Source organism: Arachis stenosperma, chromosome 9, assembly GCF_014773155.1.
Source record: "Arachis stenosperma cultivar V10309 chromosome 9, arast.V10309.gnm1.PFL2, whole genome shotgun sequence".
NCBI lineage: Eukaryota > Viridiplantae > Streptophyta > Magnoliopsida > Fabales > Fabaceae > Arachis > Arachis stenosperma.
In genome coordinates this window covers 158,879,520-159,001,904 of record NC_080385.1, presented here as the reverse complement: position 1 = coordinate 159,001,904, position 122,385 = coordinate 158,879,520, and the positions used below count along the sequence as shown (strand labels likewise).

General features: G+C 36.3%; 13 protein-coding genes across 18 annotated transcripts; 3 read left to right on the top strand and 10 right to left on the bottom strand.

Moving 5' to 3' along the window:
- Positions 1 to 23,671: 23,671 nt before the first annotated feature.
- Positions 23,672 to 24,735, top strand: LOC130951244 (GEM-like protein 4). Its single transcript, XM_057879888.1, has 2 exons — positions 23,672 to 23,997; positions 24,104 to 24,735. Exons 1-2 carry the CDS (start codon positions 23,751 to 23,753, stop codon positions 24,556 to 24,558), a joined length of 702 nt encoding a protein of 233 aa, XP_057735871.1. The 5' UTR covers positions 23,672 to 23,750; the 3' UTR covers positions 24,559 to 24,735.
- A 2,744-nt stretch (positions 24,736 to 27,479) lies between these two features.
- LOC130951187 (GEM-like protein 4) lies at positions 27,480 to 28,636 on the top strand. The gene is made up of 4 exons (XM_057879820.1): positions 27,480 to 27,654; positions 27,747 to 27,812; positions 27,914 to 28,188; positions 28,280 to 28,636. Exons 1-4 carry the CDS (start codon positions 27,537 to 27,539, stop codon positions 28,472 to 28,474), a joined length of 654 nt encoding a protein of 217 aa, XP_057735803.1. The 5' UTR covers positions 27,480 to 27,536; the 3' UTR covers positions 28,475 to 28,636.
- A 9,847-nt stretch (positions 28,637 to 38,483) lies between these two features.
- Positions 38,484 to 40,055, bottom strand: LOC130950786 (E3 ubiquitin-protein ligase CIP8). Its single transcript, XM_057879375.1, has one exon. It carries the CDS (start codon positions 39,814 to 39,816, stop codon positions 38,743 to 38,745), a length of 1,074 nt encoding a protein of 357 aa, XP_057735358.1. The 5' UTR covers positions 39,817 to 40,055; the 3' UTR covers positions 38,484 to 38,742.
- A 110-nt stretch (positions 40,056 to 40,165) lies between these two features.
- On the bottom strand, positions 40,166 to 42,488 carry LOC130950785 (F-box/LRR-repeat protein 4). Its single transcript, XM_057879374.1, has 2 exons — positions 41,912 to 42,488; positions 40,166 to 41,285 (listed from the first exon to the last, which is right to left on the bottom strand). Exons 1-2 carry the CDS (start codon positions 42,258 to 42,260, stop codon positions 40,393 to 40,395), a joined length of 1,242 nt encoding a protein of 413 aa, XP_057735357.1. The 5' UTR covers positions 42,261 to 42,488; the 3' UTR covers positions 40,166 to 40,392.
- Positions 42,489 to 59,261: 16,773 nt separating this feature from the next.
- LOC130947370 (uncharacterized) lies at positions 59,262 to 61,919 on the bottom strand. 2 transcript variants are annotated; one of them, XM_057876056.1, is made up of 5 exons: positions 61,683 to 61,919; positions 60,605 to 61,473; positions 60,390 to 60,495; positions 59,876 to 60,081; positions 59,262 to 59,693 (listed from the first exon to the last, which is right to left on the bottom strand). In XM_057876056.1, the coding sequence occupies exons 2-5, from the start codon at positions 61,369 to 61,371 to the stop codon at positions 59,423 to 59,425; spliced, it is 1,350 nt and encodes a 449-aa protein (XP_057732039.1). In that variant the 5' UTR covers positions 61,372 to 61,473; positions 61,683 to 61,919; the 3' UTR covers positions 59,262 to 59,422. The 2 variants fall into 2 exon arrangements, with proteins under 2 accessions (XP_057732039.1, XP_057732038.1); XM_057876055.1 differs by lacking the exon at positions 61,683 to 61,919 and having other exon boundaries at positions 60,605 to 61,651.
- Positions 61,920 to 62,900: 981 nt separating this feature from the next.
- On the bottom strand, positions 62,901 to 64,765 carry LOC130948700 (cyclic pyranopterin monophosphate synthase, mitochondrial). 2 transcript variants are annotated; one of them, XR_009073170.1, is made up of 3 exons: positions 64,333 to 64,765; positions 63,203 to 63,857; positions 62,901 to 63,103 (listed from the first exon to the last, which is right to left on the bottom strand). XR_009073170.1 is itself a non-coding variant. In XM_057877544.1 (2 exons), exons 1-2 carry the CDS (start codon positions 64,453 to 64,455, stop codon positions 63,264 to 63,266), a joined length of 717 nt encoding a protein of 238 aa, XP_057733527.1. In that variant the 5' UTR covers positions 64,456 to 64,760; the 3' UTR covers positions 63,181 to 63,263. The 2 variants fall into 2 exon arrangements, 1 of the variants encoding a protein (XP_057733527.1); XM_057877544.1 differs by lacking the exon at positions 62,901 to 63,103 and having other exon boundaries at positions 63,181 to 63,857; positions 64,333 to 64,760.
- A 604-nt stretch (positions 64,766 to 65,369) lies between these two features.
- On the bottom strand, positions 65,370 to 67,986 carry LOC130948699 (FAD synthetase 2, chloroplastic-like). Of its 2 annotated transcripts, none has more exons than XM_057877542.1 (5): positions 67,616 to 67,986; positions 67,267 to 67,319; positions 66,724 to 66,859; positions 66,108 to 66,283; positions 65,370 to 65,935 (listed from the first exon to the last, which is right to left on the bottom strand). In XM_057877542.1, the coding sequence occupies exons 1-5, from the start codon at positions 67,876 to 67,878 to the stop codon at positions 65,424 to 65,426; spliced, it is 1,140 nt and encodes a 379-aa protein (XP_057733525.1). In that variant the 5' UTR covers positions 67,879 to 67,986; the 3' UTR covers positions 65,370 to 65,423. The 2 variants fall into 2 exon arrangements, with proteins under 2 accessions (XP_057733525.1, XP_057733526.1); XM_057877543.1 differs by having other exon boundaries at positions 66,724 to 66,869; positions 67,616 to 67,855.
- Positions 67,987 to 69,607: 1,621 nt separating this feature from the next.
- Positions 69,608 to 79,044, bottom strand: LOC130947580 (myosin-1). Of its 2 annotated transcripts, none has more exons than XM_057876282.1 (24): positions 78,676 to 79,044; positions 77,499 to 77,882; positions 77,192 to 77,293; positions 76,916 to 77,059; positions 76,672 to 76,822; positions 76,531 to 76,558; positions 76,038 to 76,203; positions 75,868 to 75,931; positions 75,715 to 75,728; positions 75,540 to 75,624; positions 74,918 to 75,021; positions 74,647 to 74,785; positions 74,024 to 74,142; positions 73,665 to 73,817; positions 73,476 to 73,565; positions 72,977 to 73,054; positions 72,520 to 72,678; positions 71,973 to 72,179; positions 71,610 to 71,815; positions 71,343 to 71,478; positions 71,114 to 71,243; positions 70,879 to 71,025; positions 70,608 to 70,675; positions 69,608 to 70,493 (listed from the first exon to the last, which is right to left on the bottom strand). In XM_057876282.1, exons 2-24 carry the CDS (start codon positions 77,880 to 77,882, stop codon positions 69,834 to 69,836), a joined length of 3,534 nt encoding a protein of 1,177 aa, XP_057732265.1. In that variant the 5' UTR covers positions 78,676 to 79,044; the 3' UTR covers positions 69,608 to 69,833. The 2 variants fall into 2 exon arrangements, with proteins under 2 accessions (XP_057732265.1, XP_057732264.1); XM_057876281.1 differs by having other exon boundaries at positions 77,499 to 77,887; positions 78,676 to 79,043.
- A 3,795-nt stretch (positions 79,045 to 82,839) lies between these two features.
- Positions 82,840 to 87,427, bottom strand: LOC130947640 (dihydroorotate dehydrogenase (quinone), mitochondrial). The gene is made up of 11 exons (XM_057876348.1): positions 86,897 to 87,427; positions 86,429 to 86,511; positions 85,834 to 86,157; positions 85,364 to 85,619; positions 84,436 to 84,516; positions 84,238 to 84,345; positions 84,136 to 84,165; positions 83,906 to 84,043; positions 83,574 to 83,611; positions 83,332 to 83,431; positions 82,840 to 83,245 (listed from the first exon to the last, which is right to left on the bottom strand). The coding sequence occupies exons 1-11, from the start codon at positions 87,035 to 87,037 to the stop codon at positions 83,171 to 83,173; spliced, it is 1,374 nt and encodes a 457-aa protein (XP_057732331.1). The 5' UTR covers positions 87,038 to 87,427; the 3' UTR covers positions 82,840 to 83,170.
- A 213-nt stretch (positions 87,428 to 87,640) lies between these two features.
- LOC130947639 (anthranilate synthase alpha subunit 1, chloroplastic-like) lies at positions 87,641 to 91,267 on the top strand. Its single transcript, XM_057876347.1, has 11 exons — positions 87,641 to 87,921; positions 88,038 to 88,225; positions 88,314 to 88,521; positions 88,710 to 88,861; positions 89,173 to 89,288; positions 89,409 to 89,655; positions 89,738 to 89,794; positions 89,981 to 90,133; positions 90,294 to 90,374; positions 90,536 to 90,622; positions 90,729 to 91,267. Exons 1-11 carry the CDS (start codon positions 87,780 to 87,782, stop codon positions 91,128 to 91,130), a joined length of 1,833 nt encoding a protein of 610 aa, XP_057732330.1. The 5' UTR covers positions 87,641 to 87,779; the 3' UTR covers positions 91,131 to 91,267.
- Positions 91,268 to 92,393: 1,126 nt separating this feature from the next.
- On the bottom strand, positions 92,394 to 94,442 carry LOC130947641 (prefoldin subunit 5-like). 2 transcript variants are annotated; one of them, XM_057876350.1, is made up of 4 exons: positions 94,017 to 94,442; positions 92,925 to 93,002; positions 92,609 to 92,703; positions 92,394 to 92,486 (listed from the first exon to the last, which is right to left on the bottom strand). In XM_057876350.1, exons 1-3 carry the CDS (start codon positions 94,320 to 94,322, stop codon positions 92,617 to 92,619), a joined length of 471 nt encoding a protein of 156 aa, XP_057732333.1. In that variant the 5' UTR covers positions 94,323 to 94,442; the 3' UTR covers positions 92,394 to 92,486; positions 92,609 to 92,616. The 2 variants fall into 2 exon arrangements, with proteins under 2 accessions (XP_057732333.1, XP_057732332.1); XM_057876349.1 differs by having other exon boundaries at positions 92,394 to 92,703; positions 94,017 to 94,441.
- Positions 94,443 to 103,706: 9,264 nt separating this feature from the next.
- On the bottom strand, positions 103,707 to 106,141 carry LOC130950298 (protein FAR1-RELATED SEQUENCE 9-like). The gene is made up of 5 exons (XM_057878808.1): positions 105,726 to 106,141; positions 105,263 to 105,567; positions 104,994 to 105,163; positions 103,882 to 104,898; positions 103,707 to 103,766 (listed from the first exon to the last, which is right to left on the bottom strand). Exons 1-5 carry the CDS (start codon positions 106,139 to 106,141, stop codon positions 103,707 to 103,709), a joined length of 1,968 nt encoding a protein of 655 aa, XP_057734791.1.
- An 11,877-nt stretch (positions 106,142 to 118,018) lies between these two features.
- LOC130951383 (probable serine protease EDA2) lies at positions 118,019 to 122,120 on the bottom strand. Its single transcript, XM_057880032.1, has 12 exons — positions 121,791 to 122,120; positions 121,321 to 121,446; positions 120,948 to 121,103; positions 120,604 to 120,786; positions 120,360 to 120,476; positions 120,169 to 120,222; positions 120,005 to 120,076; positions 119,429 to 119,634; positions 119,193 to 119,287; positions 118,773 to 118,853; positions 118,476 to 118,559; positions 118,019 to 118,296 (listed from the first exon to the last, which is right to left on the bottom strand). The coding sequence occupies exons 1-12, from the start codon at positions 121,977 to 121,979 to the stop codon at positions 118,181 to 118,183; spliced, it is 1,479 nt and encodes a 492-aa protein (XP_057736015.1). The 5' UTR covers positions 121,980 to 122,120; the 3' UTR covers positions 118,019 to 118,180.
- Between the last annotated feature and the right edge of the window lie 265 nt (positions 122,121 to 122,385).

Here is a 122,385-nt window from a genome sequence, read left to right as displayed (position 1 = left end):
TGAAAAGTTTGCATACTCCCTAGTAGTGGCCTCACGCCGATTACGGCCGTATTTCCAAGCACACACGATAAAAGTCCGAACGAACCAGCCCATAAAGCAGGTCCTTCAGAAGACGGACATTGCGGGAAGAATGGTCCAATGGGCAATAGAACTCTCCGAGTTCAACTTGAAATACGAAGCCCGAATGGCAATAAAAGCTCAATGCCTCACCGACTTCCTAGCGGAATACGCGGGAGATCAAGAGGAGAAATCTACTGCATGGGAGTTATATGTAGATGGGTCTTCCAATAAAGTTGGAAGCGGGGCAGGCATAATATTGGTCAACAAAAGGGGAACGCAAATTGAAGTTTCCCTCAAGTTCGAGTTCCCAGCTTCCAACAACCAGGTAGAATATGAAGCCTTGATTGCAGGGTTAAAGCTGGCAGAAGAACCCGGTGCGACCAAAGTAATAATATTCAGCGACTCTCAGGTGGTGACTGGTGCACGAAACTGTGATCATCAATGGCGCCATCAACATGGTACGCTCAAATGCAATCTCAACTCTTTATCACAACTTCGCACAATTAACCAGCAAGTGCACTGGGTCGTCCAAGTAATAAACCTTACGCGAGTAAGGGTCGATCCCACGGAGATTGTTGGTATGAAGCAAGCTATGGTCACCTTGTAAATCTCAGTCAGGCAGATTCAAATGGTCATGAATGATATATGAATAAAGCATAAAGATAGAGATACTTATGTAATTCATTGGTGAGAATTTCAGATAAGCGTATGGAGATGCTTTGTCCCTTCCGTCTCTCTGCTTTCCTACTGTCTTCTTCCAATCCTTCTTACTCCTTTCCATGGCAAGCTGTATGTTGGGCATCACCGTTGTCAGTGGCTACAGTCCCATCCTCTCAGTGAAAATGTTCAACACACCCTGTCACGGCACAGCTAATCATCTGTCGGTTCTCAATCAGGTTGGAATAGAATCCAGTGATTCTTTTGCGTCTGTCACTAACGCCCAGCCTTCAGGAGTTTGAAACTCGTCACAGTCATTCAATCATTGAATCCTACTCAGAATACCACAGACAAGGTTTAGACCTTCCGGATTCTCTTGAATGCCGCCATCAATTCTAGCTTATACCACGAAGATTACGATTAAGGGATCCAAGAGATAAACATTCAAGCCTTGTTTGCTTGTAGAACGGAAGTGGTTGTCAGGCACGCATTCATAAGTGAGAATGATGATGAGCGTCACATAATCATCACATTCATCATGTTCTTGGGTGCGAATGAATATCTTAGAACAAGAACAAGCCGAATTGAATAGAAGAACAATAGTAATTGCATTAATACTCGAGGTACAGCAGAGCTCCACACCTTAATCTATGATGTGTAGAAACTCTACCATTAAAAATACATAAGAACAAGGTCTAGGCATGGCCGTGAGGCCAGCCCCCAAAACGTGATCAAAAGATTCAAAGATCTCAAGATGATCAAAGATCCAAAGATGAAAATACAATAGCAAAAGGTCCTATTTGTAGAGAACTAGTAGCCTAAGGTTTACAAAGATGAGTAAATGACATAAAAATCCACTTCCGAGCGCACTTGGTGTGTGCTTGGGCTGAGCATTGAAGCTTTCATGTGTAGAGACTTTTCTTGGAGTTAAACGCCAGCTTTTGTGCCAGTTTGGGCGTTTAACTCCCATTCTTGTGCCAGTTCCGGCGTTTAACGCCGGACAGTTTTGAGCTGATTTAGAACGCCGGTTTGGGCCATCAAATCTCGAGTAAAGTATGGACTATTATACATTGCTGGAAAGCCCAGGATGTCTACTTTCCAACGCAGTTGAGAGCGCGCCAATTGGGCTTCTGTAGCTCCAGAAAATCCACTTTGAGTGCAGGGAGGTCAGAATCCAACAGAATCTGCAGTCCTTTTCGGCCTCTGAATCAGATTTTTGCTCAGGTCCCTCAATTTCAGCCAGAAAATACCTGAAATCACAGAAAAACACACAAACTCATAGTAAAGTCCAGAAAAGTGAATTTTAACTAAAAACTAATAAAAATATAATAAAAACTAACTAAAACATACTAAAAACATACTAAAAACAATGCCAAAAAGCGTATAAATTATCCGCTCATCACAACACCAAACTTAAATTGTTGCTTGTCCCCAAGCAACTAAAAATCAAATAAGATAAAGAGAAGAGAATATGCAATGAATTCCAAAAATATCTATGAAGATCAGTATTAATTAGATGAGCGGGGCTTTTAACTTTTTGTCTCTGAACAGTTTTGGCATCTCACTCTATCCTTTGAAATTCAGAATGATTGGCTTCTATAAGAACTCAGAATCCAGATAGTGTTATTGATTCTCCTAGTTAAGTATGATGATTCTTGAACACAGCTACTTTATGAGTCTTGGCCGTGGCCCAAAGCACTCTGTCTTCCAGTATTACCCCCGGATACATACATGCCACAGACACATAATTGGGTGAACCTTTTCAGATTGTGACTCAGCTTTGCTAGAGTCCCCAATTAGAGGTGTCCAGGGTTCTTAAGCACACTCTTTTTGCCTTAGATCACAACTTTATTTTTTTCTTTTTCTTTTTCTCTCTTTTTTTTCGTTTTTCTCTTTTTTTTGAATTCACTGCTTTTTCTTGCTTCAAGAATCATTTTTATGATTTTTCAGATCCTCAGTAACATGTCTCCTTTTTCATCATTCTTTCAAGAGCCAACATTCATGAACAACAAATTCAAAAGACATATGCACTGTTCAAGCATACATTCAGAAACCAAAATATTGCCACCACATCAAAATAATTAATCTGTTATAAAATTCAAAATTCATGCAATTCTTCTCTTTTTCAATTAAGAACATTTTTTATTTAAGAAAGGTGATGGATTCATAGGACATTCATAACTTTAAGGCATAGACACTAAGACACTAATGACCATAAGACACAAACATAGGTAAACATAAGCATAATTTTCGAAAAACAGAAAAATAAGGAACAAGGAGATTAAAGAACGGGTCCACCTTAGTGATGGCGGCTTGTTCTTCCTCTTGAAGATCTTATGGAGTGCTTGAGCTCCTCAATGTCTCTTCCTTGCCTATGTTGCTCCTCTCTCATGATTCTTTGATCTTCTCTGATTTCATGGAGGAGGATGGAATGTTCTTGGTGCTCCACCCTTAGTTGTCCCATGTTGGAACTCAATTCTCCTAAGGAGGTGTTGATTTGCTCCCAATAGTTTTGTGGAAGAAAGTGCATCCCTTGAGGCATCTCAGGGATTTCATGATGAGTGGGATCTCTTGTTTGCTCCATCCTTTTCTTAGTGATGGGCTTGTCCTCATCAATGGGGATGTCTCCCTCTATGTCAATTCCAACTGAATAACAGAGGTGACAAATGAGATGAGGAAAGGCTAACCTTGCCAAGGTAGAGGACTTGTCCGCCACCTTATAAAGTTCTTGGGCTATAACCTCATGAACTTCTGCTTCCTCTCCAATCATGATGCTATGAATCATGATGGCCCGGTCTATAGTGACTTCGGACCGGTTGCTAGTGGGAATGATTGAGCGTTGGATAAACTCCAACCATCCCCTAGCCACGGGCTTGAGGTCATGCCTTCTTAGTTGAACCGGCTTCCCTCTTGAATCTCTCTTCCATTGAGCGCCCTCTTCACAAATGTCTGTGAGGACTTGGTCCAACCTTTGATCAAAGTTGACCCTTCTAGTGTAAGGGTGTTCATCTCCTTGCATGGGCAAGTTGAATGCCAACCTTATATTTTCCAGACTGAAATCTAAGCATTTCCCCCGAACCATTGTAAGCCAATTCTTTGGGTTCGGGTTCACACTTTGATCATGGTTCTTGGTGATCCATGCATTGGCATAGAACTCTTGAACCATTAAGATTCCGACTTGTTGAATGGGGTTGGTAAGAACTTCCCAACCTCTTCTTCGGATCTCATGTCGGATCTCCGGATATTCACTCTTTTTGAGTTTGAAAGGGACCTCGGGGATCACCTTCTTCAAGGCCACAACTTCATAGAAGTGGTCTTGATGCACCCTTGAGATGAATCTCTCCAACTCCCATGACTCGGAGGTGGAAGCTTTTGCCTTCCCTTTCCTCTTTCTAGAGGTTTCTCCGGCCTTAGGTGCCATAAATGGTTATGGAAAAACAAAAAGCAATGCTTTTACCTCACCAAACTTAAAAAGTTTGCTCATCCTCGAGCAAAAGAAGAAAGAAGATAGTAGAAGAAGAAATAGAGGAGATGAAGATGGCTTTGTGGTTCGGCCAAAGGGGGAGAAGTAGTGTTTAGGTTGTGTGAAAATGAAGGAGTGAAGATGGGTTTATATAGGGGTGGAGATAGGGGTATGGTTCGGTCATGTAAGGGTGGGCTTGGGAGGGAAAGTGGTTTGAATTTGAATGGTGAGGTAGGTGGGGTTTTATGAAGGATGGATGTGAGTGGTGAAGAGAAAGATGGGATTTGATAGGTGAGGGATTTTTGGGGAAGAGGTGTTGAGGTGATTGGTAAATGGGTGAAGAAGAGAGAGAGTGGGTGGTGGGGTAGGTGGGGATCCTGTGGGGTCCACAGTTCCTGAGGTGTCAAGGGAAATTCATCCCTGCACCAAGTGGCGAGCAAAAATGCTCTTCATGCCAATTCTGGCGTTAAACCCCGGGCTGGTGCCCATTTCTGGCATTTAACGCCAACTTCTTGCCCTTTCCTGGTGTTTAATGCCAGTCTGGTGCCCATTTCTGGCGTTAAACGCCCAGAATGGTGCCAGACTGGGCGTTAAACGCCCATTTGCTGCCCTTACTGGCGTTTAAACGCCAGCAAGATCTTCTTCCAGGGTGTGCTATTTTTCTTTCTATTTTTCATTCTGTTTTTGCTTTTTCAATTGATTTTGTGACTTCCCATGATCATCAACCTACAGAAAACATAAAATAACAAAGGAAAATAGATAAATATAACATTTGGTTGCCTCCCAACAAGCGCTTCTTTAATGTCAGTAGCTTGACAGTGGGCTCTCATGGAGCCTCACAGATACTCAGAGCAATGTTGGAACCTCCCAACACCAAACTTAGAGTTTGAATGTGGGGGTTCAACACCAAACTTAGAAGTTGGTTGTGGCCTCCCAACACCAAACTTAGAGTTTGACTGTGGGGGCTCTGTTTGACTCTGTTTTGAGAGAAGCTCTTCATGCTTCCTCTCCATGGTTACAGAGGGATATCCTTGAGCCTTAAACACAAAGGATTCTTCATTCATTTGAATGATCAATTTTTCTCTGTCAACATCAATCACAGCCTTTGCTGTGGCTAGGAAGGGTCTGCCAAGGATGATGGATTCATCCATGCACTTCTCAGTCTCTAGGATTATGAAATCAGCAGGGATGTAATGGTCTTCAACTTTTACCAAAACATCCTCTACAAGTCCATAAGCTTATTTTCTTGAATTGTCTGCCATCTCTAGTAAGACTCTTGCAGCTTGCACCTCAAAGATCCCTAGCTTCTCCATTACAGAGAGAGGCATGAGGTTTATACTTGACCCTAGGTCACACAGAGCCTTCTTAAAGGTCATGGTACCTATGGTACAAGGTATTGAGAACTTCCCAGGATCTTGTCTCTTTTGAGGTAATTTCTGCCTAGACAAGTCATCCAATTCTTTGATGAGCAAAAGAGGTTCGTTCTCCCAAGTCTCATTACCAAATAACCTGTCATTTAGCTTCATGATTGCTCCAAGGTACTTGGCAACTTGCTCTTCAGTGACATACTCATCCTCTTTAGAGAAAGAATACTCATCAGAGCTCATGAATGGTAGAAGTAAATCCAATGGAATCTCTCTGGTCTCAGTGTGAGCCTCAGATTCCCATGGTTCCTCATTAGAGAACTCATTGGAGGCCAGTGGACGTCCATTGAGGTCTTTCTCAGTGGCGTTCACTGCCTCTTCCTCCTCTCCTAGTTCGGCCATGTTGATGACCTTGTACTCTCCTTTTGGATTCTCTTCTGTATTGCTTGGAAGAGTACTAGGAGGGAGTTCAGTAACTTTCTTACTCAGCTGACCCACTTGTGCCTCCAAGTTCCTAATGGAGGACCTTGTTTCAGTCATAAAACTTTGAGTGGTTTTGATTAGATCAGAGACCATGGTTGCTAAGTCAGAGTGGTTCTGCTTAGAATTCTCTATCTGTTGCTGAAAAGATGATGGAAAAGGCTTGCCATTGCTAAACCTGTTTCTTCCACCATTATTGTTGTTGAAACCTTGTTGAGGTCTCTGTTGATCCTTCCATGAGAGATTTGGATGATTTCTCCATGAAGAATTATAGGTGTTTCCATAGGGTTCTCCCATGTAATTCACCTCTTCCATTGAAGGGTTCTCAGGATCATAAGCTTCTTCTTCAGATGAAGCGTCCTTAGTACTTCCTAGTGCAGGTTGCATTCCAGACAGACTTTGAGAAATCAAATTGACTTGCTGAGTCAATATTTTGTTCTGAGCCAATATGGCATTCAGAGTATCAATCTCAAGAACTCCTTTCTTCTGATTCATCCCATTGTTCATAGGATTCCTTTCAGAAGTGTACATGAATTGGTTATTTGCAACCATTTCAATGAGTTCTTGAGCTTCTGTAGGCGTCTTCTTCAGATGAAGAGATCCTCCAGCAGAGTTGTCCAATGACATCTTGGACAGTTCAGATAGACCATCATAGAAGATACCTATGATGCTCCATTCAGAAAGCATGTCAGAAGGACACTTTCTGATCAATTGTTTGTATCTTTCCCAAACTTCATAGAGGGATTCTCCTTCCTTCTGTCTGAAGGTTTGGACTTCCACTCTAAGCTTACTCAATTTTTGAGGTGGAAAAAACTTTGCCAAGAAGGCATTGACTAGCTTTTCCCAAGAGTTCAGGCTTTCTTTAGGTTGTGAATCCAACCATATCCTAGCTCTGTCTCTTACAGCAAAAGGGAATAGCATAAGTCTATAGACCTCAGGGTCAACCCCATTGGTCTTGACAGTGTCACAGATTTGTAAGAATTCAGCTAAAAACTGATGAGGATCTTCCAATGGAAGTCCATGAAACTTGCAGTTCTGTTGCATTAGAGAAACTAATTGAGGCTTAAGCTCAAAGTTGTTTGCTCCAATGGCAGCGATAGAGATGCTTCTCCCACAGAAGTCGGGAGTAGGTGCAGTAAAGTCACCCAGCACCTTCCTTGCATTGTTGGCATTGTTGTTGTTTTCGGCTGCCATGTCTTCTTCTTTGAAGATTTCTGTTAGATCCTCTATAGAGAGTTGTGCATTAGCTTCTCTTAGCTTTCGCTTCAAGGTTCTTTCAGGTTCAGGGTCAGCCTCAACAAGAATGCTTTTGTCTTTGCTCCTGCTCATATGAAAGAGAAGAGAACAAGAAAATATGGAATCCTCTATGTCACAGTATAGAGATTCCTTGAGGTGTCAGAGAAAAAGAAAAATAGAAGGAAGAGGTAGAAGAATTCGAACTTATCAAGTATGATGGAGTTCGAATTGTGCATTGAGGAGGTGTGTTAGTCCATAAATAGAAGGATGTGAGAAGAGGGGAAGAAGTTTTCGAAAATTCAAGTGAATTAAAAAAAATTATGAAAAATAGTATTTGATTTTCGAAAAATAAGATTGGGAAAGAAATAAAGTGATTTTTGAAAAAGATTTTGAAATTAGAAATCAAAAAGATATGATTGAAAAGATATAGTTTTAAAAAGATATGATTGAGAAGATATGATTTGAAAAACAATTTAAAAAGATTTGAATTTAAAAATCAACGACTTGACTAACAAGAAAAGATATGATTCAGACATTAAACCTTTCTCAACAGAAAAGGCAACATATCTGAAATGTTGAATCAAATCATTAATTGTTAGCATGTATTTTTGAAAAAGAAAGAAATTGATTTTGAATACATATGATTGAAAAGATATGATTTGAAAAAGATTTGATTTTGAAAAATTTTGAAAACTTGAAAAAAAATTTGAATTAAAAACAAAATCTTCCCTCTTGTGCCATCCTGGCGTTAAACGCCCAGAATGGTGCACATTCTGGTGTTTAACACCTAAAGCTCTACCCTTTTGGGCGTTAAACGCCCAGCCAGGCACCCTGGCTGGCGTTTAAACGCCAGTTTGCCTTCCTCACTGGGCGTTTTGAACGCGCAGCTTTTTCTGTGTAATTCCTCTGCTGTATGTTCTGAATCTTCAATTCTCTGTATTATTGACTTGAAAAGACACAAATAATTTTTTTTTTTGGATTTTTAATAATGAGGAATAATCAAAATGCAACTGAAATCAAATAAACAATCCATGCAAGACACCAAATTTAGAAGTTTGTATACTACTGACACTAACAAAATGAGAATGCATATGAGAAACAACAAAACACTCAAGTCAAGAGAATTTAAAGATCAGAGCAAGGAAATCATCAAGAACAACTTGAAGATCAATGAAGACACATGCATGAATTCGAAAAAAATGCAGGAAGAAAAGAAACATGCAATTGACAACAAACTTAAAATGAGACACTAGACTCAACAAGAAACATAAAATATTTTTTGGTTTTTATGATTTTGAAATTTTTTTGTGCTTTTTCGAAAATTAAGTGGAAAAGAAAATAAAGGTATCAAAATTCTTAATGAGAATTCCAGGAATTATGCAATGTTAGTCTAAAGCTTCAGTCTAAAGAAATTAGACATGGCTAGCCAAGCTTCAGCAGGACATTGCATTCAAGAGCTAAATTGATGAGAATCAATCAGCTTTGGTGATGATAAGAACATCACCTTGAAACACTAGAATTCATTCTTAAGAACTCTGAAGAAAAATACCTAATCTAAGCAACAAGATGAACCGTCAGTTGTCCAAACTCAAACAATCCCCGGCAACGGCGCCAAAAACTTGGTGCACAAAATTGTGATCATCAATGGCGCCATCAACATGGTACGCTCAATTGCAATCTCAACTCTTTATCACAACTTCGCACAACTAACCAGCAAGTGCACTGGGTCATCCAAGTAATAAACCTTACGCGAGTAAGGGTCGATCCCACGGAGATTGTTGGTATGAAGCAAGCTATGGTCACCTTGTAAATCTCAGTCAGGCAGATTCAAATGGTCATGAATGATATATGAATAAAGCATAAAGATAGAGATACTTATGTAATTCATTGGTGAGAATTTCAGATAAGCGTATGGAGATGCTTTGTCCCTTCCATCTCTCTGCTTTCCTACTGTCTTCTTCCAATCCTTCTTACTCCTTTCCATGGCAAGTTGTATGTTGGGCATCACCGTTGTCAGTGGCTACAGTCCCGTCCTCTCAGTGAAAATGTTCAACGCACCCTGTCACGGCACGGCTAATCATCTGTCGGTTCTCAATCAGGTTGGAATAGAATCCAGTGATTCTTTTGCGTCTGTCACTAACGCCCAGCCTTCAGGAGTTTGAAGCTCGTCACAGTCATTCAATTATTGAATCCTACTCAGAATACCACAGACAAGGTTTAGACCTTCCGGATTCTCTTGAATGCCGCCATCAATTCTAGCTTATACCACGAAGATTCCGATTAAGGGATCCAAGAGATAAACATTCAAGCCTTGTTTGCTTGTAGAACGGAAGTAGTTGTCAGGCACGCGTTCATAAGTGAGAATGATGATGAGCGTCACATAATCATCACATTCATCATGTTCTTGGGTGCGAATGAATATCTTAGAACAAGAACAAGCCGAATTGAATAGAAGAAAAATAGTAATTGCATTAATACTCGAGGTACAGCAGAGCTCTACACCTTAATCTATGGTGTGTAGAAACTCCACCGTTGAAAATACATAAGAACAAGGTCTAGGCATGGCCGTGAGGCCAGCCCCCAAAACGTGATCAAAAGATTCAAAGATCTCAAGATGATCAAAGATCCAAAGATGAAAATACAATAGCAAAAGGTCCTATTTGTAGAGAACTAGTAGCCTAAGGTTTACAAAGATGAGTAAATGACATAAAAATCCACTTCCGGGCCCACTTGGTGTGTGCTTGGGCTGAGCATTGAAGCTTTCATGTGTAGAGACTTTTCTTGGAGTTAAACGCTAGCTTTTGTGCCAGTTTGGGCGTTTAACTCCCATTCTTGTGCCAGTTCCGGCGTTTAACGTCGGGCAGTTTTGAGCTAATTTGGAACACCGGTTTGGACTATCAAATATCGAGCAAAGTATGGACTATTATACATTGCTGGAAAGCCCAGAATGTCTACTTTCCAACGCAGTTGAGAGCGCGCAAATTGGGCTTCTGTAGCTCCAGAAAATCCACTTCGAGTGCAGGGAGGTCAGAATCCAACAGCATCTGCAGTCCTTTTCGGCCTCTGAATCAGATTTTTGCTCAGGTCCCTCAATTTCAGCCAGAAAATACCTGAAATCACAGAAAAACACACAAACTCATAGTAAAGTCCAGAAAATTGAATTTTAACTAAAAAATAATAAAAATATAATAAAAACTAACTAAAACATACTAAAAACATACTAAAAACAATGCCAAAAAGCGTATAAATTATCCGCTCATCAGTGACCTCCCAAATAAACGGAGAGTATCAGGTCAAAGATCCCAACATGAAAAAATACTTGGACAAAACCTTGGAGCACCTTAGGCACTTTGAAGAGACCGAGGTAAAGCATATAACTCGGGACCTCAACAGCAGGGCAGATGCCCTCTCCAAGCTAGCAAGTACCAAACCAGGAGGGAACAACAGAATTCTGATCCAAGAAACTCTCCCTGAACCCCTCGTGGACAAAATGGAGGTTGCTCAAGATGTCTTTGAAATCACCAGGTTAGACCTCGGATGGATGAAGTCCTTTGTCGAATACGTGAAATTTGACATCCTCCCCAAAGAGAAAAAATAGGCCAAGAAAATTTGGAGGGAAGCACAAAGCTACACGATGGTGAAAAATATCCTCTATAAAAGGGGGATATCAACACCACTACTAAAGTGCGTCCCGACCTCAAAAACAACTGAGGTGCTAGAAGAGGTGCACAATGGAATCTGTGGGAACCATCTTGGAGCAAGGTCGTTAGCTAGAAAAGTAATCCGAGCTGGATTCTACTGGCCGACTTTACAAAAAGACTCCACGGAATTTGTGAAAAGGTTCCAGCCATGCCAAATGCATGCAAACTTCCATGTAGCCCCTCCTGAGGAACTCATTAGTATAACTTCCCCATGGCCTTTCGCAAAATGGGGATTGGACTTGCTAGGACCATTCCCACAAGCGCCGGGGCAAGTAAAATATCTAATAGTGGGAGTGGATTACTTCACAAAGTGGATAGAAGCAGAACCATTCGCCACCATCACCGCTCAGAGAAGTCGGAAGTTCCTCTACAAGAACATTATCACCAGGTATGGGGTACTCCACTCCATCACCACTGATAATGGCACTCAATTCACCGACTCGACCTTCAAAAACCTGGTAGCCAGTATGAAAATCAAACATCAATTCACATTAGTGGAACATCCACAAGCAAATGGATAAGCCAAGGCTGCAAACAAGTCATATTGGCAGGGTTGAAGAAAAGATTGTAGGACGCAAAAGGAGCATGGGCCGAGGAACTCCCACAAGTGCTTTGGGCATATCAGACCACACCTCAGTCTGCCACAGGAGAAACACCCTTCCGACTTGCTTACGGCATAGAAGCCATGATACCGGTTGAAATCAACGAGAAAAGCCCAAGGGTGAACTTCTACGACGAGGTTGGAAACATAAAGGGGCACAAAAAAGAAATTGAACTTCTCCCTGAAGTCTGCAAACGAGCCCATATTAGAGAAGCAGCATTAAAGCAAAGGATGACGAACAGATACAACCAGAAAGTCATTCGAAGGAGCTTCGCCTCAGACGACTTGGTCTTAATTAGAAATGACATAGGAGTCAACAAGTCCGGGGAAGGAAAGCTCGCCGCTAATTGGAAGGGACCATACAAGATTAGTGAGGTCCTAGGAAAAGGTTATTATAAGGTGACCGACTTAAACGACACCGAGTTACCCAGGTCGTGGCATGCTTGTAATATGAAAAGGTACTACAGTTAAAAGCGAGCTCTACTCCCTGATGTACTCTTTTCCCAACTTCATGATTTTTTCCCAAAGTAAAAGGGTTTTTTTCTGAAGAAGGGTTTTTAACGAGGCATCACAGTAGAGACTAAGAGGTCATAGATACCTCGAAACCCTTAGTAGCGATAAAGTACCTTTACAAATAAATAAAGATCTTTTTCAAATATCTCTTATAAATTCCTTCTCGCTTTCTACGAAACGCATCGACTTAAGCTCGACAAAACGTGAAAATCCCATGAACCGACCTAAATGGTCGTCAGGATAAAACGACGAGGTACAAGTCGGTGTAAAGAGGTTATAAAAGACGATCGTGAATAAACTCGGAAATTAACCGATTAACAAATCGGAAATTTCGAGAAACAAAGAAATGCATCGCAAAAATAACCTAAGTTATGAAAACTCAATATATCAAAAATTAAGCACAAGGAATACCGAAAAGAGGTCAGAAAACTCATGAAAAGCAATAAAAGACTGTCTCAAACCTTCAAAAATCCAAAAGCTTAAAAGAGACAGCCAGCCAAGAAAAGGTTTTCAAAATAAAAGATCAAAAAAGGGATTTTTTTCTTCAAAACCTAAAGAAGAAAAAGCATGCACACAACTAACGAAAAATAACCTAAACCCTTGTCAAAAAAAAAAGGGTATTTTTAATTTTTTTACGGCCATAAAAGGCCAAGAAAATGTCAACCGCCTACCACGATAATATAAAGATAAATAATCTAAAAAAGTGGGAACCCACAGGCCGGGCCCCATATAGCCAAAGATAATTTTTCAAAAAGCATCACCATCACCACCTGGAAGAGTAATCAGAGCACCACCAAAGTCAGAGAGAGACATCCATAGGAGTTGGAGGGAAAGTTTCAAGAACCATGGAGGAACTCGAAGCATCATCTGGTCGGGGAGGAGACTCTATAATTCTCTGGCCCCGAGTCTTCAGTTCGGATTCAGAAACAGGTCGGGGAGGAGACACGATCGCCCCATCAATTACAACCTTGTCCGGGTCCAAGGGTGAGAGGTCCAAGTCGGGAGCAATAACCCCGACCTGTTCCCTAAAAACCTTCCAAGCTTCCTCGGACCCCTCGGCAATAGAATCCTCCAGCTCCGCATAAGCATACCGAGCCTTCATTAGATCTTTTTTGACCCCTACAAGGTCCTGGAACAAACTCGAGTAGCTCTGCTTCGCCTTCTCCCGTAGCCCTCTGCCATAGAGCATTGGCCCATCAACTTCTCCCCCTCCTTCCGGAGATTATCCCTCTCTTCCCTCAGCTTGGTGACTTTCTCCCTTAGGCTCCTCTCAGACTCTTGATACAAAAGAATCCTCCCCTCTAGCTCCTCAACCCTCTAGGATGAGCCCAAAGAACTAAGGGGAGTCTTCTCAAAGATGTCAAGAAACTTAGTGCACACCCTTGCCGCCCTGATACTCTCTTAAGCCAGAATAGTAAGGTGGTTTCGAAGAGAAGCATCATCCATACTTATACGAGTATAAGGATAGATATGCTCCCGGATGAATTGACGCGCATCCACCTTTGCCTCACCTTCAAAAGGAGAGCCAGACTCTAGAGCCTTGCATTTTTTCTTTTCTGGCTCAGGAGAAGGTCGGGAAGAAGGGGGCGGCAGAGAAGAAGCCGAGAAAAAAATAACGATAGGTCGGGCAGGGGGTCCCCAAGCTGTGAGAAGAAGGGGGAGGAGAAAGACCTAGGCATGGCAACGGGTACCCATGGGGGCGGGGACATGTCCCCCGCCCCCTGCCCCCCGCCTCCATTTTTAGTCCCCGTCCCCGCCCCGTCCCCGCGACGGGTAACGGGGACCCCGTATCTGCCGGGGACCGGGGACTCCACGGATATTCGCGGATGTTTAAAAAATTGGAAAAAAAATTGAAAAAAACATAAAAAATTAAATATTCTTATGTTGTCATTACAAATATTATGTCCATAGTCTCCAAAAACATTAAAACAACAAACATTTAATATCAAACATATCCATAAAAGTATCAAACATATTTATAAACTACAAAACATAATTCATCACACTATAGAATCATCAACCCTTTTTTCAAGATGTAATGGTGGTGATGGTAGATTTCGATTTGTTTGAATCCTACATCGGAGGAAGACATTAAATAGAAAGGAGACACAGATCTAGCAAGGCACCTTAGGACAGCATCAGGATCTGGAACAACACTCCAATCAACTGTTATCTGTAGATGACATATATTGATTAATATGAATATGGGTAATTCAGATGATTCATTCCATCCAGTCAAGTATTTTAGATTTTTTTATGGTCAAACCTGCTTGTTTTTTATAAGCTGCAACCAACTGCTAAACAGATCAGTACATGTTTGGGATCAAGCAACACATTCATTTTAAAACAACCATTGAAAACAACACATTCTTTGTAATAACAAAGAAAGCTCAGGAAAATTAAAATGCACACCAATGGCCCTCCAGTACCTTAACAATCGAATAAATAAACTGTGCCAAACAAACCATGGAAGACTATTCCACTACAGATGCACAAAGGCCTATATAATTCTTAAACCAGAGCCGAGTTCGATGTCCTTATATAATTGGCCAGGTCTAATTTGTATCACAACTATAACACCTATCAGCTCAATGCACTCCAATTTCTTCAGTTTTAGATAACAATGCTACTATAACACTGCTACTGTGTAACTAAAAAAGAATGAAAATCACATAAATCCACAATAATGGGCTATAACACTACTGCTGTAACTAAAAAAGAATCAGAATAAAAAGTATAATTAGCATAGAACTCATAGAAATCAGAATCAGATCAGAAAGAATCAAAATAAAAAACTACTATTAGCATAGAACTCATAAAAATCAGAATCGGAAATTAAATTAGCATAAAAATCATAGAAATTAGAATCAGCATCAGAAATATAAAATATAATTACCCTAACTCCAGAAATTATAACAAATGCTTCAAAAAATCAAAAATCAAAGTAAATAACAACAATTTCACAAAAATCTCAGTATTATGATCTAATTTTACAGTAAAAAGTTAAGAATCCAAACCCTAATTCCAATTTTACAGCAACAGAATCTATTTCTAATTCAAATTTATCAATCAACAAAATCCAAACCCTAAACGTAAACCGAATTTCACATTAACATAATCAAAACCCTAAATCTAAAACCAGTTCACATAAACAAAATTTAAACCCTAACTCCAGTGTCCCAATTTCATAGCAATTTCATCAATAAAAAATCAAAACATACGTTAAAACTAATTTAATCAATTAACAGAAACATCCAACTTATTGTAAGGGGGCCAGCCACAGAGACAGAGCATAGTCGTCATCATCGTCGTTGAGCAGAGGCGACCTAGAGTTGTGGTGGGAGAGGCGTCATCGGCATCGTGTGGAGCAGAGGCGTTGCTGGAGGAAGCTTGTCATCGACGTCGCAGATCTGAGGCTTCGTTGCGAAGCAGAGGTGGAGGCAGCGGTGAAGCTAGCAGTAAGCAATGAGCAAAGTAGTGAGAGGAAGAGTGAGCGGCGGCAGTGATGGAAGAAGGTTAGCAATGGCAGCGACGGAGGATGGTGAGCGTTGGCAGAGACAGAAGAAGGTGAGGGACTTTGATTTAGGACGCCGGCGACGCAGTTCGAAGGAAGAAGGAGGAGGTGGGAGGTGTTAGAGAGAGATTGAGTGAGACGACTGTGAGAGAGTGGCTCGTGTGTGAGAGTGAAGTGGGTGAGAGAGAGGCACAGTGTGTGTGGTTTGAGGGATAGGGTTTCAAGAAAGTTATATATATATATATATGAAGGCATTTTTGTAATTTTACAATCACGGGTAATAAACGGATACCCACGGGGCGGGGACCTCTTCCCCTGCCTCCGCCCCGTTTATTATACGGGTACCCGTCCCCGCCCCCCACGGGGAAAAAATTCCCCCCAAACCTGCTCCCCGGCGGGTAAATCCCCGCGGATACCCGCCCCGCCGGGGATTTTTGCCATCCCTAGAAGGACCGGCCGCCTTGGCACCACCAACTCTGGCGCGGGATCTAGCCTTGACCTCCTGAACCCTCTGGTAAGACTCTCTCGAATTCCTCTTCGCCATCTCTGCAAAAACCATTAGGTAAAAAGTCAAGAAAGCATATCGAAAAATCAAGAAAAACAACTCAGAAAGTCGAAAAACCCAACAAACCAATACGACACTACCTAATTGGGCCTGCACAAAGGTCGGGGAGTCCTGAAGAAACTTCTTGGTATCCAAATAAGGGGCTCTCCCCCAAACTTCTCAGAGGAACCCAACGATGGCGGCCTCCACCTCGTCCAAATCATCTAAACTATATTTCTTGCAAGGAGAAGCCTCTAACCAGTACAGAGGAAAGCGAGGGGAGGAATTTTCATCCAGGAAAAAAGGGTGGTGACCCTCTACAGCTTGCACTTTGAAAAAGAAGTTCTTAAAGTCATGAAAGGATTCATAAAAAAGGGTAAAGACTCTCCGGCCTTGTATAGCCCAGAAAGAAACCCATTGTTGTTTGTTATTTTGTCCACTGAAGGGCTTAGTCATGTGAAAAAGAAAAAAGAAAATCCTCAAAGAAGTTGGAAAATCTAGGGCATGGCTAATGAATTGATAAATTTTCAAAAAACCCCAAGAGTTGGGGTGGAGCTGTGTAGGAGCAACACGGCAGTGGCCTAAAATATCCATCTCAAAGTCGGAAAAAGGGAGAAAAATGCCCAGGCGGGTAATCACACTCTCATACATATAGAAAAAATAAGGGGCTGCCTCAGAGGCCCTCCCAAAGCAAACCCAGTCTTCGGGACCCGGGACAACCAGTTCATATTTCGGCTCGTCCTCATCAGAGGTACAAAGCCTATGATGAGTGCGGAGGTTGGTGATGAAGTCCGTGTCAACAAGGGGTTCTTCCCCCAAAACCGTGACATCCACCCACTGAGCGAGAATTTCAACAGAAGATATTTTTTGTTTTTCTAGAAAAAATCTACAAAGAAAAAGAAAAAGGGATCAAAAATAGGGTCTCTAAGGGGGCATGAAGTCAGATCCCTGACAAAACAAAGTCTACGACCGACTCTCCTCTCAAATAAAAAAAAAACATGCAACTCTACAAAGAAAGGATAAGAAGCTGACCTTTTTTCTTCTTGCAAGAAAATGGAAGCAACAACACTCGAAAAGGAAGGAGCTTTCTTCTTTCAATCAAAGGGTGCAGATGGAAAAGTTTTCAGAAACGAAACAAGCAAGAAGAAGGGAAAGTATTTATACACACGTTAGGGGCATAAAAGTAAAACGATGCAGGCCATTCAAAAGTTGCACTGTTACCAATGTAACCGCCCCCGCGTATAAATGCTCAAACCCCTAAGTGACGCAACGTTTGATTTGACGAGACTGTTGAAAACTTTTGAAACACGTCGGTTCCGTAAAATCACATCGGATCCTCATCAAGTCGGCTACGGTCCCGAGTTATAATACTCGACCCCAATCCTTAAAAGGAATTGGGCTCGAGTAGAGGCACTGTTCATACCCTGGCCCAACTCTAAAGCCCAGGTCCAAACTACAAGATCCAACCACAAGGTTGGGCTCCTCAGAACACCGACCTTCTCTTTAGAAGTCGGTTCTCCCCACGAATTTCTCTAAAGAACTCGGGAGCAAAGATTAGCTGGCAGATAATAATTGCCCCTAAAATCTCTCAACCCACTTCCAGGAGTCATATCGTAACCTCCCTAAGATAAAGGGACGGTTATCCACCCTAAAAGGTGGAACCACTCTAACAGTGGTTATTGGTTTACCACTATAAATACACTAACACCCCTCAGGTATCTCTAAATCCCAATACTCTCTAGACCTGCTCACACTCTCGCTAACTTAGGCATCGGAGTGTCTTTGCAGGTACCACCCCCCATTCACTCACGCTCACAAGTCGGAAAGAGTCTCCAAAGGCGCAAACCTGCTCAAAGGCTTCCTCCCTCATACGATTGGGCTAACCTAACGAATCCAGCCCATTAACCTCCGGTTATCCAACGTAACAAAAATATACAAAGCTATAATCGATAAATATAATTTAAATAATTTTTTAAAAAAGTTGTTTAGATTATTGAATTATAAAAAATTAAAAAATAAATATTATTTATATTATTTTTTTATTAATTTAATATTAATAATAATTAATTATAATAAAAGTACATAAAAAATACGTAAAATTACCCACAAAATATTAAACTAATAAAAAAATGCCGATCATCTATATATAATTGTTTTAGTTGTCCTAAGAACAAGGGCTCTTCCATTTGGAGGAGTCTTTGCAAGGCTTGGGAAGTGTTGAAGGATGAATTTGTTGAGTGTATTGGGGATTTGAACCAAAATTTTTGGTTTTCTAGCTGGAAGAGAGAAGGACGGTTATCTAACGAGATGGATTATGTTCACATTTCTGATTCGAATCTCCAGATACAGAATATTTGGTCGGTTGGTAGGTGGCATTTGGATACTCTTTATTCTCCTTTATCTCAAAATCTGAAAGGTCATATTCTCTCTTACAATCCAGATGTGCAAGCAGGTCCGGAAGTGGGTTGGTATTGGTTTGGGTCTGCGGCCAAAGTCTATGACTCACGCAATGGTTACTTGTGGTTGTGTAAGAAGCTTTTTGGTTGGGAGGAGCGGGAGAATTGGCTTTGGCTTTGGCATCAACTTGTTCCAGAAAAGCATAAGTTTTTGGCTTGGTTGTGTCTTAAGGAGGCTCTTCCTACTGCAAGTTTTCGCTTTAGAAGAGGGATATCGTCATCGGATAGTGCCCAAGATGTCTTTCTAACCAAGAATCGGTTTTACATTGTATTTGGAATTGCCCGAAAGCTCAGCTTGTATGGCATAGGTTGGATATTTCTTGTCATCCTTTGGATTTGAAGAGCTGGTTCTTGTATCATAGCAGAGAGCATCCGTTCAAGTTCTTTTTGGGACTTTGGTGGATATGGCGAGTAAGGAATAATGACATCTTTAATCCTCATGAAACTTGGCCTCCGGAAAAAGTGATTTGTCTGGCATTAACTTCAGAAAAAGAACTTAGGAATATTTTTGAATTATAACGTATGTCCCTTCCCTCTACTCTAAATGGTTTTTAGAATCCCCCATCCATTGGTACTTTTAAGATTAATTGTGATGCTAGTTATCTTGGTTCGGGTGAGAGTGTTGGTTTTGCTTGTGTTATTAGATATTGTAATGGGAGTTGGCAAAGATGGTGTTTGGGAATGATTGAGAGTAATAGTATTTTTCAAGGGAAATTGTTTGCTATTTGGAGAGGATATCTCTTAGTTTGGGATGTGGGTCAACGAGATGTTATTTGTGAGACAGATTGTGTGGAAGCATTTAATCTTGTTACTAATTACCAAGATGGTTTTGAGTTTATTGATCCATTGGTGCTCAAAATAAGAGATATCATGCATTGGAATTGGCGTGTTGACTTTCGTTTGATAATGAGAGATGCAAACACGGTGGCATATACTATGGCAAAGATGACGATGAAGTTACAACTTTCTCATGTAAAGCTTCCTTTACTTGGGAGGAATTTAAGAGTAGTCTTAAAAAGGACTGTCCCTCTATTTAACCAAGAACTAAGAAAATAGTCCATCCCTGCTTAAATGGTTGATTCTTTTTGATTGGATGAAGAAGATGAAGATAGAAATTAATGGTTCTTTTGGCCCCAATCTTTACATATATAATGCCATGTTAGGTGTTGTTAAACAGTCTGAACAATTTGATGAAATGGAGAACATTTTGAATGAAATGTTGTGACATGTAACACCTTGATGGCTATTTACATTGAGAAAGAGGAAGCTGGCAAAGCTCTCGATATTCTTGAGCTGGCATATCGAAGAATAGGATAGTCAAATATTTTGCAACCTTTGTTGCTTGAGCTTTTTCTATTCTTAGACCGTAAGAGTGAAAGAATTGTTGTAATTTCTTTTCCATATATCAGCAAAATCCAGAAGGCAGCATATCCTCTGAAATTATGGCTCAAATCATAATCATAGTTATCAGAACCGAACCGGTGATCGAACCGGTGAGGTCACTGGGTCACTGGATTACTGGTTCAATCGGTGGGTCACTGGTTGAATCGGTTAACCCGGTATAATTAAGTAATTATGTAAAATTTAATTATTTTTTCTTTATTATAAGTACTTTTATTTTGTTTTTATAAAAATAATAATTATTTTCAAATTTTAATACTTTATTAATTAATTTATATTTATTGTATTATTGTATTATTATAAATAAAAACTTACATACAGTTAATTTTCATGTAAAGTTGATATTTAAAAACAGTTAGATGATTTGACAAGTTTAACTAAATATCATCTAACGATTTTCAATTATTAACTTCATATGAAGATAACTGCATGTGAGTCTTTACCTATTATTATATGCTACAATTATTTATTGAAAAAATAATATTAATAGATATCATATAATCATAAAAAGAAAAAATAAATTATGGTTAATAATTTTTTTATCTTTTTAATATATATATATATATTAATAAAATTTATAGTTAAATAAAATATAATTGATTTAAAAATGAGTGACTTTAAAATTAAAATTAATTGAATATAAGTAAAATAAAAAATTGCTATATGTATTCATTAAAAATAATATTAATATATTATATAATTATGAAAAGAAAAAATAAGTGAGTTTATAATTATTGTTAAATAAAAAGATAATTAATTTAAAAATGAGTGAGTTTATAACTAAAATTAAAATAAAATAAATAAAAGTAAACTATTTGATGAAAGATATCTATATATATTATAATTTGCATATATATTAATGAAAATCAACACAGCTCAGCGGCAAGGAGAGATTTTGATCTTCCAGCAGGTAGGGGTTCGAACCCCATATCACACATTTTGGATAATTTGCCTTTCAAACGGTTCGGTCAGACCGGTCTTACCGAGTTTGACCGGTTCTCACCGATTTACTCCGGATTTGACCGGTTCGTTCTGGTTTTATACCTTGTACAGTCCAAATATCAAACCGGACCGGTACTAAGTCCGGTTCACCGGTTTTTCGGTCGAACCGGCCGGTCCGGTCCGATTCTGCTAACTATGATCATAATCAAATGTTTAGTTGCAAAAAAAATGTTTTTTAGTTAATCTTTGTACTCCTTATGTATTCTTATTATAATTAATTATCATCAATATTAAATTAATAAAAAAATAATCTAGATAATAATATAATTTTATTTTTTTATAAGAATGATTATGATTCTTTTATTTGTAAAAAAAATAGTAAAAAACTAAGAAATTATATAAAAAATATTTAAAACTATTTTACCACTTAAAATATAAATAATCAAATTTGCTAAAAGGGAACACCAATGTAAAAATATTAGATTATTGTGTTTTATCCTTTTAGTTATAAGACCAACTTTGTTATAGAACCACCAATAGATTTTTTCCTTTTATTTTCTTCCTGCAGAACTCAAAACACATAGTGGTCAACATGGAACTTTTATGATGTGGAAATGATTTGGCAAATTCCATTTCCACAAAGTTCTTGAAACATGTGGAACACTCTTCAATAACAGCCTCCTCTAGTCTGCTTGAGATCACTTTCTATTTTTGACCTAAGCAAAACTATATCCAATGTCATCAATTCATAGCCCTGTCAGCAAATCCACTTTATGATATATACATATAGTTTGACTAACAAACATACATAACTGATTATTATTTTATTTCCTTAGTATAATAATTTTTAATTTAATAACACAATATTATAATTGCAAATCCACTTACATAAAAAATATCAATTTCACAAAAAATATTGGTTCTGCAGTTTAAATATTAGACATACTGATACTGATATATATAGTCATATATATATAGATACATATTTATATGAATTTTTTCTAGCTAATTAATTAGTAGTTCATTCTAGAGAAATTATTAAGGAATTAAAAATAATATTTAAGCATTAAATGATACTAAGCATTGAATACATTAAATTAGTGGGAAATCAAATTGAGTTGGTCTAATAGTTAGTTCACTAGTCCGCTTAAGTAAGTGTCGAGGATTCGAATCCCGTCTTGTGCATGCAGCAATTTATTGGTCAATGACTAAACTCTGATTCGTGACGGATTAATTCTTAACCTGTCCGGTTGAAAGATACCGTGCAGAATAAAAATTAAAGTAGTGTGGCGTCAGAAAGGTGATGAAATAGAAAATCATCCACATGAATGTGTCTGAATGTCTGATGTTCTCATCATATAATAACATGGGATATTCTTAGTGGTCCATGCATGCATGCATGCTAATGCAACGTACCAGTTAATTAAGTGGTAGAGAAAAAAGAATATATACATATATATATATATATATATATATATATATATATATATATATATATATATATATATATAGTCTATGTGGAAATGATTCAGGAGTTCCCTCATATGCACATGGCAATAAAGTTGTTGATGACATTGCAATGGATTTCTTGATTTCCTGCCACAGACAAAACCATGTGCCACCCTTCACAAGTTTGTGATGATGAGTTTCTTCAAATAAAAAAAATAATAATAATGATGTTTTCTTCTTCAAAGGCTGAGTCAATTCATTTCCAAAACAAATAAAGAAAGCAAAAAGGAGGGTTATCTATATACAAGGAATTCAGCACCATTTCCTATTCACAGGAAAGCAAATAGATTGTGTTGTCTCCCAAGTCATGTATGTGTGATTTAATATACTTGCCTACATTACAAACATGATATACATTTTGATCAATCAATTAGTTAAGATACACTATTGATTTTGTTTAACTTATTAATAGGCAAGAAATATTTTCATTAGCAGCTTTGAAGTCAACATTCACAAATTTAATATTTTCATTCACCATTTTCCTTGTCTATATCATTGATTTCAAATATTATATGGTATATAAGAGTCACAAGCTAAGGGAATATACATATGGCATATGCTTCACCATTGCTTCTTCTTTATCTTATCTTCTTATTAATCAGAGTTTAAAGAAGGCTTGCATCATAAAGTTTAAATGCCAACTCAAAAAGCTTTGATGATGCAACTTCAGATATGCAGAAAGGTAGCAGTGTCTAACAACTTACACTTATAAAGCAACACTAACTGGAAAAGAATTTCAACTAACTAGTAACTAGCATAGTGATTCATCTTTTAGCCTTTTACATTTTCATTTATGCATGGTTTACTTTCATCACAATTTGAAAGAAGATAAAAAGTGCATTTCTCCAATAAGGTGATGATGAGGGAAGACATGACAATAAACTAATCAGACACAAGCTTTATCCTTAATTAATTTCTAGTATTATCAACAAATATGGAAACTTGCTCCTTAAGATTTCAAGTCTTGTATCTAAACCTCTAAGAACTACACCTTCAAAATATATTATAAGTTTTTAAAAAGGATGGCTTTGAATTCTATGTAGCATCTTTTTCAAAAAGCAACCAAACATTCCATGACATCAATGGATCCACCTTTGAATACATTCGTCATGCTATTGCCTTTATTATATCCATCAAGATCATGGTTGATGATCAGAGGCTGAGTCATCCAACACAAGGATCAAGATTGAAATTCCAAGATTTCATCCCTTTAAATACCTCTTTGGAAGACAAGGAAATCATCAAACCAGCACAAGTGAACATATCTTCATTCCTCAGTCATCTAGTATCTTAATCACCAACTGCTAAAATGTCAAAGAAGATGCAGACATCATCATCACTTCTTCAAGACTTGTTCATTGGAAATCCAATCATCTCGGCAGCATGTGATCAGCTTCAGAAATCAGTTAACAGATACTATTTGAATGACTCTGCCTCTACTCAATCTCAATGTTCAACTAAAGCATCAAAGCAAAGTAAAACTTTGAATGTTTCAATTCTAAACAAGCTTAGAAGGAAAGCAGAAGATAATCTTTCACAAGGAATCCAAGAACATGGTTAGTATTCTTGTATTTCTTTCTTTATTTGTTATACAGAATGATTTGTTTGGTGTTTATGTAAAGTCCAAAATCTAACTCAATTCACATGACTATGAAATTGCAGTGAGATTGGCACCAAAGATATCTGAGACTATTAAGGGTAAGTTAAGCTTAGGGACTAAAATTCTTCAAGTGGGAGGAGTGGACAAAGTCTTTGAGCAATTCTTCAATGTCAGAGAAGGCGAGAGGCTTTTGAAAGCTTCGCCGTGCTATCTATCTTCAACATCAGGCCCCCTTGCAGGTCTTCTGTTCATCTCAACAGACAAGGTTGCATTCTGCAGTGAGAGATCAATCAAAGCCTTTAATGGGAAAGGCCAAATGATTAGGATCCATTACAAGGTTTCTATTCCACTCAAGAAGATCAAGTGTGTGAACCAAAGGGAAAATTTTGAGAAGCCAAAACAGAAGTATATACAGATTGTTACAGTGGACAAATTTGATTTCTGGTTGATGGGAGTCATAAAGTATCAAAAGACTTTGAGATATCTTGAGCAGGCTATTTCTCTTTCTCAAGCTTAGATGATTTTGAGACAGTGACTTGAGAATGTTTTGTGAGCATTTAAACTCCCAATTGTATATATAAAAGAGAGAAAGAGAGAGAGATTTCAAGTTCAAGTGCCTGTTGATTAATTATGTACATATGTTTAGAGGAATCATAGTGTTGTGCCTGAATTATGTATCAAGTTTATATATTAATTAAGCATGAACATCTATCTTTGATGTATTATCAGATTGTGTTGATAAATTTACTTTTAACTTTGACAAAACTAAGACTCACATGATGTGTAGAGAGCTAAATAAATTAGACTACATAGTATAGATTTATATAACAGTGAAGGTCTAATATTTTAAAGAGTGCTACCTAGTTTGAAGATTGATCAAATAATATGTTAAATTGATATTTGACTAAGTATGTAATTTTTTTTAATAAAATCCATTATTTGGTTATAGTAATTATGTAAGAAAGGTACAATACAGACACCAATAGAAACAAACTTGTATATTAGAACAAAGAAGACATGGGCATGGGAATATATTTTCTTCTTTTGAGTTGATTATTAGCATCTATAAATTGCTGACATGATACAATTAGAAAGAGCAATATCACATAAGTTCATTCTATAATAACTTGGTATCAAGTTTTATGTAATATAAATAATATATTAGTGAATTAATTTAAAAACCAGCATTAGTGAGGTGTTAACTGTTATTGTCAAGAAGGTATTCAATTTTTCATCAAAAGGACTTGTTCTTATTTCTGGTAGTTCAAACTACTTTTCTTCTTTTCTTTAATCTCTGTTGAGTCATATAACAATATAGTCCAATTAATGATGATACAATTTTTTTTGTGGTCCAAACCTAAATTGAACAGAGATTTTCAGATGGAATTACAAAGGTTCCCAGCACATGGGAACTAGATAGGGTTTGTTGATGTTAGTTACAAAAGCTATATTTATGGTGCATGATAAGGGACATGGAGTATCATTCTTAACTTCTTATACCACTTGATAAATTTTGGCACCAAATTTGTGTTCTATCACAACAACTGATCCACCAATAACACTTAATATTTTCCAGGAATTGTTGATTAATGAAAAAATGAAAATATTTTTTATAATACAACTAATCACCTTAAAAATTTTTTTATAAAACATTAATTTTCTCTAATATAAACTCAATCAAGCTGCACAAATAATAAAATGAGAGTGATTTCCTTTTAGAAAACAGCAGAAATTGAAGAAGGAATTCCTAATAATCTATTTAGTTTTGAATGTGGGGAATGAAAGTATTATGAGGGAGTGAATGATTTTGGCTAATTCCTTTTCCACAAAGAATTGAATTGTGTCTCCCACTTTAATTCCTTCCAGCACATGATGTCCACAGCCAAACTAAAATTTCATTGTTTCCTTTCCATTTATAAACTAAACAATATAATGTTCCAAAGCACTCACTTGCCTTCTTTTCTTATAAAAAAAATGCTACGTGCACACCAAAATTCAGCCACTAAATTAGCCGCTATATATTTGTATATAAACATATATGTTGTTTAAATTCTTTTTAATGTGTATAACTATAACATAGATGCTTTCTTACAGAGCTTACCATAGCCCTCTCAGCTACCTCACTTTATGATATATATATATATATATATATATATATATACTCTTGCCACTCACCAAAATATGCACCTTCAATTAATGTTAGTTATAACTTTTAGGACTAGAATACATGAAGTATATTATACTATAGTAGGAAATTCTTAATATAGTTAAATAAGGACTTTGAAATGCTGAATTAATTTCATTCACACGTTTGGTGCTAGTCTCTTTTTTTTTTTGTTATTTTTATATGTAGCTAGGAAAATGCAAAAGCTGAATCTTTTCTCTGACTGAAACCTCCAAACATTTTCTATTCCTTTTAGCATGTGATTTGGGATTGATGTAAGCAAACAAACTTTTACTTATCTTTACTTTTCCATGATCTAATACAAGTAAACCTTGGAGAGGTATTGCATCAGAAAGTTAAGATTCCAGCTAAGAAAGCTTGAATGACACCCTCATGTTGGCATTTTTATATAAATAAAATAAAGTGACAAAACAATGGATCCTGCTTTGTCATCAACTACTCAACAAGCATGTGGCATAGATAGATATATCCTACCAGACCAAGATATATTATTAATTTCCTTAATCTTGCTAAAATGCTGATTATAATTAGCTTCCTTTTTTTTTTCCTTTTTTTGTCTCTACATGAATCCAAAAAATTTGCCTTGGTGAAAAGAAATTAAATTCAACATATGTTCTATTTTTTACATGGATAAATCCCATGCTCAAAATCCTTTAACCAAAACAGTTATGAGCATAAGAAAATTATATGTAAATTTGAATATAAGAACACCAAGTTCATTGTAAATGATGGAAATAACAGACACAAACATGTTTTTTGCTAAACTGAATGAATTGAGAGTAATTGCCAAGTTTCAACCTACAGTCAATATCCAACTGCTATAAAAAGATTAACAAGACCCTTTGGTCTGAAATCTGAGTAAGCATGTAATAAGCAACCAAACATTTTGTCCAATCACATTCCAAGTTTGTGTAAGTTTTTTTTTTTATATATATATTATTTCAACTGTATCAACAACTAGAGCAGACATGGAAAGAAGTTGCCTTATTTAAACACACATCCTTTTCATAATCTTATAGGATTATAATTAAGGATGACTTGTATTTTTACCTTCTATATAATGACTTTTTCTAAAGGCAAACCAAACATGAAATCCCAAGATTTTGAATTACTTTATTTCATTTAGTCTTCATGATGATCCATATCTGACTCACCCTACAAAAAGTCAAGACTTGAGACTTACCTAGTTTCCTTTTAACCATTATATATATACCTCTTTAGAACACAATGATTCATCATCCAAGTTAAGAAGATTTCTTGAATACAATTCAGTTAAGTGCTCAAGACAATCCACAAGAAGAACAACAAAAATGAAGTCCTCATTTCTTCATGAGCTTGTTAATGGACTTCCTATCCAGAAGTCATCAAGGAGATACTTGCCTGATGCTTCTGGAAAATACAACAAGTCTTTCGCGAAATCAAAACAAGGTAGGAACACCCTTTTCATCACAATATTGGATTGATGAATCCTTACTAAAGAAAATGCAGTTCTATTCATGATGGCCATTTTGTTTTTCCAGGTAAAGTAAATTCGGTTTTGACTCGGATGAACAAGTTCAGTTTCGCACATGGAATCCGAGAACATGGTAAGTACTTTGTTTTGAAAAGCTTTTACCATGTTTGGGAAATAGAATGAATGAAGTTAACTGTAACTGATGGTGTGTAAAACTGTTATTGTAACTTGCAGTGAGATTAGGACCAAAGATAACAGATACAGTTAAAGGGAAATTAAGCTTAGGGGCCAGAATTCTCCAAGTTGGTGGAGTAGAAAAAGTTTTCATGCAACTTTTCAGTGTTAAAGAGGGAGAGAAGCTTTTAAAAGCATCACAATGCTACTTATCAACCACATCAGGTCCTATAGCTGGTCTCCTATTCATTTCCACTGAGAAAGTTGCTTTCTGCAGTGAGAGATCAATCAAGATCACTTCACCAAATGGAGAAGTGAAAAGAATCCATTATAAGGTGATTGATTAAAAGATAGCCCTCTAGATCTCTTTAATATCTTTTGAGACTTTACTAATACTTAACTTGAAAAATGTGTTTGTCATTTCAGGTGTTGATTCCAGTTGTAAAGATAAAGTGTGTGAATGAAAGTCAGAATGTGGAGAAGCCTTCACAGAAGTACATAGAAATAGTTACTGAGGATAATTTTGATTTCTGGTTTATGGGGTTCTTGACTTATCAAAAAGCATTCAGATGTCTTCAGCAGGCTGTGTCTCAAGCTCAGAGGACAGAATTGTTGAACTGAACTTGTTCATCCCTCTCTCTATGTATCAAAAAAGAAAAGAAGAATTGTTCATCCCCTTTGCTTCATCTCTTTATTTTGTGGAGCTGCAAGGTTCCTAAATATGTACAAATATCACATGATTTTGTTAATTAAAAGAAAAAGGAAATCCATCTATTTCTTACACTTTTGGTCTCTTCTTTTAAATGAAAAATGATGAAAATGGATGGAAGTTATTATGGCACAAGTGATACAATTCCATACACTTAATCCATAGTGTAGGTAAGCAAAACAAGGTTATCAACCACTAACTAAAAGTACTATTTTAGTTCCTAACATATTAGTTAAGTCTTAATTTTATGACCAATGCTAGGGAACCAAAAGAGTATTAGCCAAAAATCAGCCAATACCTTTGAGTGAATTCAAAATCTATACGAGTTAATATATATGGATGTTTCTTCTGCTAAATATCAGAATGTTTCTTTTTCATACTAAATAGATGTTTTTTTGTATATTTTTCGAATTTTTTTGTATTGCAAATGTGAATGTCTCTATTTTTTTAAAAATTTCATATTTTTTTTAAATTTTATAGATATTTAATTATTTTTGTTAAAATATAATTGGATGTTTCTTTTGTTAAATATTATGATGTTTTTTTTATATTAAATGAATATTTTTTTTATAATTCTGTAATTGTGTAGTTTGCAGTCTCTTTAATCATCAAATGGTACTTAATATCCCAGAACGCATAGAACAATATCTGCAACAAACCCCTAATTACAAACATATGTGTTGAATGCAAAATAGGAACTCTATCATCCACCATCTTTTTCAATGGAGATCGGAATCTTGATCTATTATGACAATGGGAGTAGGAGCTGTAGAATCCGCATCACCTTGGCTTCCAATATGTTTATTACTATTTATTAGTTTAGTGCATGCCTTTCACACGTGCAAATGCTACTGTATTTAATTAAATACCTCCTTCATCACATCGGTTAGAGGTGTTGCTCGACGGACGATTGTAATTCTCAAAGATGACCATCTACGCTAGAGTTTGCAGAGGCGCGTGATGAGAGAATCGAACGTGTTCTTGCGAGTGATATTGCGGTTGAGGGTGGATAGGGTTTGAAGGAGGTGGTTGAGGAGGGAAGAGGAGAAGGTTGCGAGGGCGTCGCGGAGAGCATGGAAGCCGCCGGCGCTTCCAGCAGCATTGGTGGGAGAGAGAGGTATGTATGTGGTTGTTGGAGGTGGGTAGGTTAATGTGAGAGAGAAAAGGAAGGCTTATATAGATTTTAATTATATTTAAAATTAATTATTAATATAAATTAATGTGGTTTTGGTTAGTTTTTGGCTGATAACCTCTTGGTTCCATATACTTTTCCTAATTTTATTTCTAATGTTTAAAGCGTTTTTTTTTTTTGAATATTTTATTTTATTTTTATTTTTGTTCTCTTGTCAAAATTTAAATTTTTTCTTCAAAAAACTCTATTTTTTCTCTATTATTATCTTTTCATTTCTCTTATTTTTCTATCACTTTTACTCCCAAATCATTACGATTGTTGTGAAATAAATAAAAAATATATTAAATATAAAATAAAGATGTATAAATAGAAGACTCTAACTTTAAAATAATTAGCTCAATAATGATTTATATATATATATATATATATAATAATATTATATGTTGTAATGTGTATATATATATAAATATAGAAAGGAGTATAAAAAATAAAGAGAGAGAGAATTGCATAAATATATATATAAAAATAGAAAGAAGTATAAAAGTAAAGAGAGAGAATTGCATTTGCTTTTGTTTTATTGCTTTTCACTTTGTGTAAAATGTATCGAGTGATGCCATCTATTTATACAGGTAAGATGCTCTTATATTCAACTCTCATTTATTTTGGTTCATCCTTGAAAAATGACTCTTTCATTGTTCACCGCCCAAGTCATAAATGGGCATCCATTCCATGTGTTTGATCTTATCATAACACTCTCCCTTTGATGACCATTTAAAATTATTGCCTCGTTAAAACCTTACTAAAGAAAAACCCAATGGAAAAAAACTTCAGTGAAGGAAAAAGAGTACAATATCCTTTGTGATAGAGACTGCCTCATTAAAAACCTTGTCAAGAAAAACCCAATGGAAAAAAAAAACCTGACCAAGGAAAAAAGAGTACAGTCTCCCCCTCTTGCCGACATTATTTAATGTCTCGAAATCGGTGCATCCCAATCTCATGTACCAATCTTTCAAAGGAGGATTTTGGGAGTGACTTTGTAAATAAATCTGTCAGATTGTCACTTGAGCGAATCTGTTGGACATCAATTGTCCCTTGATTTTGAAGATCATGAGTGAAGAAGAATTTGGGAGAAATATGCTTTGTTCTATCACCTTTGATGTATCCACCCTTAAGTTGAGCAATGCATGCTGTATTATCTTCAAACAGGATAGTTGGAGCTATCATATGATCAATCAGTCCACATGATGATAGAATATATTGGATCAAACTCCTGAGCCAAAAACACTCGCGACTAGCTTCATGTATCGCAAGTATTTCAGCACGATTAGAGGAGGTTGCAGCAATCGTCTGTTTCATAGACCTCCATGATATAGCTGTTCCACCATATGTAAACAGATATCCTGTTTGAGATCTCCCTTTATGTGGATCAGATAAGTATTCGGCATCTGCATAGCCAACTAGTTGTGACTTGGATCCATAGGGATAAAACAATCCCATATCAACCGTCCCATGAAGATATCGAAAGATTTGTTTGATTCCACTCCAATGTCTTCTGGTTGGAGAGGAACTATATCTTGCTAGTAAATTCACAGCAAATGATATATCGGGTCGTGTATTATTAGCAAGATACATTAGCGCTCCAATGGCACTAAGATATGGTACTTCAGGACCAAGGATATCTTTATTTTCTTCTTTAGGACGGAATTGATCCTTTTCCACATCCAAAGATCTTACGATCATTGGGGTACTTAATGAATGTGACTTATCCATATAAAACCTTTTCAATATCTTTTCTGTGTATGTCGTTTGATGAATAAAGATCCCACTTTTTATATGCTCGATCTGCAGGCCGAGACAAAACTTAGTCTTTCCAAGATCTTTTATCTCAAACTCTTCTTTTAGAGTTTTTATAATTGTTGGAATCTCTTCAGGAATTCCAATGATATTTAAATCATCAACGTACACAACAATTATAATGAACCCAGATATAGTTTTCTTTATGAAAACACATGGGCAGATATCATCATTATTGAATCCGTTTTTGGCCAGATAATCAGTAAGACAATTATACCACATTCGTCCAGATTATTTTAGACCATATAAAGATCTTTGCAATTTGACTGAGTATAACCATTGCGAATATTCATTGGATGGTTTAGATATCTTTAGTCCTTCAAGGACTTTCATATAGATATCCCGATCTAATGAGCCGTACAAATAGGTTATTACCACATCCATTAAATACATATGCAGTTTATGATATGCAGATAAACTGACCAAATAACGCAATGTTATCGCATCCACTACAGGAGAATACGTTTCTTCATAATCTATACCGGGCCTTTGTGAAAAACCTTGTGCCACAAGTCGGACTTTGTAGTGCACAACTTCATTTTTCTCATTTCGTTTTCTCACAAATACCCATTATATCCAACAGGTTTTACATCTTCAAGTGTACGGACTACAGGTCCAAAGACTTCACGTTTTGCAAGTGAGTCTAATTCAGCCTTCATGGCTTCTTTCCATTTTGGCCAATCATTCATTTGTCGACATTCTTCGACTGATATTGGCTCAAGATCCTTACTTTCATGCATGATATTTAATGCCACATTATATGCAAATATTTCATTGATAATTGTCTTATTTCGGTCCCATCTCTCTCCTGTAAAGACATAATTTATCGAGATCTCGTCATTTTCACAATTTTCAGGTACCTGAACGTCTTCTGGTGTTATATAAGAATTTTGGACAACTGCAGGTGTCTCTACTTTGTCTTTTTTAACAGGAATATTATTTACCTCTTTTCTCTTTCGAAGATTTTTGTCTTTGGAACTGACAGGCCTGCCACGCTTCTGCCGTGAATTTGCTTCAGTGGCTACTTGTCCTACTGGGACATCAATTCGAATTGGGGAATTTTTCGCTGGTATATAAGATTTAGTTATCCTCTTTGTATCAGAAAATGCATCAGGCAATTCATTTGCTATTTTTTGCAAATGTATAATCTTTTGAACTTCCAGTTCACATTGCCCTTATCGAGGATCTAACTGCATCAACGATGAGGCATTCCAATTAAGTTCCTTTTCAGGAAGCTTATTGTCTCTCCCTAATGTTGGAAATTTTGATTCATCAAAATGACAATCCGCAAACCGGGCTTTAAATACATCTCCAGTTTGTATCTCAAGATACCTCACTATAGAGGGAGAATCATATCCAACATATATCCCCAATTTTCTTTGGGGTCCCATTTTGGTGCGATTAGGTGGTGCAATGGAAACATATATCGCACACCCAAATATTCTTAAATGGGAAACATTTGGCTGCTGATCAAAAGCTAATTGCATAGGAGAGAACTGATGGTAACTCGTTGGCCTTAAACGAATAAGTGCTGCGGCATGTAAAACAGCATGCCCCCAAACTGAAGTTGAGAGATTTGTTCTCATAAGTAAGGGTCTAGCAATTAATTGGCGGCGTTTAATAAGTGATTCTGCTAACCCATTTTGTGTGTGAACATGAGCTACTGGATGTTCAACACTTATACCATTAGCCATACAATAAGTATCAAAAGCTTGGGAAGTAAATTCACCAACATTATCAAGACGAATTGCTTTGATTGGATTTTCTGGAAATTGTGCTTTTAATCGAATAATTTAAGCCAATAATCTCGCAAACGCCAGGTTGCGAGAAAATAATAAGCACACATGTGACCATCTCGAAGATGCGTCTATTAGGACCATAAAATATCTAAAAGATCCACATGGTGGATGAATGGGTCCACATATATCACCTTGAATCCTTTCTAGGAATTCAGGGGACTCAAATCCAATCTTTACTGGTGATGGCCTTAAAATTAAGTTCCCCTGAGAACATGCAGCACAACAAAATTCACTAGTTTTAAGAATCTTCTGGTTCTTTAGTGAATGTACATGAGAGTTTTCAATAATTCTCCTCATCATGGTTGTTCCCGGATGACCCAATCGGTCGTTCCAAGTTATGAACTCATTTGAGCTAGTAAACTTCTGGTTTACAATGGCATGTAATTCAATTGCACTAATTTTGGTATAATACAACCCAGATGAAAGTGAGGATAATTTTTCTAATATAACTTTCTTATTTGAATCATGAGTTGTGATACATAAATACTCATGATTTCCCTCATTCATCGTCTCAACATGATATCCATTTCGGCAAATATCTTTGAAACTCAACAAGTTCCTCAGAGACTTGGTAGATAATAGTGCATTATTTATTATAAGTTTTGTTCCTCCAGGAAACAAAATTATAACTCTTACGGAGCCTTCTATCACATTGCCTGAACCAATAATAGTATTAACATATTCCTCTTTTGGCATAAGATGGGTAAAATATATATCACTTTTGAGAATAGTGTGTGAATTTGCACTATCCGCAAGACATACATCTTCGTTACATATCCTTGCCATTCTCTTCAAAGACAAATAACAATAAAATGAGTAGTATGCACAGTTAAATTGAATACTTGATCAGAATTATTTTTCTAAGAAACACTGTACATAAAATAATGTCATATACTAAAATTTTATTTTAAAATTTGACACATTTAATAATTTCAAAATTCATAAACATTACTATTTCATTATTTATGTACATCACATTTGAAACTTAAATACATAGAAAATAAAACTTAACAATAAGTTCTTTACATTATTTATTTACATAGATACTTCACAATCCCACATATTAAACTATTCCATCATTGATCAAATGACCAATATTTCCTTCAGGATCCTCAAAGAAATCAGATACATCATAATGAGTGGTGGAGTTCTCAGCATCATTTGAAACAAAATTTGTTTCCTTTCCTTTGTCATCATTTTTCAAAGATGCCTGGTAAAGATCGATTAGGTGCCTTGGGGTACGACAGGTACGTGACCAATGACCATTTCCACCACAACGGAAACATTTATCCTCTGTTGATTTATTCTGCCCGATATTTCTTTCTTTATTCCACTTTTGGTGAGATCCTCTCTTTTGAACATAATTCTTTTTCCTTCCATAATTTTTCTTATTATTAAAACCTTGCCATTTACCTATTCTGGGGTAATTTGTCACATTTACTTCAGAAAATGGGGCAGCGCCAGCTGGGCGCGCTTCATGATTTTTCAATAACAACTCATTGTTGCGTTCAGCAACAAGAAAGCAAGAAATTAACTCAGAATATTTTTTAAACCCTTTCTCTCGATACTGCTGCTGCAGGAGCACATTCGAGGCATGGAAGGTTGAGAAAGTTTTCTCCAACATATCATGATCAGTTATTTTTTCCCACACAATTTCATTCGTGAGGTGATTCGAAACATTGCAGAATTATATTCATTTATAGATTTAAAATCTTGTAAACGCAAATGCGTCCATTCATATCGGGCTTGAGGAAGTATCATCGTTTTCTGATGATTATACCTTTCTTCAAGGTCTTTCCAAAGATCTGCAGGATCTTTTACTGTGAGATATTCATTTTTCAATCCTTCGACAAGATGACGACAAAGAAAAATCATGGCTTTGGCTTTATCCTTTTGGGATGCATTATTTTCAGCCTTAATGGTATCTCCAAGGTCTATTGAATCAAGATGGATTTCAACATCTAATATCCATGATAAATAATTGTTTCCAGATATATCAAGAGCATTGAATTCAAGATGAGAGAGTTTCGACATAATGAAAAATTGTTACCTGAGTCTTCTTAAAAATTTGATCAGAGTCTCGTGCTGATAACGTGTTGTGAAATAAATAAAAAATATATTAAATATAAAATAAATATGTATAAATAGAAGACTCTAACGTTAAAATAATTAGCTCAATAATGATTTATATATATAATAATATTATATGTTGTAATGTGTATATATATATATATATATATATATATATATATATATATATATAAAGATAGAAAGGAGTATAAAAAGTAAAGAGAGAGAGAATTGCATAAATATATATATAAAGATAGAAAGAAGTATAAAAGTAAAAAGAGAGAATTGCATTTGCTTTTGTTTTATTGCTTTTCACTTTGTGTAAAATATATCGAGTGATGCTGTCTATTTATACAGGTAAGATGCTCTTATATTCAACTCTCATTTATTTTGTTTCATCCTTAAAAAATGATTCTTTCATTGTTCACCGCCCAAGTCATAAATGGACATCCATTCCATGTGTTTGATCTTATCATAACAACAATTACGTTTTGATACTACTTTAAAAAATTTATAATAAAAGAATGGGTATTCTTCAATGAAGATAAAAATTCTAATTTTGACCAAAAAATTAAAATAGGACAAAATAAGATATTTGAAACAAAACTAATATATTTCAAACATTAGAAAAGAAATTATGACATCACAAACTTTTACCCCACTAAATAAAAAGAGATCTCATGGACAAAAGTTTAAACAAGTTCGACAATGATCATCCTGTTAGAATTAGCGTATGCTTACAAAATCTAACTAGTTACATAAATTGCACATGCATGCATATTTAAGAAGTTACAACTTTGTGAAAGTGGTTTCCAAATTTCACTTTCTTTAGTATAATGTACCAGGCATCTTTCGCATCTTTCAAATCTTGGATTTTCCATATTACAGACGTGTTTTTTTTTTTTTAACATTTGGGGCATAAGGGGTGATGTGGAGGTGATTTGGCATTCCCATTTGTTGAAACAAAAGGTTGTGTTTCGGTGCCTCCATCGCATGATGTTGTTAATGGCGGACCTAAATTTAGCTGACTAGGTTATCACAAAATAAGCAAAGGTCCTTTCACCTTGCTTACTCGATAAGCACATTCTTTAAACCTACCCAATTAATTAATTATAAGTACAAAGGATTTAATCACTGATGGATGCTTGTATTTCTATCATATCAATGATATTTGCCAAGTTAATCTGCCTGATGTAACAATTCATGTAGTAAATGGTAATTCCTTTCCACCTGCTTTCCTTAAATTCCATTTGTGATGGGTGACTTCTGATTTAGTCTGGAGTGTTTTTCTTTTAAAAAAATTGCAGCCACTAAGTGTGATTTAAGATTAAAACTTGTAAATAAAAATTTGTATCAAACTAATTTTATAAACTTGATTTTGATAAAGAATAAATTAATATTAACTTGATTTATATTTGACATTTTATCTCAAAATAAATTATAATAAAATAAATATTATTTAAATTATATTATTCAAAATCACATTTAAATAAAAATTATTAAAAAATATAAATTTATATTATTTAAAATTATATTTTTTTAATACTCTTTTGACTATATTTTTTTAAAAAAAGTTTAAATGTGTTAAAATTTAGTAATTTTTTTATCATAATATTTCAATAATTTATTTAATTAAATTTAATCTTTCTAATGAAATCAATAACTTATATTATTAAACCCTAACTACAAAAAATGATTAAAAGAAAAAGATCGTAGTTAATAAAGATTGAACGTCATTGAATAGTTCTCTATTTTATCTAGAGATAACTGTCGTCTCATTGACTTTATATATAATCGAGATCGCGGTGATAGAAACTTAAGAGTATGATTGATTACAAACTATGAAGCATGGACACTTCTCCAATTTGCTGTATTTGCATGTTAGACAAAATTTGGCACGACATTCATCGACACTTCGTCCGACACACGTGTCTTCTATGTCTAACTGTGTTCTAATAAAATCATGTGTCTGTGTATCTCATATCATGTCATATCCCGTATTAGTGTCCGTACATGATAGGTTACAAACAAATCCAAAAAAAAAAGGTTAGTTAATATAGCCTCAAATAGAATAAATACAAGGGAAAAAAAATATTAACCCTCTAATGCCGAATGCCAATGCCAATGCACTAACTTTAAAATGTTATGTTTGCATGGATTGTGTAATATAGTCTTTCAGTTTCAATCTTCATTTGTCCCATTAACCTGTAATATTATATTATAATATAGATAGAAAGTTGAACATCACCCATAACGCTGGTATCTTTGGACCTTTCATGATATATATCATATTATCATTGATATATGTCAAGTTGCTGGCCAATAAAAGCTACCGCGACATTGTAACCGAAAGAGGCAAACACTTCATCAGTTCATCACCTAGATTTATCCAATTTGGTGATATGCCTTAAGTTCTGCAATCAGCTTATAATGATCAAAACAAAGCAATCCAACAGAAAGAGGTTCAGGCCGTTTTGACTTGGAGATCCCCCACAGTGGAAGAAACTTTTGTGAAGAACATGTAAAATATTGATACGACACAAGTAATCAAGTACTGAACTCCTCGCATTCTGGTCCACAAGTAAAGTTGATGCATGATACCAAACTTAACTAGTTCCTTAACAGCATGAGTTAAGCCGAAGAACCAGATTTGAGCTCACGTCCAAGTTCAGTAACTTAAAAGAACTATGTACTTAACAGTTTATAACTTGTACCTAGTTTCAGCTAACTCAGTTAACTTGAGCTGCCTCTGATCATCTGGTGAGTTGTGCTCGAGTCTGAAAAAGCACATTCTCATAGAATCCAAGCCTTTGGGGAAACTAGGGTTGTTTCTAAGATGCAAAGAACCATAGATAGACATGTCTAAAGCCCTTTTAGCAACACATTAGTGATCATTCAACCATATCATAAAGTCTAATACTGAAAAAAAAGAAACCCTAAAAGCTCTCATCAATACTTTCACACTGAAGCTACTAATCAAGCTCACAAGTGTTCAATAAAGACGGCGGCTCCAGCAGAAAAATTCCACAACAAAGGACAAACTTTTACATGATGAAAAGCTACAAATTGAATTGAATTGAAGTAGTGTTGATCACATTGATTCAAATGCCTATATACAAAGTATCTTAGCAACTGGAGCTAAGAAGCCAGCTACATAAAATTAAAAACCTTCAAATAAATAGCATTGGGCAAAGTTTTGATTAAAAACAACTAATAACCCTAAAAAAAAGGTTCACAAAAGGAAGATAGAATTATAGAAAGCACAAAATATATTACAGCAATGGTAGAACATAACAGAATGTGAAACAGAACATACCAATTGGCATCAACCAGCGAAGGTACCACCTCCACCGCCGCCGCCACCGCCACCTGAACCAGAAGCACCGTTAGCAGAATTGAAGACTCTCTTGTTCTTCCTCTTGTCCGCTTCATAATCTCTATCATCAGTTGGCAGCTCAAACCTGCAAACAGGGCACGAATTTCGAGAACCTAACCACGGCACAATGCAGTCTCCATGGTACTCGTGCCCGCACGGCAACCTCCTTGCCACGTCACCGACGCCCACCATGTCCTTGCATACGGCGCACGCCACCACCTCGCTCTCCGACGAGATCTTCACTGTCGGCAGCGCCTCCACGGCAGACTTCGCCGCCGGCGGAGCTCCCCTCCTCCCTCCCCCATCGCTCTCCGCCAGCGTCTGCAGCAAGGCCTCATACTCCGCCGCGTCGACGTAGTCCTCAGGGTTTCCGACGTAGCGATCGGAATCCGGCAGCTGGAGGCGGAACTCGATGGAGTTGTCCTCAAGGCCCATCAGGATGTCGGCCCAATCCAAGATCCGGTTCCGCATACTCCTCGTTCGCGTCGCCAAATCCCTAATTCGGAGACGAAGCAGCTCGCGCCTCCTCCGCCGCAGATCTTCGTCGTCGCCATGTGGTTCCTCGTTTCCGACTCGATCTCCTCGCTCCTCGACTGCGTTTTCGCGGTCTTCGCCTCCGTGATGGAACTCGATGCCGTTTTCCTCGTCGTCATCGTCATCCTCGTCGTCGTCGTTGTCCCAGCCTCCGAGCTCGATCCGGAGGAAATCGTTTTCCGGCGAGCGACTAGGCGGAGGAGGAGGAGACGCGTCGTCGTCACGCGCTGACTGGGCGATTAGGCGGAGGACGTGGAGGAAGTGAGAGCCGAAGTAGGGGTCGTCGGAGGAGGAGGCGGCGGCAGCGGAGGAAGGGAGAGAGGGAGTGGGGATGGACTCGACGAAGCCGTTCTTGCAGTCACCGCAGATGACGTCAGGTAGGTCAGGGAGTGTCTCGACGGAGACGCGCTTCTCGCAGTGGTAACACCAGTACGATGGCGCTTCGGGAGCTGGAGGAGGAGGCGGTGGCTGAGACGGTGACTCCGACATGGTTCGCTTTCCGGTGCGGCGGAGATGGGAGCTGGAATGGAAAGCAAAGGAGCCGAGTGTGATTGTTTTCTTTGGAGATTTGGGTTCCTTTTGATTTTATGTAACGTATAATAATAATAATAAATTAATAATTTTTATTGCAATAAATTAATATAAGAGTTTAATTGGAAATGGAAATGGAAATGGAGCATTTCTTCCTTTCTTTTCTTTTTTATTTTTTTCGTGTAAAAATTAATTAGTGGGTCATGTTTGATAGTTCATTGTCCAGGATAAAGTGGAAAAACAATATATTAGTAAATACTATATAATTTGTGGAAAAATCAATGTACAAGATCAAGGAAGAATCAAGTGAACCCGGCTGAAAACAATCGTAATCATACTGCCAAAACCAAAATTTACAACTCAAATCACAACAAATTATGATATATATTACATTACATTACACATGTGGGTTCCATAAGAAAACTAAAAATATTCTCCTCTCTTATCAATAAAGTTCATCATGTTGATGTAGGAAGAATACCCTATGTCTGATGCCAATCTTTACAACTAAGAATTATAATTATAATTATAGAATCAAATAAGCACAACAGGCTCATTGATGGTACCATTAAAATTAACTTTACAGAATTCAGGAAAATGGAGACCAGCCTCATCCAGGCCAGCCTTCGTAATATGTGGGCATGATCTCACATCCAAGTATTCCAGATAACTGCATTTTCCCACAAGAATGCCTATTCCTGCCACTGTGATCTTCGGACAGTTACTAACCTTCAAAATCTTCAACCTCAAATCCACCTCCTCGCTGCTTATAAGCTCGAAAGCAGTATCGCTCACCTCCTCACAGCAACCAATGTCCAGTGCCTCAAGGTTTCTGCATTGACTTAAAATACAGCTCAACGATGAATCCGAGAGGTTTAGACACCAATCCATCCTTAAGTTCTTAAGACTGCTCCTACCTGCAGCAGCAAGAGATTTTATGGCGTCGTTGGAGACATCCCGGCAACCACCAATGATTAGAGTCTCAAGATTATCGCAGTATTTGGACAAGGATAATATGGTTTCATCCCCAATTTTGTAGCAATCCAACAACTTCAACGTCTTGAGAGATGATGAACAAGCCCTAGAAACACTAGAGACACCAACATCGCTGACATTACTGCATTTGTTGATGTCCAAATACTTGATCTGTTGACAACCACTTGCAAGGCTTATCAATCCATAGTTGGTAATATTTGTGCACCCTTGCAATCCCAGTTTTTCTAGATTATGACAGTTTTTGGAGAGAGCTTCTAATATACCATCCGTAACGAATCTGCAACCGGCGAGATGCAATACCCGTAAGTCACTACAGCCTTTAGCGACAGCAGCTAGTCCCTTGTCAGTCAGCTTTCTGCAGTAGGATACATCCAATGACTGCAACAAGGAAAGACCTTCACCAATTGCTTTCATTCCAACATCTGAAATTCCTGTGTACATTAAACCAAACAAAAACATTCCATGTCAATCTTATTGAGATTTTCACTCCCCATCATAAGAAAAGCAACATCACAAAGGTGGTTATTGACCTTAAATCATCACTCAAATTGACTATCATGACAACAGCACTAAAAATTTTCAAAATTGTTCATTTTCAAATTGCATAATAGAAACAACAACAGAACTCAGAAGCACAATCATTCCGAGTGATGAGTTCAAAACTACTTCATATAACCAGTTTTAAAAGCAAAAATAAAGAAAAAGCAACAGCAGTAAACAAACCCAGCATTTTTAAAAAGAGGGGGGGGGGGGGGCTGAAATTTAAAGCTCAATCTTTGGAGGAAAAAAAAAACAAAAAATTGGAACCGGCATTAACAAAAATCGTAAAGCAGCAGAAGCATTTTTAACAACAGACTTTTAAATTCAATGATAATGCCTAAAATAAAATTAATTAGCACAGTAATATTTGGGGAAAAAATAACAATCAAAATACAAGTCAGCACACTAGGGAAAAAAACATAGCATCCATCACGATCAGAAGTCTGAAAGATCAATTTCAACGGTTTTCTCGCAAAACAAACAAAAACAACGGGGAAAAAAGGGAAAAAGAGTTCACCTTTACAATTATGCAAATTGAGGACCCTCAAGCATGTGAAACCATTGGCGATGACTGCGAGGTCGGAATCGGTGACGCCGGGATAGAACGACCGCGAAACGGACTGGGCAAGGTCCAATTCGAGCAAGCGCGTGAACCTATCAGCCATTCTGCGAAGCATGTGTGGACCTGCACGCGCCGCAAGCTTCTTCCTTTCGGTGCTCTGCAATCGGAGCCACCTCTTACACACCAACCCGAAGATCTCCTTGTCCTTCTCGCTCTCCAGCTTCGCCAGGATCGAACGAAGCTCGTCGTCAGTGAGAGTGTCGTTTATGCAGAGGTTCGAGGATCCCGATCCGGCACCGTTCATTGTTGTTGGTGCGGAGGAAAACCCTAACCCCTCGAGAATTTGAGACTAATTTTTGCAGAGCCCGGTTACGGACGGAATAATTAGCGTACAAAAGCAAAGCTTTAGCAGCTGAGAGGTGTGAAAATGAACCCTAATTTGGGGGCGTGCATGATTATCAGCAACGAAGCGTACATTGAAGGAAAGGTTCTCGCGAGTGAATTTACGTGGCAATGCCCCTTCTTCATAAGATAGTGCTTTTAGTTAAGGGGTGATTTCGTCAAAGAGAAAAAAGATATTATATTTTGGGTGCTGTTAGTAACTAATTGATTCTTTCTTTGTCGCCTTTGTAGTTATAAACCTACCAACCCCATCTATTATACATTTATACATAAAGAACAAGTGTCTAAAGTTGAGAAAAATTTTTGTGCACATTAAATGTGTTACTTTCATAGTCACAAAAAAAAATGTGTTACTTTCATAAAAAAAATGTTATGAAAATAAGTATTGATGTATTATAAAAAATAAATATAGTAGTATGTACATAAATAAATAGAGTAAATAATAATTTTTAACCACAAAAAATATAAATATCAATAAATTTATTCATAAAAAAACAAAACTAACGTTATATTCATAAAAAATAGATTCTAACTAATAAAATAAACCAAAATTTAAAAAATTATTTAAAATTTTTAAATTATTCGTTTTAATATTTTACCGTCATCTCCATCCAATCCCATAACTTTTTCTTTTTTTTTTTATATTGTAACACCTAGTTCTGACACCACCATTAATGAACTGTATCGAGTCTATTCTTTGTGATTCCTTTATCAACACGTCGTTGTTCTTCTTCCAGTTCCGAACCTGCAGCGTCTCCTCTCCTGTTGCTCGTGGCGTGAAGAACAATGCTCTTGCGCAGCCACCAGAATCCTCGGCAACCCAAGAGGAAGTGATTTGGATCCAAACGCAGAAGTAGAAGCTACTTTTTCCTTTAGCGAGAACGCCGACAAGTGTAAGACCCGTGATTAAAGCGACCATTTAGATAATATAAAATGATAATTTAATTGCTCGAAATAGGTTCAAAAATATAAAAGTGTTTTTCAATAATATAAAGGTGAAATTTGAATTCAATGAATTTTTTTGAGTGGAAAAATGTATGTTTTGCGAAAATTTTTTGTAAAAATGCGTATCGGTCTTAAGCCGGTAGTACTGGCTCTAGTCTGTCCGGTACTGCGTATTTTGGAAAATAAGATTTTGAAAATTGAATTTATTGTCTTGAAATGACAAAAAAATTTAGAATCGAAAATCGGACGCTAATCTTAAAGGTTTTGACCTAAAGTTGGGCCAAACAGACCTAAAACACTAATGGGTTGGACCGGGCCCAAACTGAACCCAAGGCCCAACATATATATGCATGTTTAATGAGCATTCAGCTCATTTTAACCTAATTTGAGAGAGAGGGGCACTGATTTGAGAAGAGAGGAGTACAGGGTAATGTTACTATTCATCACCATCTTTTGGGAGGCATAACTTGAGTTACGGTGTTCCGAGTGACAAGTCGTTTACGGCCACGCGAAGCTCTTGTTGAGCTCTTCGTTTCTATCAAAACAAAGTGGTAAGATTTTTGAAATCCATGCTTCAATTTTCAGCCCTAACAATTTCGCGTTTTTGGTTCTAGTTTTTTAGTAGATTTGTGATTTTAGTTGTTTAGGGATGATCTAGCATTTGAAAATTGTTGGGTTTTACCTCTAATCTCGTTGGATAAGGTAAATCTCTTTTTTCTCTTATGGTTTGATATTTTGGGTTAGCCCTAGTGATGTTTTGTTTGTTATATGATGTTATATTGAGGTTTGGTGTTTGTTGGAGTGAGCTTGATGGTTTTGGAGCTTTGAGTTTGAGCTTGGTGTTTTGAGTTGCGTGGAAACCAGCCAAGGTATGGTTTCGGTTTCCTTTATGTAATATGTAAGATTTCGTGAAACTTAGGCTAGTAGACCATAAGATAGGATTGAATAATGTTGGTGTGTGCTTAATTATGCGTGAATTTATGTTGTATGATTTAGAGGAGTATATAAAATATTGGAATGTGTAATATATGAATATGATGATTATTATGTGTGATTATGGACATTGATGAGTATGATGATTGGGATTGTGTTGATGAATTATGATGTTAATTGTGTAAAAATTGTTGAAGTTGGGATATTGGTTTGTGAATTGTGAATTTTTGTTGAATTATGGTGAAAAGATTGAGTGAAAGAGGTTTTAAGTTGCTTGAATTTAAATGAAATGGTAAAGTGTAGTATGTGGTAGTATTTTGTGATGAATTGGGTATGTTTTGATTTGGTTTGATTTTGGGAGTTTGGAAAAATTAGAGAATTATCACTTTGGTAAAAACCTATTTTGGTGAATTTTGGAAAATCATAACTTGAGCCTCAAATATTTAAATTGAATGGTTTTTATTTTAAATTAAAGATGATTCCAAGGGCTTTAAGATGATATAAAGTTTGTTAAAATTGGAGTTTTGTAGAGAAAGTTATGGACGTTTAAAGTTTGGTGTTTAAAATTGAAATTTCTGCAACTTGAATTTTTCTGAAATCTGCAACACATGCGTACGAGGCCCCATGCTCCATACGCGAGTGATAGCCTCTGTCCAGCACTCCCGCGTACGCGGCCCATGGATACGTACGTGTAATTGTCCAAATTTTGGCTTGTGTGTACGCACATATCCTATTTTGCTGAAAATGTGTTTTTCTTCACTTTTAAGGGTTCTCTAGCTTTTCAAAATTTTTTTTTACTTCTCATTGAGACTTGTGGCTAGTAATTAGACCCTAAAACTAGTATAAACGGGTTTAAGTTTGAGATTAATGAAATTATATACAGGTTTTAGAAGACGGTGACTTATGCTTGGTATGTCAGTTAGGTGGTTTTGTCTTGTGAACTAATGGAGAGCCGGTTTGATAATGAACTTGAGATATTGATAATGGATGATGAGATTGGAACTTGAAAAGGAATGATGATTTTGATGGATATTGAAAGATAGTGTGTCACGCACTATATTCTTGGAACGATAGTGTGTCAAACACTATATCCCTGGAATGATTTATGATGAAACATATGTTGTTGTTGCTTTCCTTCTCTTCTGCAAGAGTGTACCAGGAACTATATCCTCGGAATGAGCATGCAAGTGTGTCAAGCACTATATCCTCGGAACAATAGTGTGTCAGGCATTATATCCCCAAAACAAAAGCGTGTCAGGCGCTATATCCTCGGATGTGGCCGAAAGGCAACATCCGAAAGGATATGTTGAGTTGGCATTTATGGACTGACAAGTGATATCACAAGCCAATAGGATAGGCATTCATCATGTGCATCTTCTATGTGTTTTGCTTGCTCTGCCTAATTGCATCTTTTGCCTTCATGTATAATATTCTTACTTGCTAATTGTTTTAATTGCTGTACATGTATATTACTTGTGTTTTACTTGCTTGCATTATCTGTGATTGTTTGGCGTTAAGGAGGATCGGGAGGCGGTGACGATGAGATCCCACAGAGGTTAGGTTAGTGAAGGATGTGGGATACAGCAGTGTGACTAGTTTTAGATAGAAATTTTCAAAATTAAGATAACCCTGTTTATGGTTTATGGTTTCAGTTATTTATTTTCGTTAAGCTTGAATATTCGTATCGATGTGAAGTTCTAGGATTGGATTTGGCGTCCTGGAACCTTATATCTTACATATTGGACATTGTTACCATACTGAGAACCTTCGGTTCTCATACCATATGTTGTTGTTGTTTTTTAGATGCAGGTCGCAACCCACCTCGATGAATTTGTGGATATGGTGACAGAGCGGAGGATGATCTTTCTGATGCTTTATTTCACTTTACTTTTGTTGTAGTTTTTTCTCACCTTTTTACATTTAACTTTGTTGTCTTATAGGCTTTATTTCTGAAAACTTTGAGAGATAGGTTGTTGCTGTTTTAAGCTTCAAAACTTCGTTGTTTATTTTCAGTTTGACTAGCCGGTCTAAACTCCGCAGGCTGTGACTAGTCCTCTTTTTGTGTGTGTGTGTGTGTGTGTGTGTGTATATATATATATATTGTTTAATTTAATTATTACCTTGTGTATCTTGGAGCTATCTACAAGTGCTTAGAGTAATGGGGTGTTACAACAACAACACGTTCCTGGATGATGAACCGGCATGTTGCGGAGGCAGTATCGAATTAAACGCGAACACATCGTAAATGTTGTTGTTGCTTTCAGCGGAGTTATCAATCTAGAGTGATTTGCGTGATAGTTGAACAAGGGGCTTTCTCCGGCATGGCATCACAACAGATTTTTTTGATCTATTAGATGAGGGGGATACTAGAGAGGCGATTGGGATCATACTCGATCCACTTAATAATGCCCACAGAGGACGGTGTGGCATTGCGCTTGAAGCTAATTCTGGGCACAAAGATTCTGCGAACCTTGAAGATTTTCCAGTGCTCTGGTGATTGGAACAAGCTATTACAGCTCATCGCGGAGCGCTCCGCAGATGGCAACGGTGCTCCTAGCTAACATTGTAGAAATTCACCTCGAGAGGCTTTGGATTAGTGATGTTGGTTTGCAAGCATTTCTAATTGTTCGAATTTGGAGATTTTGCACCTTGTTAAAACTCTTAAGTGCACCAATGTAGGCTTAATTTCTATTTCTAGATATGTAAGCTTCTAAGGAAGCTTCGTATAGATGGTTGGAAGGCTAATCAAATTGGTGATGAAGTTTTAATTGATGTTGCTAAGGGTTGCCTAATTTGCAAGAATTGATATTTATTGGTGTTAACCCTACGAAATTGAGTTTGGAGATGTTAGCTCTGAATTGCTTGAATCTAGAGAGGTTAGCTTTATATGGAAGTGATATAGTTAGTGACCTGAGATATCTTGCATTGTTGCGAATTTGGAGATTTTGACGAAATGGAGATGTTGAGGGAGGATAGGAAGCAGAGGGAAGCTCTGAAGTGGATGGGAGTGACGTTAGCGACAAACTAGACAATGAGGGAATTGCCGGAGTAGAAGATGCAGGCAATGAAGGTGGGAAGGGTGGTGGGTGAGTTGATGGAAGACGATGAAGTTGGGCTTATCAAGTTGAAGGTGAGTGCGGTGGTGGAAGAGGAAGAAAAATCTATCTTATAAAATTGGACTCGAAAAAGAAGGGATAGTTTAAGAATTTTGAATAATTTTATAGGCTTTGGTTAGTGTTCCTACCCTGGCCCAATAATAAAAGCCCAGGTCCAAATAAGAGGCCTAGTCCAGAGGATCGAGCCTTACTAAACACCAACCTTCACACTTAGAAGTCGGTGTCAAACCCGACTTACTCCCAAGAAGTCGGGACGGAGAATAGCTGGCAGATAAGCACTCATTCAAATGAGTAACTGTCCTTAAAATCTCTCCAACTACTTTAATCAAGCCATATCTTAACCTCCCTAAGATAATGGGACGGTTAACACCCTAAAAATATGGCACTACTCCAACGGTGGTTATTGGCTCACCACTACAAATACACTAACACCCCTCAGGTATCTCTAAGCCCAATACTCTCTAGACCTGCTCACACCCTTGCTAACTTAGGCATCGGAGTGTCTTTGCAGGTACCACCCCCCCATTCACTCACGAGCACAAGTCGGAAGGAGGCTCCAACGTGCAAACCAGCTCGAAAGCCACCATACGCGAACGATTGGGCCAACCAAAGCCATCCATCTTATTAATCTCTGGTTACCCATCGTAACATTGGCGCCGTTGCCGGGGACCTGAGAGATCATCCAACGATGGCAGCTAGATCCCACGAAGAAGGCCATGTGGAAACAGATTCTGAACAAGAGAATCTGGACACAGGCAACAACGATGTGGACCTCACCCTCCACCAAGAAATCGATAATCAACACAGGGAAGGCACTTCCGGAATAAAGAATCCGAAGGTGAACTCCTCAGAAGGGCGCGAATCAGAAAAGAAGGACCGCCCCATGTAACTGAACTCATGGGATTAGTCCACAACCGCCTGGAGCAATTAGAGCAGGAGCGAGAGCGACAAAAGGAAACTGAAAAGAGCCTAAAAGAGGAGATGGAATGACGAAAAGAGTTAGAAAGAAAGCTCTTACAGTTGGAATCCTCCCTCAAAAGTCGCAACTCCCGCGATGAACACGAAGAACCACCTTTAGGTGGGGAGGATCCCTTCAGCGAGGACATCATGAGGGCTAAAGTTCCGAGAAACTTCAAAAGCACTGACATGGACCTCTATGACGGGACCACGGATCCGAAGCATCACCTGAGCAACTTCAAAAGTCGGATGTACCTAGCTGACGCTTCCGACGCTACACGATGCAAGGCCTTCCCGACCACTCTATCGAAAGCAGCGATGAAGTGGTTCGATAGCCTCCCCCCGAGGTCGGTTACTAGTTTTGAAGACCTCTCGAGGAAGTTTTTGATGAGGTTCTCAATCCAGAAAGACAAAGTGAAACATGCACCGAGCCTCTTGGGAATAAAGCAGGAGGTCGGAGAATCTTTACGAACCTATATGGAAAGGTTCAACAAAGCATGTTTGGAGATTCAAGACCTACCCACCGAAGCAGTAATAATGGGGTTAGTCAATGGACTTAGGGAAGGTCCTTTCTCGCAGTCCATATCCAAAAGACACCCCACCTCCTTGAGTGATGTACAGGAAAGAGCTGAAAAGTACATCAACATGGAGGAAAACGCCAAATTAAGAGACCTGAGTTGGCGACCCGGACCCCCTCCCTCAACAAAAGAGAGGGAAAGGGAAGCCAAGAAAAAAGAAGAACTCGGTCTCGAAAGGCCGAGAAAATATCACTCTTATACTCCTCTGAAAGTCTCTATAGTGGACGTATACAGAGAGATTTGTAACACTGAGAGATTGCCACCCCCTAGACCCATTAAAAATAAAAAAGGGGGAAGCCGCAACGATTACTGCGAGTACCATAAGATATATGGTCACTCCACAAATGACTGTTACGACCTTAAAAATGTGATAGAAAAGCTGGCTAGAGAAGGTCGCCTTGATAGATATCTCATAGAAAGGTCGGACGGTCACGGAAAGAGAAAGCGAGACGACATGGATAGAAGAGACCCACCACCGCAGACACCAGAGAGACATATTCACATGATCTCAGGAGGGTTCGCGGGAGGAGGACTCACCAAATCCTCTCGCAAAAGACATCTCAAAAGAGTCTATCAGGTCGGGGAAGAGCCATCCGACCTTCCTACCATTTCATTCACAAAAGAAGATGGGCGAGGAATAATCCCTGGACATGATGATCCAGTAGTGATAACCATGATCCTAGCAAATGCCCATCTCCACAGAACCCTGGTGGACCAAGGAAGCTTGGCGGACATCCTTTTTAAGCCCGCCTTCGACAAGCTAGGGTTAGATGAGAAAGAATTAAGAGCTTACCCCGACACCCTATATGGATTAGGGGACACGCCAATAAAACCACTAGGATTTTTGCCCCTTCACACTACTTTTGGAAAAGGGGAAAAATCAAAGACTCTGAGTATAGACTTCATAGTCATCGATGTGGGGTCAGCATATAATGCTCTAATCGGCAGAGCTACCCTCAATCGACTCGGAGCAGTGGTATCTACTCCTCACCTCTGCATGAAATTCCCGACCTCAGCGGGAATAGCAACGGTAAGGGGAGATCAAAAGTTGGCAAGGAAGTGCTACAATGAAAGCCTAAACCTAAGGGGAAAGGGCAGAGAAGTTAACACAATAGAGCTCGATGGCGCAAGGGCCAGAGAAGAGTTGCGACCACAACCAGGAGGAAAAACCGAGGAGATACAGGTTGGTAAAGAGGAAGGGAAGAACACTCATATAGGAGCCAACCTAGGGAAAACTCTAAAACAAGGGTTGACTAGGCTCCTAAGAGATAATTCCGACCTCTTCGCCTGGAAGGCCTCTGACATGCCTGGGATTGACCCCGAGCTCATGTCCCACAAGCTCTCGGTTTATCCAGGATCCCGACCTGTACAACAAAGAAGACGACCTTTTGACAGACCTCTCGCAAGTCTTCGACACTATAAGGTTGCACGGGATGAGACTAAATCCCGCAAAGTGCGCCTTCGCAGTGGAAGCAGGGAAATTTCTAGGATTTATGCTAACACAAAGAGGGATCGAAGCCAATCCCGACAAGTGCAGAGCCATCCTAGAAATGAAAAGTCCGACTTGTTTGAGAGAAGTCCAGCAGCTAAATGGCCAACTTGCAGCCCTCTCCAGATTCCTGTCAGGATCGGCACTAAAATCCCTTCCACTATTTTCCTTATTAAGGAAGGGATGCCAGTTCGAATGGACTCCTGAATGCGAGGAGGCATTCCAGGAGTTCAAAAAGTTTTTAAGCCAACCTCCTATTCTAACCCGACCCGTACCTGGGAAAGACCTCGTCCTATACTTGTCCGTAGCAAACAAGGCTGTCTCGTCAGCCCTGATAAAAGAAGACGAGGTCGGACAACATCCAGTCTACTTCATCAGTAAAGTTCTACAAGGCCCCGAACTAAGGTACCACAAACTAGAAAAGTTTGCTTACTCCTTGGTTAGCCTCTCGAAGGTTACAGCCTTACTTTCAAGCTCACACCATAAGAGTCCGTACGAACCAACCCATGAAGCAAATCCTCCAAAAAACGGATGTTGCAGGGAGAATGGTTCAATGGGCAATAGAGCTCTCCGAGTTCGACTTAAGATATGAAACTCGGACAGCGATTAAAGCTCAATGCCTCGCCGACTTCGTTGCAGAATACGCAGGGGATCAAGAGGAAAAACCAACTACATGGGAACTCTATGTAGATGGATCCTCCAACAAAACGGGAAGCGGCGCAGGCATAATATTGGTAGATGAAAGAGGAACCCAGATAGAGGTTTCTCTAAAATTTGAATTCCCAGCCTCAAATAATCAGGCAGAATATGAAGCCTTGATTGCGGGGCTAAAACTAGCAGAAGAAGTCGGTGCTACAAAGGTGATGATATACAGCGACTCGCAAGTGGTGACCTCCCAAATAAGTGGGGAGTATCAGGCAAAGGACCCAAATATGAAGAGGTACTTGGAAAAAACTTTGGAATACCTTGGGCGCTTTGCAGAAACCGAGGTCAAACACATAACTCGGGATCTGAACAGCAGAGCAGACGCCCTATCCAAGTTAGCAAGTACCAAACCAGGAGGGAACAACAGAAGTCTGATCCAAGAAACCCTCCAGGAACCCTCAGTAATAAAAGATAAACAAGAAGTACTTGAGGTAGTCGGTTTAAACCTCGGATGGATGAACCCCTTAGTTGAATACATGAAATTCGACATCCTCCCTAACGAGGAGAAAGAAGCTAAAAAGATCCGAAGGGAAGCACAACACTACACCTTGGTGAGAAATATCCTCTACAGAAGGGGGATATCAACACCATTGTTAAAGTGTGTACCGACCTCAAGAACCACCGAGGTACTGGAGGAAGTACATAGTGGGATCTGCGGAAACCATCTCGGAGCAAGGTCACTAGCCAGGAAAGTAATCCGAGCCGGATTCTATTGGCCGACCTTGCAGAAAGATGCCACAAAATTTGTGAAAAAATGTCAACCATGTCAAATGCATGCAAATTTCCACGTGGCTCCGCCAGAAGAGCTTATCAGTATCACTTCTCCATGGCATTTTGCAAAATGGGGAATGGATTTGTTAGGTCCTTTTCCCCAAGCACCTGGACAAGTCAAATACCTGATCGTGGGAATAGATTATTTCACAAAGTGGATAGAAGTAGAAACATTGGCCACCATCACCGCTCAAAGAAGTCGGAGGTTCCTCTACAAAAATATCATCACAAGATATGGGATACCTTATTCCATCACTACGGATAATGGAACCCAATTCACCGATGCTACCTTCAGAAGCTTAGTAGCCAGTATGAAAATCAAACATCAGTTCACCTCGGTGGAGCACCCACAAGCCAATGGGCAAGCCGAGGCAGCCAACAAAATCATACTGGCAGGACTAAAGAAGAGACTGCAAGAAGCAAAAGGGGCGTGGGCTGAAGAGCTCCCTCAAGTGCTATGGGCTTACAGGACAACACCCCAATCCGCCACTGGAGAAACACCCTTCCGACTAGTCTATGGTGTGGAGGCAATGATACCAATAGAAATCAATGAGCAAAGCCCAAGGGTAATTCTCCACGACGAGATCGGAAACATACAGGGGCACAAAGAGGAGCTCGACCTGCTCCCCGAAGTCCGAGAAGATGCCCAGATAAGAGAAGCAGCGTTGAAGCAAAGGATGACTACAAGGTACAACAAAAAAGTCATTCGAAGAACATTTACTCCAGATGATTTGATCTTAATCAGAAACGACATTGGAGTCAACAAATCAGGAGAAGGAAAGCTCGCCGCAAATTGGAAGGGACCATACAAAGTCAATGAAGTTTTAGGAAAAGGTTATTATAAAATAATCGACCTGAACGGCACTGAGCTCCCGAGGTCGTGGCATGCTTGTAACATGAAAAGGTACTATAGTTAAAAGCGAACTCTACTCCCTGATGTACTCTTTTCCCAACTTCATGATTTTTTCCCAAAAGGGTTTTTTCTGGAGAAGGGTTTTTAACGAGGCATCATAGTGGAGGCTAAGGGAAATAGATTATCAAGACCCTTAGTAGCAAAAAAGGTACCTCCCCGATTAATAAAGATCTTTTTTCATCTACGATATCTCTTATAAAATCCTTTTCATTTTTTATTTTTAAGTCTTTCTACGAAACGCGCCGACTTAAGCTCGACAAAACGTGAAAATCCCATGAACCGACCTAAAAGGTCGTCAGGATAAAACGACGAGGTACAAGTCGGTGTAAAGAGATTATAAGAAGTCGATCGTAAAAACTCGGGAACAAATCCGACTCATAAGTCGAAACGAGATCCCGAGTAGAAAAGCTCGGAAATACTTCGATCCATAAATTGGAATGAAGGACCGAGTAGAAGAAAAACGCATCGCAAAAATAACCTAAGTCATAAGAACTCACCAAAACTAAGTTGAGTATGAGGGATAACGAAAAGAGATAGGAAAACCTAGGAAGAAGTTTAAAGGCTGTCCCAAAAGCCCTTAAACAAAAAAGCTCAGAAAAACAAACAAGCAAAAAGAAAGGTTTTTCAAGAAAAGGTCAAGGGGAATTCAGAAAATCATACACGCATAAGGTAACTTAAACCCTTATCCAAAAAAGGGTATTTATTTTGTTAAGTTAAAACCCTTATCAAAAAGGGCACGCATAAAATATTTTGTTTACGGCCTCAAAGGGCCAAAGAAAATTGTTCAAACCAGAGATAAATAAAGAGTTTAAAAAACGGGGGCCTACAGGCCGGACCCCAAATAGCCACAAGTCATTTTTTAGAAAGATCACCACCACCGGAATCAGGAGGAGCGCCACCAGAGGTATCCATGGGAGAGGAAGAGATCGGAGGAACTGCTGAAGAACCCGGAGCGTCTTTGGAATGAGGAGGAGACTCAATAATCCTCTGCCCCCGAGTCTTCAATTCTGACTCGGAAACAATTACGGGGCAGGAGGATCCACGATGGCACCATCAATAACAACTTTGTCAGGATGTAAAGGAGAAAGATCCAAGTCGGGAGCAATCACCCTGACTTGCTCCAAGAAAATCCTCCAAGACTCCTCGGCGCCATCAGCAATTGAGTCCTCCAACTCATCATATGCCTTCCGAGAATTCAGCAGATCATTCTTCACAGACACAAGATCCTTGAATAAGCTTTGATAGCTGGCCTGCGCCGTCTTCCTCAACTCCATCTCCATGTTATACTGGGCCTGCAAAGCCTTCCCTTTCTCCCGGAAGGTATCTCTCTCCTCCCTCAGCTTGGCAATCTCCTTCTTCAACTCTCCCTCATGCTCCTGATATGAGCGAAGCCTCCCCTCTAGCTCCTCGACCTTTGAGGTCGTCCCTAAAGAGCTGAGGGGAGCCTTCTCAAAGATATCCAAGAGCTTGCCACAAACCCCCGCCGCCTTGAGACTCTCCTCGACCATCGTGGTAAGGTGGCCCCGAACAGACATATCATCCATGCCTATACGAACATGGGGATAGATATTCTTTCGGACAAACTCAATAGCATCCACCTTAACCTCACCAGAAGCACCAGACTCCAAAGTCTTGCGCTTCTTTGGATCAGGGGAGGGTCGGACAACGGGGAGCGACTGAGGGGGAGTTGAAGAAGAAATTACGATAGGCTTGGAAAGAGTCCCAACATTCCGAGGAGGAGGAGGAGGAGAGATAACCCTGGCACCACCGGCCCGAGCGCGAGACTTGGCCTTGGCCTCTTGGACTCTTTGGAAAGATTCTTGAGCATTTGTTTTAGCCATTTCTGAAAAAGAAAAACAATAGCTAAAGAATCAAACAAGTCGGAATGATCAGTTGATAAGTCGGAAATTTAAAAACAAGAAAAAGCTACCTAGCTGCGCCTGGACAAAGGTCGGAGACCCTTGGAGAAACTTCTTAATATCCAAATATGGGGCCCTCCCCCACACTTCTCGGAGGAACCCCACAATGGCAACCTCTACTTCATCCAGGTCGTCCAGACCATATTTCTCACAAGGGGAGGCCTCCAGCCAATATAAGGGAAAGCGAGGAGAAGAGTTATCATCCAGAAAAAAGGGGTGGTGACCCTCTACAGTTTGCACTTTGAAAAAGTAATTTTTGAAGTCATGGAAGGATTCGTCAAAAAGGGTGAAAATCCTCCGACCTTGTATGGCTCGGAAGGACACCCATTGCTGTTTGTTGTTTAGCCCACTAAAGGGCTTAGTCATGTGGAAAAGAAAAAAGAAAATCCTCAAAGAAGTCGGAAAGTCCAAAGCTTGACTAATAAATTGATAAATTTTCAGAAAACCCCAAGAGTTGGGGTGAAGTTGGGTAGGGGTAACTCGACAGTGGTGCAAAACAGACATTTCAAAATCCGAAAAAGGAAGGAAGACACCCAGACGGGTGATCATACATTCATACATAAAGAAGAAATGAGAAGACGTCTCATTAGCCCTCCCAAAGCAAACCCGGTCTTCTGGACCCGGGACTACCAACTCATACTTCGGCTCGTCATCCTCAGAAACACAAATCCTGTGGTGAGTACGAAGATGAGTAATAAACTCCGCATCAACCAAATGTTCCTCTCCTAGGACTGTGACATCAACCCATTGAGAAAGAGCCTCTACAGAAGACATTTTCTAAAAACACGACGAAAACCTACAAAGGAAAAAGGAAAAAGAATAAAAAACGAGAGTCCCTAAGGGGATACGAAAGCCTACAACGTCACTTCTCCCTCTCCAAAGAAAATAAAAGCATGCAATCACAAAGCATGTCATAAAAGTAAAACGCTAACCTTTATCCGAAACCGAAGGTTGAAAGAAGCAGAGGTCTCCGAATGCAAGAATGAAGCACGAACAAAGCAAGAAGAAATTTGAAAAATTGCAGAAACGAAAAAATAAAAGAGAGGGAAAGTATTTATAAACATACTAAGGGGCATAATGGTAAAACCGGGGCAGTCATTAATGAGAATGCACCGTTACCAAAGTCTACGCACATCCCTAACGGACACGACGCTTAATTAGACGTAACCGTCAGAGCCGAAGAGACACGGAAAGTCACGTCGGTTTCAGAAAATCACGTCGGTCCTCCAACAAGTCGACTACGATCCCGAGTAAAATACTTGAACCCAAGTCCTATAAAGATCTTGGGCTCAAGTAGGGGCACTGTTCCTACCCTGGCCCAATAATAAAGGCCCAGGTCCAAATAAGAGGCCTAGTCTAGAGGATCGAGCCTTACTAAACACCAACCTTCACACTTAGAAGTCGGTGTCAAACCCGACTTACTCCCAAGAAGTCGGGACGGAGAATAGCTGGTAGATAAGCACTCATTCAAATAAGTAACTGCCCCTAAAATCTCTCCAACTACTTTAATCAAGCCATATCTTAACCTCCCTAAGATAATGGGACTGTTAACACCCTAAAAATATGGCACTATTCCAACGGTGGTTATTGGCTCACCACTACAAATACACTGACACCCCTCAGGTATCTCTAAGCCCAATACTCTCTAGACCTGCTCACACCCTTGCTAACTTAGGCATCGGAGTGTCTTTGCAGGTACCACCCCCCCATTCACTCACGAGCACAAGTCGGAAGGAGGCTCCAACGTGCAAACCAGCTCGAAAGCAACCATACGCGGACGATTGGGCCAACCAAAGCCATCCATCTTATTAATCTCCGGTTACCCATCGTAACAGTTAGTTTTATCAACCGAATTCTATCTTTTTATGAAGATACTGTTAGTTTTTTTCATAGATAAATTTATTGGCAGTTGAATCTTTCATAATTAAAAATAATTATTTATTTCAAATAAATATATTTGTATATACCATATTTAAAATAACAAGTGTAATAAAATTAACATAAAGCATATAGATATATAAAGAATATTTTTTATTTATTAAACATTAATTATCATGCAGTAATTTTTCATAATATATTAATATTAGAAAAATTTATATTAAAATGTTATTTTTATTTACAACATATAAAATATTAAATTATTAAATTTTATTTTATATTACTTAAAAAATAATTAGATTTTTAGTTAAAAATTTAAAGACATATTAAATGATTATTTTTGTCAAAATATTATTATATAGTATATTTTTATTTAAAATATTATATAATACAATACAGAAAAAGGTTGAGTAGCTATTTTTTATTATTAATTTAAAAAAATTAATTTTTTATACTTGTAAAAAGTAGAAACAGAAAAAATAACATTATTGTTTTCGTTTTTCTTAAGTATTTTTATAAAAATATACAAATTAAGAATGATCTTAGATTGTGTTTAGTTATTGTCTCCAATTTATAAAAACATAAATACAAAAGTATAAAAATACATAAACACAAAAGATATTAATTTTACATTGTGTTTGGTAATTAATGCATGGATAGAACACACAACTCATAATTCTACTAAAAAATCAATTTTACCCTCATCATTCCTGTATTGCCATGATCACTTTTTGTCACTCTTTCAAAATCATTCCAATTTACTATGGCAACACCATCTTTAAACCAACACAGAATTTTTTTTTGGCAATTCTTAATCCAAAAGAAAATCAACCCCATAAGCATTAAAACTATTGCAAAATTGCTAAAAAAGTAAAAATCAACATAACGAATACAAATATCCATCAATTTAAACATCAACTCGAACAAAGAATAAATTATCATCCCATCTACAGCAAGAAAAAACACTACAAATAAAATTCAATTTCAAATTCAATATTTATAAAATAAGAGAATTAATTATCATCCCATCAATTCTATGTATCTTTGTCTTTGGCGCGCACACACATTGCAGTTCTGATCATCTATCAGAGAAAAAAGAACGATTGGTTCTTGTAGGATTCCCAAGAAATTCTTCGATTTCTTCCGGAAGCAGATGATTATTCAGAGAGGCACATTGAAGAATATCCAGAGAGGCATTTAGGGAATCGCTCCGATTCTATCTCTGTTCGTTCCGTTTGAAGAAAGGAAGGATCCGAACAAAGAATCGATCTTTCTTTTAGTTGTTGAATCTCTCTTTGATTGGTCAATGTGTGATATTCCGAATCCTCATTCCTAATGGAATCCCTGGATTAATCAGAAGATCCTTTCAATTGGCTAGAATCCGTGCCTAAATTACTAAGACTTATAATGTCCTAATACAATTATAACACTTAGTTAAAACGAACTAATGAGTTGACTGTTCAACCCATTCAAGATGCTTAAAAACAATCATTTAATATTTATTTATATAATTTTTTTATGAGAAAGTATAGGGAGTCAATAGTCTAAGCGTACAATGTGTACAATGGAAGTTTAGGAAGTTTAGGAAGTATTAGAGATATGACCATTAGTGTTACATTGTCCTGTCAGGTTATATTTTTGGGATGAGTGGGTTCATGACATGGTATTAGAATTCTAGATTCGAAAGGTAAGGTTTCGATCCTTGGTGAACTCCAAAATCAACTTAAGTTTTTGGGATGAGTGATTTTATGACATGAGATGTTTATTATGCCTGGTATCCGGATGGTTATTCTGGATAGTATGAGTGATGTTCATTTTATTCATGGACCAAAGATTTAGCCCATTGTACACATTGTATGCTTAGGCCATTGGCTCCCTAACACTACCCTTTTTTTTATATATTTATAGGTTCTGTATTTATTTATTTGTTTAAAATATATAGAGAAATAAAAATTTATTTATATATGTATTGGTATAGTTTATTTTATTAAAATTTATCAATATTTTTTTTAAAGCATCTTTTTATTTTCATTTAATAAAAATCAACATTCATAAAAATAAGACATCTAATAGACACCAAATTATTTAGACTTATTTTTAGACACAATAAAGCAGTTTCTCAAAATTTAAAATTTCTCTAGTTAGAAATAGACATTAGCATATCTATAAATGTTCTTAATCAGGACCAATAGTTTCTGTTAAATTTATACAATTAATTCGTCATAATATAGTATATTAAAAGCAAGTGGAACATTTTTCCCTTAATTCATTCTTATTAGGTGGTGCTACTTTCTTGTTGGCTCTTTATTGGCTCTTAATAAAGGGAGTTAGGCAAATTGTTTAGGAGGATAAGGCTATAGTTTATATTCTCACATGAAAAACGCTAATTATTATTCTTATGTGGTAGCCAACGGTATGTTATGTGGCCCTTATTAACTTGGTTTCATATTCATGATCTTTTCCATTAGTTGACCAAGTTCATGCTGCCAAACATGAGTTGTCAAATTCAAAATAAACCTTGAATCAGACTTCACATTCCACTAGTCCAATTCAATTTCTCACATGCCAATTATGACTATAACCATTAAGTTTTATTAGATAACTAACATCCAATACCAAAGAAAAAAAATCTAACATCTGCTGAGTTTGATCAGAGGGATAATCAATCAAGGAAGTATGACATCTAATAACCAAAAAAATCAACAAAATTATAAAATTTTCAACAGGGAAAAGAATGAACAATTATATAATTCCCCATGAGGGGTTGACTTTGATACAATAGCAACCACAATCTTTAAATGGAAGGGTTGCTCTCAAAATGAATCAAAGGTGAGCTGTATGACTAGTGAGCTATAAAGAGTTAGTGAGAAGATTTACATTTGTTAACCACACACTCATCAAGAAATTGATTGACCTGAGAGGTGTACAATTTGGGGTGATTTCTAAAGTGATCAACATGGGGTGAGGACACAAAATTGCATGCCCTCACATCATGCCCTGATTTGCGCTGTGCCTCGACGAACGACTCCACGGAGTCTGCAGGTATAACTCTGTCTGCAGTGCTATAGATGTATAACTGAGGACAGCTTGGTTGCTTTGATGATAACACATTCAAAACATCAGAGAGCCTCCTGCATTACAATAAGATTACCATTATGGTTAGAAACTCAAAAGATAGATATTCATTTAGGAAAATAATGCTCTTGGTTGGTTACACTTTAGAAGATACAATAACTTTTACATAGGAAATTTTATCATGACATTTTCTTATCAGCTTTATCTTACAAGCAAGGAATGAATTAAAAGACCTTACCTATTCACTGTAGGGAGATTCAGAGTGATCTCAAAAAATTTCTTTAGTATTAATAGCAAAGCTGCTTCAGTTAGTGCAGGTTTGGGTCCTGAAGCTTCCTCGCGGCCAATTGATACCTTAATGCCGGATTCATTAGAGGTTACATATCCCTTTGTGGCCACACTTCTTTTCTTGAGAAATGCTGCAGAGAAACCTGAAGCCCATACCTGACAAAGTAACTGGATAATTAAAATCACATATAGAATAAAACCTTCAGCATATTGGTTGATTTCTAATCTTCCAATGCCAACTAAAGACAAGAAAATTAATAAATCAAAGAGATCAAACAAATGTGCAAGTGCTAATGTCAAGTCCTAAGATGTCAGAGAGATAAACAAAATGATTGATTGCCAGAGTTAAACCAACAATGCAAATATAACTCACAATAATAATATTGAAAAGCAAAGAATTCAGAAAACAAGCATGTTAGTTATACATATCCACAACAATTCGCTGAGTCTAACAAGTGCAATACCTCAGGATCAGGATATGCAACAGGTGCAGAATCTACAATGCAGCCCTTAATCCTATCCATTATAGACAGGCCCTGCTTTTGACATTGCTCCAGAATAACCCCATATCTGCAACAATGTATAATACCAAACCAATCAAGCAAGGAACAAATGCTTCTCACCAAAGAAGAATAATCCAGATTTTATGCTTGTATACTTAACAAATTTCACAACTTACGTTAACCATCCAGTGTTGCTGAAAGTATGAAAGACCATATTCTTTTCATTTTCCCCTTCTAACCAATCAGCCAAGTGGTCTACAAGCAAATGAACATTGTGTTCAGCTTTTCCTCCTGGCTTATAACTGAGGACCTCATCCATGGGAAACGTGAAGGTAATGACATGATACCCCTTCGAAGTATACCATTCTGCATACTTGTTCAGATGCCTCTGCTTTGCTCCCAACCATCCCAACAAGACCACAACAGTCTTTGACTTCACAGACGAACCGTCCAATACAGCACTTGGTTGGGGCAAATGCCATTCATACATGCCCTCAGAAGCTGAAGTGGACACACCACGAGAATGCACACAAGGCCTAGACAATCTAGAGAATTCAGCAGAGCGATACACATTCCAAAGAAGCGGCGATGAAGCTACAGAAGAATGGTACAAATTGGAAGCACAATTGTGGCCCAAACTTGGCACCCGGAGTTTGACATTAGGCAAAGGTGCTGGAATCCGTGTCACAAAAGAAAGGTCTGCAAGTTTTGAAACAGAGATATGAGAAACCCATGCTGTACTAAGTTGTTGTATTGAATTGCATGCCGTGGAATGTGCCAAATTGGAGGTAGAGCAATAATCACTTGTTGTTGTTGTTGTTGTTGTTGATGATGTTGTTCCACTGGATGGGAATTTATCAGAAAACTCGGCAGAGAAAGAAGCCACAGCAACCGCAGCAGCAGCAACAAGGGGTCGCTGAATGGCTCCTGAAAAGTTACTCATTGATCACACAAATTTAATGCCAAAAGAAACTCCTTCAAGCCAATACCATTAACACCTTGTCGCCCTTGTCAATAACTCAACCAAACCCCAAAATCCGAACACCTGCAAAATTCAGTTTTGATGGCAAAAAACAATGCTTTACGTGAAGCAAAGACAACCCAGAAGGAAAAAAAAAATTGGGATAGCGAAAAAGGGTAGGTGGGGTTGTATCAAATTTGAAACGTGAAAGGAACGCGGAGTAAAATAATGGAATAAAAGCGTTAAGGTATATTCGGTTGGTGGAAGAGATTATTCCAAAGAAGAAGAAGAACCTGAAATTTGGAATTTGTGGGGTTTGAAACTTTGAATATGCGTCTCCAAGGAACCGGGCTGTCAATGTTGATTCGACAGCCCGATTGGAAGAGAAGAATCTGAGTGTGAACAGAAACAAAACACCGCACCGACCCACAAAGATAAATTCTGATTTATGGAATGGGGTCACCCAATTGGAATCAAATTGAGTTTAAACCCCTTTCGTTATCTCTTCTCTCTTTGTAAAACCAACGCAACGCAACCTGAATGAAAAGAAAAAAAGTAATAAATAATAAAATAGTTGAAGGTTTCTCTTAAAAAAGGTAGTTATTTTTCCTATAATGTTGGGGCCCTGGTAAAAGAGAATGGACCAACCGGATTGAGCCACGTGGTGCCAAACTCCAACCGCCCAAAGTGACGAATATGGGAGTTGAATATGATAAGATTAATTAAGATGGGGGAAGGTATGGGAATGATAATTGATAATGATATGACTCATTCTGTCATTCAGCGACCCATACTTTAGTTTTGATTTTGAAAGACGCTTTTGCCCCTTCACATGTTTATATATTAGCCTTAGGATTAAACCTGAGACTGAAAAAAAAAGAGGGTAGGTTTTGACTTTGGTAAGAATTAAGGATTCTTTAAGGATTATGTGTGTGTAAATTTAATTATCAAGTGATCATAGTTTAAAATTAGTGGCTAAAAGATATGAATTAGATAAATGATAATTTCACTCTTATTTTCTTATAATTTTTTGGTGATATCAGTTGGATGATGTATCACAAAATTATTGATACCACGTATCAATATTTATAAAACAAAATAACCCATCTGACTTGTGGAGTTCTGGTTGTATCCTTTGAATAATAAATAATTATAGTCACACAGAATCCAAAATTTTCTTTAAAATCTAGTTTAATTTTATTAGATTAAATTTTTAAAGTTTTGAAAAGGTAAAAGCCTTTCTAACATGATTTAAACGACAAAAATAAAAGTTCACAGCACATCAACGTATAATGATTGCCTTTTTCCATCCACTTTTGTTAGTCAATGTCTGACTTTGTAAACAGAGAAAAGTCAAATTTCAAAATAAGCAATCTAATGTCAGCATAGTCATATATTGATTATCTATTGATTACGTGACATACGTCATCTTAGTCACTAAATCATGATTAATCACAAGATTATTACTATTATACATATTTAATAAATAAATTAAAAATAAAAGCAAAATAGAATTGGAGGTAATCAAAATCCATCAGACCTTACTCAAAATTGACATTCTAATTCTATATAATAGGAAACAAAAAATCAAGTTGGGTTGGCCTAGTGGTTAGCTCACTAGTCCGCTTAAGCAAGTGTTGGGAGTTCAAATGCAACAATCCATTGACCAGCAGCAGACCATAAAACTCCAATTTGCGACAGATTAGTCCTTGGCCTGATATTGTGGGTAACCAAAATATGAAATGAAAGAAAAGCCAGCTACAAAAATGTGATTCATCAAAGGTGGAATTAAGATGGTGAGGATCTAAACTACCTGAGAAATATGATTCTTTCTCTTTCTGTGGTGGAAATCCATTGGAATGCTCAAAACAAATCTATTGTTTCCAAGACCAATCTCCACTATTTCCACCAGATTTATGCTTGAGCCTTATATCTGTAATGACTATATCTTTTGAAGCAGCCTTGCACATATCATAAACTGTTAACCCAGCAACAGAAACTGCTGTCATAGCCTCCATCTCAACCCCAGTTCTTCCTGTTGTTGCAGCTTCCCCTTCTATCATCACACTGAATTCGTCGCGATTCAACTTCAAATCCACCTGCACATGTGTAAGGTTTATGTTATGGCACAAGGGAATCAGGCTGCTGGTTTGCTTTGCAGCAGTTATGCCGGCGATTTTCGCGATGGTAAGCACATCCCCTTTTGCCATTTGATTAGCTGAGACCAAGTTGAACACCTTCTTTCCAAGAAGTACCTTGCAACCGGCAATGGCGGTTCGCTTACTACTTTCTTTGGGAGACACATCCACCATTTGAGCTTCCCCTGAATGGCCAGTGTGAGTCAATTCAAAAGAATTTTCATCTATCTTTTGAGACATCATCATCTTTGATTCATTGTTGACATGAACATTGCTTGCAGAGCTAGCCAATCCCCCACCAGGAGGCTCACCAAATACAGATTCCATTTCCTGAAACAGTAATAATCAAATGAGTAAAGTAACAAATAAACCCTGAAAATTTATACTTTGGACAGATTAGTTTCTAAAAAAAATACCAATAAAACCTTCACACTCCCTTCAAATTAATCCATCTTAATTTGAACTACCTTGTACATGTTTGTTATCCGAAAAACTTTATTGGTCATTTTGTTGTTTAGAGACTAATCTGTCCGAAATGTAAATCCTCGGTCGTTTATTTGTCACTTTAATCAAATTCATATGTATAGGTGTACTAATAATATTCTAATTCTAACTCTACCAACATTTTTATGGAAGATAATGAACACAAAAATAGAAATCATAGATAACGAATTTCAGGTAAAGTATCTTTAACAATTTAGAAGTCAGTAAAAAAGAATAATTATAGATAATTGAAGAGCAAAACAAAGTTTACCTGTAAAATTAGGTTAAAGTTTAGTATTTAATAGAAGAAAAGGAAGAAGACCTTGTTGAGTTCATGAATGGCACTTGTGTAGTCGCAGTTGCTAATAGTAGAAGAAGAAGAAGAAGAAGAAGAGCACAGCATCCTTTTGGAGTGAGGACATGTTATTATTCGACGAAGTAACATTTGATTTTAGGGATCAGAGCTGCAACCAAAGCAAAATGAAGAATGTGTACTTGAAAGTTGGAATGGAACCTTGATAAGGAATTGAGGAATGAAAAACCTTGCTAGATTGGAAATCGGAACTACATCAATTTTGACAGCAGACAAGAAAGGAAGAAGAAAGAATTCAGTGACAGCAGAGAGCAGACAAGAGAAAATGGTTGCTTTCCTTTGCTGCAAAAGACTCCTCAGAACTTTTTTTTTCTTTTGGGCTTTTTTTGCATCTTTTGGGCTTTTTTGCAGTGGTTGACACTAATTGGCAATTAAAATACTCTCTAGAAAAGAGAGCTACTTAGTGTACTCCAAAAAAAGAAAAGGAGAATTGTTTCTGTGCATGTTGTGAGGGGATGAATAGAGCCCAAGATATAAAAAAAAAAACATCATGAGTTTACATGTAAGATAATTAAGTAAAAAGTTATAAATTTCTTTAATAGAAATATTAAAATATACAAAGAAAAATCTAAGAATAATATTTCAAATAAGCCTTTAAAAAATATTAAATTGTTTTAAAATAATAATAAATCAGTCTTTATTGGTCTCTTATAAAGACATCATTATTTGATAAAAAATTAACATTTATAAAAAAAATTAAAATTCTTAAATTAATTCTAACAAAATAAAACTCTGAAGATTGATTTAGTAATTAAATTTTGTTAAAAATTTAAGTGTATGATTAAAAATTACTTAAGATTATTTGTGATTATCCCTCAAAACCTAAAAATCTATTTAGAAGATCCAATTCACTTATTCAAGGAATATTAGCACTTGGTTTGGCAGAATTAAGTAGAGGGTAGAATATATACTCAAAAATAAAAACACATCCCACTTTCCCAACCATTTTCGGGTATGTTCATCACCCATAATGATTCAGTATACTGTTGATTTGAATGGATATAATTAATAATTATTATTATGAATTAAACTGAATCATGTCAAGTCCTGGAATCACCAAATTCAATAGGCAAGAACTGCGAATTTGGAGCACCAAAAATATCACTCAGACCTCCATCATAATCTGTTTCTACATGGACAAACTTCTTGTCAATAACTACCCTACACTGCACAACATTTTCTTGACCAAGTAAAAGTGAACACTTCTCATATAAACCTTCCTTTGGTGCTAGATTCAACAAGCAGGATTTAGGAGCAGACACCTTATGCTGCTCGACCGCGAACCTTTCTTGGTCGGTGGCCTTCAATATGAGACGATGCTGTCTACCTAAAAGCTCCGAGACATAGGCCATGTCTCCTACGGCAAGGGCTTCACGAACTCGGGTAGACGAAACCTGTCCCCTCTCTTTAGGATTACTACTAGAAGTTACATTTGCAGAATTCTTGTCCATAACAGATTTAATTATGTAAGCTTCCATGCCATACTCCTCACACAACTTTATTAACTCCAACGCATCTCCGGCTGCTTTATATCCAAATCGGTAGTTCTCTCCTGCAGAAAGTTCCGGTGCAGAACCTCTGTCAGTTTATGTGAGATAAAATATTGGTTCAACATAGTAGATTATGTTTCGCGAAAAGGTTCCAATAGCAAATAACAGTATTTGAGTAAGGTATTGTAGTATAACTTGTGCAAATGCCAGTAAATTATAGAGCTATTTGTTTACCAGCAACAACTCCGCGTACCCTAAGCTCTTTTGATAACTTCTCAACAAATTGTTGCGGACTGAGATGCCGAACGCTTGAAAATTCAACATGGAACTCTTCAGGGACCATGTTGCAACAATAAGAAACCCATGATGAAAGAACTCTCTTGCGATCACAAGTAGCAACTATGGGAGGCCTGTATTTGAAACAATTAACAAAATGTATGTTATTGTCGCTGACTTAATAACTAAACAAGAAATGCTGCTACGATTTCCAGTAGTTTGGAATCTGATATGCGAATTCAATATACAACATTGATTACACTATCCAAGGGCAACAGTTGAACTGCCAATGCTACTCGGGCATAATGGCTAACTGATTCCCATGGGCTGCAGCGGAAGGGTACAAAATATGAAGAACGCATAAACTCAACCTAATACTCACTTCAATTATATCTGACTATGATCCTATGCTAAATAACATTGTATGCTTGAATTGTTTCAATCTATAATGAAGAGTTCACCTATTAGCAAAATCTTGGCAGAAATCGATTTTTGGTTGAAGCAATTAACCAAAAGTGTAAGATTATCTGATGAATGCATGGCTGGCTCTATACAAACAAATACTAAACCATACCTAGGTTCCCATCCAAGTACTTTAGCCATTCCAACAAATGATAAAAGAAATGGAGGACCGGCCCTTGATGCTTGAATTGCGAGTTCTCGATGACCAATGTGCAGAGCATCAAACTTTCCCAATGCTACAATTCCACCTGGCAATGACTAATATCGAGTCAACAATACTACAGTAGTATAGAACATTTGTTCCACTTCTTAGGCTAAAGCTCTATTTTTTTACCATGTTCGTCATCACTATTAAGATGCAAATAGCCGAAAGAATTAAAAAGATACACCAAATCAATCAAATTTAAAGAAACAGGAGTCCAATGCTAATAATGGTTACATGGTTAATGACAGAGCCAGCTCAGACATATCATCAATCACTTTGTCTTCTGAAAAAGCAAGTTACTTCGCTCAAACCCAAAATGGAACAAATATCAGAGAAAACAAATTACCTGCAATATAACTGGGATGCAATTGGGAAAAAAAAAAAGAAAAGGGGGGGGGGGGGGGGGTTTGTTTAAAAGTAGCATAAGGTGAAATGAAAGAGACTAATAACCTGCCACTGAAGATACTCCATCAGAGATCATTTCTCGTTCGTCTTCTTGTTGGCTTCAGAGAAAGAAGGGGTATCATATAAATCGATTATTGACCAAAGCACAATTACAAATAATGCAATTAAAAACTTAAAATTTTGCTATAAATCAAACAGAACAAACAAGACAAATTAGATATCCAAATCCTCGAACTAGCTAGCTTTATATGAGCAGCATGTTAACATCAAACCAAAACCAAAACCAATTTTTCAGGACTATCCAACAATCCTACATACAACCATGAGCAATTTTTTTTTAACTTTTTTTTTTTGAAAAAGGAAAGAACCCATTTAGTGAAATAAAGAGTAGAACCTGAGAGAGTTGAAAAGGAGGGGAATTTCGCCACGAGGCTTGGGTGGGGTGGCAGAGCAGCAAGACCTCGATTGCACTCTGTTATGGTTGGCAACAATGGTGGTGAGACCTCCCCAACAAGGTTTCAGAGGACATGGAAAGGAAAGTTGAAAGCTTTGGGGTTGAAGTCCAGAGTAACCGAATCTGAAGGTAGTTGGAAGGTGGAAATGAAGGTCGCACTCTCGAAAATGATGGGAAATGCGACTGCCACGACAACCCAACATTGCACCATCAATTTTTCTTTCTGATGGCGGTTCTCCACCTTCTTGTTTTGGCTATAAATTAGTTAATCGGGTAGTTGGGTCATGTGACAAACCGGCCCGATTCTTCAAGACATTTTCGTTGAAATTATAGAAAAAAGAGAAGCATTTATATGGTAAACACATTGATTAAAGACTTAAAGAGGATATAATCTTGAATAGTTGTACCTACACATTGAATTAATAGGAAAAATCTTAATTTAACTCTTAAAATTTTTAATATATGATATTAAATAAATTAATTAATCTCAATTTTAAATACATATGATAATTGAACAAATATTAATGCATTTAAAAAATAAAAAAATGCAGTATTTGTTAAATTTTGAATCATAAATATTAAATTATGAATTATAAATTCTAAATTTTATTTATTGTTGTCCATGGTATAAGTCAATGATTAATTCGTTGTAAATCTGAACTTTATTTGAGGATTTATTGTTGATCAAGACAGAATTTAAATTTCCGACTCTTGTTTAAGCGGACGAGTGAGCTGACTACTTATATAATGTGTGTGAGTGTGTTGTATGGGTGTGTAATACATGAGTAATGCCTAGGATTAGGGGTTGTCTAATCCATTTGACCAAAAAAAAAAAAACTCATGTCATTTTAGCAAACTTCCAATACACAAAATTAAGGCTTCATTCTAACGCTTATAAAGACAAATTAGAACCAAACACACAAAGAAAGAAAGATCTGTATTTGCTAAGAGAAAGAAAAGAAAAAAAAAAAAAGAAGTGAGACATTTGGCATTATTATAAGGAATGAGAGAAAACAAAGATAGCAGAGGATCAAAATTCAAAAGTTGGTAGAGTAAAAACATGCAAGAACAGTAGAGATAGTGGAGCAGCTCCTTGGACAACAAAGGTAGCGGAGTAAAATGAAAAAGCATTACATGCCATGATGCCAAGGAAGACAGCAGCAGCAACGGGCAGAATGAGCAAGAAAAATAAAGAGGTAATGAAGCAATTTGAAGGGAGGGACTCACCCGACAAAGCTGGCCTCACATCAACATTTAAAGACAAGGAAAATAGAGTGACACTTGAGCATCATTTCATACTTTTGAGCTAAAACAATTTCTTTCAATTTTGTGCTTCATTTGAAATTTCGGTATTATGACTATCTAATGTTCATCTTTCTATAATTGAAAAAAAAGGCATATTAAGTGAGGAAAAAATTGAAAAAGCCATGAGAGAAAAAGAGACTAGAGATGCATTGAAAAAGCCAAAGAAAATTTTTGTGTATTTGTTATTTGATAAACTAGGATTAATTCCTCTTGTCAAGTTGAGATAACACTTGGTAGCTAATTGAACCGATGAATTCTCCTTCGTCAAATTGAAACAACACTTGGTGGTAACTATGCTTAGGTAAAAGTTTAGAATTTCATACTAGATAGATTATGTTGTAATTTATTGGTATTGGTGTATATAATCAATTTGATTATAGTAAAAATTCCACTATAATTGTGGTAGAAACTAGATGTAAGTTTCATGACACAAAAAAAACCGAACCAAAATACATGCTTGTCTCATTTTCTTCTTCCTTACTCTATTCTGTTCTAGTTTCAGAAACAAAAAGCAAAAAAATCTCCTGGATAACCTGCTTCCGCAAAAAAATGCTAAAAACTTATTTTCTGAAATCAACTTAATTCAACTCCCTTCTCACGTTCTAGCATTACCACCAATATTTAAGCTACAACAAAAGAAAATTCGATATAGATGCAATTGACATACCAAAAAGGAGAGGGAATGATATACACAAATCACAACTCACAAGCTTGTATGTATGCCGAAATTTTTGATAAATAAGAAAGGTGGCTAGCAAGTAGCAACAGCCAACCCAATTACACCTATTTTATCTTTCCTATTGTATTTTCCTCACTTTCAGATTATATTATATATATTTAGAAGAAAAATAAATCAACTCATCCTTGTGCTATTCCTTCTTCCCCACCATTTCTTCTTGGCTTTCTCAATTGACCCATCTTCAGTTCCAAGCTTATTCAAAATGACCTTTGTTTCCCTCAGTCTTGCTCCATAGTCCTTCTTCCAAGCTTCAAACATCTGCTTTAATCTCCTAAGTTCTTTGTCTGGGTTCAAACTGGCTTCAACTTGGCCAGATTTTACTTCAACCAAGAACTTTGCATCATCACCAAACACTTGACTCCTTTGCTCGAATTCTTCGGCCAACCGGCTTATAACACTTAAACCAGCACTCATTGATCTTGTTCCAGTGCTTTCTTGGCGCCTATGATTACCTCCCATATCCCAGCTATAATCCCTGTCATCACTTGCATTAACAGATGCATCTGAATTCCTTTCAGAATCATCCATAGCAAGACTCTTCTTTGCAATGGATAGGCTAGATTGTAGGGATCTCATTTGTTTCTGCCACACTTCCTCCATGGATTTCATCTTCAATTCATATTCAGACCATCTGTTATCATACTGTTGAAGACGTTGTTGTAGGATGTCATTTTCCTCTTCTTTCTCTCTGAGGGCAGCTTCAGCTTTAAGTACCCGGCGTTGTAATTCAGCTAGGAAAGATGACTTCACCAGAACCTCATCTGACTCATTAGTCTGTTTTGGAATTCATCATTGTAAGTATCATAATTCACAAAGTAAGATTTCACAATAAAATTCCATGATAGCATCATTTTGCAATATAGTTCCTAAAATTAGAAGAGAAAATACCTTTGTGCCTCCAGATTTCAGTAAACTTAGATCCCCTGAGCATCTTCTGACTAACCAACCACGGATAACTATAAAATATAGCAAAATTAAAACTCGTACACATAATTTTTTAATAAGCAAACTCGTACAAAATGTCTGCTAACTATGTAACTCATGTACATTGCTGCTTTGCAAACTTAAATATTTGATTTCATGAGTTTTGAAAATATTTGGTGGTGGTGAGATTTTACAAGCACCACTTTCAACATCCTAGCAACATACGTGTACTTACATGATTGTATGACAACTGCAGCATCAATGGTAGTCTTCAATCTGTTTCTCGCCAATATTGTTTTTGTCTTCTTTTGTATAACCACAGCAGCTCTATGTCTGTGCACTGAAGCTGCATATTCCTTTCTGCTTTTCTCTCCCCTAATAACTGCATGAACAGTAAGAATGTCTCCATCTGTTATAAGCCTCAAGGAATATGAAATGCTGAAAATATTAGGAGGGGAAAAAGGAAATACATGATTGAAGAGTAGTGATTGATCTCCAAAGATTTTTGCGGTACAAACGAGCTTGGTAACCCCTGAAGCAACTTTGCACACGCAAAATTCCATGGAGCGTACGATTTCTAGTATCTTCAAGCACCCCAACCTGCAATAGTGGTCAAAGAAGCATAGTATTAGTAACCAGTTCAAAGATGAAGATTAAATGAAGTTTAAAAACTCATGTAGAGTGTAGACATCTCTTTACCTGTCCTGTTCTGAAAAATAGTTTTGTGTAACCAACTTGATACATTTCTGGCAAAATGTTAAACTGATGAAGAATTGCAACAGAAACACTAAGTGGATCTTGAGATGCAACATTTTCAAGGAGAAGAAAACCATATCTGATACACCATTCCCAAGTCAACAAGATACGGGTTAGAATCATGCAAAAATCATCCTATGGGTAAGGGGGTGTGGGGTGAGATTTGGGAAGGGGGCAGATGTTAATTAAAAGATGTCTTTCTCTATATACCTTCTGGCAAACTTTTGGTGGGACATTCTAGTGGGAAAGCCTGATCTAGATATTCGAACTACTTCCAGGACCCCACAACATCTCAGCTGCTGCAGTACGAGGCCTTGCTCGTATAATCCAGGTGATTGGAGGTTATTAGGTTTAATGCAGCGGATAAAATGTGGTGTAGTGCTCTCTAATCGTTGCATCAGTTGGAATAGTTGTCCCTGGATGCCAACAGAAAGAGTTTGTAAGTTTGATTGAAGCAAGATAAATATCTTAACCTAAAAAAAGAAACTGAAAATTTAAGGTGCTAATGCATAGTTTAAATTTCATCATGCCATCATAAGTTTTGTTTTGGAGAACATCATTAATGTTCTGTACCTTGAATTTTGTGGCAACACTTAGCTTTTGGGAATCTGCTCCACCTGACTTGTGTAAGGGACCAACTGCAGGCTTCTCAGTCTGAGTAAGCATTTGGGTCGCAAATTTCTGAGGAAGATGACATGTACTTGAGGAGAGAAGTTGGATGGAATCCAAGTGCAACAAGTCTCTGTTCTTCTCCAGGAATCCAGTTGTATCATAAATTACCTGAGGGAAAAACAGGTGACATTATCAAACAGTCAGGTAGGATGTGAAACTTTAACCAACAAGCAAACCTCTCGGCTTATAAGAAAAAGTATAGTATGTCAGAGTTTAAAATTTATTAAATATGAAAGATTCAATAAAAATTTATGGTTAATAACTACTAGCATAAATGTATAATCCATCAAATAGCATCATAATACAAAAACACAGTAGAATATCAAATTGCATGCAGTTGCAAATTCCATTCAAAATCTCATCAACATATTCAGATTAAGGAAATACACAAGCACTTTATACAACATAGAACTAATGTAAAATTAAATGAATATGAACAGATTAATACCTCCCCTGCATAATGACATACGGTAAAGGCCTTGTCTCGTTCTCCTTTGAAGCAAGAATTAGAATTCAAATGTTGCTTAAGCTTGTTGGCAAATGTTAAATCTGTGCCATTTGGGAATGTGGACTCTTCGTCCAACAGGGATAGTAAGCCCAATGGTTTCTATACACAAACAAGGAGTTTTCTAATCAGACATGGCAGATTTCCACAACAAAGAATAGAAATATATTAGCAACACCAAATTTCATCCAGAACACACACACACAGAGACAGGCAGACTATTGCTGTCAAAACAATACAGATTACTTTCTTAATCGTTATTATTAAGGAAGCCCTGCTTTGTCCAATAGATTTGCTCACTTTTATTAGGATTTAGCATAATTCAATCTTATCCTGCATAATATGAATATCAAACACTACAGAATATTACAGAGAAAAAATGGGCAAGGAAGATATATACCTTTTCAAAAAGATTAAGGCAATCTTGGTTATCTTCAAATTCAACTTTAGCCCAATCAATCCCATCTTGTATATATTCCTGAAACAAGGTTGCAAACAATTTTTATTTCAACTACGAGAGGTGAGCAACAGTTTTTTTTTTTCCTTTTTTATTTTCCTTGTTCTTATATATATATATATATACAAGGTTTAATAAAATACTTTTAAGTGATTCAATATTATAACTTAAAAAATAGTAGGAAATAAGTCCCCACTGCTTCGAAAGTAATACCAATAAGACAATCAAAGATGATTCAATATAGGACTATTGGACTAAAATAAGGGAAAAGACCCAAAGCAAAATCCAGTAGAGAAGACCAAAAATCTAAAGTAACAAAATCAAGGAGAAATCAAGATGACCTAGGACCCCAGAATGGTTTTGTTTTTTAATTTAGAATTGATATGAAAACATCATTATCCATTGTGGTTTTGTTTAGCAGTCATTTCTATGTGACGCGTACCTCTTGTTCTAACTTAAACAAATGACGATTGAAGTGTTGCTGTAATCTCTCATTAGCATAATTTATGCAGAACTGCTCAAAACTGTTCCTCTGCATATAAAATACACAACATGAACGGAGAACATTTCAAACAGGATAATTACCAAATAGAGAGAGAGAAGAGGAGAGGAAAGGAAGGTATAATCATACATTGAATGATTCAAAGCCATAGATATCTAGAATACTTATTGATCTGCCTGTGCGTCTTTTACCAACAGCAAGAGATTTGTTTATTTGTTCAACTATCCAATCAAACAAACAGGAATATATTGACTTTGCCAAAGCATCTCTCGCATCAATAGCCTACACCATAAAACATGTTACATTTAAGACAAGCTTAATACAATGTTGCCAATTTATGCAGGAATATTAATGCTGATTGACAAAAATTGGCATATACTCATTCAGAAATACAAACACATTCATAATCAGAAGATTTTGCCTCACATGAAATTGATATTTTCAATAGTTACAAATAAAGGTTAATGTCAACACAGTACTTATACTACCTGAGAAAGTTTCAACTTTTGGACAATATTATCGTTGCCAACTTTCATTTTGCGAGTTGTTAATGTAAACTTGAGATCTTCAATGTCACAGCCAATCAACTTGGCAACGCTGAACAGCCCTTCAAAAAGGAGGAAACAAAATTAATCTTCAAGTAAGATATTGATTAATGTATAACACAGGAAAGCAAACGAAATATTGATATGGTCGAAACCCATGCCCGTATGCATCTTACAATTATACAAAATGAAAATTATTCGAGTTGAATTTCTGTCATATTCTTCCAAGTTTCCATCATAAGTGCACCAATAAAGATTTAAGAGAAAACCTCTTTAACCCCCCCCCCCCCCCCCAAAAAAAAAAAAGAAAAAAAATACAAAAGTAAAAAGGAAAGTTTTTTAAATCCAGGGACATTCACAGTGAGGAAATGCAGTAATGTAACTTGTAGATTTAGGTTAATTTTCTCATGCTAATTTCAATGCTTTCGCAGAAGAGAGGATCTTCCAAAAGTGTTCACATATTATAAAAGATAGCCAAACAGATATGCTTTTATAATCTGAAACCTATCGCGCAGAAAACATTTTATCTAGTAAATTCAATCTGTAGACATCTGGAAATTTCTTACCCTCATCTTCAACAGCTTGAACATGATTTTCATTATCAATCACTGTAAACGATACATTTCCTAACCATAATACCGCAGCAAGCATTGCAAATACACTCTCCTGGTCTTCTTTGCTAATATGGACAACATCCAGTGCTTCCTGGAAATCAGTAACAGCATGAGTAAGTACTCTGCATGTCAAGCAATAGTTTCAAATGCAATCCATCAGTGAAAGCAGAAGGAAAAAAAACTATATGGAAGCATATACTCCATAAACAATGGAAATGCATACCATGACTATGCGAAATTCTTCTGCATCATTAACACCAACAATTGAGTAACAATTGCTCTGCCTAAGATATTTGTAGTCTTCAGCACTTCTTAGATTTAGCTTCTCTGAGTCATAACATCAAATATCAGAAAATAAATAATAACACAGCACTTATTTGGTTAACTAGAAGACACAAACAAGTACAAAAAGCTTAAACTACCATAAATTAAACACTACATAAAATATCCCCATCAATAAAACACTAAAGAAGAACTACATGCTCATTGGGCTTACATAATGGATTTCCGTAGGAAAAAAAGGGAAGAAGACAATTGCATGCATCAAACATCAAAACAACTTTATTCATCAAAGAAAATCAGGAAAAACAGGTATCACTTGAGAATCAATTCTAGATCAGCCTAGAGTCCTAGACATAGGTGAAAATGGATCTCAAAATACTGTCCAAACATGGATAATTACTGTGAGAATAAATGGTGACCAAGAAACTCAGAATAAAGAAATCATATAGTTTTCATGGTTATCCTCAAATAAAAAGGCCTACATAACAGAGAATGAATAACTATACATAATATGCAGCAAATATGTTAGCTAAGAAAGATAGAAAAGCCAATTAGTCAATTACCCCTTAGAGATGGTGGCGCCCCAGCACATAGCTGATAAAATATATGATAGGACCTTTCACCTTCATTGCATTGGACAACTCTAGACTGTTCAAATATCAAATAAATTTAAGGTGTCTTGATGTAGTATGAACAGAAATTGAGACAGAAAACTAGCTCAGAAAAATGCATCATTACCTTTTCCAGAAGAACTGTTTATGGTATGATCATGCCAAGAGCACCACAGATTAACAGTCAGCACATAGATGCAAACATTTTCAACTCTTTGTTAAAAACTTATAATGGAAGTAAAGAAATGTAGCTTCAGTCACAATTAAGTAGTCGACTTACATGTTTGGATATTAGCACCACATATTTTTCCAGTTTCACTGAAGTGAATCTCAATGAGCTTCCCCTGTGACAAAGTCAACCGAATTAAGAAATAATTTAGCATCAAATGAGATCAAAAGTCTCAAGAACGACATACTGAAAGAACTGCTATGATTAATGAGGAATCTTACAAAACGACTTGAGTTGTCATTTCTCAATGTTTTTCCATTACCAAAGGCTTCTAGTATTGGATTAGTCTTCAATATCTCATACTCTATTCCACTTCCACCACCAAGGGCAGCTAAGTACTGCATTGCTATCTTTGCTGTCTCAGTCTTCCCTGCTCCACTCTCGCCACTGAATATGTAGATGATAAGAATTATTATTGGTCCTAATTCAAATGTGTTAAGGGGCACAATATTTAAGAAATCCAAGTTCATGCAGAATGTTGAAGTATCTTCCTTCAGCCAATGTATCAAGACTTCAGCAATGAGAAGCTTATCCCTAACTAATACTTTTCTAGAGCAGTATAAGCATGGAGTCACTGTGCGACCCTTTTAATCTTGTTTAAGACTTAAAACAATATTCAAGCATTACTTGCACAAGTAACAAGAAGATTAAACTTAGATTGAACCAATAATGATAACTTGCTCATAAAATTAGAATTCATAAAAGAAGACTGACCTTATAATTATAGATTGATTTACTTCATCTGGAGAAGAGAAGAAAGAGCCAGAGTAAGGATTTGCTCAAATAAAAGGTGTAAGTGGTCATAAATTTGAAAACTTCATGCATACATGTAAAAGATAAGAAAGAAAAGGTTACCCCGTATCATTTCTCTGATGGCTGTGTCAGTAATGGCATACACATGAGGACCTTCAATTCTTTTACGCTTGTAGGCTTCAATATAATCATTACCATACAGAGGAACTTTCTTGAAGGGATTTATGGCAACCAAAACAGGCCCTGCTTTTGTCTGAATTGTACAAGATATGTCCATAAAGCTGTTATGACTTATGATAAGGAAGCAAATTGATGAGGGGAAAAAATCAGCAATATAAAGACTTACATAGATCATATTCTGGTTGTATCTATATTGTAAGTTGTATAAAACCGAAGGTTCGTTTAAATAACTAAGTTGCATGAGGTCATCCACTCCATCAAGAATATCAGGGTTTGCTGATACTAAGCTTTCATCGTGTACCTTTAAAACCTATGATTAAAAAGGTTAAATATTGAAGTTAGTTAATCAGACCAAAAAAGAGCATTTCCCAGTTGCTCACTGAGTCCAGCTAGATGGAACAAACATCACTGTGTACTGTCGTAATTCTAGATCATATCTTACTTTCCCATCAGGCAGTGAAACAACAGACTCAGTTCCAGAAGATGTTATTATCTTCACCAGCTCCCAATTCCCATTTGAAAGTTGAAGCCAACACTGAACCTTCTGAAATAACGAACTTCAGAAGTAAGGGAAAGAAATAGAAAATTCTAAACTATCCATGTCTTACTAATAATGAGAACAGAAAAACTCAATCTCTTGAACTCAATAATTACATCAGTTATCCAACTAAATAATTGCATCACAGTTATCATAAACTGATTTCAAAGCCTAGAAGCAGAGTGAAATTAAAATTTGAATCCAGAAGTACCTTCTTTGAAGCATAAGGAGTTGTATCACACCACCTGCTTTCTCTAGAGGATGTAGAATTTGAGGAGAGGGGCAAAGGAACAGATTCTGAGTCTTCATCCCCATTTGATGGCCTGTCTTCTTCTAACAACCTAACCTGTCCACTATAAGGCGAATCCTCATCGAAAACATCCATGTTGCTAGCACAGTCGTGAACTTCCTTAGAAACCTCCACTACTAGTGCACCATTTGCAGGACTACTTGATCGAACTGGATCACCGCTTCTCAATCTAACATCTCCATTCTTGCTTGAAAAACCACCATTCAGATTATTGGCAACTTTGAAGTCGGGAGGCAATGACTTGATAGATTGGAAGGCAGGTGGGACACTGGATGTTCTAGACATCTTCCCTTTAAAGAGTTCATTCACAACCAATAAAGGTTACCATAAGCAATTGCAATTGGCAAAAAGAGAGATATTATTTCAAAAAGAAAGGAGTTAACTTTTTAAACAAATGGACCTCTCAAACTTTAGGAGAAGGCCCCATAGAATGACTTAATCAGATAAGCATATAATGGAGGGGACCATAGCTTAAGATACAGACTCTACTGTCTAGTGCTCCAGGCTTAAAGTGTTCAATGACACGTAGAACCTCATTCCAAGCTGTAAAATTCAACAAAACACGATTCATGAACCTCACACAACAGGCACAACCCCACTTAGCCTAACCTAAGAGTAAGGACCCTTATTCCCTTAAGCATACACCATCTTTTGCGGTAATGGAACCTAAACATTCTCGATCTGTTCCGTCAAATTCATTCACCTTTGAAAAAATACCTTCACTATTCACGCTTTTTTCCCCTCTTATGAAATTAAAAAGAAAAAAAAAAGGAGAATGCTGCAACATTCACAGAAACAGATCTTTAGTTCTACTTCAACATCCATCTCTAAGAAAGTAAACTCCACAAGCATTGAAAATTTCAAACAGAGAACTAGAACACACAGAGGTATCAGCAAAGTTGAAATTCCTCGAGTAGAATTCAAAAACCGAAAAAAATCAAGATAACGCTACAAACATTAATCATCCGTTCCTGCTCATTATCGTGTAATCAAGCTGAAGAAGCTCAAAACGAAGAATCAAAAGCACATAATCAACGAATTATTTTGAGTTTTAGTTTTCCAAAGCAGATCCACTTACCTCAGAGAAGAGTAAGATGAAGCTACGATCGAAGTCCGAAAACAAGTGAAGAATCGCTCCGTAATGTTATCGAAGAAGGATTAAGCTAAGATCTTGCAGAACGTCGCCGAGGTTGAACAAGTCTTGTGGTTGAGCATTGAACGAGTCAGAACTCGGTAACTCAGTAAAGAAGAAGACGAAGAAGAATCTGAACTAAATGCGTTCAGAGGATGAAGAAGGGAATGTTTGGATGCTAAGGAAAATAGAAGGAAGCATCCAAATCCAAAATCAAAAGAGTTTATGTCTTTGTGAAGTGTGATTTGTGGTATGAAAGAAGCAGCTTTTTTTCTCTTTTTGCTTTTTTTCAATCCTCCATGCTTAAAGTAATAATAACTCAACGAGGGAGATTAGTTCTAATTTTAAGTTTTTAACAATATTTTATAATTTAAATCCAATATAATATAAAAACATTATTTTATTATTCGTAAATATTTCTATATCTGCTGATAAATCTAAAACATTTAAAAAATATTATGTAGCACTCTAAAATTAATTGAATATTTATTTCAGCAAATTAATTGTGACGAGACATTGTTAATGTTACTAGAACTAAGAAGTAGATTTTGATTTTAGCATGTTTTATTCTCTGACCATATTCTGTGTATTTATTTTGTGTCTAATTTTGGACCATAAGCTGGCCTGAGGTCCTGACCATTTCAATTGTTGTCCGGTTACATAAATTTTTGAAATTTTAAATTTTAAATTTTTTTGCGTTCCGCGTTTTTCTTTGCCAACCGAATTTGAAAAGAAAATTCTGCCACACCGTTTTGTTGGAGCCAAGTGTTTGCTCTGTTGACGAAACTACCCCTCACCATGTTGCGACTTCTGGCAACTATTGCTGGTGATTTTGGGAATTTAAACATGGTTGTCACTTGACGGTGTTCCATTCACCATTCAGTGCCTACGTAATCAATTGGATGTTGGAAAATTAACAAATAATATCATTTTCTTAATTTAATTAATCAATATCAATAAATGGCGTCGTAGAGTTTCTTCTATGTCAAAATTGAACCAATAATTCGTTAGTTGTTGAGTCTCACATCATTAACATTTTTCCATAAGGTAGGGATACCCACTATGTTGCTTGCTGCCAAAACAACATACATGATACAACTGCGCTTTTGCTATCAAATATCAAATATATCCAAAATATATATATCAATTAAGTAATTAGATTACTACTAATAGCTTGTACGATAAATCATGTAAAAATTTCTTCTTTCTCTTTTATTTTATACCATTTAGGAAAATGTGTATTTAAAAAATTTGCATATACAGATTAATTTTGATTTTCAACAACCTAATTCATATTTCGTAATAATGCGAGAGAAATTTAATTTAGTATCTATTTTTTATTTCCGTTTGTATATCATTTTAGAATATAAATATAAAATTAATAAGATAAAGATATGAAAAAACAATTGTCTTTCTATTTCATCATGTTATAACCCAAAAGATAAAGTTATGGTCTGACAGTCCAATAATGAAAAAATAACTATCCACTATTATAAATTAAAGGACTTTAAGAAGTAATGGATAAGTTATCATCTTACTTCTATAAATATTTTATTTAATTTAAATATTTCTTTAATTTTTAATCAACTTAAAATTGTCTAAAATTCTTTTAAACTTAAGTATTTAGCCAATTGCTATCGTTCTTAAAGACATTTTTTAGTCCTTTAATGAACAAGTCGAAACATTCACCTTCACCTAAAAAAGTCAGAACCTCACATTTATACCCACACCATATTGATTTTAGATAATTCCTTAAAATATTATTTTATTTTATGGTATACTAAATATAAGACAGAAATTGTAAATATTATTATTAATCTTATCTTTTATCGTTCTAAAACAATATTCTAATGGAGTTTAATTCTCAAAATAAGTCAAACAATGCAAAAATTGTACATTGAACGTTACGTTACTGTGCGAGTGTAGTGTAGTTGAAATAGCTACGTATCTGTGTACATAACTCAAATGAATTTTTAATGCAAATTTGTTAGTAATAGTAATAAGTCAAACATGAAGGACTTATTCTTCGCAAGACAATTATGACTCTCTAGTACAACGAAAAATCTACATTAACTACTAAATTAATCAAAAGTATACACTTGAAGGGTGATAATACAATAACAAAAGCAGAAACGTAGCATATAATGTAGCTTTCAAAATAGCTTTTTAAAGATTAACAAAAGAATCAAGACCTTGCAACTTTTTTTTCAGTGTCAGAGAAGAATGAAAGAGAGTGAAGCTCAATTGGTACCTAATTGATTTGAACACTTATTTGATTTTGAAATGCAATCCACTAATTCCACTTTCTTTGTGCTATCAATAAATATGACAATGTCTTTCATAAATAAAAACTGCTTGAACTTACCATCCTAATCCACAGACGAGAATCAATCAATCAACCAAAATCAAAATATCTACTTCAATTATTATTGATAAAAGTACTTAAATTTTGTTTAAGTCGACATTTTGATTCAATGAAACTTTTTTTTTTTTTTTGTCTTCATACAAATATATTATTTACATGATTGTTCGAAGTTTTACAATCTAATTCCTTCATGAGGATTTTTTTTCCAAAATATAAAATTTTATTTCTATATAAAAAAATAGTATTTGATATTCCTATGTCAAAGAAATAAAAAATTAAAACATATCCTCAATTATTATGTTTCTTATGAAAAAAGCTCTTCTTTTTTTCGGTATTGAAATTATTTTGAAAATTTAAAATATATTCTCAAAAATATATACAATAAAACAAACGTATTCTAATTTATTATTGAAAATATTAAAAACAATTACTAATTATTTGTAATACTAATAAACAAATTCTTTTTTAATACTTAACTATAATATTCTCGAACATAATATTCCTTAGAATTTAATTCCTTGAAATATATTTCATTAACCTTGGAACAGATTTCTAAAAGAAAAGCCTTATAACAGATGCTGTCAAAAACTGTAGGTGACTACTGAAGGGAAGGGACATGTGAGGGGAGACGTAAGAAAAAGGTGAAAGTTGACATAAGGGTAAGAAAGATGAGGGTTGAGGGTTGCTTTGTTGTGACAGTAATATAATGTTTGAATGATTGGATTGAACTTTACAAATAGAAAAGGTATTGACTGTGTGACAACATATTTGTATAAATTTAAAAATCCAAGAAATTTATAATTGTCTCTGTTTTTAATATTTAATATTTTTATCATCCAATATTATGTTTTCTTTTTCAGTTTATATTTTAACATAAGAAATACTTATCTATTTTTTAGATGTGGATCTATATATATATTTGCAATATATATGTACCATTTGACAATTTTTATAAATAGAAATTTGTTCTTCCAAGGATTGAGGTAGTGGTGAAGGGAGTAAAAGTTGCATGAACCTGTTTAGAATTGGCACTGTCGGATTTGGATCTGATCAATGGCACGAAGGTAGGTAGCAAAAGTTGGGAAGGGTGAGGACTCACCACCTGATTGAGTCTCCAAAACTTTAAGAAAAGGGCCGGCAAATTAAGGTGTTCTGCAATTATGTTGTCCCCTTCTCATGTCCTATTCCCAATCCCAAACCCTAATTTGGATAATTGGGCTGGGCTAGAACCCCTTCTGACCTACCTTGAATTGTCTATAACATTTGTATTTAACCAATTTGAGTTAGTCAAATAATTAACTTACTTATTCACTTAAATAAATATCTAGAATTCGAATATTACAACAATCGACAAATACTTAAATGAAACTTTGTTCTACAATGAATATATTCATAACCTTAATTTTTTTTAATAGACAAAAGACAAAAATATCCAATATGATTTGTTTGATTAGAAGTGCCTTTTTTCAACTCGCTCTTTATTATTCACCGAGCTAAGAGGATGTGTCCAATTAATTTGAATCTCATATTCTATCTAACCATAGGAAAGAGAGAATCAGCTAAAAAAGAGTTAAAAAGTTTGTAAATGTAACAAATATCTTCATCATTGAATACATACAAATTAATTAATTCCTGGAATATACGCCTTTTCTGAAAAAGGATTCTTAGAGTTCATTTCATTGGAGTTTGTCTAAGACCTTTTCTTTCTAAGTTGTAGAGATTTTGATCTGATCTAGTGTCTCATATGGATGTCATACATGAACACATGCATGTTATATATTATCAGAAAATATAAAAAAGGCATATTATGGAGGGTTGCCATTTGGCGGTTTATTGTGAAACAATAAATAGCCGAAAATTAAATATTATTTTTCCCGAATTATCTCACAACCCTTGCTTTTACAGGTCACAACATGTGCACACAAACTGCCAGACCCAATAAAATAACAATGCATAATAATTTAGCATCATGTGTAATGCAAAAAGAGGGAGGAGAAAATGCAAATTGATTTTGCATCTTTGGTATTGTCGAAAAAGAAAAGGAACATTGATACAACTTTAGACGTGGATAGCAAGTCACCTGCAGTCTGCACCAACTGCTTCAAGAATGGACTTGAAACCATCTCTTTCCAAGCATTCAGCTAACTCAGCCTAAAACCAATCAAGTAAGAATGAGAATTTTGGTGAATTAGGGCCTTCAACCAACCACAATATTGAACATGTGCAACTTTTAATACCTTTATTTGTGGAATAAGTGCAGGTCCCCCATAAGCGAAAGCGGTATATAGCTGAACAAGAGTTGCTCCAGATCTTATTTTCTTGTATGCATCCTCACCACTAATCGATACCAAAACTTATGAGAAATTATTGTATAATTTATGTCCAATTTTAAATCATAAAAAGAATACTTATAACAGGTAGGTAGGTAGCTAGAAACCAAACTATACACATGAAGTAGAGGAGAAACGTGCAGTTTTACCTGCTAATGCCCCCACAGCCAATCAAAGGAATCTTGCCCTGATTTGCATTAAAAATTGACAATTATTAATGAAAACTGATGCCAAGAGAATGGATCTTGTCATGTAAAAATGACAGATCACAACAACTGATTAGATGCTCCTGAATCCTATATAATTAGCTCCACCAACTTAATAAATTGGTCAAAATCAATGCATAACATGTGAGATTTTTATATTAGAGGAACCATCCTTAGGGATGCTAGAATGAACTGGAGATATAGGACTTGGTGCTCTAAACCAACTATTATTGTAGTTCTGTTTACAAATCACAACGCAAAAAAAAAAAGCATACCCGTGTCAACATATACATCTGCTTCAAGATATTGGTAGAGAGATCAAAAAGAGGCTTCCCACTCAACCCACCAGCTTCTGAAGCTAATGGATTGCTACTGACAGTATCTGGTCTTGAAATGGTTGTATTTGATATAATCTTGACACAATAAACAAATGAAACTAAGCACAACTTAAGATTGCATCGTTCTCAAGTTTGACAATTGACAGTACCAAAGTGTATAGACATACCAGTCCATCCAAGTTAAGAGCCACAGCAACCTGTAACCAAAGTATTAGCCGTTAATACAGCATATGATGAAGATAGGAGAATAAATTAATATTCAGACATACTGCAGCAATGTCTTCAAGGTCGTCCTTTGACAAATCTGGAGCAATTTTTACCAGCAACGGAGGTGGACCCTCATCTCCCCATTGCATTTCATCACGAGCAGCTTGTATCTTCACAAGAAAGGAAAATTGGCCAGAATCAATCTCACAATTATGCAAGACAAGAAACAGAACAAGAAACCATCACATTTTAGTTTCTACCTTCTTCACAAGATCCTTCAATTGCTTTCTTCCTTGAAGCATGCGCAAGCCAGGAGTATTGGGTGACGAAACATTAATCACCTAGGAAAGGATTATATCATTAAACAGTAGACGTTACAAGGCTTTCGTCTCAACAGTTTGCAATATACCATTTGGATGCACATTCATATGTACAAATATGTACGCTGGAGTAAGTTAAACAAATGTTAAACCACTAAATAACTTGCTATCGAATTTTTTTTTCCAGCGACCCATTTATGCATTATATCTTTATTGATGTGTGTAAAGAGAATAATTTGATCATACTTTTATTGATCTCCAATATATAGTGATAATTCAATGGTTGAATTGATAAATATTCATCCTTTATAAGAAGTTATTAAGATGAAAACATGCTTGAAACAACCATGTGTATAGCATCAAAGAGAAGCTCAAAAACATAATCTTATGGTCCAGGCAGTCAAATTGAATATTTGAATGCATGGGAATTTCAAAGTGTGAGAGATATTAACCAAAGCTCATAAGGCTTTCTCTGGACACATGAAGCTATTGTCATGTTGCACCAGACACTATCAAAGTTTATTGTAACTCTATAGTTAGTAGGTGTGTGCCCACACTTCAGACATGATCACAATATGCAAAGTGCAGGATAGCAATAATTTTATTTTTATAAATAAGATTAAAAAAAAAAAGTAAAATTGCGCAGATTCATGTCAACCCAACAAACAAGAATAGATACTAACTAAACTTCTAATTACATAGACTGCACTTATCAAACTGCACAAACTAAGTTACCAAGTATATATTTTAGGAATTAAAGAAGTGTATGTATACATATAATCAGCACTCAATCGAATGGAGATGGGATCGTGTCATTTAAGGTTTAAATCTTTCTTTTCTTTAGGCATATAAGAAAAAGAATGCTTACCAAGTAATCAGCATACTGGGACAGTGTATGAACCCCTTGAACATAGTCTGCTGCAGCATCTTCACTTGTCTTGTTCTTTCCAAGATTGACACCAAGAATACCAGGGCCAGCTTTCCCACCATGTTTGACATCATTATTGGATGTACGTGAACTAGATGAAGTTTCATCTAACTTCCTCTTACCATGCTGAGCACCCAGGCGCTTTGCAACAGCAACAATTCCTTGACTATTAAAGCCACATCTATTTATAATAGCACTGCACATTTAAATTACCATTATTAGAGAAACATAGATAATTAACAAACAATCCAAAAATCCATCATCTGAAAAGTAAAACTTCTAAATCTTGAACGACCACAAATTTCTTCTACATTCTAAAGAGACTAGAAAAATTAAACAAAGAAAAAATAAATCCTATATAACTTATTCATCTGCAGCAGAGGAAAGAAAAAAAAATTACGAACTCTTACCCTTCCTGTCGCAACCTAAAAATTCGAGGCTTCGGATTACCATCCTGTGGGACAGGAGTAACGGAGCCAACCTCCACAAAGCCAAATCCCATACCAAGTAATCCATCCACAGCCTCAGCATTTTTATCAAAGCCTGCAGCAAGACCTACAGGGTTGGAGAATTTCCTTCCCCAAACCTCTAGCCCTATGATTGGAGGGTCAACCCTCTTCTCTCTTGGAACCCAACCACGAGCTGCAGCTGAAACAGCTAGTGTGTGTGCAAACTCCGCGTCCAACAAAGCAAAAAAAGGATTCACAAGTTTTGTTGCTGAGAATAACCATCCACTGCAAAGAAGATAAATCTGGATCATCATTGTTCATGTAGGAATTATACAATTCAATACCAAATCGTGCATTATCAGAAACCTATATCTAGAGAAAAGCCTTTACACTTCGTATAAGAAAGAATGCAGAACACATTCCCAGCTGATAAGAATTGTTTAAAGCATAGACAGTTTATTTCCTTAAAAAAATGCAATACAACATATTAATACCAGATGCTGATTAAAGATGCAAAATAAAATGCATACAGCAGTCAAACTCCCAAATGAAGTACCAGAAAGTAGCTTCATCCACAGTACTCACATAAGCTCCACCAGCTATAACTATGCCTATGGTGGCACCTGTCAACAACCTTCCCTGTTATTCAAAGTAATCACTGTAAGTAAATGACCTCATATGTCAACATAGTATAATGTATAATTAAATGCTGATACAAATAATAATAATAATAAAATATATGTTACTACGAACTCAATCACAAAATAAACAAATTGCTCGTTTTCCCCACAAATATTTTTGCACTAATTTACTAACATGTGAGCTCACCCCCAACAACATGCACACTGCTTATTGCAGCATGGAAAGCGAATCAGGCACCTTCCAACATAATTTCTATCGCATAAGTTATTCTTTACGATGAAAATGCAAGGCAGCATAGCAACAAGACAATGCACTTATGCAAAGACAACGTAACCGAACATATATGCACACGTGCGCATACAAGAAGGAAGCAAATGCATACTTTCTTGGAATGGTGACTAATCTTAGGAGCACTTTCCGGTGCGGAAGTAGAGAAGCATCTGAAACGAGGAAGTGGAGGATTCGAAGCAACCCTTCTGAGCAAAATCTCTCTCAGTAACTTTCTAGAAGACCATGCTGCCATGAGTTTGAAGAAGAATTCACAGAAACCGTAACTTTAACGCTATGTCCAGAAGCAGAATCCACGAAAAAAGCTAAGCAGAAACAGCGAGAGATTCCCAAAGTTTCAACCTTTCCGCTTCGAAAAACTTCCAAATCGAAAAAGGGTAAGTGAGAAAGCACAAGAGAAATAATATGGAACCTCTCGTGCTTCCCAGAGCAATACTACGAAGAAGGTTGAGAAGTGTGGATTTCGGGAGAGAGTAGCTGCAATACTTTCAACCCTGGGAATGGAATGCGGCGGCGAAGCGGTATTCGGCGGCGTAATTGCCGGCTCGATGGGAGGCGGTGTGTTACAAGACGCAGAACTAAAACCTCTGGGTTCAACTTCAACACTTCAACCACAAAAGGAAGGCGAAAAGCACCTTTCTTCTAATCAAACGACCTCGTTTTGATAATAGTAGAATAGGTCATAAAAACATTTGGGCCAGACCACTGGGTTGATGAGCCCATGAAAATAGTTTAGAAAAACACAGCCCAAAAAATCAAAACGATAGCCCAGCCCAGACCAACTCAACCTGACCCGAGGTAACGTTAATGAGCTGAAATAGGCGACGCCGCTATTCCCCGCCGCATCAGCAGAATAAGTGGAAATGACCGTTAAAACTTGACAACTGAAGAAACTGCTTCTTCTTCTTCTTTTTCTTCTTCTCTCTCTCTCTCTCTCTCTCTCTCTCTCTCTCTGTGGTTCTGAGCTTCTAATTCCGATGGAAGCCCTAGCTATTTCAACCACCTTAGCTCGTCCCACTCCGTCTTCCAATGGAAGCTTCTTCTCCGGTTCCAGATCTGGGTCTAAGCTGCGCCTCCGTCGTGTGACTCTCAGATGCACTGCTCAATCTCTTCCTCTAGGTGATTCCCACTCTTCACTCTCTTTCGCATTACAATTTTTTATCGAATTTTATCAATCTTCTCTTAGTTTTGATTTCTTTTTTATTTTTTGTGGCACTGGTTGCTGTTCTGTTCAGTGGACAATGCAGCGAAATTCATAGAGGCTTCGAAGTTGGGGAACGAGATAATACCACTTTACCGATGCATATTTTCCGATCACCTGACGCCGGTTCTTGCGTACCGGTGCCTGGTGAAGGAGGACGAGAGGGATGCTCCAAGCTTTCTCTTTGAGTCTGTGGAGCCTGGCTTCAGTGTTTCAAACATTGTGAGTGAACACAATAAATAAATAACCCTTTGTTTTGGTCTAATTCTATTGAGTCATGTTCTTTCTAAACTTTGTGATTTTGTGTTAGGGGAGGTACAGTGTTGTGGGAGCTCAGCCATGTATGGAGATTGTGGCCAAAGAGAACATGGTTAAAATCATACACCATGAGGATGGACGCCTGACCGAGGAAATCGTGGAGGATCCTGAAATCATGGAGGATCCTATGCTCCTTCCTCGCAGAATCATGGCGAAGTGGACACCCCAACTCATTGATGAACTTCCAGAAGCATTTTGTGGTAGGTGAATCAAACTCTCACTCATAATTATATTTATATGTTTGTAGGTCTGCTTGTCATGTTCTGAAGTACACTACTTCATGCATTTGGCATACACTCAAGATAAAAATGAATGAGATCATCAGTGACATAAAAAAATATCCCTGGTATACTTTTAGTTTACTGTGTGCCATTTTTCTTTTCTCTAGGTGGTTGGGTGGGTTATTTCTCTTATGATACAATGCGCTATGTAGAAAAGAAGAAACTACCCTTTTCTTCTGCTCCAATGGATGACAGAGGCCTCCCTGATGTTCATCTGGGACTTTATGATAATGTTATTGTGTTTGATCATGTTGAGAAGGTACTGTGATATTTACCGTGTGTTGTACAAGTCTTATTTCACAGAATTCTTGCTTCATTGTATGATTTTATATTTACCTTTCATGCTAGCAGCAATACTGATCAGAGGACAGTTGGGTGACGTTTTTCTTACTATCTCTTTTTTATGAATGTTTTACAAGAGGCTGCCCATTTGACCTGAACAAATGAGATAACATACTAAAGCTTGTAGCACGATGTACTGAATCTTGTAATTAGATTCAAACAAGTTAGGTTCATTAGAACCATTTGGAGAATAATTTCAATATATTTATTTGACTATATTCTACTCAGAAAGCATACGTGATTCATTGGGTTCGGTTGGACCGATATTCTTCTGCTGAGGAAGCCCTCAATGATGGAAGGGAGCGACTGGAAACTCTAGTATCTAGGGTGCATGATATAATTACGTGAGCAATCTATTCTTATCCTGTTGATCTTCTTGGCTTAATAGTTCAAGTTAAGGATAAATTGGTGACAGAATTTGGTTGTTTGATTTGAGCATCTACATTTATCATTATCAATATCAGCCCAAGGCTGCCTGCAGGTAAAATAAAGCTACACACTCGTCTCTTTGGTCCCAAACTGGAGATATCAAACATGACAAGTGAGAAATACAAGGAAGCAGTTTTGCAGGCTAAAGAACACATACTGTCTGGTGATATTTTTCAAATTGTACTGAGTCAACGATTCGAACGGCCAACTTTTGCCGACCCATTTGAAGTCTACAGAGCACTGAGGATTGTTAATCCTAGTCCATATATGACTTATTTACAGGCTTGTCAATTTCCCTCGACATAATTATTTATAAGTTAGTCACCTTCAAAGGTTAGGTTATTTAATCATTTACTGTTAACAGGCCAGAGGAAGTATTTTGGTAGCTTCAAGTCCAGAAATTCTTACACGAGTAAAGAAGGTAGCATTCTGTAACAATTAATCAAATACATAGCATCATCTTTTAATTTTCATACTCGGAACATAAATAATTTAATTCTATGATATAATTAATGGGATTGTTGACCTTTTTAAATTGCTCTCATTTTACTTAACTATTGGTAATGCCATGAACTTTATTAATAGGCATTTCATATTCTGTTTGCAGAAAAAAATTACCAATCGTCCCCTTGCCGGGACTGCTAGAAGGGGGAAAACACCAGAAGAAGATATGAAGTTGGAGGAGGAACTTCTGCTTGATGAAAAGCAACGTGCAGAGCACATAATGCTAGTGGATTTGGGGAGAAATGATGTTGGAAAGGTTTATACTTCTTTATTCTGGACTGGTGTCTTCAAATTTCACATTAAATATATTATTACTAGAATATGAACCTAATGCTTTTTAATAAATTGTGCATCCCCGTGTCAATAGTTTCTTCTATTGTTCTAGCTTTGTGGTTTATACAAGATTGATTATGCAGGTCTCAAAACCTGGTTCAGTTAAAGTTGAAAAGTGCATGAACATTGAGCGTTATTCCCATGTCATGCACATTAGCTCAACGGTAAGGTCTTTGTGGATTCATATATATGGGAGCTAATGAGCTAGTTTCCCTTTGTTTTAGTTTATTTGATTTAGTTTTTCAAAAATCCAGTTTCTCCAGCCTGATCTGTTTGAACTGAAGAAACTTGTCTCAAATGATGGAAACTGTATTTATCTTTGCAGGTCACTGGGGAGTTACTAGATGATTCAACATGCTGGGATGCATTGCGTGCCGCTTTACCTGTTGGTACAGTTAGCGGAGCACCAAAGGTAATGTAGGGTCTTGATTCTCACCAAGTCAATAGTGCAATCAAATATTTGACTTGTTTGGGGGCCCTAAGTAGTTGTCCATGTCATTGTATATGCTGGAAAACAGGTGAAAGCCATGGAGTTGATTGATCAGTTGGAAGTAAGAAGACGAGGGCCATATAGCGGGGGGTTTGGAGGCATATCTTTTGCCGGTGATATGGATATTGCCCTTGCTCTGAGGACCATAGTTTTCCCTACCAACACCCGTTTTGACACAATGTACTCGGACAAGGATGTCACAGCCCATCTTCAGGCAGGAGCAGGAATTGTGGCCGACAGCGATCCGGCCGATAAGCAAAGGAAGTGCGAGAACAACAACCGCAGAAAATGGATTGCCCATCTTCAGGCAGGAGCAGGAATTGTGGCCGACAGCGATCCGGCTGATGAGCAAAGGGAGTGCGAGAACAAAGCTGCTGCCCTTGCCCGTGCCATTGATCTTGCAGAATCTGCATTTGTAGATAAAGAATAGTTTTATGGGAATTGACAATGAATCCCTGCATCATGTGGGAGCAAACGATGGGATTTCATCATTGAAGAATCTTATTTTGTTATATTGTCTTGGAATGTAGACGAAAGAGGAAAAATGTGATTTGTAGTCTTAAGGTATTGCCCCTCGTTTTAGGGCAAGAGGATAGAAGTGGATGAGAGGATGGAAACAAACGGACAATAAATCATAAATGAAAAGGTAACTAAATTAGGTTATCCCTCTCAAGTAGAGATGGCAATACAACTCGTACCGCAACTATAAGTATCCACCCTGCTCCTACTTAGTTGGGGCTAGTAATTATACGATCTGGTGCAGGATGTATTTTGAGAGGGGTAGAGTCGGGGTCTGAATGTACCTGCCCCAACAAGAGGTTATAGGAGCGAAGCTGGGCAAACTAGGGACTTAGGGTACAAATATTTACTACTAGTAAATAATAGTAGAACTAGTTTTATATGGAATAAAGTCAGCAGGACGAGAGACGAGAATTGGATGTGCGTAAACCTAATCCGCTTTATTATCATCCTTAACTTCAATTTTGGATTTGGCTCACAGTATTTTTAAAACATATATTAAAATTACTATTTATATAATTTTTTTAATAAATACAAAACAAATATATTAAAAAATTTAACTCTAATATTTTTTACAAAAATTTTCATAATTAGTAACTTAGAACACATTAATTAAATCTATAAAAAAAAATTTCAAAATGAGTTTTCCTCTCAATTGTTTAATATTTTAAATTAGTTCCTTAGTTTTACAATTGCACGAAAATATCATAATAAAAACATACTATTTATATGTACATTAAAATTAGTCATTAAAATCAACTAATATATATTTGTATAAAAAATACATAATTATTTTATTTATTTTTAATGTGTATTTTATATTGCAACATAGATTTTATATTTTAAAATTAACCAATATGTTGTTTACATCTAATATAATTGCATCATAAATATATCTAATTTTCTATCAAAAGGAGATAAACCAAATTCACATATGTAAGTCCCAATCATTCAACAATAGAATATTTAAAAAAAATTGACATTTTTATTAATATTTTGAAATATATGAAATTAACTTTTAGAAGATCATTTAGTGTTGTGTTATTTTATTAGAGTTAACAATTTTATGTTACTACAAGACTGAAGAATGACGGAATGATAACAGAGCAGAGTCATTTCCTACGCAAAGCGCTTAATAAAAAAACCATTGCTAAATCCATCAATACTCTCAAAATTCCAAATTCCAAATTCCAATAGTAATCGTTTGACTTGATTTTCCAAACACAGTTCCGAATTCCAATCTTTCCAAGATAAATTTTGGAGGTATCTAACGAAAAGAAGAGTAATTTAATAAAAGGTTCAAACAACATATAACATCACTGACTCTAAAACCACTGATTTTGGTTTGCTATGGTACAATGACATGGAAGAAGTAATTGAAGTCTATACCTACTACTTTAGGATGATGTAGATGCTAATTGCTTCATCTTTGCCTGTAAAATAACCGCCATTTCGTCTGCAACATTTTTCTTTTTGGATGTAACCTGTAGTTTTGGATTATGCTGCTTTTCAGTTATAAATGGATAAGGCAAAACATATGGTGCTAAACCTTTTTTTCATTTTCATAAGAAATGTTACTTGAAATAATCATGTTTAACATAACCATAGAAATTACCATCAGCATCTACTCGGGAAAGCTTGCCTTAGAACAAGTAGTAAATATACATCTATCAAGTTTTAGAAGATGTGTAACAGAAAAACTTACCTCAACAAGTTGATCGAAGTTTGACTTCAGTAGGTTGATTTTGCGCTCACAGTAATCTTTTCCTTCAGCCATCGTTTTCTGTTTTCAGCATGAAGGAAACAATTACTTTTTTTTCTTTGAAAAGAAAGAGTACAACACAACATTGTAGAGCATAATTCAAGCGAAAATCAAACAAAATAAAATAGGCTAGACCCTATAAATACAAAAAACTATTTCATCCAACACACAAACACGCACAAACCAGATAAAACAAACACCTTAAAAGTTTTCAACTCCACTATCATCTTCAATATTGCAAAGGAAACACTTAACCATGGAAATATTGAACACGATACAGAAAGGTTGTCTCTTATACTTTATTGTAAATGTGTCACTATATAATGATTAAATGCACATATAGATACCTACCCAAGAATTGTGGTTTTTTTTTCCCATATGTCACTATTGAATATCCTTGGTAGATTTTGGCAGGTCTTACAATGAATGGTATCACTTGAATACAAACCAGCACGCGCCGTTGAATATGGAAAGTTACAGATAGATGGGAGTGGATCCTCTCCAGTGTTTAATCTCACCCTTCATTGCTCTCTCTCTCTCCTATTTATTTTTTGTCCCACTTATAGAATGAAAGGTGAGAGATCACACTTTATTCTCTAAGTGTTAAAAAAAAATGGAGAGGATCCATTTCCCACATAGATCGCTACAAGAACTGTACTTAGCTCATCACTCAATTAGATAACCCCCTGCATATGAAACCTAATATTTAGAAATTTTTTTTGTACCTCAAAAACTCATCATAGTTCTATCACTATGTATGCAAACAAGATAAACTGCATCTCTTTGGAGTTTCTGAAAACAAACGACGGTGGCAAAATACGCTAGTGGCTTGAAAGCAGTGCCATTGCTATCATAAAATGTTAACATCAATTTTCAAAGGAGACGCCAAAACAACACAATTCCAACGATTATTACTGAATAAAATCGAAGGACGCAATTCGGATCATAAAAGCAATCTACAAACACAGAATTCGATTAAATAGGTTTTGATTTAAAGCTCAGAAGCTGAAGAGAAGAGAAGGAGGGGGAGCGTACCTCGATGAAGTAACCGGTGCCGACGTCGACGAGGACTTTCTGAGAATCGTCGAGGGTTCCGGGAACGTAAAGGGAGGCGGTGAGGGGGACGAGCATCTTGGAGGCGTGAGGGCGGAGGGAGAGGTCGTTGAGGGCGGAGGAAGCGATCTCGAGGCGAGTGGTGGCAGTGCGGATGTTGGTGAGGGAGTCCTGAAGGAGGTTAACTTCGAGATCCGCCTGTTCCTTCAACGCCCTCAGCTGCTCAACACTCATCCTCTCCAGTGGAATCCCTCCTCCTCCGCCTCCGCCTCCCTTCGACGACGCCATCTCCGATGATTATCTCTCACTTCAGCTCAGCTCTGACTGACTCGCGCTTTCTTTGGCAAACCCTCCCACGCGTGTGATTTCAAGTTGCAACAAAAGCCCAATACACTACACTACTCCAAAACAAAGTCTTAACTCTTAATACATTCGCATAATTTGTACTTTAACTAGAAAAACAAAAATGTGAAGATGGACTAACTCAACCCACTTTTTCCCTTGAAAATGGGGCACCCGATTGGATACTCCCAACTTCAATGGAGTTTCAATGCTCCAAAAACAAACTACATTGCAAAAGTATATGTTTGGAGTTTCAAAGCTCCATAGATGAAAAAGAAGAGAAGTTTTTTATTTTTTTTGGGCTAGAACTGGTTACCCATTTTAAGTTCGATGCCCATTTTTGTTAGTATTTGATATTATAGTAAACAAAAAAAACTATTTGGGCTAATAGCTTTTTATTTTTTCTTGAACTATTATACTAGTAACAACAAAATAAAAATAACAAAATTGGAAGAACTGAAATTATAATTACACCCTTTTAGAGTTAATTTTAAAAATTAAAATATCTTTTAAAATTAAAATAAATTATATTAAATTGGAAATATGATATAATTTTAAAAAATAGTAAACTATAAAACTAAAGATATATATTTAATAAATTTTAAAATGACAATTTTACCATTGTAGAGTTAATTTTAAATTTTAAAATATCTTTTAAAGTTAGAATATTGAATTTTTAATATGAGCAAAATTCCTTCCGTATCCAATACGTCACTTATGGTGACTTAAGAGCTCATCTGTTTCTGATTATTTTAATTAAGCATTAGCATTTCGTAGTAAATTTGATTATAATATTTTTTAAATTTTAAAAATTAATTAGCTTAAGTATTTTGAGGTTTAAGTTTAATTATTTATATATAATTTATTCTATTATATTAAAATTCATTCTTATTATACATACCAAAGCATATATTATGTTATTATTTTTTAATTAGTATGCTAAAATTCTAAAGATAATTGTTTTCACATTTTAATATACATTTAAAACAGTTGTTTTTTTTTTTAAAAATTAACCTGTAAATCAAGAGCTTTAAACTTTTTTTTTAAATTACATAAAACTTGTTATTCCATTATTTCCTATTCTTCTTTAATTATGAAAAATTAAAATTGAGCCACAATTCATGCTGGCTTACAATTATCTATATATTTTTTATTTAAATTCAATACTATTTTTAATTATTTGGAATCATTCTGCGGTTATGTTGTAAAATTTTTATGTAATCTATATTATACCTTTTTTTTATATTGTATTGATACTCATTTTATCTATTTTACTTTGATTTGTATCATTCTTTCTCATGGCTACTTAGTGAATGATAGAATGTTATTTTAGTGCTTGTTTACTTCATGTTATTAAAAAAATTAATCGAGAGTAATAATTTTAAAAAATTAAAAAAAAAAGATAGAGCAAACAAACTACATTTAGTTATTTAAAAACCAACATGCTTTTTTTAAATAAAATAAAAAATTATTATTTATAACAAATTTTTTAGGATCCACATTTTTTGAACTTTATAAAGTTTGCCTAGGTAACATTTGTTTTGAGGTAATATTTGTTTTGAGGTATTGAGAAGACTGAGACTAGGGGTGTTCATAAAAAAACCAAAATGTGATTAACCGGTTAAAAAATCATAACCACATTTTGATTAACCAGATTAATAAAACAATTTAAAAACTATATCCATATTTTTTAGAATTGGTTAACCAAAACCAAATAAAAAAATAACGGTTTATAACCGGTTAACAAAAACCTAAACCAAATTAAAATCAAAACCTAATTTCGAAACCAAATTACATACTCTTTCTCTTTCTCCCTCCCTCTCCCCCTTCTTCTCTCTTTCTCTCTCCCTCCCTTCTTTCTCTTCTTCTCTCTCTCTCTCTGTCTCTCTCTGTCTCTTCTCTTTCTGTCCCTTCTTTCTCTCCTCCTATATCTGTTTTTCCCTTCTCCTCTCTCTCTCTCATTTTTCTCTTTCTCCTCCTCCTCTTTGTCTTTTTCTTTTCTCTCTCCCACTCTTCTCTCTCTCTCTCTCTCTCTCCCTCCCTCCTCTCTCTCTATTCTCTCTCCCCTTCTCTCTCTTCTTTTCCCCATATCCCTCTCTCTCCCCCTTCCTTCCCCCTCTCTCTCTCTCTCCCTTCTTTGTCTCACTCATTTTTCTCTTTATCTCCTCTCCCCATTCTCTCTCTCCTTTCCCTTTCTCTCCCCTATCTCTCTCTTTCCCTTTCGTCGTCGCTTTCTCTCTCTCTTCCCCCTCTCCCCTCTCTCTTTCTCCCCTCCCCTTCTCTCTCTCTCTCTCTTTCTTCTTCTTCTCTCTCTCTTTTCCTCTCCTTCTCTCTCTCTCTCTCTCTCCCTCCCTCCCTTGTCTCTCTATCCTTCTCTCCCCTTCTCTCTTTTTCTCTCTCCTTTTCCCTCTCTCTCTCTTCCTCTCCTTCTCTCTCTGTCTCTTCTCCCCCTCTCTCTCTTTCTCCCACTCCTTTCTCTCTCTTCCTCTGTATCCTCTCCTTTCTCTCTCTAATCATGTGTCCTCTTTTTCTATCTCTCTTCCTCTCTCTCTCCCCTCATATCTCTCTGTTCTCTCCTCTCCTTATCTCTCTCTCCCATATCTCCTTCCTTTCTCCTTTCTTTTTCCTTCTCTCTCTTTCTCTCTCTCTCTCTCTCCTCTCCTTCCTCTCTCTCTCTCTCCCCTTTTCCTCCCCTCTATTTTTATCTCTCTTTTCTCTCTTTTTCTCTATCGCTCCTCTCTCTTTCATTTTCTTCTTTCTCTCTCTCTCTCTCCCATTTTCTCTCTCTCCTTCTCCTCCTCTCTTCTTTTTCTCTTCTTCTCGTCTTTGTTTTCTTACTTTCTCTTTTCTATTTCTCTCTCAACCTTCTATGAATTTCTATCCCTCTTCTATCTCTTTTTCTCTCTTTTTTCTAAAACGAGAGAGAAGAAGGAGATGAAGAGAAGATAGAAGAGGAGAAAGAAAAAAAAGAGAGAGATAAAGAGATATTAATTTTAGTGTAAAATTTTAGTGTAAAATTGGTTTTTTGTATGTAAAATTTTAGTGTAAAATTGGTTTTTGTATGTAAAAATATTAATTTTAGTGTAAAATTTTATTTTTACATGTAAAAACTAATTTTATTGTATAAAAACCAATTTTTTAGTATAAAAATCGATTTTTTGGTGTAAAAACTGATTTTTAGTGTAAAAAAACCCGTTTTTTTATATAAAAACCGGTTTTTCTATATAAAAATCGATTTTTTTAAAAAATTGGTTCTTGCTTTAATAATCAGTTAAAAACTTGTTTTGAATTTCACTAACCGGTTGCATTACGTAAAATCAATTTGGTTAATTAACCAATACTATATTTTTGGTTAACCAAAAAACTGGTTTAGTTTTTGCATTATCCAAACCATGAACACCCCTAATTGAGAGTCAGTATTATGTTTGTTGGCCCAGAAATTGGTTCTAAAATTTTAGTCTCTTTCTCTAAAATTTCAGTATTTCAGTATCTCCAAAAAGTAGGGACATAGGAGATTGAAATTTTTAGAGACAGAGACTGCTTCTTTAATAATATATTAAGAAAAAGGACAAATAGGTCATTGACCATTTTTTCTACGGCTATATTTTTATCCCAAGGAGTGGAAAATACATTCATGTCCCTGACCCCCTCCAAAACGTGAACAAATTTACCCCTCCGCTGAAGTGAGTTCGCTAGACTCGACGAAAAGTCTGACGTAGCTCCCGTGGTGTTGACCAGGCTGTTACAGGAACCCACGCGACATATAGCTTTTAAAAACATGACATATTAGTCCTTTGACACGAAAACGATACCAGTTTCACCAAGGATCCTCCAGACACACTCTAATCCCCTTATGCAGTACCCATAAGACCTATTTAACCTGCTCCCTCAAAGATCCATGAATGTACAATTGCAAAACCGTGAAGTATAAGGGAATACCACAACTTTAAGCTTCATTATCTCGTCACTCAGCAAAGAAGATCATTACAAGTTATTTAAGCAATAAAATAACAATGGCACTAGGAGTGTTCAAATCCAAATCGATCCAAATTAAACCGCTCATCCAATCCAATTCAAACTAAAAACCGATTAAAACCGCATTAGTTCGGATTTGATTAGATTTTATTTTTTGCAAATCACTGGATCGGATTCTCACTACAGTACAATTTTGATCGTATTGGTATATTTTTATTTTTTTTCAAATAATATAATTTTATTCACTTAATTTAAAATTGTTAATTTTAAAATTAAATGGATACAGTTTAAATTAACAATTTAATTTAATTTGATAAAAATAAACGTAGTCATATTATTGTACTCATATGTGTAATTATATTTATTCTATTTTTTAAAATATACTTTGTCTAAAAACTTAATTTTAAAATAAAAAATAGTTTAATTATTTTGTTTGTCCCTATTGTTTTACCGAATTTTTAATTGAGTCTCTATACTTTTTTCTTTTCAATTAGGTTCCTATAAGATATTAAATTTTATAATTAAGTCCATAGAGTGATAAGAACATTGGAATTAAAAGAATATTATGTCATACAAAACGAATATGCCTAACACTTGATTAACTATTCTATTTTGTTAAATAGAATATTCAGCCGATTTTATTGTTTTTGTGATGACTCGGACCTAGTTTCAAATTTTGATATGGTATAAAAATTTAATTGAAAAAAAAAATATAGGGAGAAAAAACAACATTGAATTAAAAAATAAAAAAATTGAATTTGAAGTTTTTTTTATTAGTAAGTAGAAGAAACAACATTGGAAATTTGGAATGTGAATTTGTCATTTAATTAATAGATCAAATATATTACTTAGTATTTAGTTTAAATATTAATTACAACTTAATGAAAACAGCGTGATTTCTTCCGCAATTAATGGAAGACTCCTAGGATACTGCATCAATGCACATCAAGAGTCTTAAAAAAAATTGACTTTCGAAAATTAGACTTATTTGATTATTTTAAAAATATATATTTGAAGTTAAAAAGATATATAGTTATTTCGTAATAAATATTACGGTATATGAATTTTGATAATAATATATTTTTGTATATTAATTTCTTAAAAAAGAAATTAGTATAAGTAATAAAAAAATAAAAAACTGAAGTTTTATGTTTTGTAAAAAAAAAAAAAAAAGACATAGTAAGGATTTTTTTTTCAGATAAAGAAGTATACGTACAATAGACAAAATAATTTTGTATAAACATTAAAAAAATTCAAAAAATTGAAGAAAATTTATGGAGCTTAAATTTTAAATCGAAAAAAGCATAAGTTATTAACCTCAGCTAACAAACCCTAATGAATGAATTCGTCTTCAGCAACCGCATACCACAGCCTCTCACTCTCTGTTACTAGTAAAAATAAATTGAATAAAAATTGAAAATCCTCACTTCTCTCATCTCATTCGCACGCGGTCTTTTTATCACTCCATACTAGAGCTCCACTTCTTATGCACATCTCTTTGTCTCCCTCTCTCGTTGTGTTCGTCTTGTTTTTCTCTCTCAGTCATGGTTTTCGTCTTCACATTTGTACATGTTCCGCGGCTTTTATGGCCACCGTCCGCCGCTTCGTCTGGATCGATCCTCTTTCTGCTGTTCTCTTTTGGGCGGTGTAGATTGAACTCGTCTGGGTTGTTGCTTTTAAACTACTTCAGGTAAATTTTACGTTTTGTTTTGGTCACATGATGTTAGTTGACTATAGCGGTTTTAATTTCATATGGTAATCGTGATGGTTAGTTGTTGGAAATAGGTCATAACGACTATAATTAATAAGCTAATGAGTTTACGACATTAAAGAAAACATATTCATTTTTTTGTTTGTAAATTATGTAAATAGTTTGTTATATGTTAGTAATTTCATATAGGTTACAATTAATTATTATTTGTTGAAAATAAATCATTTACGCTACAATAAATGTACTTGTAGTTTTTCAACAAAAGTTATTTTCTCATTTTTTTTTGATAAATTATTTATATAACTGAATATTATTCATCACGTGTTTGTTTATTTTGCGCCTTTGGATAGGGCAGTTTAAATCCCTTTTAATGATCTTCATTGTTATTTATTACAAATAATTCATTAAAACTATAATTAATATGCTTATCGTGTTACGAGGAGATTCCGCTTCTCAATATAGGTCGATTATTGGTGGATGATGGTACCAATATATAAGAATATCTGAGTTCCTTAAGAGAGATTACATTTTTCTCTTCCAAGAAATTTCATTGTCAAAAATGACTCATGAAGAAAATGAATCACTTTCAAACTTGAAAACAGCAAACAAGGTGCACCACATAGAAGTGGAGGACAATTGCAATAATTCTAGTTCGAGCCAACCAAAATTCGGAAGGTGATACTTGCCTAATGGCTCTGCCCTCTCTGTTGCATTATTATTTCAATTACACGAATTAATGTCCCAATTTATGTACTTTTATAGTAATAATGGAGATGATTATTTGCTGAAGAAAGGGGAAAGGATACAAGACAAGGCTGACGAAGTCTCTCGAAACAAAACTGTTGAGGTATAAATGATATCGGAAGGATATATATATTATTCAGACTTCAGGTCTTACTTAAAAAACTCACATTTCCTGAAATATTTTGTGGTGTCGTCGAACTACTTTTTTTTGAATCCCATGTAGGAGGACTTCGTCAAACCAATTTTATTTCCCGGTTCTTCTCGAATTCAAGATGAGAGTGGCAAGCTGCCGGATTGCACAGTGGGTCAAGTCCTCTCTTTTATGAAGGTATTTTTCAATAGAACACAGTGGGACAAGTCCTTTTACTGCTGTGAGATTATTTAAGTTTATACCTTATCAAATGATACGAATATTAAAATTTAATATTTTACACTAGGATGTGAAGGAATACTTTAAAATAGAATGCCTGAACACTCGAGCCAACTTGTTGTCAATGGAACGCAAGATTGACATTCTTGTTGCTCAGTCCAAAAAAGAAAAGGAAGACGACGTCCAAAAAACAAGATCAATCTCACCGCCGTTGATCATACCCGAGGGGCAAGATGTTAAGCCCATTGTGAAACCGTCTCTGTCTTTAAGACCATTTGTAAGCAAGCTTAGGCCTTTCGGAGCTGGCACACCCGCAATGGACGTTCTTACTGACGTGGTTGACAATGACGAGGGTGTTATAGACGTGACAAATCTGATGTCTAGCAAATCTAACACCAAGACTACTCCAAGCAATAGGAAAAGGGAACAAGTGAGATGAAAGAAAACATGCGCAGATGGAGAATTCATGCTCCAAGAGGAATCCCTAATCGACATCAAAGGTATCATCACTTTTACAAAATACAATAAATGGATTGTATGTTGTTGTTAACATAAAATGTATCATGTCATTTCTTCAAATTATTTTTCTCGTTTCAATTCCTTTTTCTGTTATTATTGTTGGGCAGCCGTGATTCTCCATCATAGGTTCTTCAATGGATGAATTTGGAACATGCATTTGATGCCCAATGCGCTGAAGTTCATGTGGTACGATCTGGTCACTTAAAAACTGCATTTGTAAATACGTATTACCAATGTTGTCATAGAGTTGGCTATAAGTGATTTTTTTTTGCAGTTAGATGAAAATGGCACACGGATGTACACTGCAATGCAATTATTTCATGGGCGATTCAATGAACTCAAGGCTGAAATAGCTCCACTTGTTCAAGAGTTTTGGAACATGCATGCAGAGGACGATGATTATTGAAATGCCGTGTGCATCACAATTATGTCTTTGCTTTGTTAACTACATGGAATGACACTTATAATTTCTTTCTTGTTTTTGTTTTTTGGAGCTGTGTTGTCAATTAGGATTGTGAATTCATGACACTAATGCTTTAAATAGTTTATTCGGTAGTGTATTGTTTATGGCTATGTTCCATAACAAATTTCAACATCTTTATATTGATGTGATTATTAAATTGCTATCTTTAGGTTTGCAATTCAAATAACTTATTTATATATACTAGTAAATTATTTAAGATAAATATTTAGTTAACTTATTAATTCTTGTAATTTTATTACATTTTTAATACATTCAATACAGTTTACAAATTTTATAATTGGAGTTTTATGTTAACAAAAAACATATAATTAAACTTTTTATAAATATATTTCTAAATTACAATAAAATACTAAAATATTTAATTTTAAATTATTTGATAATGCACATTATGACGACTTAAGAATAGTTATAACTGGTGAGTACATGAATTAAGAATTAAACTTTTTATAAATATATTTCTAAATTGCAATTAAATACTAAAATATTTAATTTTAAACAATTTGATAATGCATTTTTTGACAATTTAAGAATAATTATAATCGTGGAGTACATGAATGAAATTTTTTTTATTCCATTCGTTGACTACTTATATTGTTTTATTCATGTTTTATAAATAATATAACAATTTAACATGTTTTTGCGGTATTCTCTCACATTACGTCATATAACATGAGAATATCAATTGTTTTTTATTCATATGGAATATTAGTTAGCACTATTTTTTAATAAAATCGATCTTGTCTATTGAAAAGCTATTACATGAAATTTTTTTTTTTTCTTTCATTAAAATTTTTCTATTCAATCTTTCTTTTTTATTTTTGGTTAGTTGGACAAATCATTTTAAACTGAGTGTCCAGACGAAGGGATAAAGAAAATAAGTCAGGAAGCAAGAAAAAAAATACAAAAAAAAACTTGGGTTCCCATTCTTCTCCCTGCAACAACAGTGTGCATCTCTCTTCTTAATATAATCAGTTGATGTTACCAACTATGAATGTATAAATAAAATCACGGAGCTCTTATTTTATACTTTTTTGAATTCTCTATCATTGATTTTTCATATGTTTATTTATTTTATTTCTTATGCTGATTTCATGATGGTTAAATCAGCTTCCTACAATAAGTTTATGCAACATTATATCATATTTTATAATAATTTTTTATCATCTACCTATTTATATACATATTTAGCCAAATTTGCCACATCATACATAATAGTGACAAATTGTCTTATATATTCCAAACACTTTTCATAATTAAAAATATCATACTGCTACACTAAGTCACATTCTCAAATAGCAAAACAAAGCAAAAAAAGGAAATCTATGATCTCTATTTCCATATATAATAATAATAATAATAATAATAAGTCTTCCCATAACAACTTAATTGATTGTTCTAAATTAAAATCGACTATTAAGAATAAACGAAAGAAACAATAATAATTTATAGTTTAGTTAGTAACTGCATATTCCCCCTAATCAACTATCAAAAATTAATCACGAATAAAACAACATCTAATCCCAAAGTTCACCACCATTCTTGAGTTTCGTATTCCACATCATCCATGCATTCATCATCATAAATTGCCTACAACCACACCGAAATTTTATATCAATAACACTTTAAATTAGCACCATGGAGCAATTCCAATATCAAGTGAGTGAATAAAAAATGAAATTATATATCATTTTTGTTTACTTACATCAGTTTGACGGGTAGAGCTACCTTGTGTACGGAAAGCATTTTCATTGCGCTTTGAACAAGAAGTTTTATTATGACCAGGTTTCTTGCAATTACTGCAACGTTGGGGCTTTTTCCGACCACTATGCCCTTTAGGATTGGTACCACATCCCAGTCTAGGTTTTGAAGGCGTGTTCCCTTCATCTAGTGCTTTGTATGAGCTATAAAGATCAAGCATAAGATCCCTTGCTTCATGGAACCTCTCTGTAGTAGCACATGCAACCTCTGACATCATCCTAGCATACTCATTGAGGATACAAAGTCGACTGCTAACTTGTAATTCGCTTGTAAAACTACTTGACTCAGACATAGATTCTTTTGCATTCTTAGTCCATCTATGCAACACTAGACATTTAGGAATTTCGCGCACATCCCTACGGACCAATACAGAGATAATGTGTTCACAGGAAATACCGAATGATTCCATACGCATGCATGAACAAGTGATTGCGTTACCATTATCCACACACTCAACCTCCCACACCTTTGTTGGTTTGGCATACCTACAAACATAATAAATTATACTATTGTCTCTTGTTTGGTAATCCACGACTCTCATTGCACCCGACCGAACAAGAATAGGCCTGAATAAAAAGAATACCTCCCTTGTGTAAGTATCAGCAGCACACATCTCAAGGGGTTCAATACAAGTTTGCATAACTGGAACTCCACGAGCAGATTCATATTCAGCATAAAATTCCCTAAAACGCATATGGCCCAACATTCGTTGGAAGTGCTCAATAAACTCGGATAAGTCATAATGAGGCTTAGTGTACTTCCCAATCAATGAATGCAAACCCTCGCAGCGTGATGTAGTCCTAAATCCAGCAAAGAACTTCCCTCGGATGTAACATGTTGCCCATGATCGACGTTTCTCATAAATTTCATTTAGCCATTCTTTTTCCTCAACCCCAAATTCCTCTACCAATATTTGCCACTTGTTACGGAACACTGCTCGTAATCTCCTAACATATAATCCCTAAACTTAGATGTGAAACGAGGACTACACGTATTTGTAGTTGCATTACGCAGGAGATGCCAAGCACACAATCTGTGGTGAGTACCAGGGAATACTTTCTCAATCGCATTCTTCATTGCCCTTGCCCCATCAGTTATCACAGAGGATGGGACTCTACCATTCATTGCCTCCAAAAACTGTTGCAACACCCATATATAAGTCTCATCCGTCTCATCTGTTACAATGCATGCAGCAAAGACAATAATTTGGTTGTGATGGTTGACACCTGTAAACACAACAAAAGGACACATATATTTATTCTTGTTGTACGTAGCATCAAACGCAACAACATCTCAAAACAATTTATAGTCCTCTCTACATAAACCATCACACCAAAAGAGATTTAGTAACCTTCCATCCGTTGCCCGAAGCTCTTCGTAGTATAAAGATTTATCGTTTGCAGCCATCCCCTCCAAATAATTTAATGCTCTACCCACGTCCTCTGGAATCTCACGCCTCGCCTTAGCTATTTGATTGTACATGTCTCTGGGGCCATAGTTCAACTTGTCAAAACCACCACTTTGACTTGCTAGCAAAGCATAAACCTGGGATGTGCTAATCCCCGACTTGCGCATATTGTTCATGAGTGCAATTTCGGCTTTGGACATACTCCTTTGAGCTGGCAATAACCTGCTCAACCAGCCTTCCAATAGTTCGTGATTATGAACATTTGAAAATCGGGTCACATGCCATCTTCCAGTTACCCCTACAAACTTGACTAGGAATTGAGCTTCGCACCCAGTTCTTGTCTCGGTTTTGGTTCCCTTTTTCTGTTTGGCAAAGTGTACCACTTCTCTAATCGATATCCTTGCCGAAAATACACAAATCTCTGCATGTAGGTCTCGTCGGTTGAGTTCTTCCAGTTTTTGTCTTTTCTTGCACTGAAACCTTGGCTCTTGGCAAATCTGTTGTAAAATTCAAAAGCAATGGCTAGGGTTCCAAAGTGAAACTTGTCAACTTCAACCTCACCAATGCTTAAAAAGTCAAGTTTCAATAAATCCTCAATTGAATCCAATTCATATGCATCATCATAATCATAATCTGTCAATTCTGCAAAAATCTCCTCACCGGCTAACTCATCACCCAACTCTTCTTCCTGCTGCAACTCATCTAAGTATGACTCATCATTAGGATACTTTTCATCATAAAAAATACTATCTTCATACTCATACTCACATTCATCCATGATCTCGTCCTCTCCCATCAATGACATTTGCAAGGAAATAATCTGAACATAAATAATACTGTCATAAAAATTTAGAACTGAGTACTAAGTACTCCAAGACAAAATGCTTAGGATAAAGCTCCAAAAATTAGACTTACAAATAAAGAAATCAGACAACACCAAAATATGTATGTTATTTATTTTTTTCTAGTAAATTAAATACTACACAATGATAATTAGGCATAAATTATTAATAAGTTCGTATTAGTCTATATAACATTATCTTTATAGAAAAAATTATTTATTAAATGACTAAAATTCATTATAGAAAAAGTCACATGTCTCAAACTCAAAGAAAAGCAATCAAACAAAAAAAAGAGTACAAAATTTCCATTACAAAAAATGCATAGTTTAAACAATTTTGAATCTATTCAATTAACAAATTTGCAAATTTAGCGATCATAAATAAATATCATATCATCACAATAGCTTACAACAACAATGGTTATGTGCCAGTTAAAAATCATTTTAAGTTTTAATTTTTATTTACATACTAGGAGAACAAAATTCAACATAACAGATATCACCATATAATAACCACAAATCAATAGCAATATCACATTTAAAGTAGCATCAATTTGCAAGCAAAAAAATCTTAACATGCATTACTATCAAAATATTATGAACTAGTATCAACCAAGACAAATTGTCAAATTCCAAAATAAAGTAAGTATAAAACGAGTAAATGGGTATTATAATACAGAAAAATTGATTTAACAATATTTAAAAATAAAAAAGCATACCATTGAAAAATTATTACACTTTTAAATAAAAGAAGGTAAAATTCAAATTTTTGCAGTGAATCAAAAGCAAGGAAAAATCATGGAGGATAGTGTTTACCTGTAGTAATAATAGCACGCAGACAAAGTCACCGGTGACGGGACAACAACGAAGTTCAGAAGAAGAATAGGCGTCGATTCACCAGGCCTTCTAGATGCAAAACGGCAGATATGGAACCCAATTTTGAACCTCTATGACGGCAAGAAGACGATCAGCAGTGTCTTGTCGAAACTCTGGACGAACATGGAAGTATCACAACCGGAGAAGAAAGCGCGCCAGGTATTTTAGTGGCATAGCAGTGGTCAGAAACTGGCGACGGCTTGGAACTCTCCTGAAAGACTGGCAAGGATTTTGAACCTCGAGGTTATTGGGGAGGCATCAACATACTGGTTGAAGAAGAAGAAGATTCACGGTTCAGATTTCTTATTTTGTCTGGATCGGGTGGGTTTGGATCTTTTTCTTGGGCTTTGCCTTTGTAAAAAAAATAGGTTAAACTTAAAATAATTATTAATTATATTATTAATAATGTAAAGGAGTTTCAAAACTCCAAATATGAAGGGAGTATTGTAACATCCACCTGAAAATGGTTAGACATCTAGTTGTAATACCAGTTTTCTAAAGTGCTTCAAAGGATTTTTTCGGTAAAACAAAATTAAAAAAAATTAAAAGATAAACAAAATAAACTTTGAAAATAAATTAGACTAAAATCAAAATGAATGACATCAAATTTAAATAAAGTAATAAATTACCTTCGACAAGATTGAAGGACTTTGAAATCGAAAAATAAAGTGCTGAATATTAAAAGGAAAGATAACTTGCTTGAAAAAATAAATTTGCAAAGAAAATAAATGTTACAGAAAATATAAATATAATTTAAAAACAATAAAATGAACCCTATAGAAAAATGACTCGAATGCAGCCACAGAAAGTTTCTGGGATATAAATGTGCTTTGAGTGTTTTTTTGAAGTAAAGTTTCAACCCTTTCTTCATCAAACCTTTACCTATTTATAAAAGTCTTCGACAATCAGGTTCAAGAGTAACCTCCACGTGAGCTAATCCTCGAGTAATCTGTTGAGTTTCGAAAACTAATATTCAATTAAAATAATGAACAAATATTATTAAAGTATTATTAAAGAGTTATATTAAAATATTTTCAATTGTTGGTTTGATGTATTTGGTCAAATGTGCAGGAAATAAAATAAAATAAGTTGGCCCAATAAACAAATGCAAAATTCAAGTCAACACTTCTTTTGGTTCATCAATTAAGCAAAACCTCATCACATATCTTTAATCCAAAATAAAAGAAAAGAAAGAAATGACCCAAAGTCTTCAAAGCACTTTTCAATTACCTACTCCCTTGGTTCAAGTGATACATTTTCCAAGTTTTTATTCACTTTTCTTGAGACTTCCACCGAAGCCATTAATTCTCTCTTCTCTCTCTTGCTTCAGCCACATCACTCATTCAAAAAAAATAAGAAACATAGAAAGCACAGAAGGAAGGTTTTGAAGAAAGGCAACAAGATTGTTGCCAAATCAAAACAAAGAAAATGGGCTACAACTAAGTAGCTAGTCTCTCTCGGTCAAAGCACAACAAAATTTTATTTTCTCATTTGTGCTACGATGAGAAACCAAGAAAAAAGCCACAAGTTCTCATACACAGAAGAAGCAACCACGAAGAATGTGAAGCCATCTTGGTTCAGAAGCTCATCAACGTTCAAAATCAATACTTGGGGCCAAAGTCAAGCTGAGCAAACAAGATTGAAGAAGCTTGAAGAAAAAGGATGAGAGAGAAGATGTGAGCATGCATGCAACAAACTCGGTTCTTTCTCTTTTCTCTAATGAAGCCGCTGCTACTCTGATGTTGAAGAAGAAGAAAGTGTGAGAGTTGAACTTGTTTCAACCTTGGAGGCTTCACCCTTCTATATTAAGGATGAACGGCCAAGGGTTGAAGGTAAGAAGAATAAGTGAAAAGCACATAGTTTACTCTCATAGCTACCCAAACTATTAGAGTTCTTCTCCTTCATGTAGTTCAATTAGTATTCTCTTTTTCTCAGGTTTGATCTGTCTGAGTCTCATTGTAAAAGGCAAATATGGTAAGATTTGTAAGAAAAAGCCAATGAGAGGTAAAAGACAGTGAGTTAAACTAGGAGAAAAAATCATAAGATGTCTCAGGTTTGCTTTGTATATCTTTCTGTTTTGTGTCATGATTTTGTGGCGAAGTTGGGTTAGCACTTTGCTGTTAAAAGCTAGATTGAGGTCTAGTCAAATTCGGATTGGGTTTAGAATCTGGATTTGTCCCAGATAAGATTGAGTAGACGCTAGGGAAGCATTGTTGTTTGTAATCTTGCGAAAGAGATAGTGAAATTTTATCATTGTTGTGATGAAGACTAGATGTAAACTACATTGCACCAAGTAGCTGAACCAGGATACATCTGGTGTTATTTCTTCTTCCCTACTTCATTTCTATTTCTATCACTTAGGAGACAAAATGAAAATGTCTCTCAACTCGATACGAAACAAAAGTAAAAATATCCCCTAAGTTTCTTTGAGAAAGTAAAAATACTATACAGTAGAAAAAGAAGTTAAGATTCAACCCCCCTTCTCTTAGCTACTGATAACCATCATAACCGTTTCCACTATTTTTGCACAACGTGAGTAACCACTAAAAATTAACTTCAAAGGACTTTAAATCTTCGATTGAGTACATCGACTAACTCTTGCTTTTCATTTCTTGACAAACCATTCTCGATACAGCTTCCATGCCTTGAAATAAAAGTCCATTATACTTTCGAGTATGTATTTTTCGAAACTAAATATTTTTTATCAACACATAATATAGCGAAAATTGAAATTATTCATTAAAAAAGATTGATTGTGGATCAAATTGAATGCTACCTGTCTTTTTGTTGTTGTTGATCTTTAATTTTATTGTAAAAGTGAATGTTACCTGCTTTTTTTTTCTAATAACTTGGTTTGTTCTTGATCCTTAATAAGAATGATAGAGGAAACTAACTTAGATTGGTCTAGTAGTAGTTTGTTAGTTTGCTTAAGTAAATGTTGGTTCCGCCTTGTGTATATAGTAACCCATTATCCACTAATAAGCCCTTAAATGAAGTTCCGATTCGCAACAGATTAGTCCTTAACCTACTGGACTTAAAGAATACCGTGGGAAATTTTATCCAACCTTTCCCCTAATGTTTTCAATTTAATTAAAAGAGTAAAATATCGTTTTTGTCCCCAACGTTTGACGGCGGGACAAAATTGAGACGATTTTGAAACATTAGGGATTTAAATAGGACGAAAACATTGGGGGCAAAAATGATACATAGAAATAAATTTTAATTTTATCCTTCACTAATATCAATCTTTTACGGTACATAGTTATTCAATTATTTTTTAATCACATTTAAGTAAATTACACTTAATCATGTTACTTTGATTCTAAATAATTTTTTTTTATAATTTTACTCTTAAAGATTTTTACTCATCATGAAATATTTGTTGTCTATAGGTTGTACATCTGAGCTTGATGCCATCTTGGAAGGGGATAGCATTGCTGCTGTTAAGAAGCTTAAAGAGTCATTGCAGGATAGGGATTATAAGTTGGAAAGACTTAGAGCTGATGTTAAGAGTTTGAAGGAAAGGCTAAAAGTTTGGAGGTGGAGAATAATAAGTTTAAAGGAGATTTGGAGGCTGGGATTGCTGAAAATGAAAGCTTGAAGGCGAGAGTTCCAGAATTAGAAGAAGAGGTGTTGGCGGCCTTTACTATGGGTTTTGATCGGGCTGTTGCCTAGATTGGTGTTGTTGCCACTGATGTCGACGTTAGCCTTCTAGATATTACGAAGATTGTTAGTGACGGACGGATCATGGACGATGAAACATTGGCCGAGAACCAGTATGAAAGTGTATCGGTTGAGAAAAGGGCATATTAGACTATATGTTTGTGTTTTAGCCTTTTTTGAATCATAGTTGTATTTTGTTTGACTGTGTTCCATGGAACTTATGAGAATGACTTAAGTGTTATTGACTTTTTGTTATTTGCTAACTTGGCTTTTGCGAATAGGAATTGTAATATTTATATTATTATTTGTAGATTTGTATACATGGAAACGATATAAGGTGGGGGACCTCATTAAAACATCTCCAAGAAAAATCCAGGGTGGGAAAAACCTTGGGAGTAGGAAAAAGAATACCTCCTCTTGCCTTATCATTTTATAGTAAGTATCCTTTTAAAGATGACACATTTCAAATGCCAAGGATGTCTGTCCCTTGTACTGTTTGGAGCTTGTATGCTCCTTTTTCGACGATTCTCGAGATTTGGTAAGGGCCTTCCCATGCTGCGGCAAGCTTTCCATGGGCATGTAGTTTCCTTGCTTCTTCTATTCATCGAAGTACAAGGTCTTGTTCGGCAAACGATCTTGATTTGACATTTTTGTTGTACTTCCTTTGTATTATAACCTGCATCGGTCTATGTCTTAATTCTACTTTGCATCTGTCCTCATCTATTGTATCTAGCTCTATTTGCCTTATATTGTTATTTTTGGCTGTTGATGTGAGTTTGGCCCGTCTGGATGTCATGGCGATCTCTACCGGGATCATGGCTTTTGCCCCGTAAACAAGTCGGAAGGGTGTCTCTTGTGTTGTTGTTTGTTTTGTTGTGTTGTAGCTCTACATTATTTCGGGGATGAGATCGGCCCATTCTCCTTTGGTGTCTCCAAGCTTCTTCTTGAGTGCATTGAGAATGACTTTATTAGCAGCTTCGGCGAGTCCATTTGTTTGTGGGTGTTTCACTAATGAGAAATGGTGTTTAATCCAAAATCCCTGCAAAAATTCTGCCAAGTTTTGGTCGGTGAATTGCCGACCATTGTCAGTAATAATAGCATGAGGTAGTCTGAAATGGCAAATAATATTTTTCCAAATAAACGATCGTACTTTATCGGCCCTTATCTTAGCTAAGGGTATAGCTTCAATCCATTTTGAGAAATAGTCGATTGCTACAAGTAAATATTTTACCTACCTGGGGGCTCTAGGAAATGGACCGAGGATGTCGAGTCCCCATTTATAGAATGACTAGCTTACCTCTGAGGTGTGCAAGAGCTTGGCTGGGTTGTGTATTAGTGGGGAGTATTTCTGGCAACTATCGCATCTTCTTACTCTTTCAATACAGTCTTGTTTCATTGTTGGCCAATAATATCCTGCTCGGGCTATCTTTGATGTTAAGCTCATTCCACCTATGTGGTTCCCACATACTACCTCATGGACCTTGTCCATGGCGACCTTGGCTTCATCTTTGCCTAGGCAACGTAAGAGTGGCTGGGAGAAACCTCTTTCGTATAGGTATACCCCCCGATTAATGTGAAGGACGTGGCGCACCTCGTAAATGCTTCAAGGTCTATGACTGTTGTTGGTGTATCACCGTTTTGTAGATACTGTTTGTATGGTGTTCTCCAATTCTGATCCTGTGATATGGATAAGATAGCTTTGTTGCTGAAGCTCGGTTCAGCAAGAGTTAATTGAGATATAACAGATTCATTCATGTTCTTCCTAGTTGTTGCTAATTTTGATAAGGCGTCTGCTCGGGTATTTTGTTCCCGAGCTATGTGTATGATTTGTAGTGAATGAAATTGAGGGATAAGATCTCTTACCATCGCATGATATTTTTCTAACAAGTGATCTTTTATTTAGAAGTGTCCTGTTACTTGTTGTACAACGAGTTGCGAGTCGCAATATACTGGCAGGTCTGTTATGTTTAGTGACTGAGCTAGTCGTAATCCGGTGAGCAATGCTTCATAATCGGCTTGACTGTTACTTATTTGGAATGTGAATCTAATCGATTGTTCGATTTGTAGGTCGTGCTTGTTTGTAAGTAAGACACCTGCTCCTGATCCTTCTGTGTTTGAGGCCCTGTCGACGTATAGCTCCCAGGTATAGTGTTGTTGTGGTTGGTCCGTTAGCTCAGTTAAGAAATCTGCTAAGAATTGAGTCTTGATAGTTGTCCTTGGTTTGTAGGTTACGTCGAATTCGGATAGTTCTATTGACCATTTGATGAGCCTTTCAGAAACCTCGGGCCTTGTAAGGATCTGCCGTAGAGGTTGGCTGGTTTTGACTATGATTTTGTTGCTTTGAAAATAATGCCTTAATCTCCTTGCTGTGAGTATTAACGCGTAAGCTAACTTTTCCATCGGTGGGTATCGGAGCTCAGTGTTTTGTAATGTTTTGCTGACGAAATATACTGGTTCTTGTTTGTCTTTTATTTATGTGACAAGTACCGAGCTGACAGCGTTAGAAGAAATAGATAAATATAGAAATAAAGACTTACCTGAGCTTGGTTTCTGTAAGATCGGTGGAGAGGATAGCATTGTTTTCAGTTTCTGGAAAGCTGTTTCACACTCTGGATTCCAATTGAACTTTTGTTGTTTCTTGAGTATGTTGAAAAAGTGTTTGTGAATGTGTGGATATTGCTGGTAAGAATCGAGATAATGCGGCTAGCCTGCCATTCAATTGTTGGACTTCCTTTCCTTGATTGTCCGAGGACTTCCCATTTTGATAATTGCTTCACATTTCTCGCGGTTGGCTTCGATACCTCTGGAGGTAAGCATGAAGCCGAGGAAGTTTTCTCTTTTTACCCCGAAAGCGCACTTCTTGGGATTGAGCTTCATGTTGTGTTGCCTTACTTGTTTGAATATTTCTTCCAGGTCGGCATTGTGGTTGTGGTCTTTTTTTGACTTGATGACCATGTCGTCAACATATACCTCAAGTTTCCTTCCTATTTGCTTACTGAAAACCTTGTCCATGAGTCGTTGATAAGTGGCACCTGCATTCTTATGTCCAAAAGGCATAACTTTATAACAATAATTTCTAAGTTCGGTGATGAAAGCTGTTTTATCCTTATCTTGTGGATGCATTAGAATCTAGTTATATCCAGAGTATGCGTCTAGAAAACTTAAGATATTGTATCCTGATGCATTATCGACCAATTTATCTATACATGGGAGGGGATAACCATCCTTAGGACATGCTTTGTTCAGGTTAGTAAAGTCTACACACATTTACCACTTACCTGAGGCTTTCCTTACTAGAACCACGTTAGATAGCCATGTTGTAAATCGTAATTCCTTTATGAATCCTGCTTGTAGGAGTTTTTGGGTCTCCTCGAGACATGCTTCTCTTTTCTCGTCTCCCATGTTTCGTTTCTTTTGGGATATAGGTCAAGCTCTAGGGTCGATTTATAATTTGTGGCATATAAGACTCGGGTCGATACCGGGCATATCTGCTGCCGTCTATGTGAAGAGATCGGCATTATTTCGGAGCAGGTTGATGATTCGTTGTTTAGTCCCTGGAAAAAGAAAACAACTTATGTAAGTGTAATGATTGTTATTGTCATCTAATGTTACCTTTGCAAGGTCATTTGTAGGTGCAGACCTGTCGTGGAGATCTTCTCTTGGATTAAGATCGGCTGTGTTCAAGATATTTGCCACATCATAGGTTCCCTTCTTTGATTCGGCCTTCTGGTTGGTTTCTGATCTTATTTTTAAGCTTTCATTGTAGCATTGACGAGCTTCGATGTGGTCGGAATGTATGGTGACTATCTGGTCATCTTGTACTTGAAACTTAACATAAAGATGGATAGTGGATACAATAGCACCAAAGGAATTTAAAAAAGGTCTGCCCATGATGATATTGTAAGGGCTGGTGCAGTCGACGACTAGGAACTGCACGTCTTTTGTTTTACTCAAGGAGTGGTCGCCTATGGTTATTTTTAGCCATACACTGCCGAGGATGGTAGCATTGTGTGTTCACTGAGTTTCATCTTCTTGAAAGTAGAGTAGAAGAGGATGTCAGCGCTACTACCGGGGTCGAGCAGAACTTTCTTTACCAGGAGGTCCCCCGCTTGGATAGAAATGACGACGGGATCATCTAGGTTGTTGCTCTTCCTTGGTAGTCAGACTGCTCAAAAGATATGTGGGATGTCTGTGGTTTGCAAATGATGGGCTCGGCCGTTCGTTGGAAGATTAGCATTTCTCGGTAACTGCGTTTTCGTGCCGAGTTTGTTTGTCCACCACTTGCAAACCCCCCTAGAGATGCAATTGATAACTCCTCTTATTGGTAGAGGTTGAAATCTGGTTTTGTCCGAGGTGTTTAGAGTTTGCTCTTGTTGCCGGTCGCTGGAGTTATGTGAAGCTGGCCTTGTCTTACCAGTTATGTACTTGTCCAGGTGTCCTTGTCTGTCCAATCTTTCTAGTAGGTCCTTGACAATCACGCATTCGTCAGTTGTGTAGCCGAACTTTTGGTGGAAAGCGCAGTATTTCGACTTGTCGACATACCTCTGGCCTTGGTATGAACCGGCTCTGCTCGGTGGCTTTATTAGCTTGTTGTGTAATATTTCTTTAAGGATGTCTTCCCTTTTGGTATTAAACCTGGTGTATGAATCAAACTTCGGAGTTAGCTTAAAGGATTTTTTAGAATCCTTGTTATGAGACTTGTCCTCTTCTTTTCTGAATGGTTGTCTCTCGTTCCTCTGGGTTTCACATAACTCTTTTATTTCAATTTGCCCTGTCGTTTTATCTCGAAATTCCTCCAATGTCTTTGGCTTTGCCACGGCGATGGCTTCCTGATATTTCCCAGGTCGAAAGCCGCTCTTAATTGCGTGCAATTGTACTTCTGGATTAAGGTCGGGAATTTCCATGGCCACTGTTGTGAAGCGTGTCATATAGTCTTTCAAGCTCCCGTGTTGTCCTTGTTTGATCGTGCTGAGGTAGTCCGAGTCTTGCACATAGATTTTGGAGGCTGCAAAATGATTGATGAACAACTTGGCGAACTCGTCGAAATTAGTTATGGAACTTGCAGGCAAATTGAAAAACCATAATAGGGCAACTCTATCTAAAAAAGTGGGGAAAGATTGGCATAAAATGGGATCGGAGTTGCTATTGAGGAACATCATAGATTCAAATTTTGTGACATGAACTTTAGGATCTCCGATCCATTTGTATGGTGCCAGAGTCATAGGGAGTGTAAAATTTTTAGGCAGTTTGAAACTCATTATTTCTTCAAAGAAAGGATTAGTTCGTCGTCTTCATGTTTTTGGAGGTGTTTTCCCTATCTTTGCATTAGATTCTGACTGATGTTCCTCGTGTTGATCAGCATTTGTCTTCTTGTTGACATTTTCCTCTCGCCATTGTCCTGTAGCGTGGCTAACAGTGTTGGCAGCCATGAGGTCGGCATTAGTTCGAGGGGGTTGTTGAGTGTCTGACTGATCTGTCATGCTTCGGCTCCTAAGAAGAAAAAGCATAGTTATCAGAACCGAACCGGTAATTGACCCGGTGATACGACTGAGTCACTGGGTTACTAGTTCAACCGGTGGGTCACTGATTTACACGGTTAACCCGGTCATAATTAAATAAAAATATAAAAATTATAAAAATAAAATTAGAATTAAAAGTTAAATGTATATTTTCAAAAATATATTAATAACAATTAAATATCAATTCTTAGATATAATTTATAATGCGAAAAGAGATAATAAATTAGTTACTAATACAAAATATTTTTCAATTTAAATAAATAAAAAATAAAAGATAACACAATCAATATCAATATATCAATATATTTGTATATTATATGTTTTTACTTATTTGATATCCATGTGAATCTATATTTAAGAAAATGAAAAAAATAAAAAATCATTACGTTTTGTTATATATATATTTTTTGTCATATCTATTAATAAGAATCAAGTTTGCTGTAGTGGCAAGGGGGAGGTTGTGGATACACGCAGTTCTAGGTTTAGGGTTTAGGGTTTACGGTTTAGGTTTAGGGCTTTGATAACTATGAGAAAAAGAGAGTACAAGGCGGATATAGGGGCGTTATAAAAATTAAAGATGAGACGAGGGCCCCACGGTGGGCGCCAAATGTTCCGTGCGGAATGTGCTCCCGAGGTATAGCTCGGACTATAGCAAGTCAGCGACTCGGAAGTGTCCTTCTCGGAACCGGTGACCTCGGCACTGAACCTACAAAAAGGACTCCGCGCTCAAGTTAGTACTGGTATAATAAACGAAAAAAGAAGGCAAAAACAAAAATAAAGTATTGCAAAAAAGAAGCTGTTGCTATGATCGAGGATATCTTTAGTGTGGGAATGGATCCTCTCCAGTGAATAAAAAATTGGATGGTGTGCAGTGTTTAATCTAACCATTCACCACACTCTCTCTCTTATTTATTTCTGGTCCCACTATTAAAATCAAAGGTGAGAGATTTCACTTCGTTCATTTAAATAGATGGTGAGCTAGAAAATATTTGTTAGGTAAACGTTTGAGTAGTACTCAACTTTTTAGGGATCGTCATTAGGAATTAGTTTGCGTGCTTTGAGTGGTACGAGATTCTCGGCGTGTGTAGAGTATTTATTTTGACTTATTTTCAGTTGTTGGTTTGTTAGCCGAGAATATTATAAGGTACAAATGATATTCATCAACCTAATATCTATAGAATACACTTTCTACCTTCGAACGAAGGAGATCTATTAACTTCTACAAACTAATCTCATATTTTATATTTCTATCCTTTTACTTCTAAAATTCTATATATAAATTTAAATTAGATTTTTTAAACACTGAGCATAAAATCTTTTGCAAGTATAACCTCACCTTTTCCCTATTTAACTCCGACCATAACTGTGGAAAAGCTTTTGATGAAAAAAACATTAACAAAATTATATCCCAAAAAATCCACTTCACTTCGACAAGAAAAGTTTCGATCAACAACAGACCATATCCTCAACGAACTATACGTCTGAGAAATGTTACGAACCCTGTAACAATTCTGATTCTTTTCCTGAAAAATAATATTTGAATCATTATTTTTGGCTCTCGTACTCGTTTAATAGTTTTTATAGTATAAAAAATAATTTTCTTAATTTTAATCTCATCTTATCAATCATTTCTAATCTATAGAAGGAACTAATTCCAAAATTTACACGTCGTTATATTATCAAGTTTTCCTCCCAATTCTTTATAGTAAAGTAAATTCTCTATACCTATATCCAAGATTGATGCCTATTATATCTTGAGCTAGACATAACAAGATAGAAGAAAGTCTTGAACAAAAGCATTATGTGTACACACATTCTACCTTAAATTTGGTCACTTCATACCAAACGTCAGTAAATGCAACATATCTCGTAGGAGTATACTTCTCTCAGGTTAACTTATGAGTTATGATACATCGTGTATGCACCAAATCAACAATTAAAAGAAACTCCTTCCTGTGTCTTGGCACTGAGAAAGCCACAGATCCATGTGCTCCACGATCTTTTGCCTTACTTTGCGAACTGCATCCGGTGAGGTGCAGTTCTGCTCGTTACCTGAAAAGCAACCAAGCACATTTGTGTCCAGCGGCATGAAAATAAAACTAAAATTATCTAGATGCATTGGAGAAGGATCATAGTGAATATCTGATCATCCAATACAATTGCATCTCCTCATACAGCGAAAAAAGTTGCATTTTCTAAATTGGCAGGCAAACTTTTAATGTGATGCATACCTTCAATGACCAAAGGAGACTGTGGGCAACCTCGCATGTCAGTGCAATGGCCACAATTGTGACACGTGATAAGGTAGGAAGGCACTGAAACATTTAACAGAGATTTAGTAGCATTCAGCAAAAAGAAGTACAATAAACATAATAATAACTATGCAATGCAAATGAGCCAGTCATCTTTCACACTAGGTAACACATCAAATATAAAATCATGTTCAACACTTGAGAGAAAACAGTTTTGACATACTGCAGAAGTGATGACAATAATGAAGAATTTATTGACTAAAATGATAAACTCACTGTCAGCCTCAGGGGATGAAGTTTGTTTGGATGCATGCCGCCAAGGATCCTGTGAGCCATTTGTAAATATTATTTTTGAACCTGTTCATACACATAGGAACCACAAAGGAATTTAAGGTGTGCCGGACAGACATAACATGCCATATAAAGGAAAAATTCATATTCAAAGTGATAAGTTCAGGTTTGGAATAATAGTAAATAGTAATAATCAAGGCCTGATCAAAATAATGTTTGATCATCTAATGACATGAATGGTTCAGCAAAAGGAGATATACGGAATGCATATATAGTAAAGTAGTAAATAGAGTTGAAGAAAATTAATAGTGATGTTTGATATAAATTCTGTAAACGTCGCTGAACAAAGTGAAAGAAAATAAATAAAAAAGAATGGTAAAAATAGACACAGGAAAATTTCTATACCAGCAATTTTTGTGCCACCATAGTATAAGTTAGTTGCATCCACTTCAGGAAAGACACCATGTCCAAATACATTTTTGCAAAGATCCAAATGATATCTGCAATGCATGAGAAACCAATTTGAACCAATTAACAAGATCACAAGAGAAAAAGATTTAATAGATACAAATATTCAATAATAACAAATGTATGTGGCTGTGCACGTAGATATAAAAATAGGATAACATCAAGATACTTGCTTTGTGTCAACTATTGAGGAGCGGACACTATCATTTGAGGGAGCCACCTGAAAGTATGCAACTTCAGTGCAGACTTGAAACCACCATAATCGAGCAGAACTGTCATCATTAACATCAGTGCGTTTCAAGAACTCCTGATCATAAATCTGTACATTGGTTCCGAAGGTCTCAACGTAGTAGTCTTTTACGTATTTGGCGTAAGCATCCTGGCATTTTGAAATTCGGGTTCCATTAGATTTTATCAAAGAAAATCGACACAACTGGACCCATGAGGGAGATCAGAGGCTTCTTAAGAAATGAATGTACTATTGAAAGAAGGCAACCGTTGATTGCAACAGAAACGGTATTAAATTCAGCACATGAATGTGCTATTAAATGTAAACTTCTCTCTCTGAAAACTCAACACATGATCATGAATTTTACATCACTAGAAAATTGCAGAGAAACAAAGAGAGAGAATATTAAATTCAAATGAAGATTTAAATAAAAAAAGGAACCAAAAAAGAAAAGGAAAAAAGAGTGATGTTTAACAGTTCCATAATATTCTGAAACAAAGAGCTGGACAGTAAAGCATACCACTAAATCTTCTCCTCCATTCTTTGCTTCAACTAGAGGCTTGCATAGTCTATCCGGATTTCCATATTGAAACTGAAATATTCAAAATCCAGGAAACAGCATAGGGAATTTGAATACAAGAGATTGCAATGAATAAGAAAAACAGCAAGAATCATAACAATTACCGCTATAACAGCAGCATCAGCCACAAAATACATGAAGTCTCCATCAATGTCAAGCTACAAAATAAAGCAAAGGTCAACAAGCACTATTAGAGTCAGATTAGAAACTCTAGTTGTGAACAAGATTCCTATCCTTGGACAAACTATAGTAAACTTTCTCTAAAAAACGGAGTAATGAAGTAAGAAAAACATACATCAGCAGCACCAAAAGATGCCTTCAGTGATCTTCCATTGATTGCAAGTTTTTGTTCAATAAGTTGAGTAGTTTCTTGTAATACTGCTTTACATTCAGGACCTGCAGACTCACCAATCTGCATGCAAAATATGGCACTCAATCAGAATTTGACTTAAATTAATAAAGGGAGCAGTGAATGGTTTATATAAGATAGGCCTAAGAACAAAGGAAGATAGCCTCAAAATCAAAATCAAAATATGTACTTGCTGATCAAATTCTGTAAAATCAAATACAGCTTGAACAACTGCAGAACTTGCAAGACTTCCGCATGTTAGATGGGGGTACTTAAGACGGAACCATGCACTGAGTGCACCAGAATATGAGCCACCAAAAAAGAACCAGGAGCTTTCAACTTTTGTTCTATTAAGCTTTACATTCAAGGAATCCTGCACAAAAGTACCGCAAAAAACAAATAAAATGATAGTGATTCCAATGAACACTTATTGAATGATGGCATTTGAATAATTTGTCTTTTTATCACGGAATTGTCTTAAACCATATTAACAGACCCAGCTTGCATGGTGCATGTGGGGGGATGGGAACTAACCTGATAATACTGACGAAAAGCGGCCAAATCATTGAGTGCCTGCTTGGAAGAGAGATATTTCAAATTCTCCGTAGCTAGAGACTTAAATGGAGAACTCTTTCCGTAATAACGATGCTCAAGAGTAACCATAGCAGCTCCAAACTTCTTTGCCAATACCTATACACGCAATAAGGCATGAGAATTTGTTCATACCGGTAATTTTTCCCCCCTCAAAGTCACATCATTTTCTTAGGAGTAAACGAAAAGTTATCACGACATAGTGCCTATGTCAAAGCTACAACTTATGATCCTAACTTGAATCTTCAATGTTCATCTACATTGACTAAAGTCTTGCCAGTGAAACATATAATAACAAACGAAAATGAACACTTACAGCAATATAATCATTAACAATCCCACCGCAGGGACCTTCACCGCATATTATCAAAAAGATAGGCCCATCAGGAATCCTGAAATAGTCAAGGAATTCATAGTATCGTTGCTGGAACTGACGGTGATCCTGCAATCAGTGCAAACACAAGAAATATCAGCAATCAACACCATCGAAATTTCATAAATCAACTATTCTACACGCAAAAAATCAGTTACCAAATAAGCAACTCGATAGAATACATGTTTAAATACATGCATTGAGAGTGCGTGAAAGGACATGTGTATTTATATCTAAATACATACTTACTGATTTGTTCATAAATACAAGAAACATTTTGAACCCTAACAAGAGAAAATCAGCAAGAGCATATTTGAAATCTGTTTCTCTTTAAGATAAGAATAAAGTACAAAAATAGAAACACTAGAAAATTAAAGAGATGGAATATTTAGTGGAGAGAGAGAGGGGAGTACATAGGGAGAGTAGTGATCGAGGGTTTGATTGAACCAGAGTTCCTGACTGGAGAGGATCTTGGGAGGTTCTTCAGCGAACTTGCGGCTTCGGAGCAGCGTGATAGGAGGTGAAACACCGTAAGAAGCTTCCGGAAAATACAGAAAGAGGATAAAAGAAAACGCTGCTGACAAAGTCAACCATCTCCTCATGCTTCCTTTGCTTTGCTTAGCTACTTCTGCTTCTGCTTCAGGCCTTCAGCTAAACTTTCCTCTTTCAAAATAGAACGTGTGTCTTCACTCTTCCCACTCTTCACAAATGCTACGCAACTACGCATCGTGTCACACACTCCAACAAATCAAAGTTATCAAGCCAGTAAGCTACTATGGTTGGTGAGTCCTCCCATTGTCACACGTGCGCTTCATTAGTGCTATCAAGTGTTTTTTTTTTTATATCAAAACTAAAGAGAATTAAACTCAGCTTCTAAATAATATGAAAAGACTATATTATTTAAATTATAATTTATTATTAAATTTATTTAAATATCTTATATCACTTGTGTATGTAATTCTAATTTGTTCTTGCCTGATTATAGTCGAACTATAGATCGTTCCCGAG

What these genes read in the sequence shown, in the direction of transcription:
- LOC130951187 (XM_057879820.1), top strand. Translation starts at nt 27,537, where the DNA reads ATGAAGTCCTCATTTCTTCATGAGCTTGTTAATGGACTTCCTATCCAG. An exon ending in ACATGGAATCCGAGAACATG is followed by an intron (nt 27,813 to 27,913) that starts GTAAGTACTTTG and finishes TGTAACTTGCAG; the next exon opens with TGAGATTAGGACCAAAGATA. An exon ending in TGAAAAGAATCCATTATAAG is followed by an intron (nt 28,189 to 28,279) that starts GTGATTGATTAA and finishes TTGTCATTTCAG; the next exon opens with GTGTTGATTCCAGTTGTAAA.
- LOC130950785 (XM_057879374.1), bottom strand. Translation starts at nt 42,260, where the DNA reads ATGAACGGTGCCGGATCGGGATCCTCGAACCTCTGCATAAACGACACT. An exon ending in CAATTTGCATAATTGTAAAG is followed by an intron (nt 41,286 to 41,911) that starts GTGAACTCTTTT and finishes TAATGTACACAG; the next exon opens with GAATTTCAGATGTTGGAATG.
- LOC130947640 (XM_057876348.1), bottom strand. Translation starts at nt 87,037, where the DNA reads ATGGCAGCATGGTCTTCTAGAAAGTTACTGAGAGAGATTTTGCTCAGA. An exon ending in AGATGTATATGTTGACACGG is followed by an intron (nt 83,612 to 83,905) that starts GTATGCTTTTTT and finishes AATGCAAATCAG; the next exon opens with GGCAAGATTCCTTTGATTGG. An exon ending in GGCTGTGGGGGCATTAGCAG is followed by an intron (nt 83,432 to 83,573) that starts GTAAAACTGCAC and finishes GGTATCGATTAG; the next exon opens with TGGTGAGGATGCATACAAGA.
- LOC130947641 (XM_057876350.1), bottom strand. Translation starts at nt 94,322, where the DNA reads ATGGCGTCGTCGAAGGGAGGCGGAGGCGGAGGAGGAGGGATTCCACTG. An exon ending in GCACCGGTTACTTCATCGAG is followed by an intron (nt 93,003 to 94,016) that starts GTACGCTCCCCC and finishes TGCTGAAAACAG; the next exon opens with AAAACGATGGCTGAAGGAAA. An exon ending in ACTTCGATCAACTTGTTGAG is followed by an intron (nt 92,704 to 92,924) that starts GTAAGTTTTTCT and finishes CCAAAACTACAG; the next exon opens with GTTACATCCAAAAAGAAAAA.
- LOC130950786 (XM_057879375.1), bottom strand. Translation starts at nt 39,816, where the DNA reads ATGTCGGAGTCACCGTCTCAGCCACCGCCTCCTCCTCCAGCTCCCGAA.
- LOC130948700 (XM_057877544.1), bottom strand. Translation starts at nt 64,455, where the DNA reads ATGTTACTTCGTCGAATAATAACATGTCCTCACTCCAAAAGGATGCTG. An exon ending in CCATTCATGAACTCAACAAG is followed by an intron (nt 63,858 to 64,332) that starts GTCTTCTTCCTT and finishes TTACTGTTTCAG; the next exon opens with GAAATGGAATCTGTATTTGG.
- LOC130947580 (XM_057876282.1), bottom strand. Translation starts at nt 77,882, where the DNA reads ATGTCTAGAACATCCAGTGTCCCACCTGCCTTCCAATCTATCAAGTCA. An exon ending in AAGAATTTCGCATAGTCATG is followed by an intron (nt 74,786 to 74,917) that starts GTATGCATTTCC and finishes ACTGATTTCCAG; the next exon opens with GAAGCACTGGATGTTGTCCA. An exon ending in AATCACTACTCTTCAATCAT is followed by an intron (nt 71,026 to 71,113) that starts GTATTTCCTTTT and finishes CTGTTCATGCAG; the next exon opens with TTATTAGGGGAGAGAAAAGC.
- LOC130951244 (XM_057879888.1), top strand. Translation starts at nt 23,751, where the DNA reads ATGTCAAAGAAGATGCAGACATCATCATCACTTCTTCAAGACTTGTTC. An exon ending in ACAAGGAATCCAAGAACATG is followed by an intron (nt 23,998 to 24,103) that starts GTTAGTATTCTT and finishes ATGAAATTGCAG; the next exon opens with TGAGATTGGCACCAAAGATA.
- LOC130950298 (XM_057878808.1), bottom strand. Translation starts at nt 106,141, where the DNA reads ATGGGAGAGGACGAGATCATGGATGAATGTGAGTATGAGTATGAAGAT. An exon ending in GGATATCGATTAGAGAAGTG is followed by an intron (nt 105,568 to 105,725) that starts GTACACTTTGCC and finishes CTGGTTGAGCAG; the next exon opens with GTTATTGCCAGCTCAAAGGA. An exon ending in AAATCTCTTTTGGTGTGATG is followed by an intron (nt 105,164 to 105,262) that starts GTTTATGTAGAG and finishes TTGTGTTTACAG; the next exon opens with GTGTCAACCATCACAACCAA.
- LOC130951383 (XM_057880032.1), bottom strand. Translation starts at nt 121,979, where the DNA reads ATGAGGAGATGGTTGACTTTGTCAGCAGCGTTTTCTTTTATCCTCTTT. An exon ending in TCGATCACTACTCTCCCTAT is followed by an intron (nt 121,447 to 121,790) that starts GTACTCCCCTCT and finishes CACTGATTGCAG; the next exon opens with GATCACCGTCAGTTCCAGCA. An exon ending in TTGTTAATGATTATATTGCT is followed by an intron (nt 121,104 to 121,320) that starts GTAAGTGTTCAT and finishes TTGCGTGTATAG; the next exon opens with GTATTGGCAAAGAAGTTTGG.
- LOC130947370 (XM_057876056.1), bottom strand. Translation starts at nt 61,371, where the DNA reads ATGAGTAACTTTTCAGGAGCCATTCAGCGACCCCTTGTTGCTGCTGCT. An exon ending in AGCAACACTGGATGGTTAAC is followed by an intron (nt 60,496 to 60,604) that starts GTAAGTTGTGAA and finishes ACATTGTTGCAG; the next exon opens with ATATGGGGTTATTCTGGAGC. An exon ending in TTGCATATCCTGATCCTGAG is followed by an intron (nt 60,082 to 60,389) that starts GTATTGCACTTG and finishes TTACTTTGTCAG; the next exon opens with GTATGGGCTTCAGGTTTCTC.
- LOC130948699 (XM_057877542.1), bottom strand. Translation starts at nt 67,878, where the DNA reads ATGTTGGGTTGTCGTGGCAGTCGCATTTCCCATCATTTTCGAGAGTGC. An exon ending in CTCCTTTTCAACTCTCTCAG is followed by an intron (nt 67,320 to 67,615) that starts GTTCTACTCTTT and finishes CTTTCTCTGAAG; the next exon opens with CCAACAAGAAGACGAACGAG. An exon ending in TGGAGTATCTTCAGTGGCAG is followed by an intron (nt 66,860 to 67,266) that starts GTTATTAGTCTC and finishes AGTCATTGCCAG; the next exon opens with GTGGAATTGTAGCATTGGGA.
- LOC130947639 (XM_057876347.1), top strand. Translation starts at nt 87,780, where the DNA reads ATGGAAGCCCTAGCTATTTCAACCACCTTAGCTCGTCCCACTCCGTCT. An exon ending in TGCTCAATCTCTTCCTCTAG is followed by an intron (nt 87,922 to 88,037) that starts GTGATTCCCACT and finishes TGTTCTGTTCAG; the next exon opens with TGGACAATGCAGCGAAATTC. An exon ending in TTCTTACACGAGTAAAGAAG is followed by an intron (nt 89,795 to 89,980) that starts GTAGCATTCTGT and finishes TTCTGTTTGCAG; the next exon opens with AAAAAAATTACCAATCGTCC.